Source organism: Oncorhynchus mykiss, chromosome 6 (assembly GCF_057628025.1).
Source record: "Oncorhynchus mykiss isolate SJ-2025 chromosome 6, ASM5762802v1, whole genome shotgun sequence".
In the NCBI taxonomy this organism is placed as follows: Eukaryota; Metazoa; Chordata; class Actinopteri; order Salmoniformes; family Salmonidae; genus Oncorhynchus; species Oncorhynchus mykiss.
In genome coordinates, this window is record NC_143027.1 from 48614197 (window position 1) to 48741605 (window position 127409).

General features: G+C 41.9%; 4 protein-coding genes and 1 long non-coding RNA gene across 24 annotated transcripts; 2 read left to right on the forward strand and 3 right to left on the reverse strand.

Moving 5' to 3' along the window:
• Nucleotides 1–53762: 53762 nt before the first annotated feature.
• Nucleotides 53763–64444, reverse strand: LOC110526066 (uncharacterized). 4 transcript variants are annotated; one of them, XR_016496716.1, is made up of 4 exons: nucleotides 61016–61654; nucleotides 59614–59670; nucleotides 58474–58620; nucleotides 53763–57171 (listed from the first exon to the last, which is right to left on the reverse strand). It is a non-coding gene; the product is annotated as an uncharacterized LOC110526066 (long non-coding RNA). The 4 variants fall into 4 exon arrangements; XR_016496718.1 differs by lacking the exon at nucleotides 61016–61654 and adding an exon at nucleotides 59833–59909; XR_016496717.1 differs by lacking the exon at nucleotides 53763–57171 and adding an exon at nucleotides 64035–64444 and having other exon boundaries at nucleotides 58315–58620; nucleotides 61016–63177.
• serpind1 (serpin peptidase inhibitor, clade D (heparin cofactor), member 1) lies at nucleotides 61146–68582 on the forward strand. Of its 2 annotated transcripts, none has more exons than XM_021606665.3 (8): nucleotides 61146–61673; nucleotides 63730–63781; nucleotides 64237–64524; nucleotides 64722–65365; nucleotides 65629–65777; nucleotides 65967–66091; nucleotides 67607–67751; nucleotides 67848–68582. In XM_021606665.3, the coding sequence occupies exons 1-8, from the start codon at nucleotides 61526–61528 to the stop codon at nucleotides 68037–68039; spliced, it is 1743 nt and encodes a 580-aa protein (XP_021462340.1). In that variant the 5' UTR covers nucleotides 61146–61525; the 3' UTR covers nucleotides 68040–68582. The 2 variants fall into 2 exon arrangements, with proteins under 2 accessions (XP_021462340.1, XP_090094188.1); XM_090238062.1 differs by lacking the exon at nucleotides 61146–61673 and adding an exon at nucleotides 63122–63293.
• Nucleotides 68583–79299: 10717 nt separating this feature from the next.
• brd3b (bromodomain containing 3b) lies at nucleotides 79300–106388 on the forward strand. 12 transcript variants are annotated; one of them, XM_036980337.2, is made up of 12 exons: nucleotides 79300–79756; nucleotides 81744–82070; nucleotides 85231–85368; nucleotides 85699–85846; nucleotides 85955–86145; nucleotides 89753–90124; nucleotides 90386–90514; nucleotides 90597–90779; nucleotides 91174–91242; nucleotides 94842–95059; nucleotides 95179–95468; nucleotides 103464–106388. In XM_036980337.2, the coding sequence occupies exons 2-12, from the start codon at nucleotides 81879–81881 to the stop codon at nucleotides 103580–103582; spliced, it is 2049 nt and encodes a 682-aa protein (XP_036836232.2). In that variant the 5' UTR covers nucleotides 79300–79756; nucleotides 81744–81878; the 3' UTR covers nucleotides 103583–106388. The 12 variants fall into 12 exon arrangements, with proteins under 12 accessions (XP_036836232.2, XP_036836229.2, XP_036836233.2 ...); XM_036980334.2 differs by having other exon boundaries at nucleotides 79332–79756; nucleotides 90597–90794; XM_036980335.2 differs by having other exon boundaries at nucleotides 79352–79699; nucleotides 90597–90794.
• A 3931-nt stretch (nucleotides 106389–110319) lies between these two features.
• Nucleotides 110320–110664, reverse strand: brd3os (BRD3 opposite strand). The gene has a single exon (XM_090238069.1). It carries the CDS (start codon nucleotides 110662–110664, stop codon nucleotides 110404–110406), a length of 261 nt encoding a protein of 86 aa, XP_090094195.1. The 3' UTR covers nucleotides 110320–110403.
• Nucleotides 110665–112280: 1616 nt separating this feature from the next.
• Nucleotides 112281–116437, reverse strand: edf1 (endothelial differentiation-related factor 1). 5 transcript variants are annotated; one of them, XM_021604927.3, is made up of 6 exons: nucleotides 116399–116437; nucleotides 115426–115518; nucleotides 114930–114981; nucleotides 113852–114012; nucleotides 113584–113677; nucleotides 112281–113367 (listed from the first exon to the last, which is right to left on the reverse strand). In XM_021604927.3, the coding sequence occupies exons 1-6, from the start codon at nucleotides 116399–116401 to the stop codon at nucleotides 113306–113308; spliced, it is 465 nt and encodes a 154-aa protein (XP_021460602.1). In that variant the 5' UTR covers nucleotides 116402–116437; the 3' UTR covers nucleotides 112281–113305.
• Between the last annotated feature and the right edge of the window lie 10972 nt (nucleotides 116438–127409).

Sequence of the window (127409 nt, forward strand, 5' to 3'; positions counted from 1 at the left end):
CCTGGGAAAGATGAACGGAGCAAAGTACAGAGATACTTGCTGAAAACCTGCTCCAGAGGTTCACCTTCCAACAGGACAACAACCCTAAGCACACAGCCAAGACAATGCAGGAGTGGATTCGGGACAAGTCTCTGAGCCCGGACCTGAACCCGATCGAACATCTCTGGAGAGACCTGAAAAAACAGTGCAGCGACGCTCCCCATCCAATCTGACAGAACTTGAGAGGATCTGCAGAGAAAAATGGGAGAAACTCCCCAAATACAGGTGTACCAAGCTTGTAGCGTCATACCCAAGAAGACTCGAGGCTGTAATCGCTGCCAAAGGTGCTTCAACAAAGTACTGAGTAAAGGGTCTGAATATTTGTAAATGTGATATCAGTATTTTATTTTTAGTACATTGTTTTATTTATTTTTTAATCAAAAACCTGTTTTTGCTTTCTTATTATGGGTTATTATCTGTAGGGGGGGGGGGGGGGGGACGATTGAATCAACTTTAGAATAAGGCTGTAACGTAACAATGTGGAAAAGGTCAAGGGGTCTGAATACTTTCCGAATGCACTTTATGTAATGAAAATATTAGCTGGTTGCCACTATAGATAGCTAGGTTATCCAGTGCAGTGGTAATACTGCCTGCCTTGGGAGATAACGTAGGATGCGTGCTTATCCGGGTGCCAGAGACACAATCACAAGCTTTCTTCAGACTACATAGCTCAAACTTACAACGTAAAGATATGATTATCACTACATAGGTTTTTTTTAACAAGAAGGGTGTTTTCTATATCTACCAACTATGAAATTACAGACATCATAAACGGTAAGCATCAGAATAATATAATCAAGGCGGACAGGGACAATGTATGAATACACAAAACATTATTCAAATGGACATTCCCCAAATGAGCTATGCACCAGCCCATAGCCACAGGATATCTATAGAGTAACATTAATATATTCATCAATTTAAAAAAAGGCATGAATATTGTTTTTCTGCTTTTCTGATCTTAAACCCTGGATGTTGGTCCAGGTTTCCTCCAAGGGAGACCTTCTGAAACAGTTGCGAAGGAAACAGCCGACAGTTACAGTACTGTGTTGAAGATAGATGACACTCTTAAAAGACAGGTCATTCCTTTACATGGAGCAGTTCCTTAAACCAGGTTAGATTCAACACAGCCACCTCAAACTGGACTCCACCACTCCTTCATAACGCTGGATCTCTTCATAATGCTGCTCCTCAGTCACTGAGTGCATTTACACTGATGAGATGTCCTGCTAAGCCTAGCTGAAAGGGGAGCTCTAACTAGTCCTGTGGGCACCTAACTGCTGCCCCCGCTGGGCTTGGACTGGGTCTTGCCCCTCATGGCCCCTCCGCGAGCCTGGCCCTTGGCTGGCTGCTGCTGTACTGGGGACTCTGCTGCAGCGGAAACTGGGGCCTGTTGGGCCGGGCTGTGAGGAGGGGGGGTCTGTATCTGAAACGAGGCAGCTGCAGTCACCACCTGCTGCTGGAGGAGCCTCTGCTGAACCACCTGGGCTGTGCCTGCTGGAATCATCTGGACCTGGGGATGTAGTCTGGGTCAGGGCAACCGTCAGGGGCTGGATCTGTTACGAGACAGGAAGAGGGTCACATTAAATCAACTATGACAGAGAAAATGAGAAATTGTAGGATTTTTAATGAATTTATTTGAAATTATGGTGAAAAATAAGTATTTGGTCAATAACAAAAGTGTATCTCAATACTTTTGCAATGACAGAGGTCAAACGTTTTCACAAGGTTCACAAGGTTTTCACACACTGTTGCTGGTATTTTGGCCCATTCCTCCATGCAGATCTCCTCTAGAGCAGTGATGTTTTGGGGCTGTTGCTGGGCAACACGGACTTTCAACTCCCTCCAAAGATTTTCTATGGGGTTGAGATCTGGAGACTGGCTGGGCCACTCCAGGACCTTGAAATGCTTCTTACGAAGCCACTCCTTTGTTGCCCGGGCGGTTTGTTTGGGATCATTGTCATACTGAAAGACCCAGCCACGTTTCATCTTCAATGCCCTTGCTGATGGTAGGTTTTGTTACTTTGGTCCCAGCTCTCTGCAGGTCATTCACTAGGTCCCCCCGTGTGGTTCTGGGATTTTTGCTCACCGTTCTTGTGATCATTTTGACCCCACGGGGTGAGATCTTGCGTGGAGCCCCAGATCAGTGGTTTTGTATGCCTTCCATTTCCTAATATTTGCTCCCACTGTTGATTTCTTCAAACCAAGCTGCTTACCTATTGCAGATTCAGTGGAGGACAGAGGAGCCTCTTAAAGAAGAAGTTGCAGGTCTGTGAGAGCCAGAAATCTTGCTTGTTTGTAGGTGACCAAATACTTATTTTCCACCATAATTTGCAAATAAATTCATTAAAAATCCTACAATGTGATTTTCTGGAATTTCTTTTCTCATTTTGTCTGTCATAGTTGAAGTGTACCTATGATTTAAAAATGATCCCACTGCAGAGTACAGGCCTCTGTAACGCTCATTCTTTCGACGATAAACGCAAATCCGACCATCACCCCTGGTGAGACAAAACCGCGACTCGCAGTGAAGAACACTTTTTGCCAGTCCTGTCTGGTCCAGCGACGGTGGGTTTGTGCCCATAGGTGGCGTTGTTGCCGGTGATGTCTGTTGAGGATCTGCCTTTACAACAGGCCTACAAGCCCCCAGTCCAACCTCTCTCAGCCTATTATTCAGTCTATTAAGTCTGAGCACTGATGGAGGGATTGTGCTTTCCTGGTGTAACTCGGGCAGTTGTTGTTGCCATCCTGTACCTGTCCCGCAGGTGTGATGTTCGCATGTACCGATGCGGGTGTTGTTACACGTGGTCTGTGCAGGTGTTACACGTGGTCTGCCACTCCGAGGACCATCAGCTGTCCGTCCTGTCTCCCTGTAGCGCTGTCTTCGGCGTCTCACACTACGAACATTGCAATTTATTGCCCTGGCCACATCTTCAGTCCTCATGCCTCCTTGCAGCATGCCTAAGGCATGTTCACGCAGATGAGCAGGGACCCTGGGCATCTTTCGTTTGGTGATTTTCAGAGTCAGTAGAAAGGCCTCTTTAGTGTCTTAAGTTTTCATAACTGTGACCTGAATTGCCTACCATCTGTAAGCTGTTAGTGTCATAACAACCATTCTACAGGTGCATGTTTGGCACTCAGGATAAACCTCCGGTAGTAGTTGGCAAACTCTAAAAATCACTGCACCTCCTTTACCGTGGTGGGAGTCGGCTAATTACGCACGGCTGCAACCCATACGGCATGACGAGGTACTCGTAATGCCCTGAGGTGGTATTAAATGCCGTCTGCCGATTTTCTTTCCCAATGTACCTCAAAAATGTATTCTGCTCAACCAGTAGCTCCGTCTCAGATGACAACAAATCCCCAGCCGTGATGCTATCCTGACTGAAGCAGTAGGGTATGTGTCAACACAAATATTGATAATATCTCTCTGACTGGAATAAGGTTCTCAATGGCAAGGCTTTTATTCGGCAAAGAGAGACATCCATACAACGGTAAAAGAGCACCTGGATCCCACTTTCTCTCACATTTGACACCGTTCAGAGGTAAATCAGGCACTCCTAAAATTTGATTTGATTTGATTTTAAACACTTCATATGATGCCTGCCCTGTGCCTGAGCAGAAAGATGAAACTGACTCTGAAAGCCCCACCAGCTCTACCCAGTACTGCTTTATCTGCTCTGTCGGAATGCGGGAGACACTGTCAAAGGAGATGAGGATATCAAAACACAATGCTACACTCCAAAGTGCTGCCGTGGGGCTTTCCTGAGCTGAACAAACTAGCTGTAAAACCTCTCGCTTTCACTGGCTTCTAGATCAGAGCGCTTGCATCATTGCTATTTTACAAGAGAATGAGAAATCGACTGAAGGGAAACAGTCAACCATGTTTCTTGTTTGAGAAATTTGACTTCATCTTGCCTCATTCTTAAAAAGCTAGGGATGAAAATGATCTATTACAATAATAAAAAGCTACAACAAACAAACGCACAATTCTGTATTTCATCACGTTCTACCTCTGTCAAGACACACACACACAGACACACAGACACACACACACACACACACACACAGGGAACAAGAGCAAAAAAGTGCGGTGATTCATCTACTGTCCTTAACACCATGTCAGCTCCTGTCCTCTGAGGTCTGCTCAAACTCCTCCTCCCCCAGGTTTAATGGGACCAGCCATTATGACCCTCAGAGGTTTCCTCTGTGCTGTGGTTTCTGGTTTTATGTCATGCCACAAAAACCCTTCATGCTTAGCTCTGCATTGACCCACAGTGAAATCCTCAAATCCCTCTCTAACACTCACACTCATAACTACAATGACCTGTTACTCTGTTCATGCCTGTGATCAGCCTGATCTCATAGACTAGACATAACATAGTAAATGTAAATCCGGGACACTCAAATTAGTATAATATGTTATGTTTGGTATGGTTATATAAGACAAATGGTTATTTAAGGCAAAAACGAAAGTAGGGTGGTTGGTCAGGGTGGAGGGGTGGGCATACAGTATAACACGGATGTCTAACGATCCAAAGGTTATGATTTTGAATCTCATCACAGAGGACTTTAGCTAATTAGCAAACTTTCAACTACTTACCACTTTTTAGCTACTTTGTAACTACTTAGCATGTTAGCTAACCCTTCCCCTAATCCTTATAGCTAACCCTTCCCCTAACTCTAACCTTAACCCTTTAACCTAACTCCTAAACTTAACTCTAACCTTAACCCTAACCCCTAGCCTAACTAACTTTAACCAGGTAATTTGTTTTTGATGGAAGAGGGAGGTGCAGACATGGGATAGATGGTAGAAGAGCAATGATAGACGCTGCCATCGGTTTTCTGAATTTTTTTAATATTTTTATTTCACCTTTATTTAACCAGGTAGGCTAGTTGAGAACAAGTTCTCATTTACAACTGCGACCTGGCCAAGATAAAGCATAGCAGTGTGAACAGACAACAACACAGAGTTACACATGGAGTAAACAATAAACAAGTCAATAACACAGTAGAAAAAAAAGAAAAAAAGAGTATCTACATTGTGTGCAAAAGGCATGAGGAGGTAGGCGAATAATTACAATTTAGCAGATTAACACTGGAGTGATAAATGATCAGCTGGTCATGTGCAGGTAAAGATACTGGTGAGCAAAAGAGCAGGAAAGTAAATAAATAAAAACAGTATGAAAACAATAGAATCTCACCATACCTTCTCTGCTATGCAATCTGGTTTCAGAGCTGATCATGGGTGCACCTCAGCCACGCTCAAGGTCCTAAACAATATCTTAACCGCCATCGATAAGAAACATTACTGTGCAGCCGTATTCATTGATCTGGCCAAGGCTTTCGACTCTGTCAATCACCACATCCTCATCGGCAGACTCGACAGCCTTGGTTTCTCAAATGATTGCCTCGCCTGGTTCACCAACTACTTCTCTGATAGAGTTCAGTGTGTCAAATCGGAGGGTCTGCTGTCCGGACCTCTGGCAGTCTCTATGGGGGTGCCACAGGGTTCAATTCTTGGACCGACTCTCTTCTCTGTATACATCAATGATGTCGCTCTTGCTGCTGGTGAGTCTCTGGCCCTTCTTTGGACACTGTGTTAACAACCCTCCAGGCAAGCTTCAATGCCATACAACTCTCCTTCCGTGGCCTCCAATTGCTCTTAAATACAAGTAAAACTAAATGCATGCTCTTCAACCGATCGCTGCCTGCACCTGCCCGCCTGTCCAACATCACTACTCTGGACGGCTCTGACTTAGAATACGTGGACAACTACAAATACCTAGGTGTCTGGTTAGACTGTAAACTCTCCTTCCAGACCCACATCAAACATCTCCAATCCAAAGTTAAATCTAGAATTGGCTTCCTATTTCGCAACAAAGCATCCTTCACTCATGCTGCCAAACATACCCTTGTAAAACTGACCATCCTACCAATCCTCGACTTTGGCGATGTCATTTACAAAATAGCCTCCAATACCCTACTCAACAAATTGGATGCAGTCTATCACAGTGCAATCCGTTTTGTCACCAAAGCCCCATATACTACCCATCATTGCGACCTGTACGCTCTCATTGGCTGGCCCTCGCTTCATACTCGTCGCCAAACCCACTGGCTCCATGTCATCTACAAGACCCTGCTAGGTAAAGTCCCCCCTTATCTCAGCTCGCTGGTCACCATAGCATCACCCACCTGTAGCACGCGCTCCAGCAGGTATATCTCTCTGGTCACCCCCAAAACCAATTATTTCTTTGGCCACCTCTCCTTCCAGTTCTCTGCTGCCAATGACTGGAACGAACTACAAAAATCTCTGAAACTGGAAACACTTATCTCCCTCACTAGCTTTAAGCACCAACTGTCAGAGCAGCTCACAGATTACTGCACCTGTACATAGCCCACCTATAATTTAGCCCAATCAACTACCTCTTTCCCTACTGTATTTATTTTATTTTATTTATTTATTTAGCTCCTTTGCACCCCATTATTTTTTACTTCTACTTTGCACATTCTTCCACTGCAAATCTACCAATCCAGTGTTTTACTTGCTATATAGTATTTGCCACCATGGCCTTTTTTTGCCTTTACCTCCCTTATCTCACCTTATTTGCTCACATCGTATATAGACTTGTTTATACTGTATTATTGACTGTATGTTTGTTTTACTCCATGTGTAACTCTGTGTCGTTGTATGTGTCGAACTGCTTTGCTTTATCTTGGCCAGGTCGCAATTGTAAATGAGAACTTGTTCTCAACTTGCCTACCTGGTTAAATAAAGGTGAAATAAAAAATAATATTTAAAAAAATATAGAAAGCATCTCAGAGGGTTGACCTAGCTGCCGATAGCTAATTCTCCTCTATGTGTTTTCCCCTTGCTGCTAATAAGCTCTTACCAATCTAACTAAATTAATAGAGAACATCTGGTTATCTGACAGTCTATGCAGCAACTATTGTATTAGAGTCAAGCTGTGGTTATTTTATTTATTTTCCTAGACAAGTCAGTTCAGAACAAATTCTTATTTACAATGACAGCTTAGGAACAGTGGGTTAACTACCTTGTTCAGGAGCAGAACGTCATATTTTTACATGGTTAGCTCAGGGATCTGACCTAGCAACCTTTCAGTTACTGGCCCAATGCTCTAACCACAAGGCTACCTGCTGCCCCAAGTCCTGCCAACTCAAAAACTGCACAATAAATGTGTAACCAAGGGGGAACTAGTGCATTTCTCTGAGAAAATCTGCTTCAGTATTATCAATCTTCCAAAACACTTGAAATTCTTGTAAAATCAATGGCATTTATTTGATCAAATAGACTTTGAAAGGTTAGACATGCAGAAATTCCTCTTGTCAAAAGTCTTGCTGTTACAAAAGTAGTTCTTCATGCAGCGTAACAGGTTACAGGTTCTTCTTGGTGAAGCGCCTGAATGGCTTCATCATTGCTGAAAAGACCCTGACAATCAAGGATCGTTTTTTGACAGGCTGAGATATGGAGGGAGAACCCTCTCCAACTGGAGCTAGAAACACAAGAGAAATGGATGGGGTAAGAGAGAGAGAGAGAGAGAGATGCAGTATAGTAACGTTGAAAAATAACAGTGCTATGAGTTTGGTAGGCATTCCTATGTTTCTAACACACACCTAAACAAAACTACAAGCTATAGCAGAGCTCTAAAACATCCTTACCTATGCAATGTCCATCAGTAGAGGGAATCTCAGTCTGGTCCTGGACTGAATGGCAGTCCTTTTTGTTTCCTCTCTTGGAACGCTAACAGAAGAAAGGTAAAGAAAATGGTACAGAGAATAAATAAATGGAACACTTCTGAATCCAAGGCAACAATTTAGTGGTGAATAAAAAATATTTATTTCATGTATTTGTCTTATCATAGCCACATCAATAACATCAGCACCTAACTGGAACAAAAAACAAATGCTAACTCCCTGCTATACCTTGAAGTTGATCCTGAGTTTGGTCATTGAAAAGCAAAGGAAGCTCCTTCTTGCTTTCTGCTCAGCCCCCCTCTCCGTCTCAGCCTGGTCTGATGGGTTTGTTGCAGCAGAAGCTGGTCTTGACGCCTCCTTGCATCCCTGTACCAGCTGCTGGGTCAAGGACTTTACCAGGACTCTGTCAAATGCAGGGCCCTGGGAGGACATAGCTGCTTGCAGGGTGTTATAAGAGCCAAACTCCTCCATGAGGTTTTTATGTACACCTCTGAACACCCTTTGGATGCTCAGGTTCTGGGAATATGCCTGTGTCCTGGATAATCTGGATGCAGCACAGAACTCAGACAGGACTTGTCTGATGAGTTGCTGAGATGTTTCTGTCAGATCTGCTGCCTGTTGGGAGGGTCCATCTAGGGCTGAGGGTCTGATCTCCGATAGCAACCTTATCACCAGTATGGTGACAAAACAGATGCCATCATCTTTGCTGGAGTCCATCAAGTACTGCAGTGGGAATGCAGTGGCACTGCTGATGTCCGGGATGATTAAGAGCTCCCTCAGATGGCCAGAGCTGCTGGGGATACACACCTCCTTCTCTTCAATGTCAATCCCCTCTCCCTTTGGTACCAAAGAGGTTCCCTTGCTGGTGAAAGACGGAGTGGAGGATCGAAAAGAAACTTTAGCACTCGGTGGTCGGCTGCTGTCAGTCATTGGACTGTTACGATGCAGGGGTTCATCTGTGTGTGCCATCATCTTTGTCTTTAGGTCACTTGTAGAAATCTCTGGCATTTTAGAGTCCCTGGTGTCGATGCAGGAGCTCCTGACGATGGGGCAGGTCAGATCAAAAGGCACTTCGTCAGGGATGGGAGTGCCAGGGAGGTTAATCTCTAACTCACACTCTGACCTAGGACCCTTTGAAGAGCTGGACAAGGAACTACGACCATTTAAAGAAGTGGATAAAGATGAACAGGTTCGAGGGATGTCTTGGCAGACTTGTTCACTGTCATCCTCACTTTTCTCAATCTCCTTCAGCATAGTTCCTACCATATCATTGATCTGAAGGAGCTCCCTGGAATCCTTCATTCGCCCGAAGTTTGAGATTTCACTCTGGATAGCAACCAGGATTTCCCCAAGGGTCTCTTTGGAAGAAGCCATTTCTGTCCTTTCGGATCCGGATGGCTTCAGCCCTGTGAAGAAATCCTTAAGTGTGTTCTTCATACTGACGCAGATGTTCTTAGCTGTTGACCAAAGCTTCTCCTCTGATATTTTAACACTCAATTCAGTATAATCCAGTTGGGAGCCCCCGTGGGAGCACTGTGAAACTCTCCCACTTCTTTCCAGTAGCACAATGTCAGTGGACTCATTTTTCTGGAAAATAGTCGCCATTCCTTTGACAAAGGTTTCCACTAATCCAGAGGCTGTATTCTCAGAGGACATGGAGGACATGGATTCTGAAAGGACATGGATCTCTGATGGTGAGCTAGATGATAAGCCAGCCTGCAGACTTTTCTGAAGACCAGTATGGCTGATCTGTGTGATAAAGGAATGACTGGATCTCATCAGCACTTTACTCACTGCCTCTTCTGCCTGAGTCTGAAAGTCATTGCTAGAGAGCTTCTTAATGCTCTGAATCAGACTAGTTGAGGACTCTGTGATTCTGACACTCTCTTCTGAGCTCAGTTGAGAATATTGAGTACTCACGCTCAAGTCTTCATTGGGTGAGGGTGACTGGGAAATAGTATAGTCATCAAGCTTTGATAGGACACCATCAACAAACCAACAAGCCTCTAGGGACTCATCAGATGAACTGACAACGGCTAAGGATTTACTCTCCACTTTTGATAACTCTGACTTGTAGATGGAAAAAACACTGCTAAGAACTTCTTGAGTACTGGTATCCAGATTGGAGAGACAGAGAGCTGGTATTGGTTGGCTCTCTCTGGGAACTCTACTGTGTTCGGTGCTGGGTAACTGGACCTCAACAGTTGAAACAGTTGCCTTTTCCAGGGTGTCTGAAGACTCCCGAAGAGAAGCATCCTTTGCCACACCTTCTTCTCGAGCGGCTAGAGTTAAAAGGTCCCTCAGCTTTGCTCGTATACGGCCATAGAGTGTGCCGGCTAGAGAGAAGGTTATCTTCTGTGAAGACCCTGTTTTGTGGTCATTTACAGGAACTGGCCAATCAACTGCTTCACATGTGTCTTCAAATGATGCTATCGTCTCCATGCCTCCCACAAATGCCTTAACAATCACTGTGGCAGTGGAGGTTACAGATGTCAGGGCTGTGCAGCTGGTATTCAGCGGGGCTTCAGTAAGGCTAGGAGCAGCACTAGAAGGCCTAGAGGAAGGAGCCATGCCAGAAGAGCTGCTGACTTTCCTTGTAAGGATGGTGCTCACCGCCTTCAGGGCTTTAGACTGAAAGTCGGGGCTAGAGAGGGTCTGAATCTTTCTGGCCACCACACTGGTAGAGGATCCAGTCTCTTTGAGAAAGTGAGTGGTCCCTTCCTTCCCAGATGGACACTCAACATCTAGGTCACATTGAAGATTGGTCAGAAATTTAGACCCCAAGATTGTCATCTTCTTGGCCAGATCCAATAGGATGTTGAAGTCCTGTGCCATTTTGTCCATTGTGCCGACAATGGCCTCCAGCACATCATCGGTCACAGGGTCCATGAGGGGCTCAATAAACCCTACCCACTCTGGCTCAGATGTTTGGCTCTGTAGCTCGGCCAGGATCTGAACCGAGGCTACCCGAATGACCTCCTTGCCTGCTGCTATGTCCTGACTGTCCATAGGCGGGCAACTCCCCGGGCTGGCCTGAATGGCCACTGAGAGGCCAGAGTTAAGCTGGTGTACCACCTCCCCCACGATAGCACAGCTCAATTCGGAGGAGCTGGAGGAGGTGGGGTTGGAGTGACCCTCAACCAGGGATATCAGAAGGCTCTCTTCCGTTACCCCAAAAAGAGCCTTCAGAGGCTCCTCCATGAGGGGAGCCTCTCTAGTTGCAGGCAAGCTCTGCAATGAGGTCTGGGACCTTGAAGATAAACACACAATCACCACTTAAGCCATGCAAATGTAACCAACTGTATCTAATCTGGGTCATTAGTGAGCCTGAAAACCAAATTAGAGCAATGATGGATTACTTCTCATACCACCGTAGTTCTAGAAGCCTAAAGCCAACTGACACGATTTTTTGCCTGATTTTTATGTTTGTACGACATCAGAATATGATTATTTCTGAAAGGCATGTACCTGATCTATTTATTCATAGATGACTTCATGGCTTACCGAGTTAAAAATGACTTTCACCTGGACCCCCCCCCCAGTGGCAACATTTCTGACCAGAACTTAAAACTACAAGGTGTGAATTCCAAGTTAATAATTTATGATAAGTATGGATCAGGTCTTGCAATTATTATGTTGAAATATTGCTGTGAACATACCTCTTAGGCGAACAGCATGGTGATGAGGTTCTGCGAGTGGATTTTTGGCGGCATCCTGCACTGCCATTCCTCCTCCTCTCCTTAGTCCAGTAGTTCATCTCACTGATCAGCAGCCTTTTCTCTCTCTCATCCAGACCGCCTAAGGAATCCTCAGACCCTGTCAGAGAGCACTGGGATTCTGGGGAGGTTGCCCCACTCCTCAGGTTCACCCCCATGATACGAGCTAGCGCTGGTAGGAGAATGCGGAGGGCTGTCTGGGTCACGACTTTAACAATCTTCAGACACAGCATGGAGAGCTGCTCGAATGTGAGCTATGGCCAACAAACAGAGTAATGTTTTTGTCAATCAAGCAATTCCATGACACCATTCCCTATATAGCGCACAACTTTTGACCAGAACCTTATGTGGAGAGACTTACATTCTTTTTCATGCCCTGCTGAATCACTCTCCATTGGCTAGAGAAAAGAAAAGAAAGGAAACATATTTTACCTGCACACTGGTGTTGAGTTAGTGGATTCACTAGATAGCCATGTCAGGGAAAATAAACATGTATTTATTTAAGCAATTAGCAAGTCCATGAGATATTTTGTTCTTGATTTACAGGAAGAGTTAGGTGTGTGGTTACAGTGATGTTAGGGTTAAGTGTAGTGTTTGAAATCCCATTTGTGGTTAGAAGGTGCACTATGACTATAAATTCAGAGTTGTTGTATGTGAGGTTGGAAAAAGACATGGGACTTGCTCATCAGTTAGACTCCTCAGGAAGGAGAGGAGGATTGGGGCACAGCATGTCCCAATCTTGAGAGAAGGCATTAGAGTCCTCTGAGCCTCCTTCTCCAGCTGCTTAATGATAGATCCCCTTTCCCGGAAACCACACCCGGGTGTCTGAGAAGACTCTGGGAAACCGCAAAGAGAAATCTAAAGTTGAATCTGAACTTGATCCCTAATTTCCTTCACCTTTAGGGATTTGATTGCACTGGACAGGTAAAAGCACATCTCTCTGCGGGCCTCCACTATATTGCTTTCACCTATATAGATACTATCTACTCAGATCGGTGCTGATGAATTTGAACACAACCTGAACCCAACATGAAGTAATCTCGGACCTGCACCAATGCTGCTGTCCTCCTCCACGGAAGTCTTCTTGGCACAGCCACTGGACTTACGTTTAGCCTACATGACAACATATTATAGGTCTAATAGCAGATCTAAGGTCAGTGTAGCGTCTCCTCCTAATGCTTTAAGGCTAGGATTTAGTGATAGTAAACTAATCCTAGATCTGTGCCTAAGTAGGCAGAGCATGTGTAAAGGACAGCATATTTCTTACCTTGCCTCCTGTCCTGTTCTTGTTGGTCTCATGTGTCTCTGTTTCATCCTTCATGTTCTCCACAACTTTATTTTGGTCATCCGGGGGATCCTCCCATTTCACGCTCTGGTGGATAAATAAGAGGTCAATATCAGTCCTAGGTTGTGACTTTATGAAACAACTTATTCGCTCCTATTTTAAACAAAACGGCAATAGTGGTCAGATTTCAGGCCATGGATCAAACTATTGTTAGTAATTTCTCCTCTAAACTCAAAATAGGCAAATGAACCATACCTTGCTGTCATCTGACATGATGAGTAGCTTATTGTTGTAGGCTGTTTAGAGGAAATACTAATACCTCCTTTGAAAAAACGTCAGTGAACCATCGGCAGACAACTGAAGTGAATATGAACGTCCTTGAATTATGCCAAAGCATTGTTGAATACTCGATTCCGATTGGCTGAAGCCAGAGCATTCTTCAAAGATGTCATACACACATGATGTCACAATTAGGCCTAAGTCTAATATCTATATGAATTGTCAATGTCATTAGAAAACAAATCAAAGCTTGTCAAAGTTCTGCCAAACGAAAATATGTCTAAGTGCACGTTTTTGCGTTTAATTTATGGTTTATCATGCATCGTCATTCATCACCATATACAAAAACGTAACTCGCTGCCATCCATTAGCTATAATTCTGAGGTTGTAAATCTGCAAAACTAGGACGTGCAATAAATTATAACCACTTGCAGAATAATTTCAAATCAAAGACGTTCCGCTGCATAGAGCTGACACGTTTCTTGGCGTCAGGGGACAGTGCCATGGTGCTGAAATGTTTCGAGTCTGGGCAGCACCTGAGACCGCGGCATGGTGCTGAAATGGAGCAGGGCTCAGTTCTATGGATATCTCATGCGGATTTTCCTGCTAGCCTATGTATAACGATACTATAATTACATTACTTTCATCCATCCGTCAACACAAATGGCATGTCAACGTTCCCCAAATAATAATGCAATGAAGCCAAGCCGAGATGTATGGTTCTTCATCCAGAGGACGAAGCACCACTGTATCATCTAAAACCGTCAGAGAGATCCCTTAAAACTGTAGTATAAATTCTCCACGGCTGTTATGGTAGCTAGGTTAATTTAGCGAGACATGGACAAATCCAACACATAGCGTTTCTACTGAGTCCTGCTTAGAGGTGACTGACCGCCATGTTGCTAGTTGTAATGACGCTTTTAAAACAAGAATAGTTATTTGTAATTGCTCTGGGAGCTAATTATTGCAGAGCCCAGCTACACATCCTGCTCACTGGGCTCATTATGGACAGCCAATGAGCAGTTCAGGTGAAAAAGTCAGCCAGATCTGATCCCTATAACATACATGATACTAGGATCCTGTAGCAACCTGCCGGCCTGCACAATCCTCCATGGCACGAATGCTACACGCGCAATATGGCATGCTAACATCCCACAACAATTCCCCAATTGGAATTACTTGCCTAAACTTCCAATCATACTTATTTTCTAATATCAACCATAGTTTCTGCACTTAAGGCAGACTTGCCATTAGAACAAGATGGGATTAGGACAACTGTAAAGCTCATTAAACGTAGGCTAAAATGAACCTTACCTGGCTGTCGTCAGCCATTATGTGTAGCCCGTTAATTAAGGCTCTGCGCCTCTGATACTGCAGCTGTTCTGTAACTGTTAAACTAGTCTAATCGTATCCGTTGAAAACCCGTCAGTGAACCCTCCTCAAACACAATGAACTTAACCTTCACATAAAGATATCAAATACATGACGTCAGATATGCCTAATCAGAATATATATCATAGTGTACGTGCTGTTGACAGCCTACCCCGAAATCAAACAGGAACATGGATTATGTGAAATCTGTTGTGAATGTATCGGGAATGTTTTTACAATTGTATAACTGCCTTCATTTTACTGGACCCCATGAAGAGTAGCTGCTGCAGCTAAAGGGGATCCACAATAAATACAAATACAAACCCAATGCACCATGTATCAACTTGTTTTGACAAATCACATGGGATATGACAGTTCCTGATTCTGAGATACTGTAAATCAACAGACCTTGAAAGGAGATAAAACATCATCTGTTGATCTATTTCACAGGTTTCTGGTGGTTTCTAAGCATTCTACATGTGTTGGGGAAGGAGGGTGGGATCTCTCCAGAGCATCTAATTACATCAATCATGTCTTGCCATACATGTGATATGAGATAATGTTATGCACCACGTAAATATACATTGCCTAAGGCTGCAGTGCTATACTCCATGGAGACAGTGCTCAATGTTCATTTTACTTGATGGATATATGCTACTCCATTTCATACAATCAATCATCAATCAATCAGTACAATTTATTTATAAAGCCCTTTTTACATCGGCAGATGTCACAAAATGCTTATTCCGACACCCAGTTTAAAACCTCAAATAGCATGCAATGCAGATTTAGAAGCACGGTGGCTAGGAAAAACTCTCTAGAAAAACAGGAACCTAGGAAGAAACCTAGAGAGGAACCAGGCTCTGAGGGGTGGCTAGTCCTCTTCTTGCTGTGCCGGTGGAGATTATAAGCGTACATGGAGAGATCGTAAGGCCAGATCGTTCTTCAAGTACTGTAGTTCAAACATTCTTCATAGATGACCAGCAGAGTCAACAAAACAATGTGGTTACAGAGGGTGCAACAGGTCAGCACCTCCGGAGTAATTGTCAGTTGGCGTTTCATAGCCGAACATTCAGAGGTCGAGACAACAGGTGTGGTAGAGAGAGAGAGGGAGAGAGAGAGATGGGGGAGAGGGAGAGAGAGAGGTGGGGGAGAGGGAGAGAGAGAGCGAAGATCGAAACAGCAGGTCCATGACAAGGAATCACGTCTGGAGAACACACATGCCTCTTCATGTGATACATGATGTTTGGCTGTGCTAAGTGTTATCTTATGGGTTTGGTGATTGTTCTGTGTGAAGCCGTATTCTGCATTGCATCATGGAATGTGATGTGAAATCCCTGGGCCTATGGCTGTTGAAGCTACTCCACTGCCCTTCTCCCCCGATTTCTCAGTTTGGCCTGGCGGCCAGCTCTAGGAAGAGTCTTGGTGGTTCCAGACTTCTTCCGTTTAAGAATGATGGAGGCCACTGTGTCCTTGGGGACCTTCAATATTGCAGAAATGTTTTGGTACCCTTCACCAGATCTGTGTCTTGACACAATCATGTCTCTGAGCTCTATGGACAATTCCTTCGACCTCATGGCTTGGTTTTTGCTCTGACATACACTGTCAACTGTTGGACCTTATATTTTCAACATATAGAAAACATCTCAGAGGGTTGATCTAGCTACAGATAGCTAATTCTCCTCTATGTGTTTTCCCCTTGCTGCTAATAAGCTCTTACCAATCTAACTAAATTAATAGAGAACATCTGGTTATCTGACAGTCTATGCAGCAACTATTGTATTAGAGTCAAGCTGTGGTTATTTTATTTATTTTACTAGACAAGTCAGTTAAGAACAAATTCTTATTTACAATGACAGCTTAGGAACAGTGGGTTAACTATTGGCTAGTGGATAGTGTTATTCAATAGTCCTATTGTAGCAATTTTATCGAAGTATTTTATTAAGAGAAAAGCGTCTGACTTATCCTGAATTGTCCTATACGGTAATAACATATTTAGGATTGAGGAATAAACACCCGGACAGAGGATCTGTTATTGAGCTCTTGGAGAAGAATGCTCTTAAGGCTGCATTCGGTCCAGGCAACAAAGATGAGATGGAGGACTGCTACCCAATCCTCATCTCATTCATGCGCAATCTTACTGATGAGTATGTTAGAACCATGTTTTGCTCTAGCCTCACATATTTTGTGCAGAAGGAAATAAAAAGTAAGTAAAACACATTTATTTTTTCTTTTCTAGTCAATGGCAAGTGATCTATAAAGGATTTAAAAAACCTGTAAGTTTCTCCATCAGCCTTTGACCTTTGATTTGGGAATGTTGTGTTGAATCAAGAGAGAGGAATTAACCATAGTTCTATTCTGCTATTACGTTCATTAATCTGTCATACTTCATCCAACTTTGAATTCAGTCACAGATAAGGAAAACGATGTTGATGAAATGCATTCTGTTCAATCTAGAATACTTTACATCAGAGTTTCATTGCCAAACCTGCTGTGTTCTGTTTTGTTTGTGCAATGCAGATGACAAAGGAACAGCTTTCTAGGGGTGACAGGCTTTTATGACAACGCTGACTCACTCAAGAGGGGCGGCAGTGCAAGATCCTTCACTGCCTTTGAGCAGAAAAGACTGGAGCTCATCCAGGAAGTTAAATATTTGGCGAAGGAGATGTGTAACTGTGGCGGCAGGGCTCTCCGACCAAGGTCTAGCACACCCTCTTCTAAGAGGTACTGTATGTTCCTCATAATGTGTGTGTGTGTGTGCAGTTAATCCTAACCCTCAAACTGATTAACAATAATAATAGATAAAGTGGTTGGAACTATGCTGGAGAACATTGAGAAGATAAGCAGCGAATGTGGCGAGGAATTGGTCTATCAAGAGTCACTGCGGTCTTCCTCCTCGTTGTCATTCTCAACTGCCAAATCACAGAAGACAGAGTGGGAATTTGCACTCCCATTCCTTCTGAGTTACCCGAGAGTACTGCTCAGCCCATTGTAAGATGCTCAGTCAATGACATGAGCGAATCTACTAAGCCAAAAACAATGGTGTGTGATGCAAGCATGTTTGCCATAGCCGATACCATCATGAAGAAGGTATATCCAGAGGCAGAAGGGCAGGTTACATCTCACCCTGATTTAACAGATGCAATAGCTAGACTGGAGGAGCTCATATCTCGGGGTAGGATTGGTGCTATCTCCCGTGATCTCAGTCACCAAGTCAACCGCATAATTTCTGATAGCAACTTGACCCCTCTGGGACTGACAGTGGCGGCTGGAAAGAGTGCATCTGATACCATCCTTTCGAAGCTGAAGAGGAATGACAAGGTGGGGAAGCCCACAACTTACGAGCTGGTTCAGCTGTTTGTAGAGGAGTCTGTTAAGTGCCTCCTGCTTCCTAGCTTTGTGCCCTAATTCAACTTCAATGAGTTTGGCTCAGGGGGCCAAGGTGTTGGCTAGAGTGTCATAAGATAGAATTTCATGCTCTTCTTCTTCATCAGTATTTAGTGACACAGTCTCTTTACCAAAGTTATGGTAAGCCAGGTCATGTACTCTGTGGATTCTGATGCAGAAAGTAGTTGGAGGAGTTTGGCTCGGAGAAAATCCTCCAACAGGCCGTGTCGACTCAGGACTCTTCATTTGATAGGATTCTTGTCAAGTCTTTGAGTGAAGCGCTTCTCCACAGATGTAATGAGGCATTGAGGGCAGCCTCAAGAACATCAGTCAAAACCACCGGGCCTAAGGCTCTTCCACTGGCTGAGGATGTGAGGGCTAGCAGCGGGAAACTATCTTTTCTACAAAGGCTGGTCAGGCTGACAAGCAACTTAAAGGTACAGCAAACGTATTTAAATGAACAGTTGTGGGAGATAATGTGAGTAAACAATGCTATTCAGTGTAAAAAATATAAAACCATCCGTTCATTCCAAAACCAATCATAAATGTTGTTGTGCTGGTGTGGTAGGTGTGATTGTTATCATCATGAGGTTGGTCAGCTGTGACATTTTTTAAAACATGTTTTTCTCTTTAAATACTTAGCTATTCAAGAAGGGGAACAAGAAGGATTCCCACCGCTCTGAATCAGAACAAGTACAGACCACTGCTGAAGATGGCATGCGTAAGTTCACACAAACAGTCTGTTTGAGATATTGGTGTACAAAGAACTGCCTTTTCAAAATAACCTTACAAAGGTTATATACGCAATCAGTAGTCATCTCTTATGTAAAAGTAATTATATTCTCCAAAACTCAAGCTGTTGGTTCTCATTTATCAGTGTCAGTTATGTTGAGTTGTAGGTCTGTCGTTCTGCCCCTGAACAGGCAGTTAACCCACTGTTCCTAGGCCGTCATTGAAAATAAGAATTTGTTCTTAACTGACTTGCCTGGTTAAATAAAGTTAAAATTAAAAAAAGATTACAATACTGGTCTTTTAAATGTTAGCAGTGATAGCAACATTAACTATAGTGGTGTGTGTATAGCCCTTCTTCACAGTCTGACTCTTCTGACACTGTGTGACATGCCCTCTGATCCAGTGATCTAGGATATTCTGAGTGGCTTTAGGCCTGAATCTCTGCCCTCCTGCCCTAATAAATGTTTTCTCTTCTGATATATCTGCCACTGTCAGCAGCCAGCAGGGGAAAACAGACAGCGCTGTTGAGAGCTTTCTTTTCTCCCTCATGACTAAAACACTGAGAAAGGCTTTTATCTATTGCAGCTTATTCCATCTTTTGATTTAACCTATTATACGGTAGTAGTACCCATTATTTCCCAACGGTTATATCACAGGAAATGTTATAAAAAGTAAACTTACAGTGCATCCGGAAAGTATTCAGACCACTTGACTTTTTCCACATTGTTACATTACAGCCTTATTCTACAATTGATACAATTATTTTTTCCTCTCATTAAGCTACACAAAACACCTCATGACAAAGCGAAAAGTGTAGAACATTTTAGCAAATTTATTAAGAATAAAAACAGAAACAGAATTACCTTGTTTAAATAATTATTGAGACCCTTTGCTATGAGACTCGAAATTGAGCTCAGTTGCATCCTGTTTCCATTGATCATCCTTGAGATGTTTCTACAACTTGTTTGGAGTCCTGTGGTAAATTCAATTGATTGGACATGATTTGGAAAGAAACACAGACCTGGGGGAAGGGTATGAGAAACAATATTCTCTGATCTGATGATACCGAGATTGAACTCTTTGGCCTGAATCAGGATCCTGGGAAAGATGAACGGAGCAAAGTACAGAAATCCTTGATGAAAACCTGCTCCAGAGGTTCACCTTCCAACAGGACAACGACCCTAAGCACACAGCCAAGACAATGCAGGAGTGGATTCGGGACAAGTCTCTGAATGTCCATGAATGGCCCAGCCAGAGCCCGGACCTGAACCCAATCGAACATCTCTGGAGAGACCTGAAAAAACTGTGCAGCGACGCTCCCCATCCAATCTGCAGAGACAAATGGGAGAAACTCCCCAAATACAGGTGTACCAAGGTTGTAGCGTCATACCCAAGAAGACTCGAGGCTGTAATCGCTGCCAAAGGTGCTTCAACAAAGTACTGAGTAAAGGGTCTGAATATTTGTAAATGTGATATCAGTATTTTATTTTCAGTACATTGTTTTATTATTTTTTTAATCAAAAACCTGTTTTTGCTTTCTTTTTATGGGTTATTATCTGTAGGGGGGGGGGGGATTGAATCAATTTTAGAATAAGGCTGTAACGTAACAATGTGGAAAAGGTCAAGGGGTCTGAATACTTTCCGAATGCACTTTATGTAATGAAAATATTAGCTGGTTGCCACTATAGATAGCTAGGTTATCCAGTGCAGTGGTAATACTGCCTGCCTTGGGAGATAACGCAGGATGCGTGCTTATCCGGGTGCCAGAGACACAATCACAAGCTTTCTTCAGACTACATAGCTCAAAAATGCATTCACTAATGACTCAGGGCTTCGATGTCTGTGAATAACTTTCACAATGACAATTAGCATGAGGACGGAAGTGCTCCCACCTTTATCGTTCTGGTAGGCAATGCAATGCATCTGTACTACTGAGATGTAGTCTCATTAATATGCATTACTTTATCAAGATACCTTTTTTTTAACAAGAAGGGTGTTTTCCATATCTACCAACTATGAAATTACAGACATCATAAACGGTAAGCATGAGAATAATATCATCAAGGCGGACAGGGACAATGTATGAATACACAAAACATTATTCAAATGGACATTCCCCAAATGAGCTATGCACCAGCCCATAGCCACAGGATATCTATGGAGTAACATTAATATATTCATCAATTTAAAAAAAGGCATGAATATTGTTTTTCTGCTTTTCTGATCTTAAACCTCCCCCTGGATGTTGGTCCAGGTTTCCTCCAGGGGAGACCTTCTGAAACAGTCGCGAAGGAAACAGCCGACAGTTACAGTACTGTGTTGAAGATAGATGATGACACTCTTAAAAGACAGGTCATTCCTTTACATGGAGCAGTTCCTTAAACCAGGTTAGATTCAACACAGCTACCTCAGACTGGAATCCACCACTCCTTCCTATACTGGATCTCTTCATAACACTGCTAGTCAGTCACTGAGTGCATTTACACTGATGAGATGTCTTGCTTAGCCTAGCTGAAAGGGGAGCTCTAACTAGTCCTGTGTGCACCTAGCTGCTGCCCCCGCTGGGCTTGGCCTGGGCCTTGCCCCTCCGCGAGCCTGGCCCTTGGCTGGCTGCTGCTGTACTGGGGACTCTGCTGCAGCGGAAACTGGGGCCTGTTGGGCCGGGCTGTGAGGAGGGGCGGTCTGTATCTGAAGCAAGGCAGCTGCAGTCACCACCTGCTGCTGGAGGAGCTTCTGCTGAACCACCTGGGCTGTGGCTGTGCCTGCTGGAATCATCTGGACCTGGGGATGTACTCTGGGTCAGGGCCTGGATCTGTTACGAGACAGGAAGAGGGTCACATTAAATCAGACAGAAGACAACATGTTATAAAGTGTAAGTTGATCACTCGTGGTTGTAATCTGTTGGCACCGTCCCTGTCCGGGTGTCACTTCTGTAGCATTATTGTTAAGAGTGTATGATTGTTTTTTTTACTGAAGGCAAGTCAGTTAAGAACAAATTCTTATTTACAACGACGGCCATAGGAACAGAGGGTTAATTGCCTTGTTCAAGGGCAGAAAGACAGATTTTTACCTTGTCAGCTCGGGGATTTGATCTGGCAACCTCTCGGTTACTGGCCCAATGCTCTAACCACGAGACTACCTGCCGCTCCACATACATGTATGTATGTATGTATGTATGTACACTGCTCAAAAAAAGAAAGGGAACACTAAAATAACACATCCTAGAGCTGAATGAATGAAATATTCTTATGAAATACTTTTTTCTTTACATAGTTGAATGTGCTGACAACAAAACCACACAAAAAATATCAATGGAAATCAAATTTATCAACCCATGGAGGTCTGGATTTGGAGTCACACTCAAAATTAAAGTAGAAAACCACACTACAGGCTGATCCAGCTTTGATGTAATGTCCTTAAAACAAGTCAAAATGAGGCTCAGTAGTGTGTGTGGCCTCCACATGGCTGTATGACCTCCCTACAACACCTGGGCATGCTTCTGATGAGGTGGCGGATGGTCTCCTGAGGGATCTCCTCCCAGACCTGGACTAAAGCATCGAGCAAGACATGATGTCCCAGATGTGCTCAATTGGATTCAGGTCTGGGGAACGGGCAGGCCAGTCCATAGCATCAATGCCTTCCTCTTGCAGGAACTGCTGACACACTCCAGCCACATGAGGTCTAGCATTGTCTTGCATTAGGAGGAACCCAGGGCCAACCGCACCAGCATATGGTCTCACAAGGGGTCTGAGGATCTCTTCTCGGTACCTAATGGCAGTCAGGCTGTCTCTGAAAAACATCCATACAACATGATGCTGCCACCACCATTCTTCACCGTAGGGATGGTGCCAGGTGTCCTCCAGACGTGACACTTCACATTCAGGTCAAATATTTCAATCTTGGTTTCATCAGACCAGATAATCTTGTTTCTCATGATCTGAGTCTTTAGGTGCCTTTTGGCAAACTTCAAGTGGGCTGTCATGTGCTTTAACTGAGGAGTTGCTTCTGTCTGACCATTCTATCATAGAGGCCTGATTGGTGGAGTGCTGCAGAGATGGTTGTCCTTCTGGAAGGTTCTCCCATCTCCACAGAGGAATTGTAGAGCTCTGTCAGAGTGACCATCGTCGTTTGTCAGGCCAGCCAGCTCTAGGAAGAGTCTTGGTGGTTCCAAACTTCTTCCATTTGAAAATGATGGAGGCCACTGTGTTCTTGGGGAAAATCAATGCTGCAGAAATGTTTTGGTACCCTTCCCCAGATCTGTGACTCAACGCAATCCTGTCTCAGATCTCTATGGAAAATTCCTTCGACCTCATGACTTGTTTTTTTCTCTGACACAGGTGTGTACCATTCAACCCAAAAAATAATAATACATTTAAGGCCCTAACGTAACAAAATGTGGAAAAAGTCAAGGGGTCTGAATACCTTCTTAATGCACTGTATACATTTAAATAACATCAAAATAAAACTGCATTGTTTAGGTATTAAAATTACGTAAATAAAACTTTCCTCACAGTTTAATTGTGGGAGGCCAGGCTCAAGTTCAGAGAAAAATATGAGTGTTCTCTTTTAAACCATCCGTGTGCAAAAAAATATGTTTTCACATTTTGTTGCATTACAAGGTGGTATTGAAATAGATTTCATTGTCATTTTTTTCTCACATTCTTTTGGTTATAATGTCAAAGTGAAGATAAACGTGTACACATTTGTACTAATTAATAAAATGTAATAACTGAAATATACGTAGTTGTTGCATAAGTATTCAGCCCCTTTGTCTAGGCAAGCCTAAATTAGTTCAAGAGTACAATTGGGCGTAACAAATCACATAATAAGTTACATGGATTTACTCTGTGAAATAACATACATGCGACATCTGTGAGGTACATCAGTCAAGTATTACATTTCAAGCACAGATTCAACTACAAAGACCAAGGAGCTTTGCAAAAGTATAATAAAGAAGGGTGGTGATTGGTTGATGGGTAACAATAACAAATCAATCATTGATCGTTCAAAACTTGAAAATTGCTGTCTAGCCATTATACCCAACACCTTGAAGCAGCTTGAAGAATTTTGAAAAGAATAATGGTCAATTATTGCCCAATCCAGGTGTGCAAAGCTCTCAGAGACTTACCAAAGAAGACTCACAGCTGCAATCGCTGCCAAAGGTGTTTTAAACATGTATTGACTCAAGGGGTTGAATACTAATCAAAGTATATTAGTGTGTTATTTGTAATTAATCCAAAAAAGAACATGGTATTAAATCCATTTTAATCCCACGTTGTAACGCAATAAAATGTGACAAATCAAAATGTCAAATCAAATCAAATCAAATGTTATTTGTCACATACACATGGTTAGCAGATGTTAATGCGAGTGTAGCGAAATGCTTGTGCTTCTAGTTCCGACAATGCAGTAATAACCAACAAGTAATCTAACCTAACAATTCCACAACTACTACCTTATTCACACAAGTGTAAAGGGATAAAGAATATGTACATAAAGATATATGAATGAGTGATGGTAAAGAACGGCATAAGCAAGATGCAGAAGATGGTATATAGTACAGTATATACATATGAGATTAGTAATGTAGGGTATGTAAACATAAAAGTGGCATAGTTTAAACCTCTTGGGGATAGGGGGCAGAATTTTCACTTTTGGATAAATAGCGTGCCCAATTTCAACTTCCTGCTACTCATGCCAAGAATATAAGATATGCATTGTATTCATATATTTGGATAGAAAACACTCTGAAGTTTCTAAAACTGTTTGAATCATGTCTGTGAGTATAACAGAACTTATGTAGCAGGCAAAACCCCGAGGACTAACTGTTCAGAATCCCCCCCCCTCTGTTCCCTGAATTGTATTTGTCAAAGGATATTTCATAAGAACCTATTTTCAGTTCATACCGCTTCCACTGGATGTCACCAGTCTTTGGAATTTGGTTGAGGTTATTCCTTTGTGTAATGAAGAAGTAGGCCAACTCGGAACTGGGGACACTTCTGTGAGTTGCGCAAGACGTGAAAAGCAGCGCTGGTTTGTTTTCTTTCCTGTATTGAATACAGATTGCCCCGTCTACAATTTGATCGATTATTATTTATTTATTTTACCTTTATTTAACCAGGTAGGCAAGTTGAGAACAAGTTCTCATTTACAATTGCGACCTGGCCAAGATAAAGCAAAGCAGTTCGACACATACAACGACACAGAGTTACACATGGAGTAAAACAAACATACAGTCAATAATACAGTATAAACAAGTCTATATACAATGTGAGCAAATGAGGTGAGAAGGGAGGTAAAGGCAAAAAAGGCCATGGTGGCAAGGTAAATACAATATAGTAAGTAAAACACTGGAATGGTAGTTTTGCAATGGAAGAATGTGCAAAGTAGAAATAAAAATAATGGGGTGCAAAGGAGCAAAATAAATAAATAAATTAAATACAGTTGGGAAAGAGGTAGTTGATTGGGCTAAATTATAGGTGGGCTATGTACAGGTGCAGTAATCTGTGAGCTGCTCTGACAGAAGGTGCTTAAAGCTAGTGAGGAAGATAAGTGTTTCCAGTTTCAGAGATTTTTGTAGTTCGTTCCAGTCATTGGCAGCAGAGAACTGGAAAGAGAGGCGGCCAAAGAAAGAATTGGTTTTGGGGGTGACCAGAGAGATATACCTGCTGGAGCGTGTGCTACAGGTGGGAGATGCTATGGTGACCAGCGAGCTGAGATAAGGGGGGACTTTACCTAGCAGGGTCTTGTAGATGACATGGAGCCAGTGGGTTTGGCGACGAGTATGAAGCGAGGGCCAGCCAACGAGAGCGTACAGGTCGCAATGGTGGGTAGTATATGGGGCTTTGGTGACAAAACGGATTGCACTGTGATAGACTGCATCCAATTTGTTGAGTAGGGTATTGGAGGCTATTTTGTAAATGACATCGCCAAAGTCGAGGATTGGTAGGATGGTCAGTTTTACAAGGGTATGTTTGGCAGCATGAGTGAAGGATGCTTTGTTGCTAGATTTAACTTTGGATTGGAGATGTTTGATATGGGTCTGGAAGGAGAGTTTACAGTCTAACCAGACACCTAAGTATTTGTAGTTGTCCACGTATTCTAAGTCAGAGCCGTCCAGAGTAGTGATGTTGGACAGGCGGGTAGGTGCAGGTAGCGATCGGTTGAAGAGCATGCATTTAGTTTTACTTGTATTTAAGAGCAATTGGAGGCCACGGAAGGAGAGTTGTATGGCATTGAAGCTTGCCTGGAGGGTTGTTAACACAGTGTCCAAAGAAGGGCCGGAAGTATACAGAATGGTGTCGTCTGCGTAGAGGTGGATCAGAGACTCACCAGCAGCAAGAGCGACCTCATTGATGTATACAGAGAAGAGAGTCGGTCCAAGAATTTAACCCTGTGGCACCCCCATAGAGACTGCCAGAGGTCCGGACAACAGACCCTCCGATTTGACACACTGAACTCTATCAGAGAAGTAGTTGGTGAACCAGGCGAGGCAATCATTTGAGAAACCAAGGCTGTCGAGTCTGCCGATGAGGATGTGGTGATTGACAGAGTCGAAAGCCTTGGCCAGATCAATGAATACGGCTGCACAGTAATGTTTCTTATCGATGGCGGTTAAGATATCGTTTAGGACCTTGAGCGTGGCTGAGGTGCACCCATGACCAGCTCTGAAAGCAGATTGCATAGCAGAGAAGGTATGGTGAGATTCGAAATGGTTGGTAATCTGTTTGTTGACTTGGCTTTCGAAGACCTTAGAAAGGCATGGTAGGATAGATATAGGTCTGTAGCAGTTTGGGTCAAGAGTGTCCCCCCCTTTGAAGAGGGGGATGACCGCAGCTGCTTTCCAATCTTTGGGAATCTCAGACGACACGAAAGAGAGGTTGAACAGGCTAGTAATAGGGGTGGCAACAATTTCGGCAGATAATTTTAGAAAGAAAGGGTCCAGATTGTCTAGCCCGGCTGATTTGTAGGGGTCCAGATTTTGCAGCTCTTTCAGAACATCAGCTGAATGGATTTGGGAGAAGGAGAAATGGGGAAGGCTTGGGCGAGTTGCTGTTGGGGGTGCAGTGCTGTTGACAGGGGTAGGAGTAGCCAGGTGGAAAGCATGGCCAGCAGTAGAAAAATGCTTATTGAAATGTTCAATTATGGTGGATTTATCAGTGGTGACAGTGTTTCCTATCTTCAGTGCAGTGGGCAGCTGGGAGGAGGTGTTCTTATTCTCCATGGACTTTACAGTGTCCCAGAACTTTTTTTGAGTTAGTGTTGCAAGAAGCAAATTTCTGCTTGAAAAAGCTAGCCTTGGCTTTTCTAACTGCCTGTGTGTAATGGTTTCTAGCTTCCCTGAACAGCTGCATATCACGGGGGCTGTTCGATGCTAATGCAGAACGCCATAGGATGTTTTTGTGTTGGTTAAGGGCAGTCAGGTCTGGGGAGAACTAAGGGCTATATCTGTTCCTGGTTCTAAATTTCTTGAATGGGGCATGTTTATTTAAGATGGTTAGGAAGGCATTGAAAAAAAATATCCAGGCATCCTCTACTGACGGGATGAGATCAATATCCTTCCAGGATACCCCGGCCAGGTCGATTAGAAAGGCCTGCTCGCTGAAGTGTTTCAGGGAGCGTTTTACAGTGATGAGAGGAGGTCGTTTGACCGCTGACCCATTACGGATGCTTGAAGACAGCAGAGGTGTATTTAGAGGGGAAGTTGGTTAGGATGATATCTATGAGGGTGCCCGTGTTTAAGGCTTTGGGGAGGTACCTGGTACCTGACAAGCAACTTAAAGGTACAGCAAACGTATTTAAATGAACAGTTGTGGGAGATAATGTGAGTAAACAATGCTATTCAGTGTAAAAAATATAAAACCATCCGTTCATTCCAAAACCAATCATAAATGTTGTTGTGCTGGTGTGGTAGGTGTGATTGTTATCATCATGAGGTTGGTCAGCTGTGACATTTTTTAAAACATGTTTTTCTCTTTAAATACTTAGCTATTCAAGAAGGGGAACAAGAAGGATTCCCACCGCTCTGAATCAGAACAAGTACAGACCACTGCTGAAGATGGCATGCGTAAGTTCACACAAACAGTCTGTTTGAGATATTGGTGTACAAAGAACTGCCTTTTCAAAATAACCTTACAAAGGTTATATACGCAATCAGTAGTCATCTCTTATGTAAAAGTAATTATATTCTCCAAAACTCAAGCTGTTGGTTCTCATTTATCAGTGTCAGTTATGTTGAGTTGTAGGTCTGTCGTTCTGCCCCTGAACAGGCAGTTAACCCACTGTTCCTAGGCCGTCATTGAAAATAAGAATTTGTTCTTAACTGACTTGCCTGGTTAAATAAAGTTAAAATTAAAAAAAGATTACAATACTGGTCTTTTAAATGTTAGCAGTGATAGCAACATTAACTATAGTGGTGTGTGTATAGCCCTTCTTCACAGTCTGACTCTTCTGACACTGTGTGACATGCCCTCTGATCCAGTGATCTAGGATATTCTGAGTGGCTTTAGGCCTGAATCTCTGCCCTCCTGCCCTAATAAATGTTTTCTCTTCTGATATATCTGCCACTGTCAGCAGCCAGCAGGGGAAAACAGACAGCGCTGTTGAGAGCTTTCTTTTCTCCCTCATGACTAAAACACTGAGAAAGGCTTTTATCTATTGCAGCTTATTCCATCTTTTGATTTAACCTATTATACGGTAGTAGTACCCATTATTTCCCAACGGTTATATCACAGGAAATGTTATAAAAAGTAAACTTACAGTGCATCCGGAAAGTATTCAGACCACTTGACTTTTTCCACATTGTTACATTACAGCCTTATTCTACAATTGATACAATTATTTTTTCCTCTCATTAAGCTACACAAAACACCTCATGACAAAGCGAAAAGTGTAGAACATTTTAGCAAATTTATTAAGAATAAAAACAGAAACAGAATTACCTTGTTTAAATAATTATTGAGACCCTTTGCTATGAGACTCGAAATTGAGCTCAGTTGCATCCTGTTTCCATTGATCATCCTTGAGATGTTTCTACAACTTGTTTGGAGTCCTGTGGTAAATTCAATTGATTGGACATGATTTGGAAAGAAACACAGACCTGGGGGAAGGGTATGAGAAACAATATTCTCTGATCTGATGATACCGAGATTGAACTCTTTGGCCTGAATCAGGATCCTGGGAAAGATGAACGGAGCAAAGTACAGAAATCCTTGATGAAAACCTGCTCCAGAGGTTCACCTTCCAACAGGACAACGACCCTAAGCACACAGCCAAGACAATGCAGGAGTGGATTCGGGACAAGTCTCTGAATGTCCATGAATGGCCCAGCCAGAGCCCGGACCTGAACCCAATCGAACATCTCTGGAGAGACCTGAAAAAACTGTGCAGCGACGCTCCCCATCCAATCTGCAGAGACAAATGGGAGAAACTCCCCAAATACAGGTGTACCAAGGTTGTAGCGTCATACCCAAGAAGACTCGAGGCTGTAATCGCTGCCAAAGGTGCTTCAACAAAGTACTGAGTAAAGGGTCTGAATATTTGTAAATGTGATATCAGTATTTTATTTTCAGTACATTGTTTTATTATTTTTTTAATCAAAAACCTGTTTTTGCTTTCTTTTTATGGGTTATTATCTGTAGGGGGGGGGGGGATTGAATCAATTTTAGAATAAGGCTGTAACGTAACAATGTGGAAAAGGTCAAGGGGTCTGAATACTTTCCGAATGCACTTTATGTAATGAAAATATTAGCTGGTTGCCACTATAGATAGCTAGGTTATCCAGTGCAGTGGTAATACTGCCTGCCTTGGGAGATAACGCAGGATGCGTGCTTATCCGGGTGCCAGAGACACAATCACAAGCTTTCTTCAGACTACATAGCTCAAAAATGCATTCACTAATGACTCAGGGCTTCGATGTCTGTGAATAACTTTCACAATGACAATTAGCATGAGGACGGAAGTGCTCCCACCTTTATCGTTCTGGTAGGCAATGCAATGCATCTGTACTACTGAGATGTAGTCTCATTAATATGCATTACTTTATCAAGATACCTTTTTTTTAACAAGAAGGGTGTTTTCCATATCTACCAACTATGAAATTACAGACATCATAAACGGTAAGCATGAGAATAATATCATCAAGGCGGACAGGGACAATGTATGAATACACAAAACATTATTCAAATGGACATTCCCCAAATGAGCTATGCACCAGCCCATAGCCACAGGATATCTATGGAGTAACATTAATATATTCATCAATTTAAAAAAAGGCATGAATATTGTTTTTCTGCTTTTCTGATCTTAAACCTCCCCCTGGATGTTGGTCCAGGTTTCCTCCAGGGGAGACCTTCTGAAACAGTCGCGAAGGAAACAGCCGACAGTTACAGTACTGTGTTGAAGATAGATGATGACACTCTTAAAAGACAGGTCATTCCTTTACATGGAGCAGTTCCTTAAACCAGGTTAGATTCAACACAGCTACCTCAGACTGGAATCCACCACTCCTTCCTATACTGGATCTCTTCATAACACTGCTAGTCAGTCACTGAGTGCATTTACACTGATGAGATGTCTTGCTTAGCCTAGCTGAAAGGGGAGCTCTAACTAGTCCTGTGTGCACCTAGCTGCTGCCCCCGCTGGGCTTGGCCTGGGCCTTGCCCCTCATGGCCCCTCCGCGAGCCTGGCCCTTGGCTGGCTGCTGCTGTACTGGGGACTCTGCTGCAGCGGAAACTGGGGCCTGTTGGGCCGGGCTGTGAGGAGGGGCGGTCTGTATCTGAAGCAAGGCAGCTGCAGTCACCACCTGCTGCTGGAGGAGCTTCTGCTGAACCACCTGGGCTGTGGCTGTGCCTGCTGGAATCATCTGGACCTGGGGATGTACTCTGGGTCAGGGCCTGGATCTGTTACGAGACAGGAAGAGGGTCACATTAAATCAGACAGAAGACAACATGTTATAAAGTGTAAGTTGATCACTCGTGGTTGTAATCTGTTGGCACCGTCCCTGTCCGGGTGTCACTTCTGTAGCATTATTGTTAAGAGTGTATGATTGTTTTTTTTACTGAAGGCAAGTCAGTTAAGAACAAATTCTTATTTACAACGACGGCCATAGGAACAGAGGGTTAATTGCCTTGTTCAAGGGCAGAAAGACAGATTTTTACCTTGTCAGCTCGGGGATTTGATCTGGCAACCTCTCGGTTACTGGCCCAATGCTCTAACCACGAGACTACCTGCCGCTCCACATACATGTATGTATGTATGTATGTATGTACACTGCTCAAAAAAAGAAAGGGAACACTAAAATAACACATCCTAGAGCTGAATGAATGAAATATTCTTATGAAATACTTTTTTCTTTACATAGTTGAATGTGCTGACAACAAAACCACACAAAAAATATCAATGGAAATCAAATTTATCAACCCATGGAGGTCTGGATTTGGAGTCACACTCAAAATTAAAGTAGAAAACCACACTACAGGCTGATCCAGCTTTGATGTAATGTCCTTAAAACAAGTCAAAATGAGGCTCAGTAGTGTGTGTGGCCTCCACATGGCTGTATGACCTCCCTACAACACCTGGGCATGCTTCTGATGAGGTGGCGGATGGTCTCCTGAGGGATCTCCTCCCAGACCTGGACTAAAGCATCGAGCAAGACATGATGTCCCAGATGTGCTCAATTGGATTCAGGTCTGGGGAACGGGCAGGCCAGTCCATAGCATCAATGCCTTCCTCTTGCAGGAACTGCTGACACACTCCAGCCACATGAGGTCTAGCATTGTCTTGCATTAGGAGGAACCCAGGGCCAACCGCACCAGCATATGGTCTCACAAGGGGTCTGAGGATCTCTTCTCGGTACCTAATGGCAGTCAGGCTGTCTCTGAAAAACATCCATACAACATGATGCTGCCACCACCATTCTTCACCGTAGGGATGGTGCCAGGTGTCCTCCAGACGTGACACTTCACATTCAGGTCAAATATTTCAATCTTGGTTTCATCAGACCAGATAATCTTGTTTCTCATGATCTGAGTCTTTAGGTGCCTTTTGGCAAACTTCAAGTGGGCTGTCATGTGCTTTAACTGAGGAGTTGCTTCTGTCTGACCATTCTATCATAGAGGCCTGATTGGTGGAGTGCTGCAGAGATGGTTGTCCTTCTGGAAGGTTCTCCCATCTCCACAGAGGAATTGTAGAGCTCTGTCAGAGTGACCATCGTCGTTTGTCAGGCCAGCCAGCTCTAGGAAGAGTCTTGGTGGTTCCAAACTTCTTCCATTTGAAAATGATGGAGGCCACTGTGTTCTTGGGGAAAATCAATGCTGCAGAAATGTTTTGGTACCCTTCCCCAGATCTGTGACTCAACGCAATCCTGTCTCAGATCTCTATGGAAAATTCCTTCGACCTCATGACTTGTTTTTTTCTCTGACACAGGTGTGTACCATTCAACCCAAAAAATAATAATACATTTAAGGCCCTAACGTAACAAAATGTGGAAAAAGTCAAGGGGTCTGAATACCTTCTTAATGCACTGTATACATTTAAATAACATCAAAATAAAACTGCATTGTTTAGGTATTAAAATTACGTAAATAAAACTTTCCTCACAGTTTAATTGTGGGAGGCCAGGCTCAAGTTCAGAGAAAAATATGAGTGTTCTCTTTTAAACCATCCGTGTGCAAAAAAATATGTTTTCACATTTTGTTGCATTACAAGGTGGTATTGAAATAGATTTCATTGTCATTTTTTTCTCACATTCTTTTGGTTATAATGTCAAAGTGAAGATAAACGTGTACACATTTGTACTAATTAATAAAATGTAATAACTGAAATATACGTAGTTGTTGCATAAGTATTCAGCCCCTTTGTCTAGGCAAGCCTAAATTAGTTCAAGAGTACAATTGGGCGTAACAAATCACATAATAAGTTACATGGATTTACTCTGTGAAATAACATACATGCGACATCTGTGAGGTACATCAGTCAAGTATTACATTTCAAGCACAGATTCAACTACAAAGACCAAGGAGCTTTGCAAAAGTATAATAAAGAAGGGTGGTGATTGGTTGATGGGTAACAATAACAAATCAATCATTGATCGTTCAAAACTTGAAAATTGCTGTCTAGCCATTATACCCAACACCTTGAAGCAGCTTGAAGAATTTTGAAAAGAATAATGGTCAATTATTGCCCAATCCAGGTGTGCAAAGCTCTCAGAGACTTACCAAAGAAGACTCACAGCTGCAATCGCTGCCAAAGGTGTTTTAAACATGTATTGACTCAAGGGGTTGAATACTAATCAAAGTATATTAGTGTGTTATTTGTAATTAATCCAAAAAAGAACATGGTATTAAATCCATTTTAATCCCACGTTGTAACGCAATAAAATGTGACAAATCAAAATGTCAAATCAAATCAAATCAAATGTTATTTGTCACATACACATGGTTAGCAGATGTTAATGCGAGTGTAGCGAAATGCTTGTGCTTCTAGTTCCGACAATGCAGTAATAACCAACAAGTAATCTAACCTAACAATTCCACAACTACTACCTTATTCACACAAGTGTAAAGGGATAAAGAATATGTACATAAAGATATATGAATGAGTGATGGTAAAGAACGGCATAAGCAAGATGCAGAAGATGGTATATAGTACAGTATATACATATGAGATTAGTAATGTAGGGTATGTAAACATAAAAGTGGCATAGTTTAAACCTCTTGGGGATAGGGGGCAGAATTTTCACTTTTGGATAAATAGCGTGCCCAATTTCAACTTCCTGCTACTCATGCCAAGAATATAAGATATGCATTGTATTCATATATTTGGATAGAAAACACTCTGAAGTTTCTAAAACTGTTTGAATCATGTCTGTGAGTATAACAGAACTTATGTAGCAGGCAAAACCCCGAGGACTAACTGTTCAGAATCCCCCCCCCTCTGTTCCCTGAATTGTATTTGTCAAAGGATATTTCATAAGAACCTATTTTCAGTTCATACCGCTTCCACTGGATGTCACCAGTCTTTGGAATTTGGTTGAGGTTATTCCTTTGTGTAATGAAGAAGTAGGCCAACTCGGAACTGGGGACACTTCTGTGAGTTGCGCAAGACGTGAAAAGCAGCGCTGGTTTGTTTTCTTTCCTGTATTGAATACAGATTGCCCCGTCTACAATTTGATCGATTATTATTTATTTATTTTACCTTTATTTAACCAGGTAGGCAAGTTGAGAACAAGTTCTCATTTACAATTGCGACCTGGCCAAGATAAAGCAAAGCAGTTCGACACATACAACGACACAGAGTTACACATGGAGTAAAACAAACATACAGTCAATAATACAGTATAAACAAGTCTATATACAATGTGAGCAAATGAGGTGAGAAGGGAGGTAAAGGCAAAAAAGGCCATGGTGGCAAGGTAAATACAATATAGTAAGTAAAACACTGGAATGGTAGTTTTGCAATGGAAGAATGTGCAAAGTAGAAATAAAAATAATGGGGTGCAAAGGAGCAAAATAAATAAATAAATTAAATACAGTTGGGAAAGAGGTAGTTGATTGGGCTAAATTATAGGTGGGCTATGTACAGGTGCAGTAATCTGTGAGCTGCTCTGACAGAAGGTGCTTAAAGCTAGTGAGGAAGATAAGTGTTTCCAGTTTCAGAGATTTTTGTAGTTCGTTCCAGTCATTGGCAGCAGAGAACTGGAAAGAGAGGCGGCCAAAGAAAGAATTGGTTTTGGGGGTGACCAGAGAGATATACCTGCTGGAGCGTGTGCTACAGGTGGGAGATGCTATGGTGACCAGCGAGCTGAGATAAGGGGGGACTTTACCTAGCAGGGTCTTGTAGATGACATGGAGCCAGTGGGTTTGGCGACGAGTATGAAGCGAGGGCCAGCCAACGAGAGCGTACAGGTCGCAATGGTGGGTAGTATATGGGGCTTTGGTGACAAAACGGATTGCACTGTGATAGACTGCATCCAATTTGTTGAGTAGGGTATTGGAGGCTATTTTGTAAATGACATCGCCAAAGTCGAGGATTGGTAGGATGGTCAGTTTTACAAGGGTATGTTTGGCAGCATGAGTGAAGGATGCTTTGTTGCTAGATTTAACTTTGGATTGGAGATGTTTGATATGGGTCTGGAAGGAGAGTTTACAGTCTAACCAGACACCTAAGTATTTGTAGTTGTCCACGTATTCTAAGTCAGAGCCGTCCAGAGTAGTGATGTTGGACAGGCGGGTAGGTGCAGGTAGCGATCGGTTGAAGAGCATGCATTTAGTTTTACTTGTATTTAAGAGCAATTGGAGGCCACGGAAGGAGAGTTGTATGGCATTGAAGCTTGCCTGGAGGGTTGTTAACACAGTGTCCAAAGAAGGGCCGGAAGTATACAGAATGGTGTCGTCTGCGTAGAGGTGGATCAGAGACTCACCAGCAGCAAGAGCGACCTCATTGATGTATACAGAGAAGAGAGTCGGTCCAAGAATTTAACCCTGTGGCACCCCCATAGAGACTGCCAGAGGTCCGGACAACAGACCCTCCGATTTGACACACTGAACTCTATCAGAGAAGTAGTTGGTGAACCAGGCGAGGCAATCATTTGAGAAACCAAGGCTGTCGAGTCTGCCGATGAGGATGTGGTGATTGACAGAGTCGAAAGCCTTGGCCAGATCAATGAATACGGCTGCACAGTAATGTTTCTTATCGATGGCGGTTAAGATATCGTTTAGGACCTTGAGCGTGGCTGAGGTGCACCCATGACCAGCTCTGAAAGCAGATTGCATAGCAGAGAAGGTATGGTGAGATTCGAAATGGTTGGTAATCTGTTTGTTGACTTGGCTTTCGAAGACCTTAGAAAGGCATGGTAGGATAGATATAGGTCTGTAGCAGTTTGGGTCAAGAGTGTCCCCCCCTTTGAAGAGGGGGATGACCGCAGCTGCTTTCCAATCTTTGGGAATCTCAGACGACACGAAAGAGAGGTTGAACAGGCTAGTAATAGGGGTGGCAACAATTTCGGCAGATAATTTTAGAAAGAAAGGGTCCAGATTGTCTAGCCCGGCTGATTTGTAGGGGTCCAGATTTTGCAGCTCTTTCAGAACATCAGCTGAATGGATTTGGGAGAAGGAGAAATGGGGAAGGCTTGGGCGAGTTGCTGTTGGGGGTGCAGTGCTGTTGACAGGGGTAGGAGTAGCCAGGTGGAAAGCATGGCCAGCAGTAGAAAAATGCTTATTGAAATGTTCAATTATGGTGGATTTATCAGTGGTGACAGTGTTTCCTATCTTCAGTGCAGTGGGCAGCTGGGAGGAGGTGTTCTTATTCTCCATGGACTTTACAGTGTCCCAGAACTTTTTTTGAGTTAGTGTTGCAAGAAGCAAATTTCTGCTTGAAAAAGCTAGCCTTGGCTTTTCTAACTGCCTGTGTGTAATGGTTTCTAGCTTCCCTGAACAGCTGCATATCACGGGGGCTGTTCGATGCTAATGCAGAACGCCATAGGATGTTTTTGTGTTGGTTAAGGGCAGTCAGGTCTGGGGAGAACTAAGGGCTATATCTGTTCCTGGTTCTAAATTTCTTGAATGGGGCATGTTTATTTAAGATGGTTAGGAAGGCATTGAAAAAAAATATCCAGGCATCCTCTACTGACGGGATGAGATCAATATCCTTCCAGGATACCCCGGCCAGGTCGATTAGAAAGGCCTGCTCGCTGAAGTGTTTCAGGGAGCGTTTTACAGTGATGAGAGGAGGTCGTTTGACCGCTGACCCATTACGGATGCTTGAAGACAGCAGAGGTGTATTTAGAGGGGAAGTTGGTTAGGATGATATCTATGAGGGTGCCCGTGTTTAAGGCTTTGGGGAGGTACCTGGTAGGTTCATTGATAATTTGTGTGAGATTGACGGCATCAAGTTTAGATTGTAGGATGGCTGGGGTGTTAAGCATGTTCCAGTTTAGGTCGCCTAGCAGCACGAGCTCTGAAGATAGATGGGGGGCAATCAGTTCACATATGGTGTCCAGAGCACAGCTGGGGGCAGAGGGTGGTCTATAGCAGGCGGCAACGGTGAGAGACTTGTTTTTAGAGAGGTGGATTTTTAAAAGTAGAAGTTCAAATTGTTTGGGTACAGACCTGGATAGTAGGACAGAACTCTGCAGGCTATCTTTGCAGTAGATTGCAACACCGCCCCCTTTGGCAGTTCTATCTTGTCTGAAAATGTTCTAGTTTGGAATTAAAATGTCTGAATTTTTGGTGGTCTTCCTAAGCCAGGATTCAGACACAGCTAGAACATCCGGGTTGGCAGAGTGTGCTAAAGCAGTGAATAGAACAAACTTAGGGAGGAGGCTTCTAATGTTAACATGCATGAAACCAAGGCTATTACGGTTACAGAAGTCGTCAAAAGAGAGCGCCTGAGGAATAGGAGTGGAGCTAGGCACTGCAGGGCCTGGATTCACCTCTACATCGCCAGAGAAACATAGGAGGAGTAGAATAAGGGTGCGACTAAAAGCAATAAGAATTGGTCGTCTAGAACGTCTGGAACAGAGAGTAAAAGGAGGTTTCTGGGGGCGATAAAATAGCATCAAGGTATAATGTACAGACAAAGGTAAGGTAGGATGTGAATACAGTGGAGGTAAACCTAGGTATTGAGTGATGAAGAGAGAGATATTGTCTCTAGAAACATCATTGAAACCAGGAGATGTCATTGCATGTGTGGGTGGTGGAACTAATAAGTTGGATAAGGTATAGTGAGCAGGACTAGAGGCTCTACAGTGAAATAAGCCAATAAACACTAACCAGAACAGCAATGGACAAGACATATTGACATTAAGGAGAGGCATGCTTAGTCGAGTGATCAAAAGGGTCCAGTGAGTGGAGAGGTTGGTTGAGGGTCACGGCGATTTAGACAGCTAGCCAGGCCATCGGTAGCAAGCTAGCATAGGATGGAGGTATGTTGTTAGCCACCTCTTGCGTTCGGTCAGTAGATTAGTGGGGTTCCGTGTGGTAGAGGGGATTAATCCAAATCACACAACAACAACAAAAATAAGAACAATAGATGTAGTTATAGAGGCCCAAAGAAAACATAATAATATTAAAAATAAATAAATTGTCCGATTGTCTATTCAGATAGCAGCCGGTAAGACAGCTAACGGTTAGCGGGCCGCAGATGGGCGTTCAGGTAACGTCGTGACGGAAGAGCCAGCCGGATCTCCTTCAGGTAGATAACGTCGGCAGTCCAGTTGTGAAGGCCCGGTGGGGCTCCGCGTAGGCAGTAAAACGGGTCCGGATAGGTGACTGCAGCCCGGGAGTGAATGATGGAACTCAGGAGTGATTGACGGAGCTGGCTAGCACCGGAATAATTGATGTTTGCTCCGGAATCGACGAAAGCCGATTGTCACACGGATAGCAGCTAGCTAGCTGTGAGATCCGAGTATGAATGTCCAGAGAGCAGTTGAAATCCAGGGACATGGAGAGAAAAATTGGTCCGGTATGTTCCGTTCCGAGCCGCGCTGCGCCGTACAAAACTGCCGATAGATTTTCAATAGATTTTTGAGCTAAAGGATAGCTGATGACCACAAACCGTGGTTAGCTGAATACTAACGATTTGCCAGTAAAGAAGCTAACTAGCTTCTGATTAGCTTCTGGATTAGCTTCTGGGCTAGCTCCTGGCTAGCTTCTGGCTAGTTTCTGGCTAGCTTCTTGGAGTTTCTGGCTAGCTTCTTGGAGGATTACAGATCTGAGGTAAATAATACTTTTTTATGAATATAAATTGGTGAGGCGGGTTGCAGGAGAGTGTTTTGAAGATGAGTTGATGGAAAATAAAAATAAAATGTATGTGAAAAAAGTTGTAAATATATATATACAGTGCCTTGCGAAAGTATTCGGCCCCATTGAACTTTGCGACCTTTTGCCACATTTCAGGCTTCAAACATAAAGATATAAAACTGTATTTTTTGTGAAGAATAAACAACAAGTGGGACACAATCATGAAGTGGAACGACATTTATTGGATATTTCAAACTTTTTTAACAAATCAAAAACTGAAAAATTGGGCGTGCAAAATTATTCAGCCCCTTTACTTTCAGTGCAGCAAACTCTCTCCAGAAGTTCAGTGAGGATGCTGTGGGGATGGTTTTCAGCGGCAAGGGACAGGGAGACTAGTCAGGAACGAAGGAAAGATGAACAGAGCAAAGTACAAAGATGTCCTTGATGAAAACCTGCTCCAGAGCTCTCAGGACCTCAAAATGGGGAGAAGATTCACCTTCCAACAGGACAACAACCCTAATCACACAGCCAAGACAACGCAGGAGTGGCATTGGGACAAGTCTCTGAATGTCATTGAGTGTCCCAGCCAGAGCCCAGACTTGAACCCGATCGAACATCTCTGGAGAGACCTGAAAATAGCTGTGCAGCGACGCTCCCCATCCAACCTGACAGAGCTTGAGAAGATTTGCAGAGAAGAATGGGAGAAACTCCCCAAATACAGGTGTGCCAAGCTTGTAGCATCATACCCAAGAAGACTCGAGGCTGTAATCGCTGCCAAGGGTGCTTCAACAAAGTACTGAGTAAAGGGTCTGAATACTTACATAAATGTGATATCAGTTTTTTTAATCCATTTGCAAAAATGTCTGAAAACCTGTTTTTGCTTTGTCATTATGGGGTATTGTGTTCAGATTGACGAGAGATAAAAACAATTGAATTCATTTTAGAATAAGGCTGTAAAGTAACAAAATGTGGAAGAAGTCAAGGGGTCTGAATACTTTCCGAATGCAGCGTATGTTGGAGAGTATGTTGGTCTCATTAGATTTGTCCCGCGTGTCCAAAATGGCATTCATGTCTGTCCGAATAACCAGTTGGAATTCAGTCAATTCTAACAATATGCTGGTCAGAGAATTAAAAAAAACTTGGGATCATATGAATTTGGAGCATACAAATTGATAAAGGCAATTTTCTTCCCATTACGGATACATTTAAGGAAAGTGATTCTGCCTTCTTGGTCTTCGCCTTCACCAGGGATACTGTGATTTTGAGTTTCTTATGCATCATTATGATAACACCCTTAGTTTTGTTAGGGGCTCATTAAAAAGCAGCCAGTTTGTACAAATGGTTCTCTATTCTATGTGCGTCCTTATGGAGAAAGTGTGTTTCTTGGAGCATTGCTATATCAATATGGTTTCTTGCTTGAATATCAAGACAGCTGGAATGTTTGATAGGATTATTAAACCCTTTCAGATTCCATGAGACAATAGCTAGTGTTGCTATTGTTTTTCTAAAATGTAATTGTTATCCTTAGTGTTGATAAGATCATGGATGTAAAATAAAAAAGCACGACCCACTGGGTCTCTTTAAACCGTTCCCCCTTCCCTGCCCCCCCCCCCTTCCTATGTAGCTCCCAGCCCTCCTCCTGTTCCCCCAGCCCTCCTTCTCCTGTTCCCCCAGCCCTCCTTCTCCTGTTCCCCCTGCCCTCCTTCTCCTGTTCCCCCAGCCCTCCTTCTCCTGTTCCCCCAGCCCTATATGTAAACATACATTTGCCCTCCTTTAAGTGCTCTGTTCTATGTACAAAACAAATAAGAGGGTATGTGCAAAAAAGTGAAGTCTATACTCTAGATGTTACTGTATATAATAATTAATCATTGCCTGTAGGGCAAATCCTCCCTGGGAGATACATTTAGTGCCTAAATAGAGGGGGAAAGGAAGCAACAAGAAGGAAAACAAGCAAAAACAAAACAGCTATTGTGTAGTAGTAGCCCATATTGGACTGGCCATCTCTCCTTGGCAGTAGCAAAACATCTATACAAAATGAAACATAAAATAGTAGGGGAATAGCTACTAACTTAAACGACTTGACCTAAAGTATGTGGACACCTGTTCGTCGAACATCTCATTCCAAAATCTTAGGCATTAATATGGTGTTGGTCCCCCCTTTGCTGCGATAACAGCCTCCACTCATATGGGTTGGAACGTTGCTGCGGGGACTTGCTTCCATTCAGCCACAAGATCATTAGTGAGGTCAGGCACTGATGTTTTGCGATTAGGCCTGGCTCGCAGTCGGTGCTCAAATTCATCCCAAAGGTGTCCGATGGAGTTAAGGTCAGGGCTCTTTGCAAGCCAGTCAAGTTCTTCCACACTGATCTCAACAAACCATTTCTGTATTGACTTCGCAAAGTTGGAAGCACAGAACCATCTCGCATGTCATTGTAAGCTGTAGCGTTAAGATTTCCTTTCACTGGAACTAAGGGGCCTAACCCGAATCATGAAAAACAGGCCAAACTTTATAGTTGGCACTATGCATTCAGGCAGGTAGTGTTCTCCTGGCTTCCGCCAAACCCAGATTTGTCGGTCGGACTGCCAGATGGTGAAGCGTGATTCATCACTCCAGAGAACGCAAGTTTTACACCACACCGGCCGAAGCTTGGCATTGCGCATGGTGATCTTACGCTTGTGTGTGGTCTCGTTCTGTGAGCTTGTGTGGCCTACCACTTCGCGGCTGAGCCGTTGATGCTCCTAGAAGTTTTCACTTCACAATAACAGCACTTACAGTTGACCGGGACAGCTCTAGCAAGGCAGAAATTTGACAAACTGACTTTTTGGAAAGGTGGCATCCTATGACGGTTGCCACTTCAGTAAGGCCATCCACTGCCAATGTTTGTCTATGGAGATTTGTCTATGGAGATTTTGTACACCTGTCAGCAACGGGTGTGGCTGAAATAGCTGAATCCATTCATTTGAAGTGGTGTCCACATACTTCTGTATATACAGTGCCTTGCGAAAGTATTCGGCCCCCTTGAACTTTGCGACCTTTTGCCACATTTCAGGCTTCAAACATAAAGATATAAAACTGTATTTTTTTGTGAAGAATCAACAAGTGGGACACAATCATGAAGTTGAATGACATTTATTGGATATTTCAAACTTTTTTAACAAATCAAAAACTGAAAAATTGGGCGTGCAAAATTATTCAGCCCCTTTACTTTCAGTGCAGCAAACTCTCTCCAGAAGTTCAGTGAGGATCTCTGAATGATCCAATGTTGACCTAAATGACTAATGATGATAAATACAATCCACCTGTGTGTAATCAAGTCTCCGTATAAATGCACCTGCACTGTGATAGTCTCAGAGGTCCGTCAAAAGCGCAGAGAGCATCATGAAGAACAAGGAACACACCAGGCAGGTCCGAGATACTGTTGTGAAGAAGTTTAAAGCCGGATTTGGATACAAAAAGATTTCCCAAGCTTTAAACATCCCAAGGAGCACTGTGCAAGCGATAATATTGAAATGGAAGGAGTATCAGACCACTGCAAATCTACCAAGACCTGGCCGTCCCTCTAAACTTTCAGCTCAAACAAGGAGAAGACTGATCAGAGATGCAGCCAAGAGGCCCATGATCACTCTGGATGAACTGCAGAGATCTACAGCTGAGGTGGGAGACTCTGTCCATAGGACAACAATCAGTCATATATTGCACAAATCTGGCCTTTATGGAAGAGTGGCAAGAAGAAAGCCATTTCTTAAAGATATCCATAAAAAGTGTCGTTTAAAGTTTGCCACAAGCCACCTGGGAGACACACCCAACATGTGGAAGAAGGTGCTCTGGTCAGATGAAACCAAAATTGAACTTTTTGGCAACAATGCAAAACGTTATGTTTGGCGTAAAAGCAACACAGCTCATCACCCTGAACACACCATCCCCACTGTCAAACATGGTGGTGGCAGCATCATGGTTTGGGCCTGCTTTTCTTCAACAGGGACAGGGAAGATGGTTAAAATTGATGGGAAGATGGATGGAGCCAAATACAGGACCATTCTGGAAGAAAACCTGATTGAGTCTGCAAAAGACCTGAGACTGGGACGGAGATTTGTCTTCCAACAAGACAATGATCCAAAACATAAAGCAAAATCTACAATGGAATGGTTCAAAAATAAACATATCCAGGTGTTAGAATGGCCAAGTCAAAGTCCAGACCTGAATCCAATCGAGAATCTGTGGAAAGAACTGTGAACTGCTGTTCACAAATGCTCTCCATCCAACCTCACTGAGCTCGAGCTGTTTTGCAAAAATGTCAGTCTCTCGATGTGCAAAACTGATAGAGACATACCCCAAGCGACTTACAGCTGTAATCGCAGCAAAAGGTGGCGCTACAAAGTATTAACTTAAGGGGGCTGAATAATTTTGCACGCCCAATTTTTCAGTTTTTGATTTGTTAAAAAAGTTTGAAATATCCAATAAATGTCGTTCCACTTCATGATTGTGTCCCACTTGTTGTTGATACTTCACAAAAAAATACAGTTTTATATCTTTATGTTTGAAGCCTGAAATGTGGCAAAAGGTCGCAAAGTTCAAGGGGGCCGAATACTTTCGCAAGGCACTGTATATACAGGACACGACAAGACGAGGACAAAAGACGTCTGAACTGTATTAACGTTTAAAAATACCTAAAGTTGTATTACAAAGGTAGTTTGAAATATTTTGGCAAAGTTTATAGGCAACTTTTGAAATATTTTGTAGTGACGTTGCGTTTTTTGTAAACTGTTTTTTTCTGGATCAAACGCGCTTTATAAATGGACATTTTGGATATATATGGAAGGAATTAATCAAACAAAAGGACCAATTGTGATGTTTATGGGACATATTGGAGTGCCAGCAAAAGAAGCTTGTCAAAGGTAATGCATGTTTTATATTTTATTTCAGCGTTTTGTGTAGCGCCTGCAGGGTTGAAATATGCTAGCTCCTTTGTTCACTGCTGGTGCAGATGGTGCAGGCTATCAGATAATAGCTTCTTACGCTTTCGCCGAAAAGCATTTTTAAAGTCTGACATGTTGGCTGGATTCACGAGTGTAGCTTTAATTGAGTATCTTACATGTGTGATTTAATGAAAGTTTGAATTTTTAGTTTAAAGTGGCTAGTAGATGGTATAGAGTACTATATTTATATATGAGGTAGTTTGCCCCCGGTGATGCGTTGTGCAGACCTCACTACCCTCTGGAGAGCCCTACGGTTATGGGCGGAGCAGTTGCCGTACCAGGCGGTGATACAGCCCGACAGGATGATCTCGATTGTGCATATGTAAAGGTTTGCGAGTGCTTTTGGTGACAAGCTGAATTTCTTCAGCCTCCTGAGGTTGAAGAGGCGCTGCTGTGCCTTCTTCACAACACTGTCTGTGTGGGTGGACCAATTCAGTTTGTCCGTGATGTGTACGCCGAGGAACTTAAAACTTACTACCCTCTCCACTACTGTCCCGTTGGTGTGGGTAGGGGGGTGCTCCCTCTGCTGTTTCCTGAAGTCCACGATCATCTCCTTTGTTTTGTTGACGTTGAGTGTGAAGTTATTTTCCTGACACCACACTCCGAGGGCCCTCACCTCCTCCCTGTAGGCGGTCTCGTCGTTATTGGTAATCAAGCCTACCACTGTAGTGTTGTCCCCAAACTTGATGATTGAGTTGGCGTGCATGGCCACACAGTCGTGGGTGAACAGGGAGTTCAGGAGAGGGCTCAGAACGCACCCTTGTGGAGCCCCAGTGTTGAGGATCAGAGGGGTGGAGATGTTGTTACTTACCCTCACCACCTGGGGCGGCCCGTCAGGAAGTCCCGTACCCAGTTGCACTGGGCGGGGTCGAGACCCAGAGCCTCGAGCTTGTTGACGAGTTTGGAGGGTACTATGGTGTTAACTTCTTTGGGGAAGGGGGCAGTATTGGGTAGCTTGAATGAAAAACGTGCCCAAATTAAGCTGCCTGTCACTCAGCCATAAAAGCTAGAGTATGCATATAATTAGTACATTTGGATAGAAAACACTCTGAAGTTTCTAAAACTGTTTGGATGATGTCTGTGAGTATAACAGAACTCATATGGCAGGCAAAAACCTGAGAACAAATAGAATTAAAGAATGTTGCTCACTCTTGAGTGAAGGACACATGGAAATTAAGACGTCTACAGGTTAGTCATTTGAAGTAAGTCACATTATTAATATGAAAGTTAATGACAATTTATTGGAAATGTTGAGGTGGAAACAACAGAAATTAGAAAAGGCGTGAGGTAGTTGACTTACCCTGATGTGCAGATGGGACTTAATAGCTGGACTTATAGGTTAAAATCAGTGTCATCTTTTGCTATAATGACTTAACATTGTATGCTGAATCTAAAAACTGAAGAACAGGTCATGTGTGGAGTGTAGTGTTTAATTGCTAAAGAAATTCAGATATGCCAATGTAGTGGAGAATTAAGTTTAATGATTGAATTATTTTATTTCCTGTAATGTTTTCTGGGCTCTATAAGTCCATGTGAAACAGTGCTTTTGTCTGACAGGCTTCACTTTCACTGCTGGCTGTGGTTGGCTCTGCCTGCCTCTGTACCTTTTCTTTTCTTCCTTATGAAGAAATACTGTACATCCTGGCTTCCTTTCATGCCTGGCTGGCTATTCTTCCTTAAATGTGCCTGGGGAAATCATAGTAATTCATTCAATATTGTTAAATTGGTTGGTTTATTGTACGAGTCAGGACAGGCTAGCTAAATTAACTAGCTAGACGCAAGCAAATGTTGGTTCACCCACTATTGGACTCAAAGCAGGCGTGCTAGCCGGCTAGCTTACGAACAGTAGTTTGCCTATTACCAGATGCACCAAGTTAGATTTCAGCAGCAGCATCATGCCAATCGAGAAATACTGCGATAAAAGCAGAGAGCTGAGAAAGACGAACCTCCAAGATACACAATTAAGACGACCTCAAAAAGAGAAACACTTCTGAGAAATTGATTCAAATAATGCTTCTGTTTGAAGAAATCTGAGTGTGTTTGAATTTTATGGATATTTACCATGTGCTTCCTGTTTCAGTAATAATGAAATCAGACCTTCTTGTTGAGTATCTGATAATCTACCATTTTAAAGGTGTGGTTAAAACATGCGGATAATGGTCCTCTGAGTCCTCTGTCTGTGAGCGGCGTGAAATTATGCTGAAATAGTTGACCATACTATGCCTTCAAATCCTATTGCTTCTAACTTCAATATGCTTTTTAAATAAATAAGGCTTACACCACTTTAACAGCACACTACTCAACAGAAGTGAGACTCATGTCGCCTACGGTGTATCAAAAAATATGTTTTTCAATGACGTGGCTCTCTGCCAATAATTACATTTAGAGTATTAGAGTATTCTAAATCAATATCTAAAGGGCATTTTTCATTAGGGCAAATCTGATCTGTGAGAATATCTAAGGGGCTTTTATATACAGTTGAAGTCGGAAGTTTACATATCCCTTAGCCAAAAACATTTAACTTTGTGATGCACCGATCCCGTTACCGGGATCATTTTCGTCAACATCCGCTGAATTGCAGAGCGCCAAATTCAAATTAAATTACTAAAAATATTACATTTTCATGAAATCACAAGTGCAATATAGCAAAACACAGCTTAGCTTGCTGTTAATCCACCTGGCGTGTCAGATTTCAAAAAAGCTTTTCGGCGAAAGCATACCAAGCGTTTATGTAAGGACATCTCTCTCAGCAGACAAAACATTACAAACAGCTAGCAGCCAAGTAGATTGGTCACGAAAGTCAGAAAAGCAATCAAATGAATCGCTTACCTTTGATGATCTTCGGATGTTTGCACTCACGAGACTCCCAGTTACACAATAAATGTTCCTTTTGTTCCATAAAGATTATATTTATATCCAAAATACCTCCATTTGGTTGGCGCGTTATGTTCTGAAATCCACAAGCTCGAGTGGTCACGACCGGACAGACGAAAATTCCAAATAGTATCCGTAAAGTTCGTAGAAACATGTCAAAGGTTTTTTATAATCAATCCTCAGGTTGTGTTTACAATAAACAATTGATAATATTTCAACAGGACTGCACCTTCTTCAATAGGAGAGAGAGAGATTAAATGTCTACTCCAAGCTGTCGCGCATGCAAAACGCTGATGGCATCCAGCCATACAATGACGCGGTGTGATCTTTCTCGCTCATTATTCAAAATAAAAGCCTGAAACTATGTCTAAAGACTGTTCACACCATGGGGAAGCCATATGAAATGGAATCTGATTGATATCCCTTTAAATGGAGCGAAGGCAGGCAATGGAACAGAGAGCTTTCAGGAAAAACAGCAATTCCAGGTTGGATTTTCCTCATGTTTTCGCCTGCAATATCAGTTCTGTTAAACTCATAGACAATATTTAGACAGTTTTGGAAACTTTAGAGTGTTTTCTATCCTAATCTGACAATTCTATGCATATTCTAGATTCTGGGCCTGAGAAATAGGCATAGGTTTCATTTGGGTATGTTTTTCATCCAAACAACAAAATACTGCCCCCACCAATTTTGAAAGTAGGCTTGCAGTCATTGTCCATTTGGAAGACCCATTTGCAACCAAGCGTCAACTTCCTGTCGCAAGAATTTTCAATCCCAATGATAATAACTAACAATCAATAGCTCTGACCAATCCCCGAGGTTTGTAAGACCATGGGTATAATAATAATTAGTCCGTTTATGCAAAAAAAAAGACTCAGCTTATGCAAAAGGTTAGTACAGTTAATTCAGTTTTACTGAATTTTACTCATTTTACTGTGGATATAGATACTTTATAGATACTCTTCACAAGGTCCTTTGCTGTTATTCTGGCATTGATTTGCACTTTTCGCACCAAAGTACGTTAATTTCTAGGAAACGGAACGAACGCGTCTCCTTCCTGAGCGGTATAATGGCTGTGTGGTCCCATGGTGTTAATACTTGCATACTGTCGTTTGTACAGATCAACATGGTACCTTCAGGGGTTTGGAAATTGCTCCCAAAGATGAACTTGTAAAGGTGTGCAAACGTTTTTCTGAGGTCTTGGGGTTTTGATTTTCCTATGTTGTCAAGCAAAGAGGCACTGAGTTTGAAGGTAGGCCTTGAAATACATCCACAGGTACACTTCCATTTGACTCGAATTATGTCCATTAGCCTATCAGAAGCTTCTAAAGCCATGACATAATTTTCTGGAACTTTCCAAGCTGTTTAAAGGCACAGTCAACTTAGTGTATGTAAACTTCTGACCCACTGGAATTGTGATACAGTGAATTGTAAGTGAAATCATTTGTCTGTTAACAATTGTTGGAAAAATGACTTGTGTCATGCACGAAGTAGATGTCCTAACCGACTTACCAAAACTATAATTAGTCACCTTCTTCATCCTCATCTTTCAGTTAATTAAAATTCAATTAAAATGTCATAATGAAATCATATCACTGTGGAGTAAGCTACTTTTACCAAACCTGTTTTGCAAGACCTGGGCCTTCACCAGTGCAACTCAGATACAGTGCCTGCTCATTTTCTTTTACATGGACCAGCAGAAACATGTAAGCACAGCCCCCATTCACATCCACCAGACATTTGTAGGCTACTTCAAAAGCATAGAGAAAGAGGGAGAGTGCAAGAGTGAGAGAGCATTGTTTTCTGTCTGGTTTCTTGTTAGGTTTAACAGATGCAACTTCATGGCTTTTCCCCCTCCTTTTAGCGCTCTAAGTCGAGACCTAATAAATCCAGCTAATGTTTGAAGAATCATTCTGATATCCTTTTGCAGCACCACTCTAGTCTCACATATCAACAGACCATTTTTATTTGAAAATGTGTTTATTCATTTATTTGTATCGCTGATTCAGCATGTCCTTCTTTTAGTGTAGTGTTTGTGTGCCTGAGACCATAGGGTCTCTCTCTGAGAATGGTGATACAGTATGTTGTGGTGTGTGCTGCCACCTGCTGGTGAAAACGTGAATTAATCTCATGTTTCATCTGGGCAGTTTTAAAATTCTGTTTTGACCCACCAAGAGTGGTCTTTTTCGAACAGCTAATCAGCCGTGTCAATGATCCCCAGACGGGGTGATGAAAGCAGTGTATGATGATTTGATGATTTGAAAAAAGTAACCGGATGGTCCTACTTAAATTCACTTTCTTAGATAGAGTACTTAGAACAGCTACTCAACCGTAACCTTGATTGTTAGAGGCTCCTTTATCTTCTTTAACCGTGTGTTTCAGGGTCATGACCAATGTAGACCTAGCTGCAGCTCGTGGTCCTTCTAGTCTAGTATGTTAATTCTTAACTCAATCTTTTATACCCTTGGGTAAAAAGGGCCGTTTACGTCATGCTGACATGTTCTCTGTGCTCCCTAGGGCATGGCTAGTTACGAGGCAAATAATCATCATTACTATGATCTCGTTAGAGAACTAAAATCACATTTCTATCTTAACATAAATATTCAGTTCTTCCTTGATATTCAGAGTGTGAAAGTTCAAGTTACAATGTTCTCGTTATAACATCTTTACACCCGTTTTAATGACATCACAAAATAGACATTAATTTCCCATATTCCATCTCATCATTCCCAACATTCGGATGTTGAAATATATTGTCCTAGTGTTCCCTTTTGGATATTTCTTTCCCATTACTGAGGAGCAGTACAATTTACCATCGATGTGAAGTGTCATAAAACCCCCACATGAATCCCACCCCCCTCTGCGGGTGAGAGGGCTCTGTAGATGCTGATCCACTGTAACCTGATCTTTGGATCCACACAGTCAGTTATGACAGTCCCCATCTGGTGGGTTCAACCTTGGAAGTTGCAACCCACCATAAGAATGACAATCGGATTTCCTGGTTTGTGGATCATCGTAGCAGTGCCCCTCTGGTGGTTTAACCTGGTAAGATTTCTGCAAGCTAAAGACCACCACCAGAATGGACAGGGGAGGTCCGGATTGTGGCTCGCCATTCCAGACCTGTCATCTGGTTGTCCAGGCTAATGGATCTAGGAAGTAATTTAGGCAGACTTTAATCCCACCACAGTGTCCGTTTTCAAATAGGCTTTACAGCGAAAGCACCACAAACGATTATGTTAGGTCACCACCAACTCACAGAATGACACAGCCATTTTTCCAGCCAAAGAGAGGAGTCACAAAAAGCACAAATAGAGAGAAAATGAATCACTAACCTTTGATGATCTTCATCAGATAGGATATCATAGGACTTCATGTTACACAATACATGTATGTTTTGTTTGATAAAGTTCATATTTATATAAAAAAATCTCAGTATACATTGGCACGTTACGTTCACTAGTTTCAAAAACATCCACTGATATTGCAGAGAGCCACATCATTTTACAGAAATACTCATTATAAAAGTCGATGAAAATACAATTGTTAGACATAGAAATATAGATATACCTCTCCTTAATGCAATGTGTCAGATTTCATAAAAACTTTACGGAAAAAGCAAACCATGCAATAATCTGAGAACGGCGCTCAGAAAAAAAATACAATTATCCGCCATGTTGGAGTCAACAGAAATCATAAATAACATTATAAATATTCCCTTACCTTTTATGATCTTCATCGGAATGCACTCCCAGGAATCCTAGTTCCACAATAAATGTTTGATTTGTTCGATAATTTCCATTATTTATGTCCAAGTAGCTACTTTTGTTAGGGCGTTTAGTACACAAATCCAAACACTCATGCAGGTCCAGCCGAATGTCGGACGAAAACTTCAAAAAGTTATATTACAGGTCATAGAAACATTTCAAACTAAGCATAGAATCAATCTTTATGGTGTTTTTATCATAAATCTTCAATAACGTTCCAACCGGAGAATTCCATTGTCTGTAGAAAAGCCATGGAACGCAGGTCGCTATCATGTGAAATGCGCATGACCAGGACCTGGCTCTCTGCCAGACCACTGACTCAAAGAGCTCTCATCTGGCCCCACATCACAGTACAAGCCTCATTCAAGTTTCTAAAGACGGTTGACATCTAGTGGAAGCCTTAACATGCAATATAACCAATATCCCACTGTGTATTCAATAGGGGCTGGGTTGAAAATCGACCAACCTCAGATTTCCCACTTCCTGTATGGATCTCTTCTCAGGTTTTTGCCTGCCATATGAGTTCTGTTATACTCACAGACATCATTCAAACAGTTTGAGAAACTTCAGAGTGTTTTCTATCCAATACTAATAATAATATGCATATATTAGCAACTGGGACTGAGGAGCAGGCCGTTTACTCTGGGCACCTTTCATCCAAGCTACTCAATACTGCTCCGGCAGCCATAAGACGTTTTAAACAATTCCCGCAACTGATGTCGTTCAGTGTCATTGTCAAGTGCGTCTGCCACCGACAGTAGCTGTACATGGAAACCAGGACATGGTTCGGCGACATCGTGCATGTCTTCATCAGGTGGTGACGACATGTCAATTGTTGGGGAATCATCGGCTGTTACCTCATCCGTTTTTACCTCACATGCAGAAGGAGATACGGTATCATCCTCAGTGACGATGGAGTATATCAACAGCTCGTTGTCAGAATCGACATCCAGCCTGAACGTTGATGTGTCGTCAAGTTGCAATACGGGAGTTATTGCGATTGCCTTTGACGGACAATTAAAAAGCGTCCCTCCATCACCACATAGGTCTACGGAGGAAGGAAGAGGCCCAATCACGGGAACAACAAGTTCAAAATCATGGATGGAGTAATCAATCAATGTTCCTAACTGAGTGTGCCGAGGAATTGAAATATCTGCTTGAGTTAGATTCTGCACCAAGAGGTAAGTGAATCTAGCGTTTAGCGCCAACAGTGTGTAACCATTGATAATTAGCCCCAAGTTGAATAGTCATGGAGAGGGTTGGATGGTCTCAGTGGTGCCTTCCATCCGGTAGTGGGGCGCCAGGTTCAGTCTTACAGAAACCTCCATGGTACTTGCGGGTATCACCACGGCGGACTCAGTTATCACTTTAGAAGATTCAGGAATAGCCTGCCCGGATGCCATTTGCCCTGGATCGAAAGGCAAGGCGTGTTGGGCTGGCTGAGCCAAAGACCAAAGAACTTGGTGTATGATATCAAGTTTAACACCCAAACTTACCAAAATGTCCGCTCCCACATAGACTGTCTGTTGGACGTTATCGACAACCAGTAGGTAGTGAGATACTTCCTTGGTTCCAATGTGGAGTGTCACCCTGAAGCGGTGAAGGGAGTCGTTCCCAGTGGGAATCTGAATGTTTTCAGACGGGGTGGCAGTTAGCCGCTTTCGAAATGTCCAAACTGATTGCAGATTTTTCGGACCAGGTTGCAAATATGGCACCGTTTAGGCACATGCTACTTATCAGTGGAGGGCGGTATGTGTCAGCTGGTGATTCACCCAAGCCACACAGGAAAACCTCATGTTTGGTTCATTTCCAAGTTGAACTCGGTTGATGACGTCGAACCCTCCTCCGTTGCATAATTTAATTATATGCATATTCTAGTTTCTGGGGCTGAGAAATAGGCAGTTTCAAATGGGTACGTTTTTTTAGCCAAAAACTAAAATACTGCCCCCTACACGCAAAAGGTTCAATTCACTTTCGTAGATACAGTACTTAGAACAGCTACTCAACTGTAACCTTGATTGTTAGAGGCACCTGTCGTGTCTGATTATGATTAAATTATATGATATGTATTTTATCAAATCGATTGCCTAACGTTTAATTGGTTGTGAATGAATTAAACCATTAATAACCGCGGCACCATGGAAGCATTAATTTATATAAAGCGGTTATCTTCCAAATCCACTCTCTTAAATATCTGAAGATCTCTTATATCAATAGCAGTCAATTATTGATCGTCATCTCGATCAGTCTCATTCTGATTGTCGTAAGTACTTGGTTATCTGCATGAACCCTAGCTAATAAGTTGAATCAGCAATAGACAAATTGTCCTAATTATTTATTTACTAAATACCTAAATAATCACAAAGAATTACATATATTCACAGGATAGATCACACATCGATTACTAATCATGTCATGAAAAGCCCCTAGTGGGCTGAGCCAAAATGACGGCTGGTTACACAAAGAAAGGAGTTGTATTTGAATGAAAGAGCGGGAAGACTGAGGGACAAAGGGATTGGGTCTCCATCGGACCTTGAGAAGCTATGTTGCCGTAAATATAGAATCTTATGCATTCTAATAACCTCCCATTAGGAAAAGGAAAATGCAAGATATATTTACTCTGAGCTGCGCTTCGATAGATGGGATGAATACTTTCAAGTACCCTGTCGTTCTTCGGAGATTGTCTGTCCTTTCCTAGGCCACATACGTTTACAGCTGCAGCTGATAACTCGACGTCTAGGATGTATCACTTCTTTAGTGAATAATCATTCAAAGTTCATACTAAGTTGCCATAATCAGCTTGTGCTGTATTCTGGCTGGTCTTGTTGAAATTCACCATTCCAGCGTGTGATCGTCACCTCCACGTTGAAATTTGCCCTTTTAAATGTTAGGACAGCAGTCCTAACATTCCTCGAACTAAATGGTTTATTCGCTAACGTAATGTATTCGTTAACACTCAGACGAGAGTGCTCTGAAATCGGAGTAGATAGCTAGAGCAAATTTACCAGCTACGTCTATCGATAGTTTTCGCAGTGACATCATAAATATTCACTTGATTATACACATAACATTAGTTGGCTGGCCAGCCAGCTAACATTAGCTAGCTAGGAAGCAGTACACTTTAACTTGAAATGAAAACGACTTTCTGACTTAATTTGAAGCATGTAATATCTGAAAATGTACAGTGCATTCGGAAAGTATTCAGACCTACGTGATATCATTCAAAAAAGCCGCACTAGAAATGATTACCTACACATACTGACCAGCTCATATTACAGACTACATGCTACATGGCAGACCAATCCAAACTAATCTCTCAGCATGTCCAGCCCACTCATTATCTCATCCAATCATGGTAAGTGGGAAGGTTGCTGACTTTTTCTATGGCTAAACCAACTAGGCTCGTAATTTAACAATTGTATTCGTATTTACAGATGGCACACAAGTTTGTTATTGAGGCACATGAAAGTCCACTTGTTCCAGAAGGCATTTCTGCCAAAAAACACATTTAGATTTTTTTATGTTCAAAGGCACTCCTGTGAAGTAGTGACGCCCGACATACGCCTAGCGTCCTAAAACGAGTCACAATTGTCATTGCCCTGCTCTGACTCCTCTTCAGACAGTAGCTCTTGTACAGAACTATGGAGTGCAATGAAATCTTTAGCAGTAGGGGAACATTTACCAAATTGTCATACTTGAGTAAAAGTAAAGATACTGTACCGTAATAGAAAATGACTCAAGTAAAAGTGAGTCACCCTGTAATATACTATATGTTTTTGGTTTTAAATACGCTTAAGTTTCAAAAGTAAATGTAATTGCTCAAATGCATTTAAGTGTCAAAAGTAAAAGTGAAATAATTTAAAATGTCTTACAAGCCATATAGAACCATTTTTTAAAACGTTTTTTATTTATCTACAGATAGCCAGGGGCACACTCCAACACTCAGACGTCATTTACAAATGAAGCTTTTAGGTTTAGTGATTCTGCCAGATCAGAGGCTATAGGGATTACCAGGGATGTTCTCTTGATAAATTAGTGAATAGGACCATTTTCCTGTCCTGCTAAGTATTCAAAATGTAACGAGAACTTTTGGTTGAGAAGAAAAATGTATGTAGTAGAAAGTACATTATTTTCTTTAGGTATGTAGTGAAATAAAAGTAAAAGTTGTAAGATACCCCCAAAAACTCTTTCCTTTCACAGATTTTTTCTTTCTTTCACGTCAATTGTTTCACTTTCAATAATCCACGTTTGCATACACAACCATGTTAATCTGAGAGGAAGACACTTTGCAACGTATGGACTTCACAAATGGCACCCGGTCACATTTATAATGTGACGTCAGTTTCATTTCACAGATGCGGGCTTCGTCCATGTAAGAATGTGTCCTTAACGGACGTGCCTAGTTAAATAAAGGTTAAATAAAAAATAGATATATATTTAATAGAGTGGGACGCGGCAGAGCGCTTGCAATGCAATGGGAAGGCCACGGTACGAGCAAGCACAGTGCCACAAAGCCAGTGACACAATGACAATCTTCTCCCGTATTTCCACATTGAGTATGTCCACAATCATCAATCCACATCAAATCCACAGTAGGTAATACATTCGACACTCCACCTGAATCACAATGAATGCACAACTCCACCACAATTCACCACTTCCGCAATCAACCAATTCCAGAGTCCTTATTCCTTCACGGCAATCCAAGCAAAGCAATTCATTTCACTTTCAATGACACCCTTCCCGTATCAGATAGTTTTCCATTTTTGTTATGGCTTCGGTTCCACAAGTTTGAATTAACCAATTATATTAAACACCAAAATACAGGAAGGTTCCAACCCATATTTTCCAACCCCTCCTGTCTCAGCCTCCAGTATTTATGCGTCGGGGGGCTAGGGTCAGTTTGTTATATCTGGAGTACGTCTCCTGTCCTATTCGGTGTCCTGTGTGAATTTAAGTGTGCTCTCTCTAATTCTCTCTTTCTTTCTCTCTCTCGGAGGACCTGAGCCCTAGGACCATGCCTCAGGACTACCTGACATGATGACTCCTTGCTGTCCCCAGTCCACCTGGCCGTGCTGCTGCTCCAGTTTCAACTGTTCTGCCTTATTATTATTGGACCATGCTGGTCATTTATGAACATTTGAACATCTTGGCCATGTTCTGTTATAATCTCCACCCGGCACAGCCAGAAGAGGACTGGCCACCCCACATAGCCTGGTTCCTCTCTAGGTTTCTTCCTAGGTTTTGGCCTTTCTAGGGAGTTTTTCCTAGCCACCGTGCTTCTACACCTGCATTGCTTGCTGATTGGGGTTTTAGGCTGGGTTTCTGTACAGCACTTTGAGATATCAGCTGATGTACGAAGGGCTATATAAATACATTTGATTTGATTTTGATTTGATTCGAATAAACATCTTGAGATTTATTGATTGCAGTCCAGTTTGTGACACATTTCCAAGGTTTAGATCATTAAAGCATTGATTGTTTACCAGGTTATTTGAACAGATTCCAAATGATAATGATGGTAAAAGCTAACTTTAAAAAGTATAAAAAGATCAACAAAAAAATCGGTAAATGAAAGGATATGAAATAAAAGGACACTGTAGCTCTTTGTAACATCTATAACAGCTAGTTCACCTGTTGTAAATGACTAGCTGGTGCCATCTTGCCAGGTAACCCCTTACACGGTTCTAGAGTATGAAACATTAATTGGCCAACAGGTGGCACAATAACCTAAATAAAATGTTTTTTCTATAAACAAACATCCTTTTCCTAAACAAAACTCAACACTACAGTTTGATACGCAATTCTTAAACAATTTATTTTATGTAAAAAATTACTCTACAGTTAACACATATTTTCTTAGTTAATACCATTCATATACCACCTTAAACCGGGCTGTAAAATATTTCAAAACCAAAGCAACATTTGGTATTAACCTTTTCACACGGAGAAACAAACAGGTGTGATCGCTCTACAACGTACGCTCAAACCGCTGTGATTAGAGCGCTTATTTAGAACGTCCAGTTTCGATTGACGCAACAGTCAGCATTTAACACTGTTTAGGGATGTCGGCAGTCAATCACATAACCTCTGACTCCCACTCTGAGCCATTCAGTGTTGTTGTTTATGTAGTTAGTAGGCTAAGCTGAAGTATTAGCAATATCCTTCACAAATGGGGAAATTATGGAGATTTTATAAATTCTGACAGTGAGTCTGAAAGTCAGGAATCAGATTCTGACAGTGACAGTGACAGTGAGGAGCTGCCCCCCAACCTTGTAGCCATTGAGAACCCTGAATCTGAGGACACCTTGTCCACTGACGAAGTCCCAGGTCCCTTTGAAGATGCTGGTGGTGATAGAGGCAGACCGACAGTGGATGAAGTACAGGAGGTCTATGGTAAGTGAAAGCAATTTCACCCCTCCCTGCCCTTCTGTTTGCTTTGAGTCCCAGTCTGAAGTGCAAAGCCCCTTGCCATTTCCCTCTGAGGAAGAGTGCTTCAAGCTGTTTCTGACAGAGAAGCTGGTGGGAGACATAGTAGAGGAGACCAATCGCTATGCCTTGGAGATACAGGAGAAGAGAGAGCCAGGAGTGGCTGGGACAACCACAATTAGTGTAATGTATACCTTCCTGGTGACAGTCCTTCTCATGGGAATAGTAAAGAACTCCCTAAGAGAATACTGGAGCACAGATCCTGTTTGCAACTCCCTTCTTTGCCACCATCTTTTCCAAAGACCACTTCCTAGTTCTGCTGCGATGCCTGCATTTCGATCAACAATGCTACTGCCAACCTAAATGACCCGTCACACAAAATAAGAAAAGTCCCTGATGTTATGGAAGGGTAGGCTGGTGTTCCGTCCATGTATTTCCTCCAAAAGGCACAGGTTTGGGGTCAAGTTCTTTGTCATGTGCGACGTGAATACAGGATTTGTCCAGGACATTATAGTCTATACAGGGTCCACCACTGACATACAACAACATGAGGGGCCTGGGGTGTCCGGGTCCCTGGTGATGACCATGCTGGCTCCTCATCTCAGCAAGGGACACACTTTGTATGTAGACAGTTGGTACAGCAGTCTCACACTCTTCCAGCATCTTCTCTCCAACAGCACAGGGGCCTGTGGCACAGTCAGTTCGAACAGGAAGGGGATGCCGGCATTCGGATGCAGCAGAGGGGTGGCAGGGGTTCCAGGAGAATGGTCAACAGCTGGCAGTAAAGTGGCATGACAAACGAGATGTACGTGTCCTCTCCACTGTCCATACAGCAACCATGTTGGCCAACCAAGGTGGACCACCTGACGGGAGAGAGAAACATCAAACCAGACTGTGTGCTTGACTATAACCTCAAAATGGGGGCAGTGGATAAAACGGACATGATAAACAGCTTTGTGGAATGCGCTCGGAAAACTACCAAGAAGATAATTTTCCATCTGATCGACACTGCTGCCCTCGATGGCCACACAGTTCATCGCCAACTAACAGGTGAGATGATTGCTGAACAAGGTCATTTAAAAAAAAATGAACGTACAGTTCACACACATCACATACAGTTCCATTTTGCAATTATAGTGTCAATATCTCACCCACCTATCCACTGCCTCATCATCCTCCCTCTCCCCCACAGGTAAAGTAAGTTACCTTCCAAGTACAGCGAGAACTCACGAGAGAGCTGCTGGAGGAGCACCACACCTCTCGGCACCCATCCACTGGGGGTCACCCTGCTGCGGACAATCCCCTACGCCTCACTGCACTGTATTTCCCTGCAAAGTCCCTCAATCTGCTGCTCAAGGTAGTCACACACAGAGGCACTGCAAAGTCTGCCTGGCTGCCACCATTAGAAGGAAGCAGAGGAGGTTGCCAAAGTATATGTGTTGAGCTTGTGACACACCTCTATGTGTTTCACCATGCTTTGGGGAGTATCATATGCTTAAGCTGTCACACCCTGATCTGTTTCACCTGTCCTTGTGCTTGTCTCCAAACCCCTCCAGGTGTCGCTTATTATCCCTGGTGTATTTATCCCTGTGTTTCCTGTCTCTCTGTGCCAGTTCGTCTTGTTTTCCAAGTCAACCAGTGTTTTTCCTTGCTCCTATTTTCCCCAGTCTCTGCTTGTTCCTAGCCCTCCTGATTATGACCCTTGCCTGTCCAGATGCCGAACCCGCCTGCCTGACCACTCTCCCTGTCCTGACCTCGAACCTGCCTATCCCCTGGTACTGTTTGGACTCTAACCTGGTTATGAACTCTCGCCTATCCCCGACCTGCCTTTTGCCTACCCCTTTTGTTATAATAAATATCGGAGCTCAACCATCTGGCTCCCGTGTCTGCATTTGGGTCTCGCCTTGTGCCCTTATAAAGCATTATTGAGCACATCTGCAGCAATTACCGACTGACTTGACAGGTGACTTGAACAGTAATCTGCCATGATACTATGCTTAGAGGTGTGGGGGGGGGGTGTAAATGCAGTTGTTGTTCAATCACTGCATGAATATGAATTATCGGTTATGCATATTCATAAGTTGTCCGTCTTTTCTTGCAGTTTTTTTCCATTAGTAAAACGTGTTGTTGTTCACCAATATTTTCATAAAATAGATGACTATTACATATTGGCCTATGTGTTTTCTTGCTGTGTTTTCATCCAGTACAACTGTTAAGGAGTGTACACGTTAGCATATAAAAGCTGTCCTCATTCTTCAGCTCCAAAGATGTCCAGCTCCAGTTATGATATTGGCAAATACTGTTTGTGGTTTCTGAAAGTACAGAATAAAGAGGATTTATTCATTAGAATACAACTTCAGGATATATCAATAAAACAATATTTGAAAGAGGTAACATAATAACACTGCCATAAAAATAATGTATTGCATTGACAAAATCACAAATGAGTTATAACAGTAAGAAACAGTAACTGTTGAGCTTCACAAGGGGGCAGAACAGAGCTATGCTAAACAGGCCAAATGAAACAAGCCATGGTCATAAGGCCAGGGTAGCTTCAAAATACAACACAAGATAATATTTCCCTGCCGCAAATAGCATTGTTTTACAGAGCTAATCGAAGAATGTAAGCTACATAAGCGCGACTGAGTATAACACCGTAAATGTTACGAAGTTAGTAATGTTACCTTGCGTGTCCGCGGTTACAAGGAATAAACACAAATATATTATGCTCAACACATACAGTGAACAACAGTAGAAATGACATACAGAAACTATTATAACGTAATAAGGCATCTACTTTGATAGAAACGCACACATCTCCAAAGTTATTATCATGTAGTAATGAAAACAACAATGAATTCGAATCGGGCACCAGCCGGAAAATGTGAAAAAGTTTATGCAGGTTCTGCTCCGACTGGAGATAAGCAAATCTCTGCATACTTGATCTGCGTAAACAATGGCGAAGTGCTTGGGGAAGTTTTTCAGGCTCAGTAATGCCCCCCAAAATGTATTGTCCACAAAAGTGAAATGGCCTACTTTTATGTGAATTAATGAGGAGGCGGAACACACCTCAATTCAAATTGTTGTTAGAAAATACAACTTGAAATTGACAATATGAAACAGCCTATAAATAAAAAGCAGGCAGAGTGCCTTAGTTTGAGGGCAGCTAACTGTCCTGTTGAGTGACAATCACACGTTGGAATAGTGAGCGCATTTTGACATCACGTATAAAAAAAAAACTCACGCTGGGACGACTCTTAGAGATATTTGTAACTCACATGTAAAAAGGTTAAGAGCACACCTACCTTTTTCAGCCATAATTTTGAGGAAGACATCGAAGATGATCACACACTGCATCGAACCTAATGATACATTGAATCAGAAACAGAAAAAAAACCTGGTCATCTACCTCACGAGGAGCAAAAAAGTATATACAATCAAGATAAAACATTATAACACAGATAACAGTGTAGCTGTTTAGACCCCTTGCTTTTTTCAATCTTTACTAACGGCATGCCACTGACTTTGAGTAAAAGGTAAAGAGTTTCTATGTACGCGGATGACTCAACACTATACACGTCAGCTACTACAGCGACTGAAATGACTGCAACACTAAAAGCGCTGCAGTTAGTTTCAGAGTGGGTGGCAGAGAATAAGTTAGCCCTAAATATTTCTAAAACAAAAAGCATTATATTTGGAACAAAACGCTCACTAAATCTTAAATGTCAACTAAATCTTGTAATAAATGACGTGAAAAATGTAGCAAATTGAGATGACTAAACTGTTGGAGTAACACTAGATTGTAAACTGTCATGGTCAAAACATATTGATGCAGTAGTAGCTAAGATGGGGAGAAGTCTGTTTATAATAAAGAGATTCTCTGCCTTCTTAACAACACTATCAACAAGGCAGGTCCTACAGGCCCTAGTTTTGTCCTACCTTGACTACTGCTCAATCCCATGGTCAGGTGCCACAAAAAAAAAGGATTTAGGAAAATGTCAATTGGTTCAGAACAGGGCAGCACGTCTGGTCCATGGATGTACACAGAGATCTAATATTAATAATATGCATGTCATTCTCTCCTGGCTGAAAGTGGAGGAGAGATTGACTTCATCACTACTTTTATTCATGAGAGGTATTAATATCTTGAATGCTCCTAGCTGTCTGTCTAAACTACTGGCACACAGCTCAGACACCCATGCATACCCCACAAGACATGCCGCAAGAGGTCTTTTCACAGTCCCCAAGTCCAGAACAGACTATGGGAGGCACACAGTACTACATAGATCCCTTGACTACATGGAACTCTATTCCGCATCAAGTAACTGATGCAAGCAGTAAAATTAGATTGAAAAAAACGGATAAAAAACACCTTATGGAACAGCGGGACTGTGAAGCAACACAAACATTGGCACAGACACATGCATACACAACACGCACACACACGCAAATACACACAAACACACACATGCACACGCACTATACATTCAAATGGATTTAATAACGTAGATATGTGGTAGTGGTGGAGGAGGGGCCTGAGGGCACACAGGGTGTGTTGTGAAATCTGTGAATGTATTGTAATGTTTTAAAATTGTATAAATTGCCTTAATTTTGCTGGATCCCAGGAAGAGTAGCTGCGATCCATAATAGATGGAGTAATAATAATAGATGGAGTAGCTGGGATCCATAATAGTAAATTACACCCACCCGATTTGTCCTTCTGGATGGCTTTGTCCTCAAAGTACCGGAACATCACCTCATGTACTCTAGCCAGTAAACAGACAGTAGGTACGTTGACATGGCGAAGTCTAGTTTGTTGATCAGAGCAGATCCTTCAGGGGAGGGGTCTAACAAGTTGATGATGGTGGATTGTAGGTCACTAAGCTCGGCCTTGGTGATAGACAGGTAGTTATACACACAGAAAGGAGACAGGTAAAGTTAAGACTTCGAAAGGGACAAGTAGAGTTCCAATAAACATACAGGTGCCATCATTTAGGGTAGGTGACTTGACCACCTGACTGTGCTGGTCTTTGTGTGTGTGTCTGGCAGAGTTGTACTCTCGGAGTGGAGCGGTTCACCGCTGGGGAAGATCAGGAGAGGAGACTTGGTGGCGATCTCACACACTCCCTCATTCCACTCCTCTGGCCACAGACCCAAGCCCTCGACAGCAAAGGCCATGACAACAACGGAGATGCAAACTAGTAACCTTTCGGCAAAATGAGCCATTTTGAATCCAAAATAGGTGACCTACATGATTCGTATAGATCCGATGAGAAGTTTGGAGCAATACTGGCTGTATCCAAGGGTCAGCCAATCATTCTCATAACAACAGAATGCATCACACGACTGAAGAGAGAAGAGACAGGTGATGAAATGTACTTCATGAGCTGTAATCGAAAAACAACTAGCATTTGGAAAGTTTGAGGTGAGGGAGAAAGTGTGGTGGAACAAGTATTGTTAGCATTGTTAAGTCTTGTAATGAAACAGCAAGGAGCAGGTCTCGAACCCTCGACCTTCGAGCCCGAGGTCCGGCGCGCTATCGACTGTGTCGCAAAAGCATGCTCGAACGACGGAGTCGATTTCCGCGTTTATAAACCCAGGGTCGTTACAGTATCTTGCTAGCTGGATCGAACTCTCCGTTAGCTAGCCAGAGAAATGTTGAGCAACATTAGCCAACTTAACTGATCAAATAATTCAGTTTATGGTGTGAACATTTGCTGGTTAATAAATTCAGATATCTAACGTTAGCTAGCTAAGGTTACATCAGATGAACTAACGTTAGTAACCTAACCAATTCGCTATAGTATTAACTGGTTTCTGACTCCTTGCCATTCCTCACTAACGTGTTAGTTGCTTACTGGACCCTGGCAATCTGTGTGAAATGTTAACTAATTAACTAGCTAATGAACTAACTACTATCTGTGAACTACTACACTATGTGGTTAATTTTCAGAATGAGAGAATGAGGTGAAAATTAGACTTTGCTTATTAAACAAGTGGATTCAGGGATCAAGTGTAGCTGGAGCTGGGCCTGGCTTAAGCTGGATGCCACTATAGAGGTGAAAGGAACCCCACACACTTTCCCTCTTTCTCACTTTTTCAATACAGTGGATGAAAAGGGGTATGCCAGGTGTACTCTCTGCCTGAAAGAGATCAATTATGCCAACAAAGGGTATCATGCTCTGCTGGCACATTGTAGAACAGATGTCCACAGGCAGAAAGTGTACAATGTAATCATGTGCAGTGTAGCCCGAAGATATTTATTTTGTTGTATTGAACTTGACACTTGTGTGTGAGTGAGGGGGGATTATTTAATGTTTTACTCAGTGAACGTTATTTTTGCACACATGTAGCCTTGTGCACTTGATCGATTGTCTACTATATTGGGCCACTATAATAGAGCAAAAATAGAATGCCTGTTTTTTTCATTCTATTTCTACTTTAAGATGTTTTTTTCCCCCAAGTGCAATATTTAGATGTGTGTGGTCACAAGTGTTCTATTATAAAGGCCGTCATGGCTAACTGCAATATTAGTGTATTGTTTTTTCTCAAGACTTGTGTGTCATTTGCAGTAAAGTCTAGGCATCAAATAACATTGGATTGCTTTCTTTACATTTTTTTTAGCTGTGAGTTAGTTTTACATTAACTACATTTTATTTTAAACACAGAGACTGATCATGTAGATCATTTTCTTTGTTGTATAATTAGTTAAAACCTGCATTTCCCCCTAGCAGGGATGTTTTTTTTTTGCATGTTTCAGTCACCTTTTTGGGGCCTCAACAGTTTGCATCCCTGCAACAGAGTACAGCCAAAAGTCATTGAAGAGCTTCTGAAGGAGTGGATTAGCCTCAATGATTGGCAGCAGCCGTCTGGTCAGCAGTAAAGGAAGAGAAAAGGGAGATGGATAGAGATATATATATATATATTTTTAAACAAAGGGGAGACAGGCTGGGAGCGTTACCGCTAGCCCACAGGCTTTGCACAGGTATAGATGGATGACAGAGGGAGAGACAGAGATTGAATGTCACTGAGGAGAACTCAGTGGTCCACAGTGCCATTTTTCCAATGAAGGCCATTGAATCTGCATTGCAATGGCATTGTAAAATCTAGAGTAACAATGTATGGGCATATCATTAACATGTCAAACTTTTTTTCTTCACAAAATAGCACATTTTTACTGATATGTAAAACTGTGTAATCTCCAATAATTGCCGTCAACTTATCCATTAAAGTTACCGGTTAAATGGACAAAATTCGGACAAAAAATACAGATACGGTATTAAGTGATCAAGTGACTGGGGCAGAGTTAAAGATTTCAGACGGATCCAGCACTTTGTACACTTTGTTGTTTGATCTGAGCTATTTGTTCAGGGTAAGAGGACATCAAAGTTCAGTTTGGGCTTTCTGCTCTTTCTTCACAGTGTTGCAAACAGACCAAACAGACCAGTTCCCGCCATCACAGAGAAAGCACAGGTAAGCCATTTTAGAGTACTTGACTGACTGCCGTCAAATACGTGAATCCTAACAAGATAAAGACTATCACTGTCGCGTTCGTACATAACTCCTATTTATTAACTGAAAAGTTCCTCTGAAATGAAGCAGAAATGTTTGCGAGTTTTGAACAACTGCTGAATACTTTTTGGGATGTTCTTTAGTGTGTATGCCTTCAACCAAAAGAAGGCTAAGCATGTTGCTATTGATATTGATCATGGTTCTTGATAAATACCTTAGGTCAGTGTTTCTCAAATGGTGGGTCGTGACTCATTCCTTTGCTGAAGACTTAGACTAGAAACACTGGTTTTAGGTTATTTTGAGTCACAATAGAAAAGTTTGATCAATCTCCTCGGGCTCTGTCTGTTGTGATGTTGACGGTGGTTTGTTCTAGATGAATAAATGCCTTCTATATCTGTCTGCTGTGTCCGTGTCAGGATGTGGGTTGTCACGGTCATCGCTGTGTCCTGTGTCCTTGTCGGCCCCTCTCTCGCCGGGGTCAAGGACCTGGCCTCTCACTTCAGCTTCTATGACCAGAGTCCAACCCCAAACACTGAGCCGGACCCACGAGGCCTCGGCCAGGGTGGAGCTCTGGACATGGAGAACATTCCTCTGGAGTTCCACAAAGAGAACACTGTGACCAATGATCTGCCCCTGGAAGGCTTTGAGGACGAAGACTACATCGACTTTGACAAAATCCTGGCTGAGGGAGGGGACGACTACAGGTGGGTGATACACACTTACTAATCCTGTAACGATGTCAAGGGATTTAAGCACTGGGACGCTCAATAGACACAAAATCCATTGGTTGCAGTGTTTGGAGCATGGTGCATGCTTGTGGGTTTGATTGACTGTGTAAATCATTTTGGATTAAACATTTCTGCTAAATGACCATATTTTCATAATATTTATATTATTACAGTGAGGGGGATGAGATTGATGAGATCGCAACTCCCGCTCCGTATATCGACATCTTCGCTGAGCCCTCAGATCCAAAGACGCGGCGCGCCCGACTCCTGAGCCTATTTCACGACCGCTCACGCCTCCAACGAATCAACGTGGTCAACGCCCACTTTGGCTTCAACCTCTACCGCAGCCTTCGGAACAACGTCAACCAGACCCACAACATTCTGCTGGCGCCCGCCGGAATCTCCATCGCCATGGGCATGATGTCACTGGGAGCGGGGCCTGGAACACATTCTCAGCTCTACCGGGTGCTGGGATTCGCCAATTTCGTCAACGCCAGCAATCACTACGACAACGCCACAGTGCACAAGCTGTTCCGGAAGCTCACACACAGACTCTTCCGACGCAATTTCGGGTACACGCTGCGATCCGTTAATGACCTGTACGTGAAAAAGGAGGTGGCAGTGGAACCGAGTTTCCGGGCAGACACCAAGGCATACTACTTTGCAGAGCCCCAATCGGTGGACTTCAGGGACAAGGCGTTTCTGGTCAAGGCTAACCGGCGCATCTCGAAGCTGACCAAAGGACTGATCAGAGAACCACTAAAAAATGTGGACCCCAATATGGTGCTGATGCTACTCAACTACCTCTACTTTAAAGGTAAAGACAACATCAGAGCAATAAGCCTCAACTATGCTATTTCTATGAACCAAGCACCAAGTATCTGTCTGTCTCTGATTCTATTTTGTCAACATTAAGTCAAATCTTTTAAAGTGATACATTATGGTCTATATTACATTTCCATTAGGCCTAGATTTGAACAACAAACTTAAAATCCTCTCTTTGTAAGAAAATTGTAGAAACATTTTATTGACACAAGCCAAACAATATCTCAAACAACAAATCCCCACCCACACAAACAGGTACGTGGGAGCAGAAATTCCCAAAGGAGATGACTCACTACCGGAACTTCCGTGTGAATGAGAAGATAAACGTGCGAGTGCCAATGATGCAGAACAAAGGGAACTACCTGGCGGCTGCAGACCACGAACTGCAGTGTGACATCCTACAGGTGGGTGGTAGACATTTAGTTCAGGGAAGTGAGCTATATCTAAAAAAAATAAAATAAGATTCAGTGCAGTGCAATATAGGCCTACAGTACAGGGCTGGCACAATTACCGTATAAATGTGTAACCGACGGTTATGGATGAAGACCATCACAAAAAAGATTGTCATATCATTATCGTCATGATTATTTTAGCTCCCCTATGTGGGGAACATCAGCATGCTCATCGCCCTGCCCAGGAAGTTCTCCGGCATGAGGAAGCTGGAGCAAGATATCTCCCCCACAGTGGTCAACAAATGGCTCAGCAACATGACCAACAGGTGAGAACATATGACCACACCTGGTCACATCTGACCAATAGGTAAGAACCTGACTGACCGACAGGCATACACGATAAAAGAGAACAGCACACATGACCATACAAGACAACAGGTGGCCATTCCAGACAAAACTTGACCAACATCTGAGCAGACCTGGCCCAAGGTGAACAGACCTGGCCCAAGGTGAACAGACCTGGCCCAATGTGAACAGACCTGGCCCAAGGTGAACAGACCTGGCCCAAGGTGAACAGACCTGGCCCAAGGTGAGCAGGAATAAGCACCGTAACGGTATGAACAAAAGATGACCACTAGGTTAGAGTATAGGGCCAGAACGACCACATTATGGAAGCTATGGGATAAGAGACACAGTGCCTTCAGAAAGTATTCACACCCCTTCACTTTTTCCAGATTTTGTTGTGTTACAGCGTGAATTTAACGTTTATTAAATGGAGATGTTTTCTGTCCTACACAAAATACCCCATAATGTCAAAGTAGAATTAATGTTTTTTTAAATATTTTACAAATTTATAAAAAGTGAAAAGCTCAAATGTCAATAAGTATTCAACCCCTTTATGGCAAGCCTAAATAAGTTAATGACTGAAAATGTGCTTAACAAGTAACATAAAACGTTTTTTGGACTCTGTACACAATTGTGTTTAAAATTATTTTTGAATGACTACCACATCTCTGTACCCCACACATAAAATGATCTCTAAGGTCCCTCAGTCGAGCAGTGAATTTCAAACACAGATTAGTAGATTAAAAAATTAAAAAACAGACATTGAATATCCCTTTGAGAATGGTGAAGTTCTAAATTACACTTTGGATCATGTATCAATACAACCAGTCACTAGAAATATATTGGCGTGCCTCCTAACTCAGTTGCCGGAGAGGAAGGTGACAGCTCAGGGATTTTCACCATGAGGCCAATGTTGACTTTAAAACAGTTACAGAGCTGTGGCTGTGATAGGAGAAAACCAAGGATGGCTCAACAACATTATAGTTACTCCACAATACTAACCTAGTTAACAGAGTGAAAAGAATAAAGCCTGTACAGAATACAAATCTGAATACAAAGTGCTATGGGCAAATCCACTTACTGAGTAGCACTCTCCATTTTTTCAAGCATAGACATAATGGAGCTAAGCACAGGCAGAATCCTAGAGGAAAACCTAGTTCTGCGTGAAGATTTAAAAAATAAAATAAAAAAAGGGTAAATGTTGCACATTTCAGGTGTAGAAAGGTCGTAGAGAGTTACCCAGAAAGACTCACAGCTGTAATCACTGCCAAAAGTGCATCTACAAACTATTGACTCAGGGGTGTGAATACTTATGTAAATTCAATATTTCTGTATTTCATTTCCAATACATTTCTTGAAAAAAATAATCCCTTTGTCATTATGGGGTATTGTGTGTAGATGGGTGAGATAATGTAGAGTAAGTCAAGGAATATTAATAATTTCTGAAACCACTCTATGGGTCTAAAGAGCATATTCTGTATTGGTCTCTACCCAAGGACGCGTGAGGTGGTCTTCCCCAGGTTTAAGCTGGAGCAGAGTTATGACCTGATAGACAACCTTAAGGAGATGGGCCTCACAGACCTCTTTGAGGAGAGGGGTGACTTCACTGGGATGACTTCAGAGAAGATCGCAATTAACTGGGTAAACAAACCTCCAAGAGAGCAAACACTATCTAACAATGTTAGATAAGATAAGCATTGGGTCATAACTCGATTCTCTCTCTTCTCTCCCCACCAGTTGAAGCACCAGGGGACGATCACGGTGAACGAGGAGGGGACGGAGGCTGCGGCCCTGACCCAGGTGGGCTTCATGCCCCTCTCCTCACAGATACGATTCGTTATAGACCGGCCATTCCTCTTCCTCATCTACGAGCACCGCACAGACTGCCTCGTCTTCATGGGCCGCGTGGTCGACCCCTCACAGAGCTAAACGCTTGGTAACTCTGTAATTCATTCTATCTAGAAAAATGTACCTACTAACATTAATACTTTCTTTAGGATTGTATTAACAGTGGACTAATTAACAAAATATTTGTTTTTATTTTTATGAACTATCTTTTTAAATGTCCTTTTCAGCTAGCATTCACCCAAAGTAGGAAGGCGTTTCAAAAATATTGGCCTGGTAACCAATTCTGCTGATCCTACAATGGGACTACTAGCTGTCATGGCGAACTGTATGAACTTGTGTCTGAGAGAGGTTAGTCAGGAGTGTTGTTATTTGCTGTCTGTTAATGTTCCATCTCTCTATACATCTACAGTGGAAGTTGTTCGACTAGAAACACTAAGTTTTGGCTATTCAATAAATGTTTTAAGGGAAAACAACATAGTCAATTTGACCATGACTTTCTTGTTTAGTTTTTTTTTTATGTTTGATGTTTGGATTTTCTGAAAAGTGTTTCGCTACTGTGTATGTAAAGTTCTGTCTAGAATGTTAGATAAAATAATAAACAAAATCATTTGAGACTGTTGAAAATGCTTTTGTGTTGTATGACAAACATTTAAAGGCTTTACAAGTTAAAATACAGGTGCAAAAAAAAATGTCTCTAGTACATTAGCAATACAAATACATCAGCAATACAAAAAAATGACCTAATTCAAAATTGTCCGGTCTGGCTCAGTTGGTAGCGCTTGCAATGCCAGGATTGTTGGTTCGATTCCAGTAGCCACCCATATGTAAAATGTATGACTAAGTCGCTTTGGATAAAATCATCGGTTAAAATGACATATATTATGTTAAAATAAAGAAAACTTACAAATACAGTAAGCTTTCCAATAAAGGGTGAAAACAAAAGCTCCAAGATAAAAACCCAGTTACAGTGCCTTGCGAAAGTATTCGGCCCACTTGAACTTTGCGACCTTTTGCCACATTTCAGGCTTCAAACATAAAGATATAAAACTGTATTTTTTTGTGAAGAATCAACAACAAGTGGGACACAATCATGAAGTGGAACGACATTTATTGGATATTTCAAACTTTTTTAACAAATCAAAATCTGAAAAATTGGGCGTGCAAAATTATTCAGCCCCTTTACTTTCAGTGCAGCAAACTCTCTCCAGAAGTTCAGTGAGGATCTCTGAATGATCCAATGTTGACCTAAATGACTAATGATGATAAATACAATCCACCTGTGTGTAATCAAGTCTCCGTATAAATGCACCTGCACTGTGATAGTCTCAGAGGTCTGTTAAAAGCGCAGAGAGCATCATGAAGAACAAGGAACACACCAGACAGGTCCGAGATACTGTTGTGAAGAAGTTTAAAGCCGGATTTGGATACAAAAAGATTTCCCAAGCTTTAAACATCCCAAGGAGCACTGTGCAAGCGATAATATTGAAATGGAAGGAGTATCAGACCACTGCAAATCTACCAAGACCTGGCCGTCCCTCTAAACTTTCAGCTCATACAAGGAGAAGACTGATCAGAGATGCAGCCAAGAGTCCCATGATCACTCTGGATGAACTGCAGAGATCTACAGCTGAGGTGGGAGACTCTGTCCATAGGACAACAATCAGTCGTATATTGCACAAATCTGGCCTTTATGGAAGAGTGGCAAGAAGAAAGCCATTTCTTAAAGATATCCATAAAAAGTGTTGTTTAAAGTTTGCCACAAGCCACCTGGGAGACACACCAAACATGTGGAAGAAGATGCTCTGGTCAGATGTAACCAAAATGTAACTTTTTGGCAACAATGCAAAACGTTATGTTTGGCGTAAAAGCAACACAGCTGAACACACCATCCCCACTGTCAAATATGGTGGTGGCAGCATCATGGTTTGGGCCTGCTTTTCTTCAGCAGGGACAGGGAAGATGGTTAAAATTGATGGGAAGATGGATGGAGCCAAATACAGGACCATTCTGGAAGAAAACCTGATGGAGTCTGCAAAAGACCTGAGACTGGGACGGAGATTTGTCTTCCAACAAGACAATGATCCAAAACATAAAGCAAAATCTACAATGGAATGGTTCAAAAATAAACATATCCAGGTGTTAGAATGGCCAAGTCAAAGTCCAGACCTGAATCCAATCGAGAATCTGTGGAAAGAACTGAAAACTGCTGTTCACAAATGCTCTCCATCCAACCTCACTGAGCTCGAGCTGTTTTGCAAGGAGGAATGGGAAAACATTTCAGTCTCTCGATGTGCAAAACTGATAGAGACATACCCCAAGCGACTTACAGCTGTAATCGCAGCAAAAGGTGGCGCTACAAAGTATTAACTTAAGGGGGCTGAATAATTTTGCACGCCCAATTTTTCAGTTTTTGATTTGTTAAAAAAGTTTGAAATATCCAATAAATGTCGTTCCACTTCATGATTGTGTCCCACTTGTTGTTGATTCTTCACAAAAAAATACAGTTTTATATCTTTATGTTTGAAGCCTGAAATGTGGCAAAAGGTCGCAAAGTTCAAGGGGGCCGAATACTTTCGCAATGCACTGTACATATTTAGCAAAGAGTAAATATTTGTCGGCTGAGTTAAACTCTAATTAGATGGAGCTCAGATCTTTTTGGGTTGGTATGTAATGGCACCATCAGATCCATCTCACATACACAAAATATTCTATATTTTACATTCTTCAAAGTAGCCAGCCTTTGCCTTGATGACAGCGTCAATGACAGCGTCAACCTCAACCAGCTTCACCTGGAATGCTTTTCCAATGGTCTTGAAGGAGTTTCCACATATGATGTGCACTTGTAGGCTGCTTTTCCTTCAGTCTGCCATCCAATTTATCCCAAACCATCAGGTAGCCACAGGTAGCCTAGTGGTTAGAGCGTTGGGCCAGTAAATGAAAGGTTGCAAGATTGAATCCTGAGCTGACAAGGTACAAATCTGTCGTCTGCCCCTGAACAAAGCAGTTAACCCACTGTTCCTAGACCGTCATTGTAAATAAGAATTTGTTCTTAACTGATTTGCCTAGTTAAAGAAAGGTTTAAAAAAATTGTGTTGAAGATAGGTGATTGTGGAGACCAGGTCATCAGATTTTTTTAACCTTTGATTAACTAGGCAAGCCAGTTAAGAACAAATTCTTATTTACAATGACAGCCTACCCCGGCCAACCTCTTTTACCAAATAGGGCTATCTTTTGTATACCACCCCTACCTTGTCACAACACAACTGATTGACTCAAACGCATTAAGAAGGAAAGAAATTCCACAAATTAACTTTTAACAAGGCACACCTGTTAATTGAAATGCATTCCAAGTGACTACCTAATGAAGTTGGTTGAGAGAATACCAAGAGTATGGAAAGCTGTCATCAAGGCAAAGGGCTACTTTGAAGAATCTTAAATAAAAACTAAAAACTTTAACACTTTTTTGGTTACCACATAATTCCATATGTGTGATTTCATAGTGTTGATGTCTTCACTATTATTTTACAATGTAGAAAATTGTAAAAATAAAGAAAAACCCTTGAATGAGTAGGTGTCCAACCTTTTGACTGGTACTCTATATATGCATATATTTTCATTACCATTCAAAAGTTTGGGGTCACTTAGAAATGTCCTTGTTTTTGAAAGAAAAGCTAACTTTTTGTCCATTAAAATAGCATCAAATTGATCAGAAATACAGTGTAGACATTGTTAATGTTGAAAATGACTATTGTAGCTGGAAACAAAGGGCTGATTGTTTATCGAATATCTACATAGGCGTACAGAGGCACATTATCAGCAAGCATCACTCCTGTGTTCCAATGGCACGTTGTGTTAGCACATGAAAAAAAATCACATATAATAAATCGTAACTTACCTGCCTTACAAACCCTTGCTGCAGGGCTGAGAACACAGTTATTAATACACTTTAAAGGAATGCTTTACCCAAATTCATTTCATCTTATTGATACCTACATAGAGGTCTACCTACAGTATGGATCCAGGGATTCGCTACAGCTTAGCATTAGCATAATTAAGTGCTAAACAATGGGAGAGGGGCAGTGTAACCTGTTCGCTTACCTTTCAAGTAATACACGGTGCCCCTCAGCATTTTGAACATGCAGACATAGAGAGGATCACTGAAGGTTTTGTAGTAGAGATTCATACTAGGATTAGCTTGCAAATGGGAGTCAAATGTAAATGATGAATGTATCACAAATGGCACTCTATTCCCTATATAGTGCATTACTTTTGACCAGGGCCATAGGGCTCTGGGCTCTGATCCAAAGTAGTGCACTAGGGAATAGGGTGCCATTTGTGACATTGCCCATGTTGTGTCTCACAGAAAAGGTTTCCTCACAACCTGCTGTATATAGTTTTAAAGAGATTCAAACAAATCCCCACCTCTGTGGCATCCTGTGTTTTCAGGAAGTAATCAGACACAAAGCTCTTCACCTGCACACATCCGTTTAGAATGCAGGGCATGTAATAACTGACCTATGGCCATATGTGTTTCATGTCATTTAGATTTTTTTATATTGATTTCAGTGTCATACACCATTTGGTGCCCAGCCCATATGGGTTTACAAGAGAACTATTTATCAAGTACTTGTTCATGAAAACACAAACAATAATGTAGGCACTAGGGATGGGGGTGTGAGCATGCGGGCCTGGACAGATGAGATGTAGTCATTGTTTGTGTGTTTAAGTTTGTATATAGAGTAAAATAAATAAATACATATATATATATATATATATATATATATATATATATATATATATATATATATTTAAATAATATAGCTGCAAGCAACAATACCGGGGTCCAGCTGTGGGACCACTCTGCCAACTTCAGGACAAATTGGACACATCACCCTAAAATGAGCTACTTCTGCACTGTTTACCACGCTTACCAAATATCAGAACTCAAAATCAAACTGCTTCTGGTGTATTTTGGACAATTATTTATGATGTTGAATACTTCAAAAGTCTTCTTCTCCAGAACTGCTGGACCGATCGGCACCAAATTTGGTATAGAATCTATGGACGCACATCTGTGAAATAAATATTTTAGGGATTGTAGCTAAATAATATGAGCCAATGAACTTGCATCAATGGTTTTCGCTGTCCAACACTATACTTTCTAGGTTAGCTTGATTCAGATCCTTGAGCATGTGTTCCAAATTTCATCCCTGTGAGTCAAACAGCTCAAGATATATAAAAATGTTCCATTATAGTGCCTCCATGTGTTCGATATGGAGGTGTTTTCATATGTTGTGTCTTGACAGTGTTTGAAACATCTGTACCAAGCTTTGTTACAATACGAATATCCGTGACTGATTTATTGGCATTTATGTGCCAGGTCATGCCCATTATTGGTCAATAGAGGACATGTTGTTTTTGGTAGAAGTCTGGAAAATATTGCGTTGTGAGACCTTGGTCCATAGGTGCCAGAGGAGTAGCGTTTAAGCGTTTTTCATCAAATAAAAGATTGCAAAAAATCCATAATGGCGGACCTTATGGGTCCTTCAGCAAATGTGTTCCTTGTCAGTAGAGTACCAGATTTCATGACTCTAGATCACAGGGAGTGTGGGGTGTGAGCTTTCAAAGTTATCGTTTTCAATGGTTTACTATAGCGCCGCCATGTGGCCAGTTGGCATGGCATTGCATGAGAGGGTGTTGCTCATGGCCCTTTACCATCATAAATGTGCATCCCCCTAGGTCTTATTATCTCACGAGAATTATTATTTTTTCTCACAATAATGGCAGAATAGGTATAGTTATAACAGCCATTAAAGCTGCAAGCAGCAATGCAGGGGTTGAAGCAATGTGCCACCATTAGGACAAATTGGACACACCACCCTAGGATGAACTACTTCTGTATTCCTTACGATGCTTGCCAAATATCAGAACTCAACATCAAACAGATTATTCAATATGCCTTTGATGTATTTTGGACCATTTGTAATGATGGTGACAATTTTAAGCACCTTTTTCTCCAGAACCTCCCCCCCAAAAATGTATGCATTCCAGCAAAGCCACTACACAACATTAAACAATACATTGATTGCACCATAAAGGTGACAAACTGTACCCACAAACTGTTAGGACCTACATAAAGCTATCACAAACAGCAGAGTCCCAACAGCAGTCCCAACACCTTACCACTGCTACACCCGGCTATCAGCGGAGCCTTGTCTGGCAGCGAAACAGTTAATTCAGACTCATTTTCTGCCTTTAAAAAAAGCATAACTGATATGGCTGACTTGCTTAAACAAATGTGGTTTCTACTGACAATTGAGTATGTACAAACTATGGCATAAGGGGACGATGAGGGGACAAGAGGCAATCCGTAATTTAGATTCCGATATTAATGAGCGAGCTAGGACAGGCGTTGTAAATATAACTATTTGTTCAGCACTTTTGAAATGTACAGCGACAGAATTCAGAACATGGGCCGTTCTTACAGTATTCTCCATGTACACCAAGTCAGAACCATAGGATAAATAAAGGGGGCATATAAGCAGACAATGAAAGCTCTTACAACATTTGATAATGACATTTCTCTAAAACAGGCTATAGGCTAAATGTGCACCACCAAGTCAGAACAGTAGGCTAAATTATGATAAGGAAAGGGACCAAATTATTAGGTGGGGGCACATGGGCTACGAACAGTTTACCACATAGCATACACTTAGTATTTCTTCTTAGCTACAGTATACCTATCTAACTGACATATTATATAATTTATGTAGCAGTATACAAGACATTTTTGGAATTGTCTTCTTGTGCTGTGCTCACTTGAACTGGAAGGTGGCACGGCGGTCCTTCACTGGCAAACTTTGTCATCAAACTTTGCCATCAAAGTCTGGCATTCTCTGGATTTATGGTACTTTCAAGACAACTGTGAACTCTGGGAAAAAAACTAGGTTGAATCATGACATCAGTGATCTTCAGGTCGAAGCTTTCGAAAGAGGCCAGAGTTCCCAACTTGGAATTCCGGGTTGAATGACCGTTCAAAACGTATTTTCCCTGTCAGAGATCATTTTTATCAGATCAAAGTTTCAAAGTTGTCTTGAACTCAGTCTTTGATTTCACAGTTCCGAATTTCCAGTTGTTTTGAACGTGGATAGACAGCATGGCTAATATTGAATGATTATCCTTTTAAGCTTGGAAAAGAGACCCTTAACAAAAGTCTCTCTCATCTTAGTGTGCCAGTGCGCAGAATAACTTATTTGTTTTTGATCGCTCAACACCCATTGAATATGTCCGGTGTCAGTAAACATCGGCAACAAAGCTTAATTAAAATGTTGCAGCAGCACAACAACAGTCATCAACGCTCTTGATAACATGAAAACTGCCTAACCAGCTCTGCTAGGGGGAGCAAAATGGTCAGAGTGGGAACTTGACTGTGGTTGTGAGGTCAGAGCTTTCAGAACAACCCTACTTACAGTGGGGCAGCCACCAATTGTGCAAGTTCTCCCACTTAAAAAGATGAGAGGCATGTAATTTTCATCATAGGTACACTTCAACTATGACAGACAAAATGAGGAAAAACAAATCCAGAAAATCACATTGTAGGATTTTTAATGAATTTAGTTGCAAATGATGGTGGAAAATAAGTATTTGGTCAATAACAAAAGTTTATCTCAATAGTTTGTTATATACCCTTTGTTGGCAATGACAGAGGTCAAACGTTTTCTGTAAGTCTTCACAAGGTTTTCACACACTATTGCTGGTATTTTGGCCCATTCCTCCATGCAGATCTCCTCTAGAGCAGTGATGTTTTGGGGCTGTTGCTTGGCAACACGGACTTTCAACTCCCTCTAAAGATTTTCTATGGGGTTGAGATCTGGAGACTGGCTAGGCCACTCCAGGACCTTGAAATGCTTCTTACGAAGCCACTCCTTCGTTGCCCGGGCAGTGTGTTTGGGATCATTGTCATGCTGAAAGACCCAGCCACGTTTCATCTTCAATGCCCTTGCTGATGGAAGGAGGTTTTCACACAAAATCTCACGATACATGACCCCATTCATTCTTTCCTTTACACGGATCAGTCGTCCTGGTCCCTTTGCAGAAAAACAGTCCCAAAGCATGATGTTTCCACCCCCATGCTTCACAGTAGGTATGGTGTTCTTTGGATGCAACTCAGCATTCTTTGTCCTCCAAACACGACGAGTTGAGTTTTTACCAAAAAGTTATATTTTGGTTTCATCTGACCATATGACATTCTCCAAATCTTCTTCTGGATCATCCAAATGCTCTCTAGCAAACTTCAGACGGGCCTGGACATGTACTGGCTTATTAAGCAGGGGGACACGTCTGGCACTGCAGGATTTGAGTCCCTGGCGGCGTAGTGTGTTACTGATGGTAGGCTTTGTTACTTTGGTCTCAGATCTCTGCAGGTCATTCACTAGGTCCCCCCGTGTGGTTCCGGGATTTTTGCTCACCGTTCTTTTGATCATTTTGACCCCACGGGGTGAGATCTGCGTGGAGCCCCAGATCAAGGGAGATTATCAGTGGTCTTGTATGTCTTCCATTTCCTAGTAATTGCTCCCACAGTTGATTTCTTCAAACCAAGCTGCTTACCTATTGCAGATGCAGTCTTCCCAGCCTGGTGCAGGTCTACAATTTTGTTTCTGGTGTCCTTTGACAGCTCTTTGGTCTTCGCCATAGTGGCGTTTGGAGTGTGACTGTTTGAGGTTGTGGACAGGTGTCTTTTATACTGATAACAAGTTCAAACAGGTGCCATTAATACAGGTAACGAGTGGAGGACAGTGGAGCCTCTTAAAGAAGAAGTTACAGGTCTGTGAGAGCCAGAAATCTTGCTTGTTTGTAGGTGACCAAATACTTTTTTAAAATTTTATTTATTTATTTATTTTGAATTTTACCCCTTTTTCTCCCCAATTTTGTGGTATCCAATTGTTGTAGTAGCTACTATCTTGTCTCATCGCTACAACTCCCGTACGGGCTCGGGAGAGACGAAGGTTGAAAGTCATGCGTCCTCCGATACACAACCCAACCAAGCCGCACTGCTTCTTAACACAGCACGCATCCAACCCGGAAGCCAGCCGCACCAATGTGCCGGAGGAAACACCGTGCACCTGGCCACCTTGGTTAGCGCACACTGCGCCCAGTCCGCCACAGGAGTCGCTGGTGCGCGATGAGACAAGGACACCCCTACCGACCAAGCCCTCCCTAACCCGGGCGACGCTAGGCCAATTGTGCGTCGCCCCATGGACCTCCCGGTCGCGGCCGGTTACGACAGAGCCTGGTCCAAATAATTATTTTGAGTCAACTGGAGGTGTACCTGTGGATGTATTTCAAGACCTACGTTCAAACTCAGTGCCTCTTTGCTTGACATAATGGGAAAATCAAAAAGAAAATCAGCCAAGACCTCAGAAAAAAAATTGTAGACCTCCAACAAGTCTGGTTCATCCTTGGGAGCAATATCCAAACGCCTGAAGGTACCACATTCATCTGTACAAACAGTAGTACACAAGTATAAACACCTTGGAACCACGTAGCCTTCATACCGCTCAGGAAGGAGGTACATTCTGTCTCCTAGAGATTAACATATTTTGGTGCGAAAAGTGCAAGTCAATCCCAGAACAGGAAGGGAACCTGTGAAGATGCTGGAGGAAACAGATAAAAGTATTTATATCCACAGTAAAACGAGTCCTATATCGACATATCCTGAAAGGCCGCTCAGCAAGGAAGAAGCCACTACTCCAAAACCACCATAAAAAGCCAGACTACGGTTTGCAACTGCACATGGGGACAAAGATCATACTTTTTGGAGAAATGTCCTCTGGTCAGAGGAAACAAAAATAGAACTGTTGGGCCATAATGACCATCATTATGTTTGGAGGAAACAAAAGCAAAGAAAGTAAAAGTTAAAGAGCCCCCTCTCCTACCTTACTAGCACCACATGGTGCACTAACCAAAACACAGGGGATGGTCCGCCCAGGTCTTACCTACTGTGAAAAGACAGTACATACTACAGGTACCATATTTTGCAAATAAATTAATTAAAAAACCTACAATGTGATTTTCTGGATTTTCTTTTCTCATTTTGTCTGTCATAGTTGAAGTGTACCTATGATGAAAATTACAGGCCTCTCTCATCTTTTTAAGTGGGAGAACGTGCACAATTGGTGGCTGACTAAATACTTTTTTGCCCCACTGTATTGGCCAGAGCATTCAGTGTGCTCTCTGAACGCGAAACACTCTGAATTTACGAATGGACAATCTGACAGCACAGTTGCAGTCACCAATGCTCTGGATAACATAACAGCCTAACCAGCTCTGCTTAATAATGTTCAGTGAGCTGTTGTTCTCTCTCTCTCTCTCGCTCTCTCTCTTAGGTGTCTTGAAGTAGCTGGCAAATTAGTACAGAATGGTCAGATCAACCCTTACAATGCTGAATGGGTGTAGACAAAGAATGGTTCTCCAATAGTCGTACCAAAACATTGAAAGACGGTTTTCTCAAAAGTGAGTTTACAAGTTGATCAACTTTAAAAGCAGAATTACTTTCCAATTGTTTCCTCAAATGCACGGTATGATGTAGCTATGTCTCAACTTTATTCAATGTAAAAAACAGAAATTCAATAATTGTTGCTACATAAGACCGAATCCAGGTGGTGAGTCACATTTACCATTGAAAAAAAAGTAAGTTCCGGTTTGCTTAAGGGGGTGGCTCTCCCATAGGCAGCAATACATTAGCAACTGGGTCTGGTCTGCTTAGTTCAGTGACTCTATATGAACCAGAAAAAACTAGCGAGTGGGATTTCTCACTTCCTTTTCCAGCTCTGGTAAAGCTAACTAGCTAAATTGCCATACATGTTTAATGCTTTTCGACTTGTCCCCAAATTAATGTCATTGGTTTAGAGTTTGTTTTGATATTTTAACCTGCGTGTCGTGATCGCGTTTGGTGGAGGGGGGACAAAATAAATGTATGCACGATAGCGCACGCGCGCAGCAGCTGGTTTGGGTTCCGTGTAAAACATTAGGGGAACATTACAGGTAACATTAGAAACACGTTCTCTCCCTAGACCTGTTAGTTGGGAATGCAGGGAGTTGTGCAATTACAGCATTCTATCGGACACATTCACTTTAAATCCACTGTTCCTATGAGTTATGTATAATTGTAGGTAATATCGGATTCTATATTTAATAATGTTGTTTCAAAGCCAATTGACAGCTTCGAACAATACGTTTCCCTTCGTGACGACATGTTTAGCCAAAACATGGCTTGTGCAATAAGGAGGTGCATCTTGGGATATGTAGTAGGTAATTTAGGGACATACCTCCAATTCTAAACGCTTTTAACCACCAAAACACAACAAGGACCATGATGCTGCTCGAAATTGCGCATGGATATTGCAGACAGCTGATGACCATAAAGAATGATAGCGGCATCTATGGCCAAAATACTTTATTAGCGCCAATGAGCGCTTCCACCATTTTAATGTGGTCAACTGGGTGGGAATTCAATTTCATTGGCTGATCCCTCCTGGTGACCCTGTTGTAGTCATGTCCAACCGGGTCCTCATAAGTGATCAGCCAATCGTGAAGAAGAAAATTGACCTCTTCACATTGGAGATAGACTAATGGCGCTGCCACAGACGCTATAATGGAACAGATACAAAAAATATTTGTCCTCTATCTAGCTCTATGCTGATAATTCATCTAATATGTTAGCTACTTCGCTGAAATAAAAGGTACCTGAAAACTGCGAGCGAACCACCACTGGAGCCATTTGAGGAGAGAGTGATAAAGTAAAATGTTATTTTGTTCTGGTTTGTGTAATTTAAAGGACAGGATACATATAACAAATACACTCAATCTAGGTTGTTTTCTGATTCGGCCGGCCCGCTCGGCGCCTTGAAACAATGCACAGCTACAAAGCAGCTAGGATTTGTTAGGCTAGTAGCTTAAGCTACATTTATTATATGCGAAGTGTAAATGGGAAGCTGTATATCTAATTATATCATGTTCAGCTCTTCTATAACACACCACTCAACATTTTAGGTGTAGCTACTTCACGCGAACTAGTGGAGTATGTACGTTGCTAGCTAGCTCTTTGCATGGAATGCACATTTAGGATTTTGCCGATTGAGAGGATAGTTAGCAAGCTAGCATTGCGTTGCCCTGCCCGCCATCTTTTTAAAGGAATAGATTGTGATGCTACGTAATCATCATGCACACCATCGCTACATGTAAAATAGCTACTATTTTGTGAGATAAAGGGTGGATAAGTAGTTGTGTACATTTAGCAATATACATTTTAATTGCTAAGCGTGTCAGATTTTGGACGTAACATGGGAGGGGGAAATGTGCTTTTGGGAATGTTTTATCTCTGCATCGTTGTTGCCTAGCTACAGATGTGATTTAACCAAATATTATTGGTATCCATTACTGTGAGTTACAGGTTTGGTACTTTGGTGTAGCTACGGATTGTAACCATATAATGTTACAGGTTTGCCTATACAGAAGCTGCAAGATAATTTTATGCTAAACTGGTATTGGCTATACAATCTTCGTTCTCGATTTGTGGAAACAGGAGTCCCATAAAATGAGTTTCAGGGGGTCCGTTTGAATTTTGAAAATGCTCCGTTATTAAAATAAAATACATGTTTGCTCCATGAAGTAATCCAACAATGTGTATACACTGCCATCTTGTCTCTTTCAAGTGTTCTCTCATTGATCGAGACAGGGCTGTCATGACATGCAGCACTGAGGTGGACACCCACCTGTCTCGATTAATAGGAGAATATTTGAAATGGACAAGATGGCAGCGTACATATTGTTGGATGACTTCATGGAGCAAAACATTTATTTTAATAATGGAGCATTTTCTTAGTTCTAACGCTCCACCTGCAACTGGACACGGACATTTTAGATGATACATTTTGGGCGAATTGAGAATGAAGAAAGTATTGTTAAGGTCGGTCGGAAATTCTCTGTGCTACACTTACAGTAAATGATAATGCCCGAGAAGCCGGTGTTTGGAGGATATAATGGCACGGGTGTTGTCTGGAAGACTGCAAACTAGATGCACTTCGTTTCTTTATACCTTTTTTTCAATTTACATTTCTTTGTATATATCCATAAAAACTATGGCAGCTGATTCATGATTTCTACTGGCTGAGAAACGCTGCCTGCCTCTCTCCTCCCGACCCCGACACGTTCATTATTATGAGACAGTTGGAGATAGAATTTGAATATTGAAACTATGTTGCAAATGTTGGAGAGACAGACAGTAAGGTTTATACAAACGTCATAGATTTAGCAGGCGGTAAATTTGTGGAATAGACACCGGCTGGAATGCGTTTTTAACCAACCAGCATTCAGGATTAGACCCACTCTTTGTATAGCAAACAGTACCTAACCTGTAACTCCCAGTAATGGATACCGATTTTGGGGGGTACATTATCTGGTGTAACAATCTAGCTAGCTGTTGCCCAGCTAAATGCTCAATTCTTTGCCCATTTTACAAATTCTAAGTGATCAGGTGTCTGTGCAGGCTATATTACTTAGGCTAGATGTAATGTGTACTCACATTTTTTATTAATTACAATTTTTTGTTTATAATTTAGCTACCACTGATAGCTCAAAGTCTTTGTCATAAAATGTTAGCCTAATTGACTCAAGTAAACTTTACTGTCTGTGAGGATGCTATCTTGAACTCTGAGTGTCTCATATTTTCTGAACTGCAGCTCCCTTCATTTTCTAATTCCAATATTTGTTTATTTTGTTTTGCAGGGCACGGACACTCAGGTCATGAGATGGGATGTGTGTACTGCTGGAGGAATAAGGAGCTGAAAGAGGAGCAAAGTATCCATTGAAAACACTCAGACGTTTTGCAGAACTGGGAAGAAGTGTTCTCCTGTTGCCAGTATGTCGGCTGTTCCTGCTGCCGTCCCGACGCTTGTTAATCCACCGCCACCAGAGTTCTTCAACCCCAACAAGCCTGGCAGGAAAACTAACCAACTACAGTACATGCAGAATGTTGTGGTGAAGACTCTATGGAAACATCAGTTTGCGTGGCCCTTTTATACGCCTGTGGATACCATCAAATTATGTCTTGCTGTAAGTCGAGTCCACACTCCGTAGTTTTCTCTTTTGTTATTGGTAGTTAGTAATAAGTAGAAGCAGATCCTTTAAGCTAGTAGGGCTGTCCCCAACAGAAAAAAACCTTGGTCCACCGAAAGTTGTCTGTTTTTTTCGACCAATTTACTTACTGGTCAACATTTTAAGTGTATTTTTCCATATAACATCAAATATATGCATTGCGCTTGTCTGATGCTTTAAGCTTACGGTTTGATGAAATAAGACAAATGCCTCAAGAGTGCGCCAGAGATCTAGATAACCAGAATTTTAAAAAAAAAGTAACCTGACCCTACTATTCTCCTCCCTCTCCTGCTGGCTTTCGTAGATTCTGCCATTACTCATCTAATGTTGCCAGGTGTTTGGGTAAAATGAACATTTTTGTTTTATCCTATAAATTACTGACAACATTTCTCCCAAATTCCAAATAAAAATATTGTCATTTAGATAATTTATTATCAGAAAATGACAACTGTTCAATATAACAAAAAAATATGCAGTGTTGTCAGACCTTGAATAATGCAAAGAAATAAGTTCATTAATTTCTAAACACAATACTAATGCTTTAACTTAGGAAGAGTTCAGAAATCAATATTTGGTGGAATAACCCTGATTTTCAAACACAGCTTTCATGTGTCTTGGCATGCTCTCCACCAGTCTTTCACATTGATGTTGGGTGACTTTATGCCACTCCTGGAGCAGAAATTCAAGCAGCTCGGTTTTGTTTGATGGCTTCTGACCATCCATCTTCCTCTTGATCACATTCCAGAGGTTTTCAATGGGGGTACAGGTTTGGAGATTGGGCTGACCATGACAGGGTCTTGATCTGGTGGTCCTCCATCCACACCTTGATTGATTTGGCTGTGTGGCATTAAAATAACATCAAATTGATCAGAAATACAGTGTAGATGTTGTAAATGACTATTGTAGATGGAAACAGCAGATTTTTTTTTAATGGATTTTTTAAAAACTCAGCTAAAAAAGGAATGTCCTCTCACTGTCAACTGCGTTTATTTTCAGCCAACTTAACATGTGTAAATATTTGTATGACCAAAACAAGGTTCAGTTTATGTCTCAGTTGTTGAATAAGTTCCACAGACATGACTAACAGAAATTGAATAATGTGTCCCTGAACAAAGGGGGGGTCAAAATCAAAAGTAACGGTCAGAATCTGGTGTGGCCACCAGCTGCATTAAGTACTGCAGTGCATCTCCTCCTCATGGACAGCACCAGATTTGCCAGTTCTTGCTGTGAGATGTTACCCCACTTCCATCAAGGCACCTGCAAGTTCCCAGACATTTCTGGGGGGAATGGCCCTAGCCCTCACCCTCCGATCCAACAGGTTCCAGATGTGCGCAAAGGGATTGAGATCCGGGCTCTTCGCTGGCCATGGCAGAACACTGACATTCCTGTCTTGCAGGAAATCACGCACAGAACGAGCAGTATGTCTGATGGCATTGTCATGCTGGAGGGTCATGTCAGGATGAGCCTGCAGGAAGGGTACCACATGAGGGAGGAGGATGTCTTTCCTGTAATACAAAGCATTGAGATTGCCTGCAATGACGACAAGCTTAGTCCGATGATGCTGTGACACCGCCCCAGACCATGACGGACCCTCCACCTCCAAATCGATCCCGGTGTAACGCTCATTCCTTTGGCGATAAACGTGAATCCGACCTTCACCCCTGGTGAGACAAAACCGCGACTCGTCAGTAAAGAGTTTTTGCCATTCCTGTCTGGTCCAGTGACGGTGGGTTTGTGCCTATAGGCAACGTTGTTGCTGGTGACTTCTGGTGAGGACCTGCCTTACAACAGGCCTACAAGCCCTCAGTCCAGCCTCTCTCAGCCTATTGTGGACAGTCTGAGCACTGATGGAGGGATTGTGCGTTCCTGGTGTAACTCGGGCAGTTGTTGTTACCTGTCCTGCAGATGTGATGTTTGGATGTACCGATCCTGTGCCGGTGTTGTTACACGTGGTCTGCCACTGCGAGGACGATCAGCTGTTCGTCCTGTCTCCCTGCAGCGCTGTCTTACCCGTCTCACAGCACGGACATTGCACTTTATTGCCCTGGCCACATCTGCAGTCCTCATGCCTCCTTGCAGCACGCCTAAGGTACATTCACACAGATGAGCAGGGACCCTGGGCATCTTTCTTTTGGTGATTTTCAGAGTCAGTAGAAAGGCCTCTTTAGTGTCTTAAGTTTTCATAACTGTGACCTTAATTGCCTACCATTTGTAAGCTTAGTGTCTTAACGACCATTCCACAGGTGCATTAATTGTTTATGGTTCATTGAACAAGCATGGGAAACGGTGTTTAAACCCTTTACAATGAAGTTCTTTGGATTTTTACGAATTATCTTTGAAAGACAGGGTCCTGAAAAAGGGACGCTCTTTTGAATGCTGTGAAAATTATAATTCCCTTGTACTGAAAGGACTGTTTTGGTGGGATGAAGTTTTGGCCTGCCTGGTGCCAGACCCATAAGAAAGAGTTCCAAACCTCTCCGCCCATGACGGCTCATTTTCAGTTCTCCCCTCCCCACTCAGACCACTCCGACAGTCCTAGCAAACTTCTTGAGAAATGCCACTTTGCTAAGAAGCTATTTTTGTTTCTTTTCCACCATTTTAATTGAAAACAATCACAGTAAAGTACTTACTTAGCTGTTACCCAGAAATTATTTTATTTTGAAATAAAAAGGTCTGCATTGGACCTTAAACCATGTTTTGAGGCTATGTAGTGTTTGTTTAGATTTTACTTTTACAAACATTGGAGTAAAACAAGCTTATATTTTGGGTTCTAATAGGGTATGACAGTTTAAATAAGCACATGAGGCATTTATAAGATATTCTCAAAGCATCAATGGGTATTTGTCATTCATTTCTAAGTCCAGAAATGGATGTAACAGCTAAGGATTCTAGCTTTAATGCTACATTTGGCTCTGGGTAGAAGTAGGCTCTTATATTTGAATGTAAATACTCTGTGTGGATGTATGTACATTTGTGTGGTTCCTAAGTAGTAGTAACATGTATGATGTGTGAAAGGATGAACCCCTCATTGTTCAACATTCATCATAAAACATGTTTATTTCCTGGCCATTTATTTTTATCGCTCCCTCTTTTTTTTCCAATTGATGCTGCCATATAGGACTATCATAAAGTTATCAAGAGCCCAATGGACATGGGAACAATAAAGAAGAGGCTAGAGAATAACTACTATTGGAGCGCCAGCGAGTGCATGCAGGACTTCAACACAATGTTTACCAACTGTTACATCTACAACAAGGTAAATTCTCCTTTACCATTCATTCCAAATCGAAATACAAAAACCAGCAATAGCAAGTAGTTCAAAGAGCATACTTCCTTTTTTTTTTTTTTTTTTTCATAGGATCACATAAACTGACATGTACACACAGTTTTCCAGTGACATTGATTTTAACTTGTGTACATTATTGGGATTTGAAAAGTATTTACGCTTTCTCTACTCTGTCTAGAGGCGCCACATCACCTTTCTAGGTATTATTGATACTGTAACTGTGATCATTTTGATCAGGTGCTCCGTCTGACCTTCGCCTTCATCTTGACCCTTAACTCATTCCCTCTTGTATTCCCACAGCCTACAGATGACATTGTGCTGATGGCCCAAGCTCTGGAGAAAATCTTCTTACAGAAAGTGGCTCAAATGCCTCAGGAGGAGGTGGAGCTGCTACCACCGGCCCCCAAAGTTAAAGCTGCCCACAAACCAGGAGGGCCTATTAGTGCAGGTAACTCCATCCTTTCACAGTTGGGAGGGACTTGTGCGCTGAGGAAAAGTTGTTTGAGGGGAAATGGCTGTCACTTACAAAAGTTTGCTTCCTGCGTCTTCCTTTCAGGCAGCCAAGCAGAGGCTGAGCCAACAGATTCACCCCCATCCACTTATCCCAGCTCCCCTCCACCTGTGTGTCAGACTCCTGTCATAGCAGCCACGCCAGTGCCAACCATCATCTCTGTTATCCCTGTCCAAGCTGTGTCTCCCGCTGCCTCCATGATGGCTGTGGTTCCCACAGCACAGCCAGTCATCAAAGTAAGTCCAGAAAGTCTTTCAGGTATTGGAAACAGCGTTGGGTGTGAATATGTGGGTCTGAGCAAGTGTGATGTCATTAGTGTTTGTGAAAATGTGTACAGTGCCTTGCAAAGTATTCATCCCCCTTGGCGTTTTCCCTTTTTTGTTGCATTACAACCTGTAATTTAAATTAATTTTTATTTGGATTTCATGTAATGGACATACACAAAAAATAGTCCAAATTAGTGAAATGAAAAAAATAACTTGTTTAAAGTGGTGCATGCATATGTATTCACCCCCTTTGCTATGAAGCCCCTAAATAAGATCTGGTGCAACCAATTACCTCCAGAAGTCACATAATTAGTTAAATAAAGTCCACCTGTGTACAATCTAAGTGTCACATGATTTCACATGATCTCAGCATATATACACACCTGTTCTGAAAGTCCCCAGAGTCGGCAACACCACTAAGCAAGGGGCACCACCAAGCAAGCGGCACAAGGAAGACCAATGAGGTCTCCAAACGGGTCAGGGACAAAGTTGTGGAGAAGTACAGATCAGGGTTGGGTTCTAAAAAAAAAAATATCCACAACTTTGAACATCCCATGTAGGAGACTCCCCAAACATATGGAAGAAGGTACTCCAGTCAGATTTAGCTTTTCGGCCATCAAGGAAAACGCTATGTCTGGCGCCAACACAATACCTCATCACCCTGTGAACACCATCCCCACAGTAAAGCATGGTGGTGGCAGCAACTTTGAAACTGGTCAGAATTGAAGGAATGATGGATGGGGCTAAATACAGGGAAATTCTTGAGGGAAACCTGTTTCAATCTTCCAGAGATTTGAGACTGGTACAGAGGTTCACCTTCCAGCAGGACAATGACTGTAAGCATACTGCTAAAGCAACACTCGAGTGGTTTAAGGGGAAACATTTAAATGTCTTGGAATGGCCAAGTCAAAGCCCAGACCTCAATCCAATTGAGAAGCTGTGGTATGACTTAAAGATTGCTGTACACCAGCGGAACCCATCCAACTTGAAGGAGCTGGAGCAGTTTTGCCTTGAAGAATGGGGGAAAAAATCCCAGTGGCTAGATGTGCCAAGCTTATAGAGACATACCCCAAGAGACTGTAATTGCTACAAAAGGTGGCTCTACAAAGTATTGACTTGGGGGGGGGGGGGGGTGAATAGTTATGCCCACTCAAGTTGAGTTTTTTTGTTTTATTTCTTGTTTTTTTTTCACAAACTTTAAAGTGGTAAATCAAATGTTCAATGTTGTGTAAATCAAATGATACAAACTCACGACAAAATCTATTTTAACTCCAGGTTGTAAGGCAACAAAATAGGAAAAATTGGGGTGAATACTTTTGCAAGCCACTGTAAATGTTCATATGTTTATTGTTTACAGTCAAAATGGGAGCGACCTAGAAAAACTTGAATTTCTGGCTCATTTTTCCAAAAAACAACCTGAAACTCTTTGTAAAGACTTTTGACATTAGTGGAAGCCCTAGGAACTGCAATTTAGGAGGACTTGGCCTTATAATAAAAGTGAGAGCTATTGAAAATAGTGGTAGGATGAATTGTTTTGGGGGAGATGGTTTGTCCTCGGGGTTTCGCCTGCCATATCAGTTCTGTTATACTCACAGGCATTATTTGAACAGTTTTAGAAACTAGAGTGTTTTCTATCCAAATCTACCAATTATATGCATATCCTAGCTTCTGGGCCTGAATAACAGGCAGTTTACTTTGGGCACGCTTTTCATCCGGACGTGAAAATACTGCCCACTACCCAAGAGTGGTTAACAAACTATAGTTTTGGTAAGTCAGTTAGGACATCTACATTGTGCATGACACAGGTAATTTTTCCAACAAATGTTTAGACAGATTATTTCACTTTTATAATTCACTGTATCACAATTCCAGTGGGTCAGAAGTTTACACACACTAAGTTGACGGTGCCTTTTAAACAGCTTGGAAAATTCTCAAAAATGATATCATGGCTTTAGAAGCTTCTGATAGGCTAATTGACATAATTTGAGTCAATTGGAGGTGTACCTGTGGATGCATTTCAAGGCCTACCTTCAAACTCGGTGTCCCTTTGCTTGACATCATGGGAAAATCAAAATAAATCAGCCAAGACCTCAGACAAACAAATTGTAGACTTCCACAAGTTTGGTTCATCCTTGGGGGTATTTTCCAAACGCCTGAAGGTACCACGTTCTTCTGTACAAACAATAGTACAAAATTATAAACACCATGGGACCACGCAGCCATCATACCGCTCAGGAAGGAGACACGATCTGTCTCCTAGAGATGAATGTACTTTGGTGCGAAAAGTGCAAATCAATCCCAGAACAACAGCAAAGGACCCTGTGAAGATGCTGGAGGAAACGGGTACAAAAGTATCTATATCCACAGTAAAACGAGTCCTATATTGACATATCCTGAAAGGCCGCTCACCAAGGAAGAAGCCACTGCCCCAAAACCGTCATAAAAAGCCAGACTACAGTTTGCAACTGCACATGGGGACAAAGATCATACTTTTTGGAGAATTGTCATCTGGTCTGATGAGACAAAAATATAACTATTTGGCCTTAATGACCATTGTTATGTTTGGAGGAAAAAGGGGGAGGCTTGCAAGCCAAAGAACACCATCCCATCTGTGAAGCACGGGGGTGGCAGCATCATGTTGTGGGGGTGCTTTGCTGCAGGAGGGACTGGTGCACTTCACAAAATAGATTGCATCACGAGTAAGGAAAATGATGTGGATATATTGAAGCAACATCTCAAGACATCACGAGTAAGGAAAATGATGTGGATATATTGAAGCAACATCTCAAGACATCAATCAGAAAGTTAAAGCTTGGTTGCAAATGGGTCTTTCAAATGGACAAGTACCCCAAGCATACTTCCAAAGTTGTGGCAAAATGGCTTCACAACATCACCCCTGACCTCAATCCTATAGACATTTTTTGGGGCAGAACTGAAAAATCGTGTGTGAGCAAGGAAGCCTACAAACCTGACTCGGTTACGCCTGCTCTGTCGGGAGGAATGGGCCAAAATTCACCCAACTTATTGTGGGAAGCTTGTGGAAGGCTACCCAAAATGTTTGACCCAAGTTAAACAATTTAAAGGCAATGCCCCAAATACTAATTGAGTGTATGTAAACTTCTGACCCAATGGGAATGTAATGATAGAAATACAAGCTGAAATAAATCACTCTCCACCATTATTCTGACATTTCACATTCTTAAAATAGTGGCGATCCTAACTGACCTAAGACAGGGACTTTTACTAGGATTAAATGTCAGGAATTGTGAACTGAGTTTAAATGTATTTGGCTAAGGTGTATGTTAACTTCCGACTTCAACTGTATGCATGTAATTGTTTTTGCATTATATAAAAAATGTAATGTTAAGTCCAGGAAGACGGGTTTCTCCCGGGTGTCTTTTTATTTAATTCTACAGTCTAATGGGATTTCGTGTGGGGAAAGTATTTTACAATTCTGCTCTTCAAAATGTTGTCTTAGGATGTAATCTATTAGAAATCAGAAAATGTTGAATATGCCATGTCTTGATAAAGAGAAGCAAGCCACTGTCTTTTTGTTTGGCCATTGTCATTTTCACAGAAAAAGGGGGTGAAGCGGAAAGCAGACACAACAACTCCCACAACCTCAGCAATCTCGGCCAGTAGAAGTGACTCCCCTACCCAGCTCCTGGAATCCCAACAGGGGAAAGTCTCATCCAGGCGGGAGAGCACGGTGCGACCCGTCAAGCCCCCCAAGAAGGGCACCGAGGACGGAGAGGTGCCACTGCTCGGTGGCAAGAAAGGCAAGCCCGGCGAGCAGCTCAAGCACTGCGACTTCATCCTGAAGGAGATGCTCTCCAAGAAGCACGCAGCCTACGCTTGGCCTTTCTATAAGCCTGTAGATGCGGAGGCGCTAGAACTGCATGACTACCATGAGATCATCAAGCACCCCATGGACCTCAGCACTGTCAAAGTAGGTCCCCTATTCACTCCCTCGACTCACTCCTAACTCTTCTAAATTGCCCTCCAAAGCCTGGCTGTTTACTTGGTGGAAGAAAATAATTTGACCCTGTTTTTTTTATTTCGTGATTAAAACTGTCCCTGAACGACAGTCGACACCGTAACAGCTAAGGGGAGGATGATTACCATTGTTTTGCTAGTAGATTTGCTTTTGAGTTTTGAAGAGAGAGCTTTCTCAGTAATAAGACTCTGACTGTTTGCGCTGTGCCCACAGAAAAAAATTGACAGTCAAGATTACCAAGATGCCCAAAGCTTTGCGACGGACGTCCGGTTAATGTTCTCAAATTGCTACAAGTACAACCCCCCCGACCACGAGGTTGTAGCCATGGCCAGGAAGCTACAGGTAGGATAAAGTTAATCAGATCTTTAACTCACCTCATTGGAGCACTGTCGGTTGAACTTCCCCTTGTCTTCTTGTTTCTCAGGATGTGTTTGAGATGCGATTTGCCAAGATGCCAGACGAGCCCGTTGACGCCACCCAGCCCTCCACCACGCCGGTGGTAAGCAAGAGTACAGAGAGCAGTGAGAGCAGCGGCAACACCTCCAGCTCGGAGAGCTCGGACTCAGAGGAGGAGCGGGCCACGCGGCTCGCCGAACTGCAGGAACAGGTGGGTTCGGAACAGGTGGGTTCTCACAACCAAGGACCAAGATCCAAAACCCGTGGATGGATGAACAGGGAGATGCCCCCTTCGTCCCCCACATCAGATTTAGACCGCTACCACTTAAAAATCAAAGCCACTACATGATGTTCAGAGATCCACAGTAAAAGTGACATAGTTAACCCTCTACCGCCACAAACTGTTAGAATATCTTGGTATCATGGCTTGCATACTGTAACTGTAGAGCTCACATTTTAGAGCAATGTTTTACATTTCATTCATACCAATGGTGACAATATTTAGCTCTGATGATGAAATAGTTTGTTGTGCTGCTAGGATGTTAACATGATCTTTGGAGTTTTCTATCTTTGTCCACTGATTTCCCCTTTGGCTTTCTTACCAGCAAATCACTGTGGAGCACCCCAATGGTAACAGGGCGGGGAAAAAAAACGGGTGTGCCAAACGTTTTCAGGTGATTTATCTCTTACTTCCCCGTCCCCACAAAACTATTTATATTTTTGTATTGCACCTTGTTGAAAGAGCGGTAGAGGGACCAGCACTCTGAAACGGATTGTAAGTGTGCTTGGTAGATGGTAGGGATGGGGGTTTGAAATCAAATGTGGGATATCCGGATATTCGAAATACATGTGTTTTTTAAAATGTTTTTCATTTGAGCGCTGCTGCGTGAGGGAGAGGCATTGGCAAGCTATTGCTGCAGCTGCGGAGGGGCCGTTGTGTGTGAGATGGGAGCAAGCCAAGCAGACGGAGGGGAGAGAGAGACCAAGTAACTTTAGCCAAGGCAACTCGACTACAGCCAAGACTAACTAACTTGTAGCAGCCCCAATGTTATTTACCATCCCATAAAACACAGAGGAGGCTGGTGGGGGGGGCGATATAGGAGAATGGGCTCATTGTAATGGCTGGAATGGAATGGTACCAAATGCATCCAACACATGGAAACATATTTGACTCCATTCCAGCCATTACAATGAGCCTGTCCTCCTACAGCACCTCCTATGATATAACCGTGCCTTTCTTGCCTGGATTAGCCCAGACAAGCTAGCTAGCTAAGCTTTTCAGCTACAGCTAGCTAGGCTAATTGAGGCTACAGTGCATTCGGAAAGTATTCAGACCATGATTTTTTTTCCCATATTTTGTTACGTTACAGCCTTATTCTAAAATTGATTAAACATTTTTTTATCATCAATCTCCACACAAAACCCCATAATGAAGGCAAAAATGTTGTTTTTAGACATTTTTGCACATTTATATAAAAAAGAAGTGTTCAGACCCGTTACTCAGTACTTTGTTGAAGCACCTTTGGCAGTGATTACAGCCTTGAGTCTTCTTGGATATGACGCTACAAGCTTGGCACACCTGTATTTGGGGATTTTCTCCCATTCTTCTCTGCAGATCCTCTTAAACTCTGTCAGGTTGGATGGGGAGCGTTGCTGCATAGGTATTTTCAGGTCTCCAGAGATGTCTGATCAGGTTCAAGTCCAGGCTCTGGCTGGGCCACTCAAGGATATTCAGAGATTTGCCCCGAAGCCACTCCTGTGTTGTCTTGGCTGTGTGCTTAGGGTTGTTGCCCTGTTGGAAGGTGTACCTTCACCCCAGTCTGAGGTCCTGAGTGCTCTAGAGCAGGTTTTCATCAAGGATCTCTCTGTACTTTGCTCCTTTCATATGTCCCTCGATCATGACTAGTCTCCCAGTCCCTGCCACTGAAAATCATCCCCACAGCACGATGCTGCCACCGCCATACTTCACCATAGGGGATGGTGCCAGATTTCCTCTAGACATGACGCTTTGCATTGAGGCCAAAAAGATCAATCTTGGTTTCATCAGACCAGAGAATCTTCTTTCTCATGGTCTGACAGTCCTTTTGGCAAAATCTGCCTTTTACTAAAGAGTGGCTTCCGTCTGGCCGCTCTACCATAAAGGCCGGATTGGTGGAGTGCTGCAGAGATGGTTATCCTTCTGGAAGGTACTTCCATCTCCACAGAGGAACTCTGGAGCTCTGTCAGAGTGACCATCAGGTTCTTAGTCATCTCCCCGAACAAGGCCCTTCTCCCCCGATTGCTCTGTTTGGCCAGGCGGCCAGCTCTAGGAAGAGTCTTGGTGGTTTCAAACTTCTTCCATTTAATAATGAGGGCCACTGTTTTGGGGGACCTTCAATGCTGCAGAATGTTTTTGGTACCCTTCCCCAGATCTGTGCCTCGACACAATCCTGTCTCGGCGCTCTACAGACAATTCCTTCGACCTCATGGCTTGTGAGACCTTATATAGACAGCTGTGTGCCTTTCCAAATCATGTCCAATCAATTGAATTTACCACAGGTGGACTCGAATCAAGTTGTAGAAACATCTCAAGGATGATCAATTGAAACAGGATGCACCTGAGCTCTATTGAGTCTCATAGCAAAGGATCTGAATACTTATGTAAATATTTAGTTTTTTTTAAGTTTTGGAAATTTGCAGAAATTTCAAAAAACCTGTTTTTGCTTTGGGGTATTGTGTGTAGATTGATGTCAAAAAATATATTTAAACAATTTCTGAATAAGGCTGTAACGTAGCAAAATATGGAAAAGGGTAAGGGGTCTGAATGCATTGTACATGCTGCGCTTTCTACCCAACCCCATTAAGATTAAACAGCTTACCTGTTGGTTTCTCGTTGTAGCCTACTCTTTCTAATATCTCTAACTTTTAATCACATTGAGCCTTTTTGCCACTTTGATTGGCCAACATTAAAAACAAGCTACCCACTGAATGCTACCCGTCGGCTGCCAGTCTTTTTATGGGGCTCATGTCATAAAAACTACATTGAAAAGTTTGTTTTATTAAATTAATCGTTTGAAATGTAATGGTATATCTTTGTAGTATATTACAATGTCACATGGATATTGCAATACAATTTTCCGTGTTAAAGTATTCGAATACTATTGTCCATCCCTAGCAGATGATCTTTCCCTCAGTAGTCAGCTTGCTCTTTGTCATGTCGGCCTAGAGTCCTTTCTAAGATTTTGTTGATAGTTACTTTTTCCCTCCATTGTTGCATTATTTTAGTGTTGTTTTTTTTATAGGAAATGTTAGTTTTCATGGTAGTAAGCATTTCGTCGGACGATGTAAACCATGTGTATCCTGTAAATACGACTAATAAAACTGTGACAGTGTTGGCTGGTGGCGAATGGTGATAGTGTTAGCAGTGTTTAATTTTTTTATGATTCTGGCAATGATTTCAAATGCTTTTTCTGCATTATAGCTTCACTTAAAATATTTCCTCCTTTTTTCAACTGGAATAAAATACCAATGTTTTTGTGCTGAAGACCAGGAAATGTCGGTGTTTTATTAGGGTGTTCACAATTCAAAGTTATTATATATATTTTTTTTTTGTTCTATATTACATACTTGTTTCTTCAAAAAGCAGTTAGTCAATGCGGCACTTGGAGTCAGCATGTCCGTCTTGTTTTAAAGTGTTAGATAGCTACAGTACAGGCTGGGTGGCCCCGGTGTGCTTTTCCTACCGCTTTTTTGGGAAAGCGAAATTATTTATCGAGACACCTCATTTGCATGCCAGTATTCTACTGTTTTTCTGAGATAAATCAATGTACATTATACACATCACACACAGTGATTGTTTCCTCTTAATATTTTGAGCTTTCATTTGAGAAGATATGCAGAATAATGAGTACTGTGTAGTCCATTAATGAATGCACATAATACATTTAAGATAACTTGAGGATCATTTAAGATGCAACAAAAGCCAAGTCAATCAAGCAAATGCATGAATTGGCTATAAAATGAGACTCCTTCAAAGGGAAAAGAAAATGTCCCTCCCAGGGCTAAAATATAACTAATATCACTGTCATAATTGTGACATGAGATGGTCCAATACATAATGGTGCAAATTCTCTGCAACAGGTTACACGTGCCAACATCACACATTAAGCTAACCATCGATGCCTGTATTTTGCCATCACTCCCAGTATCTTGCCCCAGTCCCTCCATCAGCTTCACCCTACATACACCAACATCTGGACTCATAGGTGACTCTTGACTCTGCTTTTCTCCTCAGCTGAAGGCCGTTCACGAACAGCTGGCTGTTCTGTCACAGGCCCCAGTAAGTAAACCAAAGAAAAGGGAGAAAAGGGAAAAAGAGAAGAAGAAAGAGAAAGACAAGGACAAGGGGAAGGCTGATGACAAGAAGAAACCCAAGTCAGCACCCCAAGTCAAGCCAGCAAATCAGAAAAAGGCTCCAGCCCGGAAACCAAACAGCATGGTGGTGGCTACCAGGTACTACTGCCCAGTCCTTTCATATCTGTGTTTTGAAATTCATCACACTGTCCTGAGCATCACAAGTAATTTGCTCAAAAGCTGTAGGCCTAACAAATATCTGACCAAAACTATTTCAGGCAACCGAAGAAAGGGTCCAAGGTGGTGGTGGCGAACAACGAGTCAGAAGAGGAGCCATCCCTTCCCATGTCGTACGACGAGAAGCGCCAGCTCAGCCTTGACATCAACCGTCTTCCGGGTGAGAAGTTGGGCAGGGTGGTCCACATCATCCAGTCCCGGGAGCCATCGTTGCGTGACTCCAATCCAGACGAGATAGAGATAGACTTTGAGACACTCAAACCCTCAACCCTTCGTGAGCTCGAACGATACGTCAAGTCCTGTTTGCAGAAAAAGCAGCGGAAACTTTTACGTAAGTCGTGAACTATTACTCTTTCTTGGTGTTCTCACAGATTCCCTTCTCCAGTCACTAATGGTTACGGCTTCTTCAGGGATAAACCTTTCCTTTCTCTGTCTGTTGCCTAAATGCTTTAAAGCTCCCTTGCATTTGTTCCTTCCTCCCCCTTTTGAACTGAGGTTACTCACCCTCCCATGCCTGGTTTTGGTGGTTCATTGAAAATTAGCCTTCAGTTCAGATAAAATTGTCTCTCGTATGCAGAGCAGTTTGGCAATTTACGTAGAGTACTTGTGTTGAATGCGACAACAGAAATATGTCCTAATTCAAGAGAGCAAAACTGACTTGAACTGGAACTATTGTTTTGGTCCAATAGAATTTTAAGTGGACTCATTACCACCATCAAAACACAGAAAAAAAAACTGGATGTTAGAGAGACCAAGACGTGCAGCTCGTTACCACATCAGCAAGGTACAGAATGTGGGAACTTATTGCAGGGCACTGTGTGTGTCTCGTAGCGGGCATTGAGGAAAACAGTGCCAATTCTAAAGAAGAACTGGTTCAGGAAAAGAAGAGTTAGAAAAGAGACTTGACAAAGGTACCTGTGTTTCAGAGCTTACAATGTGCAACAGGCTGCCAAATGGACTAGAATAGTATAGGTAAGAGATGGGCAAGTGAACTAGGCCAGTGAGAACTTGAGGCCTTGATGGCAGTTTTGTTGATGCTTTGTAGAATGAATGTTTCTCTAGTTTCAAGGATCAGTTACCCCCTGACCTAGCGACTGTCTAGGCATGGAGGTCCTCTAGGCTACTGTCCAGTAGCTTTATGATGAGTGATTCCTCACCGAACTAGAACAGGACCATGATTTGGGGGATTTTCATGAAATCGCATCCATAGAAGGGTCCTTTGGAAGAAGGATTGTTGACAGATATTTGTGTCTGAAAGTGTAATTGAGAAATAATTAAAGGGATAATCCACCCCCAGAAAATAAACTCTTTAAACTCCTGTCAATTTTTCGAATGTTTTATGAGTGGGTAAAATAACTATTTTCACCATGTTTTAACTTTTTAAGTAGTCTGTCTGTGAAATCAGGAAATCGTGTAGGACCGCATCATACATATCACTCATCACTGGAGATGGCGGGGGAGGGGGGGGGGGGTGGGAAACGCAACATAACATTTCATAACGCTTTTAAAACAATTACTTGCACTCCAGATCACCATCATCCGTTTATATCGTCATGACAAAGTATATATTTCAGTTAGATGTCCTCAATCTAAACAGTGTACCAAATGATTCAACTCTATCACACAATGCTCCCTGTGGGTCTGTAGGAAAGGGCCGTTGTCATAGCTAGCAACGTCTGCACATTGAGGCAGACTGAGAGGAACTGCAAGTTGAACATGATGAGATTGTGGACTCCTAAATTGCATAGCATTAAATTATGGGTTTTGTAGTCGACTTGTGCTGCAACAGATTTTCACATGCTGCTACGAACCTTGTTATAACCTTGTTCCCACATATATAACCTTGTTCCCGCTTATTTAACACTGTAAATCTTACGACTGTGGTTTTGGGTGGATTATTCCTTTAATTGAAGTTGGAACATTTGTGACAGTTTGACCTTACCCAGGCCTCCTTTAAGACTCCATGTTTAATCTGTATGTGCTACAAGGGGATTGGATCATAATGCCTCAATTTATCAACTCTAAAACTAGGTGAGATCCCACTTTGGAACTTTGATATAATATGCCTGTCGATCAGCTTTCTTTCTTCAACTATTGGTCAGGACACAAAGTGGGCCCTGGGCATGTGAGAGGTGGATCGCGAGTTATGAGAATACATCTATAATTAATTTGGGTCGTTTTGGATTTGGGTCACAGGAGGACGATTAATTTCTCATTTGGGTCTCGAGCTAAAAAAGTTTAATAACCCCTGCTGTAGATTTATATTATGATCAACAACATATTGGAAAATGTTTTTCAATATTCATGTTTAGATTGATCTTTGTTCATAAATTAATGCAAGAAAATAATTTTTTAAAATCAAAATACTACTCATATTACAGAGCAAGTGGTAAAGCTTCATATGACAGATGAAACATTATGGTGTCTAAAGTAGTTCCTGAGTAAGGCCAAAACTTAAATGAATTATTTCTCAATTGTGCTTTAAGATACAAATGTCAAATAATCTAATCATACCTTCTTCCAAATGATCCTTTTATGGATAAAATCAGTGAAAATCAAAAGAAACATGGTCCTCTTTTGTTCGAGTTTCGTGGGCAATCACCCTGATGGCACATAGTGATAGACAATCATTAGAAATAATACAAACATGGAATGGGACTAGGGCAGACCCCAGTGAGTCCATCAGTCTAAGAGGTGCTACTGACATTGTATATGGTTATATTACATAAGAACAATGGTGCCACACTAATAAAAATAACGTTATTTGATATAAAATGCACTTCCTCCTGCATTGGATATTGTCCGCTGTCCTCAGTTCAGAAACACATCAGTGTGCTGTTGAATTGGCGCCTTTTCCTAGACCATGTTGCTATGTGAATATAAACAAATTTAACAAGCATATTGGTGTTGAGAACAATGCAGAGGAAAACAGCCCTTGCCTTATTTTCTAAGAAAAATGAGGAAAGGAAACCCCAACTTAATTAGGTCTATAATCAGCGCTTGCTCCTTACCTTCTTTTTCTTGATTTCCAGTATTTTTCACAACTAGTCAAAATTATTCTACACAACTTTCCCTTTACCTCCTGAGCAAACAGTAAACATTCCCCCGTTTTGAGTTTGTCACATCCTCGGCATCCATTTTTCTGTCACGTGTTATGGTGTTCAGATTGTTATAACCAATTTTATTTATTGATGTGATTATGATGTGCTATAGGTCAGGCTCTATTGTGCCCTATTCGGACGGGATTTGTTTTACTGGGGAGATCAGTAATGTAATTACACTACCATTTTGAAAGAAAAGCACATTTTCTCATGCCAACATTAACAATGTCTACACTGTATTTCTGATGTTATTCAATTTTATGTTATTTTAATGGACAAAAATTGTGCTTTTCTTTCAAAAACAAGGACATTTCTAAGTTACCCCAAACTTTTGAACGGTAGTGTATGTGCACGACCACAAAACACCACATCTGTAGTTCTAGTCCCGTCCGAATCTACTATGTCAATAATTTTTAACATGGCAGGAGAGCATCAATTCCAGCCAGAATAACGTACTCCAAGGTCCTCTGATAATATTAGTCTGGTGCAAATCGAAATCCCTGTGTTTTGAGACATGTCTTGAGTTTGACAGGTGTTGCTCACGGTTTGCGCAAGAAAACATGAAGCGATTCAATAAATTGCGTATAAGCTATATATGAATGGCAATAAACGTAGCCTATCAACTTTCACAGTGAATGCTTTTGTGCGTTCAAACTGAAAATTGCCAAATGCAGTCGTATCCGGCCCGAGTCCGAAATGAATGACAGTACAGACTAGGCCTGAGTCATTCGGCCCAGATCTGGTAGCCTGAACTTTGTTTTTATTTGTTATTTAACTAGGCAAGTCAGTTAAGAACAAATTCTTATTTACAATGACGGCCTACCCAGGCCACACCCTAAGCTAGACGACGGAAGGCCAATTGTATGCCGCCCTATGGGATTCCAAATCACGTCCGGTTGTGATACAGCCTGGAATCGAACAAGGGTCTGTAGTGACGCCTTTAGCGCTGAGATGCAGTGCCTTGAACTGCTGCGCCACTCGGGAGCCCTTAACTGAGCCAAAGCTGCTATTTTTGGGCCAGAATCGGCCCAGCAATGTCCCAAATCCACTCAATTCTACCCCACCCTTCCCCCACTAAAACATTGTTAAATGTAGTTAGTAATATTATATTAAATGTAGGTAGTTATATTGCAGTTATCAACTGAAATATGAACAACATAAACATAAAAAAAGACATGACATTTTCTGATTTTAAAACTTTTAGTTAAATTGACTTTGTGTGCATGTCATCCCTCAACAGGCACTACACGCATGTACAGTAGCATGGATGTACCCAAATAAATGCACTAGAAAACAGCTTAAACAAATGCAAATGCAGCTACTTTGATGTAATTTTATCTGCAGATTTGACATGACTAGCTAGCAAGCAAGGGATAAGAACATTGCCAGCCTGCATAGCAATCAAAAAAATATAATTAACAAGTCAGCTTCTCTGGCAACCTAACCTATAGAACTAACAACCAGGTTAAGTGGAAGGATGAAATAGTATGAATTTACATGTCATTTTTACCCGTGTGCTTGTTTTCTTTGGCAACCGTGGTATAAGCGGGATAACATGACATTTAATCCCAGTAAAAATTCCCTGTTTTAGGTCAGTTAGGATCACCACTTTTGTTAAGAATGTGAAATGTCAGAATAATAGTAATTTAGTTATAATAGTTAATTATTTATTTCAGCATTTATTTATTTCATCACATTCCCAGTGGGTCAGAAGTGTACATACTCAAATAGTATTTGGTAGCATTGCCTTTAAATGGTTTAACTTGGGTCAAACATTTCAGGTAGCCTTCCACAAGCTTCCCACAAGTAAGTTGGGTGAATTTTGGCCCATTTCTCCTGACAGAGCTGGTGTAACTGTGTCCGGTTTATAGGCCTCCTTGCCCGCACATGCTTTCTTAGTTCTGCTCACAAATTTTCTATAGGATTGAGGTCAAGGCTTTGTGATGGCCACACCAATATCTTGACTTTGTTGTCCTTAAGCCATTTTGCCACAACTTTGGAAGTATGCTTGGGGTCATTGTCCATTTGGAAGACCCATTTGTGACCAAGCTTTAACTTCCTGACTGATGTCTTGAGATGTTGCTTCAATATATTCACATCATTTTCCATCCTCATGATGCCATCTATTTTGTGAAGTGAACCAGTCCCTCCTGCAGCAAAGCACCCCCACAACATGATGCTGCCACCCCCGTGCTTCACGGTTGGAATGGTGTTCTTCGGCTTGCAAGCGTTTGACAGCCGAACAACACCATTCCAACCGTGAAGCACGGGGGTGGCAGCATCATGTTGTGGGGGTGCTTTGCTGCAGGAGGGACTGGTTCACTTCACAAAATAGATGGCATCATGAGGATGGAAAATGATGTGGATATATTGAAGCAACATCTCAAGACATCAGTCGGGAAGTTAAACAGTTCTATTTTTTGTTTCATCAGACCAGAGGACATTTCTCCAAAAATGACGATCTTTTTCCCCATGTACAGTTGCAAACCGTAGTCTGGCTTTTTTATGGCGGTTTTGGCGCAGTGGCTTCTTCCTTGCTGAGCGGCGTTTTAGGACTCGATATTGGACTCGTTTTACTGTGGATATGAATACTTTTGTACCTGTTTCCTCCAGCATCTTCACAGGGGCCTTTGCTGTTTTTCTGGGATTGATTTGTACTTTTCACACCAAAGTACGTTCATCTCTAGGAGACAGAACGCATCTCCTTCCTGAGCGGTATGACAGCTGCGTGGTCCCTTGGTGTTTATAATTGCGTACTATTGTTTGTACGGATGAACGTGGTGCATTTGGAAAATGCTCCCAAGGATGAACCAGACTTGTGGAAGTCTACAATTTTTTTTATCTGAGGTCTTGGTGGATTTCTTTTCATTTTCCCATGATGTCAAGCAAAGAGGCACTGAATTTGAAGGTAGGCCTTGAAATACATCCACAGGTTCACCTCCAATTGACTCAAATGATGTCAATTAGCCCATCCGAAGCTTCTAAAGCAATGACATCATTTTCTGGAATGTTCCAAGCTGTTTAAGGCCACAGTCAACTTAGTGTATGTAAACTTCTGACCCACTGGAATTCTGATACAGGGAAATAATCTCTGTAAACATTACTTGTGTCATGCACAAAGTAGATGTCCTAACCGACTTGCCAATACTATAGTTTGTTAACAATACATTAGTGGAGTGGTTGAAAAATGAGTTTTAATGACTCCAACCTAAGTGTATGTAAACTTCCGACTTCGTGTGTGTGTGTGAATTTGTCTCTGGGTCTATCCGCCCTTTCCTTGCTGTATTTGGTCCTCTCCTTTCTGCCTCTGGTGCAAGCTGCAGCCACCTTATGACGAACTTCTCCAGCTCTATATCTGTAGCTTTGGATGTGAGTGTTTCTCCTGACAGCACCTTTTGAATAACAGAAAAAAATAGCAAAAGTAGTTACAACAATTTGTCAGATTTGACACCACACAAAAATCCTAGGATTCCAGACCTCAAATGGGAAGCACATCAACGTAATAACCACACAGGTTTTCAATTTCAAAACAGATCAAGAGATTTAAAAATAAGCATGTTGTAGCACCACCGTGTGGTCAATATGAATGTGCATGCATATGTTGAGTCTTGACAGGGTTTGGAACATGTGTACCAAGTTTGGTTACAATACAAATATCTGCGTCTGATTTTATGTACCAGAACATTCCCACATTGTTTATTGGTCAGTTGACATTTTAAAAATAGTTAAGGTTAGGTATGGGATTTGGTTATATGTAAGGTTAGGGGAAGGGTTATGGTTTGGGGTAGGTACGTCCCAAGGATCCCAGATAGCACTGGTTATAAACATATAGGAGCTATGGATGCAAGGACTGGCAATCCATTATATCAAGATTTTAGTTTTGTTGTGACTCTGGCTTGTCATTAAATGTGAGAACTTATTTTATCAAATCAATTCTGTCATTATTATTAAGTCGGGGCACCATGGAAAATGTTCAAATTACACCAATTGGCTCAATTATTTATTTACTAACTAAATAATCACAGAAATACATAAACAGTAGATATTGGTTATTAACAATGATAGGAAAGAGTCCCTAGTGGACTAAGCTGATACGACGGCTTGGTGGACAAAGGGAATGGGTTGGGACTGAGAGCGGGTAAGACGAATGGATTCATTACACACACACAATCTATAATTATGTACATTGAAATGCAAGTATATATTTATGTCATTGTTCTCTTCTCTGTTGGAATCCAGTCCGTCTGCTGGAGAGTTCATCAGTCACTCTGGTTGCGTTTCCCCGAAATATCAAAGTATTTCCTGGTTAGATTGGATACTTCAGAGCACCATTCAGAAATGGTAGAATAGATGTTTCTATATATTTCTATAATGGGTATACAGTGTCTAGTGAGTCTACACACCCTTGAACAGTTTTCATATTTGAGGTCGACTCCTTTTACTGTACAGCCACACCAGCTCAGGGTGCCGGCCTTCAGATTCACATTTTGAGTATTTGGCGTACGGTGGTGGAAGGTGGAGACAGTCCATCAGAGAGGCTGAGGGTGGAGAGACAAATAAGAAGATGTATTGTAGAGCACATCACTTTACATGGGGTTCAAGTGAGGAATGGGGTCAGCTAAAATGGATGGACTGTAATTGTTCAACAAATAATACGTTAATATGAGTGAACTGTTGTCACATACGTTTATGGCTGTGAACAGTCAGAGTATTTGGTGCATGGTGGTGGAGACAATCCGTCGGATGCTGAGGGTGGAAAGACAGTCTGTGTCAATATATGGAAAAATACACATTTTAAAATGTTGACCATTCGATTGGTCAAAAAAACAGAGGACTCTTGGTCACCAAGATTTGTTGTTGTTGGGGACAGCCCTAAATGGGACACGTTTTCAGTGTTTCTGCGTTAGGCTTTAGCCATGGAGGGAAATAGAACAGATTCAGACATTTCTGCAAGAAACTCTGACTGCTTGGATGGCTACCTCTTCTTCTCCTCTAACCATGCACCTCAAAAGTGTTAGTCATTGAACAATGTCACTATAACTACATCTTCAATTTAAGTAGTATTGACTAAATATGGCCTAATACTAATTATGCCGCTTTGGGTTGTTTATAATATACTGTTCATTGATGCTTTCTGTGAAAAGGATGGTTGTCTGTTTTCTCTAAGTTGATATGTCTGTGTTTGACTTAGTATTAACCCTCTCCTCCTTCCTTCTTCTCTGCAGAGAAGGCAGGCTCGGCGCCAGCAGGGGGCGCCTCTCGGCTGAGCGGCAGCAGCAGCTCCTCTGACTCTGGCAGCAGCAGCTCCAGTGGCTCCAGCTCAGAAAGCAGTGACTCCGATTGATCAGAGAAAGACCCCCATACCCTGAGTCCCTCTCTCACCTTAGGTAATTTACCCTCCTTTTTAGCTAGTAGGGTATTGTCTTTTCTTCCCCTGGATTACTTTTATAAGATAATGAAGACTTTCGATGACTGAAGATATTGATCATGTTTTGTATTTAGAAATGCCTTTAGAGACAAAGTAGGAAAATGTGTAAGAAGATATAGCTGACTGAACATAGTCAGGGTTTGTTTTTGCTGGCCCTCAAAGGGAAATGCCTGGTATCACCAGAACCACATGTTAGTTATTTTAATTGAAGAGAAAATAAATTCTGCTTTACATGGGTGCTCGTAGCTGAATCAACTTTGAAAGACTGTTATACCAGTAGGAAATCTTTAAAAACACTAAGATTGATTTTGGTTTGGACAACATTGTCTCAAGGGACAAATGTTTTTTCTCTTCCTGGGATGGCTGTTGCCTGTAGTTTGACCTTTGCCACCTCACAACATTCCATTCCATTTTGTTTTACTTTATGTCTACAGCTATATTGAAGAAATTAAGATTGTTATTTTTATGAGCATAAATCTCATTTCCATTGACAATGCAAAACAAATGGTTACTAGTCATCTATCGCAAAGAATTTATTTTTGTTATCAATCTTCCATGCTCCAATCAGTATTTAAATCTGTTATGTCTCAAGGGTCTGTTAAAATATAGTTGTGGGTTAACACTAGACTGCAGTTGAATAGAACATTGACTTAATCATGGCCCGATCTGTATTTCCTGAGGATATTTTATATACACATTTGTGGCAAAGTAAAGTTGCTATTCGAACACCTTTTGCTGATTGTCTAATTATCATTTTTGTGTCTTGTTTTCTTAGCAGTGTTTTTGCTTTGATATTTTGCATCAAGAATGTGGAGCATATACAAATGAACTTGTTTGGTTTGATACTTCCCAAAGTAATGTATTACTAGATGTACTCATACCTTTTAACATCTACTTCTTTATAAAGAGTTCCCCTGATGATTTGTCAGGCGATTTTCTTTTATCAAGCAGTTGAGACTGGGTTCTATGTTTTTCTCAATTGTATTCGATAGTTCTTGACACTTCTATTGTCCTTTACATGTATCTATGCAGCCAGTGTTTAATGTTAAATGCTCCCCTCCTAAGATGTTTTCACACGCATCACATACTCTTGTGATTTGTTTCCTGGCCTGTGTATATTTGGCATGTGCCATATCTGACAACTTTCATTATTGAATGAAATAACTATTTCCATTGTCTGTGTATGGGCTAGTCTTTCATTGAACATGATGGTTATATTCCACATGTAGGTGAATTAACACTTACAGTATAGCCTGTTTCTTTTGAGTGGAGAGCAATGGGCTCTCCGTCTCATCTGGGTGATCGACTAAACACAAAATGTATAAAAACTCAATTGGTTTACTCAAGACAGAAATATTTTGTTAACATTTGAGCATTGCAAAGACCTCTGTAAACAAAGCTACACTGAACAAAAATATAAACACAACATGCAACAATTTCAACGATTTTACTGAGTTAAAGTTCATATAAGCCTAATCTATGGATTCACATGAATGAGAATACCAATATGCATCTGTTGGTCACAGATACCTTTTAAAGGTAGGGGCGTGGATCAGAAAACCAGTCAGTTCGCCATTTGCAGTGCGAAACATCTCCTTCGCATAGAGTTGATTAGGCTGCTAATTGTGGCCTGCTCAATGGGTGACATGTCTGGTGATTTTGCAGGCCATGGAAGAACTGGGACATGTTCAGCTTTGAAGGAATTGTGTGCAGATCCTTGCAAAATGGGGCCGTGCATTATCATGATGAAACATGAGGTGATGGCGGCGGATAAAAGGCAGCATGCCAGTGGCCATCTAAGGGGAGCATTTGCCCACTGAAGTCGGATATGACGCCAAACTGCAGTCAGGTCAAGACCCTGGTGAGGACGTCGAGCACCCAGATGAGCTTCCATTATACCTTCTGACGAAATTCTTCGGTTGTGCAAACCCACATTTTCATCAAGCAGGCTGGAGGATCACACAGCTGAAGAAGCCTGATGTGGAGGTCCTGGGCTGGACGTGGTTCCTCATGGTCAGAGGTTGTGAGGCCGGTTGGACGTACTGCCAAATTCTCTAAAACGACATTGGTAGAGAAATGAACATTACATTCTCTGGTAACAGCTCTGGTGGACATTCCTGCAGTCAGCAGGCCAATTGCACGCTCCCTCAACTTGAGACATCTGTGGTGTTGTGACAAAACTGCACATTTTAGACCGGATGTTTTATTGCCCCCAGCACAAGGTGCACCTGTGTACTGATCGTGCTGTTTAATCAGCTTCTTAATATGCCACATCTGTCAGGGGGATGGATTATCTTGGCAAATGAAAAATGCCCACTAACAAGGATGTAAACACATTTGAGAGAAGTAAGCTTTTTGTGCATATGTAAAATTTTGGGGATCTTTTATTTCAGCTCATGAAACATGGGACCAACACTTCACATGTTGCGTTTAAATTTTTGTTTAGTGTAGTTAAGTGTCCTAATAAACAATGTAGTCCAAATTCAGAATAATGTATTCAAACTGCTTGTTTACCCTTTTACAAATACACCTGCTGTGACTGGGTTTTTACTATTATGTATGTGAGGTGGTAAATGTATTTGCGATCGATTAGAGAATTTACTATGGCAATTCATGAATCTGAGATCATTAAATTAGTTGCTAGTAGTGGTGATATTTTTTTACTTTTAACAGCTAAATTCTCATTAACAGACAACCTCTTACATTAAAACATTTAAAAACAGCTTGGTGTGCCTGAGTGATGTCATACGAGTTGAGACAAGTATATACAGTGCCTTCAGAAAGTATTCACACCCCTTGACTTTTTCCACATTTTGCGTTACAGCCTGAAATTAAAATGGATTAAATTGAGATTGTCACTGGTCTACACACAATACCCCATAATGTTAATGTTTAATTATGTTTTTACAAATTAATTAAATGAAAACTGAAATGTCTTGAGTCAATAAGTATTCAATCCATTTTGTTATGGGAAGCCTAAATCAGTTCAGGAGTAAAAATGTGCTTAACAAGATTTTTGAATGACTACCTCATCTCTGTAGCCCACACAAATGTCCCTCAGTAAATTTCAAACACAGATTCAGACACAAAACCTCCCTAGTCTTTCCAATGCCTCACAAAGAATGGCACTTATTGGAAGAAGCAGACACTGAATATCCCTTTTGAGCATGGTGAATTAATACGGTAATTACACTGCATGGTGTATCAATACACCCAGTCACTACAAAGTTACGGGCGTACTTCAAAAGTCAGTTGCCAGAGAGGAAGGAAACCGCTCAGGGATTTCACCATGAGGCCAATGGTGACTTTAAAACAGTTACACCGTTTAATGGTTGTGATAGGAGAAAACTGAGGATGAATCAACAACATTGTAGTTTCTCTACAATACTAACCTGAATGACAGTGAAAAAAAGGAAGCCTGTACAGAATAAAAATACTCAAACATGCATCCTGTTTTCAATAAAACACTAAAGTAAAACTGCACATAATTTGGGGCAAATTCAACAACACATCACTCACTGAGTATCACTATCAAGCATGGTGGTGGCTGCATCATGTTTTGGGTATGCTTGTCATCGGCAAGGACTAAGGAGTTTTTTTCGGCTAAAAAGACACTGAATAGAGCTAAGTGCAGGCAAAATCTTAGAGGAAAACCTGGTTTCAGTCTGCTTTCCAACACTGGGAGACATTCACATTTCAGCAGGATAACTTAAAACACAAGACCAAATATACTCTGGAGTTGCTTACGAAGACGACATTGAAAGTTCTAGTTACAGTTTAGATTTAAAATGTCTTAAATCTATTGCAAAACTTGAATTGCTGTCTAGCAATGATCAACAAGTAACTTGACAGAGTTTGAAGAATTTTAAAAAGAATTAACAAATATTGTACAATCCAGGTGTCCAAAGCTAATAGACTTACCCAGGAAAATCTCAGCTGTAATCACTGCCAAAGGTGACACTGAACAAAAATATAAAAATGTAACATGCAACAATTTCAAAGATTTTACCTAGTTAGTTCCTATAAAGGTATCAGTCTATTGAAATAAATTCATTATGCCCTAATCTATGGATTTCACATGACTGGGAATACAGATATGCATCTGTTGGTCACAGATACTTTTTATTTTTAAAAGGTAAGAGCGTGGATCAGAAAAACAGTCAGTATCTGGTGTGACCATTTGCCTCATGCAGCACGACATGTCCTTCGCATAGAGTTGATCAGGCTGCTGATTGTGGCCTGTGGAATGTTGTCCCACTCCTCTTCAATGGCTGTGCGAAGTTAATGGATATTGGCAGAAACTGGAACACGCTGTCGAACACGTCGATCCAGAGCATCCCAAACATGCTCAATGGGTGACATTTCTGAGTGTAGGCCATGGAAGAACGGTGACATCAGCAAACCGCTCGCCCACACACCGCAATACACACTGTCTGCTCGGTACAGTTGAAACAGGGATTCATCTGTGGCCTCCCCTCCTATTAACTTCTCTTGTCCCCTCTCTCCGCCATCGAGTTGTTTGGTATTTGTCCCTCACCCTAATCTTTGAGACGGTTTCTGGTCTATGTAATATGATTCCACATTATTCCTATATTGTCCATTTTCTTGTTTGATGACTCCTCCAATGATCCAGATCATAGCGGGACTTCTTGTACTTATTCCTGTCCTCAGCCATAGACAGGGTTGTCTACATTAGCTCAGTGTGCGGTAGCCCTGTCCTCTAGTTTAGTGTCAATCTCTGTATTAATCCAGAGCTTTTGATTGGGGAAGCAGCGAACCCTCACAGTGGGGACGTTGCCGATGCATTTTCAAAAAAGCCAATGACGGAGGTGTGTTAACTCTTCAATGTTATCGGTGGAGTCTCAACATATTCCAATCAGTGGTGGCAAAGGAGTCCTGTAGCATCTCTGATTCTGGTGACCATTTCTCAATAGAGCGAGTCACAGATACTTCCTGTTTGAGTTTCTGCTTGTAAACAGGAAGCAGGACTACGGAGTCATTTACCAAATGAGGGGCTTGTATGCTTGCTTGCTGGTAGAATAACAGTGATCTTGGACTTTATCGCCACTTGTGGCGTTGGAGACGTGTTGATGGAAGTTGGGCATCACGCGTCTGGGAATTAAAATCGCCGGCAACCAGAAAAGCAGCCTCGATGTAGGTTGTTTGTTTATATAGCCTTGTACAGTTCGTTAAGTGCCAGCTTGTTATTTTTCTTGTCCTGGGGTGGAATGTATACAACAGTCACAATAACAGCTGAAAACTCCCTCGGGAGGTAGAAGGGTTGGCATTTGACCATCAGGTATTCCAAGACGAGTGAATAGTGGGTCGGCACTTCCATTGCACTGGAGTTAACACACCAGTTGATGTAGAGGCAAACCCCTCCCTCCTCGATTTCCTTGACTCCACTGTCCTGTCTGCGCAGTGAATGGAGACTCCATCAAGTTGGATAGCCATGGGGGGTATCTTGACCGAGAGCCATGTTTCCAGAGTCCCATTGGAGCCAGAGCATTATGGTATTGGAACTGACCATGTTACCGTGCCTTCGGGAAGTATTCAAACCACTTTACTTTTTCCACATTTTGTTACGTTAGCCATATTCTAAAATTGATTAAATATTATTTTTTCCTCTAATCTACACACAATACCCCATGATGAAGCGAAAACAGGTTTAGACATATGTTGCGTTTTATTTTTGTTCAGTATAACATGACTCAGGGGTTGAATATTTACCTAATCAAGAGTTTGATTTCTTTACTGATTTTTTACAAAAAATCCACTTTGACATGTGTAGATCGTTGACAGAAAATTATATTAATTTGAATACCCCTTTATAACAACAAAATGTGGCAAAAGTAGGGGTTTGAATACTTTCTAAAGGGTTTTCACCATCTTCACTGATTTGTTCCTTTCAGTTCTTGGTCATAGGTAATTTTTATTTCAAAACAATTGTATGTATTTGCATACCCTCCTGCTGCAACTTTCTTAAATATTTTGTAGCACAGTATAGTAACTTCTGTAGACATGTCTTTGAGAAATGTAAGATTCATGTTGTTTTAAGGGTGAAATTATATGGGGATGCAGGGCAAACAAAGTGAATATTTGATGTAATTATTTACATGGGATCCCTTATTTTCTGAGTTTGTTTTAATTAATAAACTACAAACATACAATTGTGAGCTACTGGAGTTTTTGTATACTATCCACATCACAGCTGTTAAAGCTGGCAGGGGCATTAGCTATGTTAAAGGTTTGTGGTATGTAAACAGACAGAAATTGAATTGAAAGTGCAGACTTCTATTTCACAGGACAATGCACATAATCAACCTCCACTTGCTGTTGCAACAATTGTCTTGTTACAAGTGTTTGTGAGAGACAAGCGCATATATTGACAATACTGCATTGAAATGCAAAAATGCTATAAATGATCATTTATTTTTTTACATTTAACTAGGCAAGTCAAATTCTTATTTTCAATGACGGCCTAGGAACAGTGAGTTAACTGCCTTGTTCAGGGGTAGAAAGACATGTTTAGCTAACACTGCCATACCCCAATGTACATGCACAGGCTTACTTTGACCACCACATAGTCGGCCAGTGAATGGTCATGACATGTTTCTGGCAGACGTCTTTCAGGACACAAATAATCAACTTCAGTCTGCACCATATATTTTTGCACAAACAGTTTACAAATATGGAAGCGTAGGGCATATGGATAAATGTATGTGTCACTATAACTGTCACATAATCAAACATATTCTGGAACTTCCAGCGTCAGCAATTGGATCCACTGTGACAGTTCGTTTGTCCCGTACCACGACTGCCTGGTTTCCATACTGACTGTACCACGTACTTTGACTCCGACTGAGGTAGTTACTCGGTGGTCCCTGTTCCAGCTCCATTTGCTGCTGTTGCCAAATTAGCAGCGACGTGTCCTTGAACCTAAACCGAGCATAGCCCTCCGATAGGGCTTTCTCGACTAAAGGATATCTCTCAGACATGATGTTGCCGTCATCGCTCCAATCTCTTGTTTTGTTAACACTGACTGCCTGGATGGGCAGTGCTGGGGTAGCGTTGTCGTAGTTCTCGAAGAAAACGGTTCGGGTTGCGCGACAGATTAAGCAGCTAGCTAACGTTAGCTAGCTAGCTAGATTTTTTTGTTGGCAGTAGCTAGTAAATGACACCGTCACCAACCATACTGTTGTGACACCCAATCGTGTAAAACGTTGACGACTACACGTACTTGTGGATATAGATAACGTTAGCTAGCTTGTTGCTAACGTAACAGTCATTGTTAGCGATCCAGCTTCCTTAAAAAAAAAATACATATACGTCTATCAACTGGGTTTGTTCAGTGCGATTCCGTAGTGATTTGCAATATTGGCGCAGGTTTTACAGCACAAATTCATCAGACATGACTGAGCCGAGATGTATTTGTCGCTGCTGCCAGAGTTAAGTCAACGCTTAAGTTTCACCAGAAGTGTCAAACTCTGCGTTCCGGCGGAAGTCATTCATTGTCAATGGAGCAGTCCGCAACGCTAAATTTGGGATCCAGCACTAGGCTGCCGTGCGTACCACGAGTTCAATATTTAAACTCGTACGTTGTATTACCGTGCGGTGGTACAAACAGAAGTTCATAAAAGTTCCCTATGGGGAAGAGTCACCATAGAGGCCAAAATTATGACTATTGTAGTTAGAGACAAGAAGACACCGGCTGAAGGACTTGTGTAATTTAGCATGCCATCGTGCAGGGCAAGCAAGTGAATTGAAATCCCTACTCTATATGAAAACCAGTTAAATGTATTGATGTTGCTAGAGATTGAGACAGACAAGAAAACTATACTGAACAAAAATATAAACACATTTGAAGTGTTGGTCACATGTTTCATGAGCTGAAATAAAATATATTGGAAACATTCCAATACGCACAACAATAGTATCTCTCTCAAATGTTGTGCACAAATTTGTTTACATCCCTGTTAGATGGCTGAAGTTGATGGAGTGTGCAATTAGCATGCTGACTGCAGGAATGTCCACCAGACCTGTTGCCAGAGAATGTAATGTTAATCTCTACCATAAGCCACCTCCAACGTTGTTTTAGAGTGTGGCAGTACGTCCAACCGGCTTTACACCCGCAGACCACGTTGTATGAGAGCGGTTTGCTGTTGTCAATGTGAACAAAATGCCTCATGGCGGCTGTGGGGTTATGGTATGAGCAGGCATAAACTACGGACAGCAAACGCAATTGCCTTTTATCGATGGCAATTGAATGCGCAGATACACCGTGATGAGATCCTGAGGCCCATTGTCGTGCCATCACCTCATGTTTCAGCATTATAATGCATGGCCCCATGGCGCAAGGATCTGTACACAATTTCTGGAAGCTGAAAACGTCCCAGTTCTTCCATGGTCTGCATACTCTCCAGAAATGTAACCCATTGAGCTTGTTTGGGATGCTCTGGATTGATGTGTACGAGTGTGTTCCAATTCCTGCAACTCCACACAGCCATTGAAGAGTGGGATAATGTTCCACAGACCACAATCTACAGTATGCAAAGATGTGTCGTGCTGCATGAGGCAAATGGTGGTCCCACCAGATACTGAGATACAGATACTGTTCCACATCACTACTTATTTTATTAAAGGTATGTGAACAACTGATGCTGTAGTTCCAGTCATGTGAAATGTCTAGATTAGAGCTTAATGAATTTACTTCAATTGACCGATTTCCTCATATGAAGTGTAACTCAGTCAAATCTTACATTTTTTCCATGTTATGTTTATTTTTGTTCAGTAATGAATTGTTGTAATGCACACCAGTCTGTTAGTATCTCACCCAGCCTATGTAACCAGTAGGTCAATAGGAGAATAACTTTAATCTGTTATAATCATTTGCTTTGGTCGACCAGGGCGAAAATGATCTTCTCCATGTTGCAAACCATTCTGCAACCGTGCAAAGCACATGTGCATATAGTACGGAAAATGCAGGCTACACATCCAGCAAAAAAAACATGACAAAACAAATGTGCATCTGGTAGACAAGCAGTACCAAAGACAGAAGCTGTATATGGCAACATTGTGTCCAAAAATCTATCGAAGTAGAATGATTGATTAAGACACAATGGTTCCATATACCATATTTTATTATTTAGTTTAACCTTTTAGGCCCTTGAGATTGAATAAATCACTTTTTCAGGAGATATCAGCCCATGAAAGCAGCATTCTTGCATAAATGTTTGAAAAGCATACACTACATTAAAACATTTTAGCCAAAATGCCAAACTTATCCATGTCTAGTTGAAAGGGAATGACCACAGAACAAGCATGGAGACAGACCTCAGGGAGTATAGAATATAGTTTTGAAGACATTAAAACCATTCAGTAAAATCAATTCTCTTCTTGTGGTTTGCTGAAAGCCAGATGCAAAACAAAACCACAATAAATTTGAATTTAGTTATGCAATATTGTTTAAATCAGGTCCCACAAGCTTGACATTCATTACTGGAATCAGGGCAGTAAAAGAAAGTAGCAGCCCAAGTTAATTAAATAAACTGGTTAAGATGTGCTAGCGCTCCAGAGAATTGACAAGGCTGTCAGCTGTGGTGGTAGTACTGTAGGCTAAGCTGCTTCAAGGCATTGTCTTCACTTTTTCTTTGGGACTGCCTCCAAGGGTTTCCCAATGTCCTTCCCACGCAACTTCAGTCCTATGGATAACATGGAGGAAAATCACTCAGATTTTTGTTGACACCACCTCCAAACACCTGGGCTTTATTGTTCCATTAGTGATACTGATAATAAAATACGATTGTAATCAGACTAGTTAGTACAAAAATAACCCAATAATGGTGTCAAACAGGCCTATGGCGCAAGAAGGGTGATATGAAGCTATGACAGAAAAAAGACCTGCAAATAAAACTCACCAATTGCTCTTTCAATCTTTCCCATGACTTGGTTATTGGGGATAGCCTTTCCAGATTCGTAGTCTCCAATTATCTGTGGTTTTTCATTGATTTTCTAAAAATAAAATAAGACCAACAACATATCCATGACTGGTAAAAAAACAAACATTTATTTGATCCAAGCCCTGCTAAGCCAAGGTAAAGACACTTCAATAAACAACCCTCAGTGAAAATGAACTGAGTTCCTATTTTTTAAACTCTTTATCCACATTTGGGAGAGTGTACTTACAGTGGCCAGGTCTTTCTGCGTCAGGCCCTGATTTTGCCGGCCTTGTTGGATGACCTTGCCCACCTCCAGAGATACTCTTTGGTGTTGAAGCTCTTCAGTCTCTCTGTCAAGCTTTGCTGTATTCTTGGTGATCACGTGCTGTTTGTTTTGTCCTGCAGCCCCTGAGAGAGGGAGAGAAAGGTAATAGCAAGGTTTCACAAACTCAGTGCTCGAGACCAAGGGGTGTACATTGTTTTTTTCCCCCTAGCACTACACAGATTGAAATAATAAACTAATCACCCAGCTTTGATAATTCGAATCATCTGCGTCATGTTAAGGCAAAAAACAAAATGTGCCTCCATTGGGGTCCAGAGGACCAAGTTTGGGAAACTCCGGGTAATAAGCTAACATAAATTCAACAACAAGATTAATTATTGTGACTATCTTAAATGTATTTTAAGATACAAGACTGAAACAAAAAGGACCACCCTCTGTTCTTCATTCCTGATCCTGGGGACCCACATGGTCTGCAGGCTTTTGTTTCAGCCCAGTAGACACACTTGACTCAACTAATCATAAAGCACTTGAGTTTAATCAATGTTACAACTAGGCTGGAAAAGCACACCCTGTGGATCCCAAGAATCAAGATTGACATTGTCTTATATCACAGTTTTACAGCAGGCTGCGCCTAGTTGTCGAAAGACAATGGGTAGCCCCTTTAGTTACATATCATACAAAATGGCACTATATGAATATACAAAATAGCTCTAACCACCTGTATTTGCAGATTTAAATAACTTGATTTGCAGACAAATGTGTGCGTTTGTGCTTAAATATGAGCAAGTTTACTCCCCTTCAGTGCACAATTCAAACATTTGCTCAATACTGCCATGATTTCATAATTGGAAAATCATGAAAATCTAGTTGGCAGTAAAGAACAAAAATGTAAAAACTCAAGGCCTTGATGACATTATTGAGATGGTGTGTGTAGCAAGCTATCCATCTTCTCAACATTGAATAATAACCACAGACATGGCACAACATCCTACCAAACCAAAATATAATAAAAGGACAGGAGCAAATTGATGGGAGTTCTTACATTTCTTAGTAGTATCAAGTTCTTCTCCACGTCTTTGAGCTGCTGCAACAGCCTAAACGACAGTAACGTGTCACATTGTTGTGTCAATGTGTCCTGACTGTGTAGAAAGTTCATACATTTTAACTTGTTAAACGTTAGCCACATTACAAGACACACACCGTTAAAGGGAAAGTCAATAGTAATACCACCACCATATTTGGTTAACATAACTAGCTACAGAATAGTAACGTTAGTTAGCTAACGTTACTAGCTAGCTAGGTACATTTGGAACCATTTCTGGCCAACTTATTACAAGTTCGAATGCAAATAAGCTAGCATGGTAGACAGCTAGTAAGATCTGAAAAAAAACGAAAATAGTTTAAGCAAAAAGATAGCCAAGGTCCCAGTTCACTAACACGCGTGTTCAGACGCTGGCTAGCCAGACTACGCTAGTAATCAGCTAACGTTCGCAAACGCATTAGCCCAAGCCTGCCTCTACCTCACTAACGTTAGCTACCTGTTTCGACTTCGACTGTGCGACAGTTGGTCCCTTCTTCCTCAGTATGGTCACGGTATCCCAGTCACTTTCTGCCATGTTTTTTGAGTTTACCTTGATGGAAACAACGTATAAACAGGTTGGTTTAGATACACATGTAAAGTCAGTATGCTATACGGTAACTTTAGCGCACGCTAATATAACGTGGTAACTATGAAAGTACCGTACTCTATCGAATAGTCGACCCCGCCGTTCACAAGAGTTCTATAATGACGTCACATACCGTCCTTAGCGCATTGAGCAATACTAATGCCGCATTCAAAATAACTAGGAACTCGGAAAAATGCACGTTCAAATCGATTTTCCCAGTTGGATTTAGTTTTTTTTCCGAGTTCCCAATTGTTTGAACGCTCAGACGGACCGAGCTCCCAATTGTTTGAACGCTCAGACGGACCGAGCTCCCTGTTGTTTTGAACGCGTCATATGAACTAGAGACAGCCTCCAAAATGGCCGAAAGTTGTAGTCAACGTAAATTCACTCTGGCTGTCTATTCGATATTAGAGCGCTCTTGTCTGAGTGTGCACTGAGGAATTTACGAACGTAAACCACCTGTTGAATATGACCAGTGTCAGTAAACGTCGGCAAAAAACGTAATTAATTAGACTTCAGCAGCACAGTTAGTTACCAACGCTCTAGTCTAGATAACATTTAAACAGCCTAACCAGCTCTGCTAGGGTGAGGAAAATGGTCAGCTTGGGGTGTTCTCTCATTTATTTACAGAAGTAGCTAGCAGGCTAACTTTACCCAGTTAGCTTGGGTACTTGACTGCCATTGTGAGGTCAGAAAGCTCAGATCCACCCTACTCCTTGTCCAGTGTGCACACTGAAAACTCCCAGAGCGAAATGCTCTGAATTTACAAACGGACTACCTATGTAAGAGTGCTGCTCATTGACTACAGCTCAGCATTCAACACCATAGTACCCTCTAAACTCACCATAAAGCTTGAGTCCCTGGGTCTCGACCCCGCCCTGCGCAACTGGGTCCTGGACTTCCTGACAGGCTGCCCCCAGGTGGTGAAGGTAGGACACCAGCCATCTCGGTGTACATATCACAGACAAACTGAAATGGTCTATGCACACAGACAGAGTGGAGAAGAAGGCGCAACAGCGCCTCTTCAACCTCAGGAGGCTGGAAAAAATGTGGCTCGTCACCGATAACCCTCACTAAATTTTACAGGTGCACAATTGAGAGCATCCTGTCATGCCGTATCACTGCCTGGTACTGTAACTGTACCGCACACAACCGCAGGGCTCTCCAGAGGGTGGTGAGGTCTGCACAACGCATCCCCGGGAGCATACTACCTGCCCTCCAGGACACCTACAACACCCGATGTCACAGAAAGGCAAAAAAGATAATCAAGGACAATAACCACCAACTGAGCCACAGCCTGTTCACCCCGCTTTCATCCAGAAGGTGAGGTCAGTACAGGTGCATCAAAGCTGGGACAGAGAGATAGAAGCTGTTTTTCAATCTCAAGGCCATCAGATTGTTAAACAGCCATCACTAGCACAGGGGCGGCTGCCTACCAACAGACTTGATATCATTGGCCACTTTAATAAATGGAACACTAGTCACTTTAATAATGCCACTTTAAGAATGTTTACATATCTCACATTACTTATGTCATATGCATATACTGTATCCAACACTATCTATGGCATCTTAGCCGCTCTGTCACTGCTCATCCATATAGTTTATATATTCTTATCCCATTTCCTTTACTAGATTGTGTGTATTAGGTTTTGTTGTGGAATTGTTAGACATTAGGTTGATGTGGAATTTCTTAGATATTACCTGTTAGATACTGCTGCACTGTCGGATCTAGAAGCATACGCATTTCGCTACACTAGCAATAACATCTGCTAACCATGTGTATGTGACCAAAAACATTTTATTTGGACAATCTGACTATGCTCTGAATTTACAAACGCCTTCTGGCACTTCAGAGTGAATTTACGAACACACCCATAATCTCACAGATAGAACAAGGATACCAATTTCACCGGATGTATAAATGTGAAGCATCAGGTTGGCGTTTCCACTCACTACCAAATATGGTGATGTGAGGAAGCCCATTGGCCACAGTGGATGAAACTGGAACAAGATGGATTTTGGCCGACATTCTGCACATTTTCTAATCAATTAAACATTTGATCTACATACAGTTTTCTGTTTCCAAAACTAAAATCTGTATCAAACAGAGTGCACTAAGGTTGGTAGACTTCCCTAATTGTTTATAGAGATTACTTTGTTTAGGACGAGTGCACTACGTACTGGACGTTTTCCTATTGAAAAATGTAATGCATATTCAGTAGCGCACAAATGGTACTTGACCTCTTCTAGGTGATAGCTAGCTAATTCTCAACTCACAAATTACAAAAAAAACATACTTGGTTTAAACAGCTAGACATCGATATCTTTGTACGTTTTTCCACTACTAGTCCTCCGTCGCGGAAAATAAAATAAATTCACGATAAGACATACGTCATCAATAAATGTAAAATGTTCTCTATGATTTTGTTTAGGGGGAGGGGAAGCAAAATTAAAAACAAATCATTACGCAAAGCTAATTTCTCGCTTTAATATGAACTTGTTGAGCTGGAATCTCATGTTTGTGTAACAGATGTTCGCGCCCGGGTATGGGCGAGGGGACGGTCTAAAGTGTTACATTTGTGTCAAAGATCCCAATAACTACTGCAATTATTACGAGATAGATGAGGCTATGTGCAGCAATCGGCTGCAATACTGTCCAGAGGAAGGGAGGAAAATCAGTTTTCCAATTTCCAATAGACGTTGAAAGGTATATAATAAATAAAGATTAGATGCATTTGGAGTAATTATTGCATGGTGAGGCACATGTCTTTCGCTGTAATCAATAGTGTGCTGTATCCATGACTACCCATCTAATCAATCACTAAAGCAATGATCACAGATAGATAAAACATGCTACCAGCAATGAAACAATAGCCGAGTATAACACAACTAGCATGAGGCAGCATGGCTAGCTAACGTTAGTTGACTAATGTGCCCAGCTATAATACATCCAAGGGTATTGCTGCACAACCAATAGGAGCTGTCATTTGTGACACTGGGTCATTGCAAAGCAATTTATCCAGCCGTAGAACACCGTTAAGTACCTCTTAAGTTATGGTTGATGTCTGTAAGACAATGTATCGGCAAACAACTTCAGTTCTTTTGCCCTGTGATCAGATTAGTTCAGAATACCATAAAAATGCTATAATTATATGCATCTTCAGAAAATAGACAAAACTCAAAAAGTTGTACATTTAGCAGACATTTATGAAAGGCCAGTTCACGTGGTGGAACATATAGACGCCATGAGAATAAAGAGCATTTGATCACAACCTGGATGAACACGCTGAGCATCTCCTCTCAATAGGAACACGGTGCAAAAAAAAGACAGACATGCACCATGTGTAGAATTAGAGCATCGCTTCAAAAAGAGCAATCAGGAGGTTCAAGGCAGCAGCAACTGAAAATGTTTCATAGGATAAGCTAAAGTGTGGATCTTCTTTCTAGAATCTGTTCTAATCAGACAATGGTTGTTATGGTGGTATCTCAGAGAGGAATGTGTTAGTTTTGATTGAAGATAAGGAGTGTGATGTAGACCCCCAGAAGTCGGAAGACTACATGGATAGAGTCCAAGTATTCAGACCCCTTCCCTTTTTCTACATTTTGTTACATTACAGCCTTACGCGCTGACCACACCACCTGCGTCGCGTGTGTGAGCGTTGTAAAATAAATGTACACATACAGGTTATTCAATCATTGCACCCACACTACTCGCACGCATCAACGACAATCTTTGTAGCTTAGCGCTAAAATAGAACTTGGCTCCTCTCCCATCTCCTCATTGGTTTTTAGGAGCATATACCCACATGGGTGATTGAAAGATGAACAGAGGTCCACACTTCAGTCCAGTTGGTGGTGGTAATTCACCTTAAAGTTGGTTGCCAACCGCCATATAAAGTCCATAGAAGAAGAAGAAGCCTGAAGGAGGAGAGGTTACTAGAAACAAACTCAGTTTACCCTTTTATTCGTGGATTAATTGAGTAAAGGAACTTGTGGATTTCAGGTCAAATAACAACCCAATGATTTTATCCCAGGACAAATTATCTAGCAACAGCAAGCTAGCTAGCTAAATTGCCATATGTTTAATGCTTTTTGACCTGTCCCCAAATTAATATTTATTAACCCTGGTGTCCTGGCTAAATTACCAATCTGGCCCTCACACCATCACGGTCACCTAATCATCCCCAGTTTACAAATGGCTTATTCATCCCCCTCCTCTCCCCTGTAACTAAAATCAGCATAAAAAAGCGTCCCTTTTTCAGGACCCTGTCTTTCAAAGATAATTAGTAAAAATCCAATTACCTTCACAGATCTTCATTGTAAAGGGTTTTAACACTTTCCCATGCTTGTGATGAACCATAACTAATTAATGAACATGCACCTGTGGAACGGTCGCTAAGACACTAACAGCTTACAGACGGTAGGCAATTAAGATCACAGTTATGAAAACGTAGAACACTAAAGAGGCATTTCTACTAACTCTGAAAAACACCAAAATAAAGATGCCCAGGGTCCCTGCTCATCTGTGTGAACGTGCCTTAGGCATGCTGCAAGGAGGCATGAGGACTGCAGATGTGGCCAGGGCAATAAATTGCAATGTCCGTACTGTGAGACGCCGAAGACAGCGCAACAGGGAGACATAACGGACAGCTGATCATCCTCGCAGTGGCAGATCACGTGTAACACCTGCACATAATCGGTACATCCAAACATCACACCTGCGGGACAGGTACAGGTTGGCAACAACAACTGCCCGAGTTACACCAGGAACGCACAATCCCTCCATCAGTGCTCAGACTGTCCACAATAGACTGGACTGAGATGCTTGTAGGCCTGTTGTAAGGCAGGTCCTCACCAGTCGTCACCGGCAACAACGTTGACTATGGGCACAAACCCACCGTCACTGGACCAGACAGGACTGGCAAAAAGTGCTCTTCACTGACGAATCGCGGTTTTGTCTCACCAGGGGTGATGGTCGGATTCACTTCTGTTAGTCACATGTCTGTGGAACTTGTTCAGTTTGTTTCAGTTGTTGAATCTTATGTTCATACAAATATTTAAGTTTGCTGATAAACGCAGTTGACAGGGAGAGAACGTTTCATTTTTTGCTGAGCTTATTCCCCAGGTCATTACTGTAAATGAGAATGTGTTCAGTTAATTTACCTGGTAAAAGAAGGGTACCGGTGTGCCAAGTCTATGTCCAAGAGGCTTCTAAACAGCTTCTACCCCTAAGCCAAAAAACTCCCGAACAGCTAATCAAATGGCTACCCAGGCTATTTGCTTCTGCGCTGCTGCTCCTCGCTATTATTATCTATTCATAGTCACCTTTATAACTATACCTACATGTACATATTACCTCAATTACCTTGACAACAGTGCCCCCGCACTTCAACTCTGTACCGGTACCCCCTGTATATAGCCCCGATATTGTTATTTACTGCTACTGCTAATTATTTACTGCTACTGCTAAATAAAAAAATTGGGGTGTTTTATTAAACTGCATTGTTGGTTAAGGGCTTATAAGTAAGCATCACTGTAAGGTGAAATGCCTGTTGTATTCAGCGCATGTGACATAACATTTCATTTGATTTTAAATATCAACATGTGCGCTATTGTGCACATGGACGCACGTGTGTGTGCGGTCTGGTCTGCATGTTATTATAAAATGGATTAAATACAAATAAAAAAATCACTCACACACAATACCACATTCATCTGTACAAACAGTAGTACACAAGTATAAACACCTTGGGACCACGTAGCCGTCATACTGCTCAGGAAGGAGGCGCATTCTGTCTCCTAGAGATTAACATATTTTGGTGCGAAGTGCAAGTCAATCCCAGAACAGGAAAGGAACCTGTGAAGATGCTGGAGGAAACAGATAAAAGTATTTATATCCACAGTAAAACGAGTACTATATCGACATATCCTGAAAGGCCGCTCAGCAAGGAAGAAGCCACTGCTCCAAAACCACCATAAAAAGCCAGACTACGGTTTGCAACTGCACATGGGGACAAAGATCGTACTTTTTGGAGAAATGTCCTCTGGTCTGAGGAAACAAAAATAGAACTGTTGGGCCATAATGACCATCGTTATGTTTGGAGGAAACCAAAGCAAAGAAAGTAAAAGTTAGAGCCCCCTCTCCTACCTTACTAGCACCACATGGTGCACTAACCAAAACCCAGGGGATGGTCTGCCCAGGTCTTACCTAGTGTGTAAAGACAGTACATACTACAGGTACCATAATTTGCAAATAAATTCATAAAAAATCCTACAATGTGATTTTCTGGATTTTTCTCATTTTGTCTGTCATAGTTGAAGTGTACCTATGATGAAAATTACAGGCCTCTCTCATCTTTTTAAGTGGGAGAACTTGCACAATTGGTGGCTGACTAAATACTTTTTTGCCCCTCTGTATATCATTTTCAACGCCATTCTATCTGCCCCCCCCCCACTCCATTCCTGACAAGCAACGCATCACATTCAATATTTTCTTTCCTTTGACAACTACTCTGTTAACATGCTCTGCCCGTGTCATTCGAGTGTCAAACCAGACCCCCAGGAATCTAAACACTCCCAACCTCTCCAGATTCCTTCCATACAACTTCAAGTATATTTCCTCCCCAACCTTCCTTCTAGAAAAAAACTGTCTGTGTTTTCTCAACTGAAAACTTGAAGCCCCACCTGAGGGACCACTGCCCTACTTCACTAATCGCTTCTTTAACTCTTCTGGCTAAATGGGTAATATTTCTCCCACTCTTCCACAGCGCTCCAATGACCTCCCAACATCAGGTCTCACCTGAGAGAATACATCGTCAATCATAATGGAGAACAACAAAGGACTAATGACAATTCCCTGGGGTGTTTATACTGAATCGGGTGCTGGTAATTAAGGGACCTTTTCAGCATTCTGAAAGCACTGTTCCGACTCTTCACTACTTCTCCACACTCTTCACTCCACCAGGGGACTGCGTTTCTCTTTCTTCACCCTGTACCCATAGGAATCACCTGCCTTGCGGGCCCTTACTATTGCTCCTCTAATTCCATCATTGACTGTTTCTATATCTGAATTAAGATCTCCTGAAACTGACCCCACTCTGCTTTCCCAAATATCCATCTCCTCAATCCATTTCCTACTAATTCTTCTTCCCTCAATCCTACAGTGCACAAGATAGGATAGTGACACTGTAGATTCCTCCAAAACCTCCCAACTGCATCTACCTGCCATTGAACTTGAGATCAAAGTAAAATCCAGAGCAGATTCATTTCCTGTTACTAGGTCAATCCTGGTTCCCCGGCCATCACAGGCCCTATCTCATCCAGTAGTTCCTCCAACACTTGTCCGTTTACATCAGTCCATAACCCTCCCCAGAGCGTACTATGAGTCCCCACACCACATTACCCGTCTCCTATCTTGACCTTCTACATTCCCAGGGGCCAGCAACTCCAGTCTCTTATACGGGTTGTAAAAGTTCACTATTACCATATTCCCCCCCTCCCAACCACACCTCTACCACTTCAACTCCCTTTCCCACACACCTATATGGGATCCCACGCTTTATAAAGGAAGCACACCCTCCCCCTTTCTCTATGGGCTGCAACATAACCTTGTAATACAAAATCTAGCGTACGTTTTAGCCATGTCTCCTGGAGACATATGTGACTCACCACCTGGATTCTGTTTTATGTAGCAAAATTTGAAATTGTGTTTTTCACATTAGATAAAAGTAGAGACTTAGAGCTACATAATAATGGTATATCATGCACTGCATTTGAGGAACAATGGGGAAATAATTCTGCTTTGAAATGTGATCAACTTGTAAACTCACTTTTGAGAAAATCGCCTTTGAATGTTTTGCTATCTAGTGAAGAGCTCTTCTTTGTCTACACCCATTCAGCATCATTCACACCCTCTTAAGCTTTAGCCCCACCCATCTCATTTTGCTCTTGAAGCGCACACGTGACACTCTAGCCGATGATTTGTTTACCTCTGGATAACACGAAAACAGCCTAACCAGCTTTGCTGGCAACAATTTCATTATGCTTTTTGCAGACGTTTACTGACACTGGCCATATTCAATGGGTGTCGTACACACATCACGCAACGTTAGCTAATGAGCCAGCCAGCCAACGTTAGTTAGTTAAACAACAATGAACAGTGCCAATAATGCCACAGTGCTGGGAGCTAACCAGCCATGTTCAATGTTAGCTAGCTAACATTAGGCTCTAACTAGGACAGCAAACGGCTCTGGGAAACAAATAATAATGTCAGCTAGGGAGCCAGCCAGCTAACGTTAGCTAGCTAACTAACAGTACACTTTAGCTTGAAATGAAACCACTTTCTGTCAAAATTATAAGACGTTTAATATCTGAAAATGTACCGTAGCTAGCTAACGGTAGACTATCTTACCTGTATACATCATTGTGCATGGACACGTCTGCCTGTCAGGAATGCCATACCACAGTTGCCCTTAGTTTGAAGATATAATCCGGAGACAGGTGTTTTCTCCATCTCTTTAGCTATCATACTTTAATACTTGATCCTCCAGAAAGTGGAGAGCAACACTTATGCAACTCCACTACACAATGCATTTAAAAAAAGACGCGTTCGACAGGATTACCAACACAGACTGACAAGCTTCTATGGCAGACCAATCTGAACTCCTCTCTCGGCATGTCCAGCCCACTCATTATCTCAGCCAATCATGGCTAGTGGGGAAGGTTGCTGACTTTTTCTGGGGCTTAACAAACAAGGCTCATAAATGTAACAATTGTATTCATATTTACAGATGGCATGCAAGTTTGTTATTACGGCACATGAAAGTTCACATGCTCGAGAAGGCATTTCTGCCTAAAAACTAATTTAGATTAAAAATATATTTTTTACGTTGAAATGGCTCTCCTGTGAAGTTGTTACTTACGACATATGCCTAGTTTTCTGAATTAGGTTACATATTATATCAGGTTTGGCTGGTAACTCAATAAACTGTTTGAACTCTTGCCCATTAGCCATCAAACTTCTGGCATTCCATTGAAGGATTAACACCATAATGCAAATGAACCAATATATGATTCCTGGCTGGACTGATTTTCAATCTTATTGAGGTCATCCTGTACATTTCCCCATGTCAGTCCTGTGATCCCAAGATGCCTCACTGCCTGCTGCACTATGATCTTGATCTTCTTAGTCCTTGATTGAAATATTTCTGTGCAATTGATTGCTGCTGTCACAAATATAACAACCTTCCTCAGGTCTCCTACCAGTCTTGTGTTCTGTCCGGTTATTTTCCTGACACCACACTCCGAGGGCCCTCACCTCCTCCCTGTAGGCCGTCTCGTCGTTGTTGGTAATCAAGCCTACCACTGTAATGTCGTCTGCAAACTTGATGATTGAGTTGGAGGCGTGCATGGCCATGCAGTCGTGGGTGAACAGGGAGTACAGGAGAGGGCTGAGAACACACCCTTGTGGAGTCCCAGGGTTGAGGATCAGCGGGGTGGAGATGTTGTTACCTACCCTAACCACCTGGGGACGGCCCGTCAGGAAGTCCAGGACCCAGACAGGGCCAACCTCCCCACAACAGCCCTCACCATCAATAACTCAGACACATGAACACCCATTATCACAGGTCACCCCTGAACTCATATCCTTAATTAACCAAATGAATGAGAGCACAACATCTTCAACACCCCCCACACACGCACACCTCCTTTAACTCCTATGTCCGATGACTATGAACAACAAGACAATGTTATTGAGGAATTGGAAAATTGTGTAATATATCAGAGTGGGGATGGTATTGATAGAAGTGTCCGTGTTGTGTACCGCAATAAATTCAGCAATACAGAGATTCGTCAGTTTTTAAATTTTATATGTATGAATCAGAGCCTTGATTATGCAGTTTTTTATGTGATGGTTTTGGATACTCTAGGATAACTTTTAGAAAGGGCTACAGATTTTGCCGAACCTCGTGATGTCTTACAACTTGAAATATGTGGAGATAGTATGCAAAACACAGTATCTCTTGTTTTACCCAATGGCGAAGCAGATCTTTATATCAGTTTATATCAGTTTATAGCCCTGCTTGAACATCTTGTTCAATCTAACTTAGCCATCATAGCTGATAGGACCCCAGAACTTGTTGTACAAATAGTTCGCCAATCCCTAGGCGAAGGTGGTCAGAGAAGGAAACTTGATAGTCTCATGCAATCAGAAATCATAAACAATAAGAAGGCATATCTCATAAACGTTAACAATCCTGGTAATCAGTTATGCTTTGCAATAGGCCTATCACATTTACTCAACCCTGGATGTACTGATCTAGAGGCTTTACAAAAGGCTAGGGAGCTCCAAAATGCCGTCAGTCTAGGTTTGCTGTGGCTGTGGCTTTCTCTGTCATAGTCAAATTTGAAAAATTTCTTGCTTGTGGTTTTGTGGTTTAGTAGAGCTAATTCAGCTCTCTTGAAATTCCAGAACAACCCACAACCTCATCCTCAGATTCTGTACTTTTATGTGCAAAACACCCATTATTATTATTACCAACATCAGAGCTTTTTAAGGAGCACCATATGTATGTCCATCATGTCATTATAAGTGTTCAGTATGTCAGGATGAAAAATGCCCGATGCAACCCTTAAACCTAATACCCTGTGCAGATTGTCAACGCACATGTCATTCTGCCTACTGCTATGAAAAACACAAAATTGAAACATTGCACCCCAAGGCATGTAAATCTGTAAGCAGTTGTGACATTAACAAGAAGTCCAAAATGCCATTTGCAATTACAACCTTAAAATAGACAACCCTGAACCTCACGTGTGTGGTATCATACGTTGCCCAATCTGTAAAGGGCCTTTGAAAAGCAGATACACTGAAGTGGTTCAAGAAGTGCCACACGAGTGCTATAGTCAGCCCTTGGCTGAAGATGAACATTCAGAGAAATATGTGTTTTATGACTTTGAAACTAATCAGCTATCCGGGGTTCATTTGCCTATTTTTGTATCTACCATGACTTTCAAGGGTGAAAAGTGGTCGGCAGAGGGCTCCAATTGTGCACTACTCTTTCTAAAACACTTCAGAAAACCCCAGTACAAAAGCTTCACGTTTGTAGCTCACAATTCTAGAGCCTATGATTCCTATCTTCTTTTGAACCTCTTCATACAAGCTGTTGCACCCAGGGTCATAGCGCAAGGTAGTAAGATCTTGTGTTTTGTAGACCCCGCCTTCAACCAGAGATACATTGACAGTTTAAGCTTCTTACCCATGAGATTGGCTCAAATGCCTGAGGGCTTGGGTTTTGAAAACTCTGTGAAAGGTTGGTTTCCTAATTTCTTCACATCTGAGGAGAATCGACATTATATTGGATCTTATCCCAGCCCCGAAATGTACGGGTGTGATCAAATGTCTCCCAAAGAGCGAGAGAGATTCATGACATGGTATGAGACAGTACGTCATAAATCCTTTGATTTCCGTAAAGAGACGGAGTCATACTGTGACAATGATGTGGTTATACTGCGTGATGAATGCCTCAGATTCAGAGAAGAGGTAATCAAAGATTCCGGCATTGACCCCTGGAGTTGTGCAACTATTGCATCGGCATGCATGAAAACCTATCGTACACACTTTCTATCCCCAGCATCTATAGCTATTCCATCGCCTGACAACTACCGCCGACAATTCAAGTCATACTCTAGCGGGTTCATTTAATGGTTGGAGTACTTGTCCCAGGATAAAAACATTTTTATTCAACATGCTTTGAATAGAGGGGAGAAGAATATTGGCCCGTATCATGTAGATGGATACACAGAGATTGATGGTGTTGAGACAGTGTTTGAGTACAACGGTTGTTTCTTCC

Bases quoted from the DNA above. Each gene is read 5' to 3' on its own strand.
- serpind1 (XM_021606665.3), top strand. From the start codon at position 61,526: ATGAGCCATTTTGAATCCAAAATAGGTGACCTACATGATTCGTATAGA. The intron at 61,674-63,729 runs GTGATGAAATGT...CTTTCTTCACAG, and splicing joins ACTGAAGAGAGAAGAGACAG to TGTTGCAAACAGACCAAACA. The intron at 66,092-67,606 runs GTGAGAACATAT...TCTCTACCCAAG, and splicing joins CTCAGCAACATGACCAACAG to GACGCGTGAGGTGGTCTTCC.
- brd3os (XM_090238069.1), bottom strand. From the start codon at position 110,664: ATGTCTGAGAGATATCCTTTAGTCGAGAAAGCCCTATCGGAGGGCTAT.
- edf1 (XM_021604927.3), bottom strand. The intron at 114,982-115,425 runs GTAGCTAACGTT...ACTGTCGTTTAG, and splicing joins CACAGTCGAAGTCGAAACAG to GCTGTTGCAGCAGCTCAAAG. The intron at 113,368-113,583 runs GTGAGTTTTATT...TGTTATCCATAG, and splicing joins AAAGATTGAAAGAGCAATTG to GACTGAAGTTGCGTGGGAAG.
- brd3b (XM_036980334.2), top strand. From the start codon at position 81,879: ATGTCGGCTGTTCCTGCTGCCGTCCCGACGCTTGTTAATCCACCGCCA. The intron at 90,125-90,385 runs GTAGGTCCCCTA...CTGTGCCCACAG, and splicing joins TGGACCTCAGCACTGTCAAA to AAAAAAATTGACAGTCAAGA. The intron at 91,243-94,841 runs GTGATTTATCTC...TTTTCTCCTCAG, and splicing joins GGTGTGCCAAACGTTTTCAG to CTGAAGGCCGTTCACGAACA.